Consider the following 144,179-nt stretch of genomic DNA (forward strand, 5'->3'; position numbering starts at 1 on the left):
TCTGTACATCCCACCCCTGACAGGAGTTTACAGAGAGCTTCTCACAGACACTGGGAGAAGGAAGATGAAGGGGGAAATCCCTAGCTCTGTTTGAAAGACTGAGTCCAAACTAAGAGGAGAATGAACTGAGGGTTGATGGGGGGGGGGGGGCAGAGCACATAGGGGAGGGGGGAAATGGGTGATGGGCATTGATTGAGGAGGGCTTGTGTTGGGACGAGCACTGGGTGTTGTATGTAAGCGATGAATCACGGGAATCTACCCCCAAAACAAAGAGCACACTGTATACGCTGTATGTTAGCTAACTTGACAAGAAATTATATTTAATTAATCAATTAATTTTGGGGAAAAAAGGCCATGACTGGCAGCAAGTGCATTGAGGGATCAGTTAACATAACATTAAGGTCAATGTGGAATTCTAGATCACAACAGTAAGTTTCACCTGTTTTTGAAATTAAGAATGCTGGAAGACAAATGTTGTTAGGATCATACTTGACCCAGAGAAGGAAAAAGGCTGGGGAGAAACTATATCCGGGATTAACTCAATCACCAATGGTAGCTTTTTGTACATAAACTTAAAAATGTATTAGGATGATAATATGTAGGTGGCTTTATTGTATGATTGTCATCACAGAAATTAAGATATAAAAACCCATCTGGATATTGTCCTCACAGACAAGTAGTGCACACTTTGTAAGTTTTCATTATGCATGAATTTCAGGTATTATGGTTTAAATGACCCCCATTGTGCAATAACATGGTGCAAATTGCGGTTACCGAAGGATGTTGACTGTGAGAAATTGCACGAAGCCCAAGCTGTTGGTAGCTTCTCCGTCCCCTAATCACTACATAATAACGGGTGCATCTCATGATCAGTGACCAATCGCACCCCTTTTTCCATGTCTATTAGTGATCGATCACTGCGTCTGTCATTCAGTTCACTCACAGCCAGCACGGTGCGCACAGAAAGGGATAATCAAAAGCATCAAAACAAAAGGGAAGCAAAGAAACAAAAAGTAATAAGGCTGAAGTAAATTTCCAGTCAAATAAGTGTGAGTGGAGTTCTAGAAGAAACAGCCAACCATGGGAATGTGGACACTGCTCTCGTCCTGAGACTATTGATAGGCAGACAAAGAGTTAATGAGGTGAAGTCAGTCACATAAGTGAGGACGACAGTTGTGACAAAAAAACACGAAGACGTCCTAAAAGAAGTGGTGTGGGCTAAATAAATTAATTAAATTGCATTAAAGAACTCTCAGAGATACTTTTCATTAAAGCACAAAGGATAAAATGTAGGAAGCTAATTCAAACTTAGGAAAGAAGCATGACAATTCTTCAAGATATAGGAAAGATTCAAAGAAGGCAAGCACTGTACAAGTTATTCTTGATCAGTTTGTTTAAGTGTTTATTTATTTACTTTGAGAAAGAGAGAGAGAGTGCGCACACAGGGAAGGAGCAGAGAGAGAGGGAGAGAGAGAATCCCAAGCAGGCTCCACGCTGTCAGCATGGAGCCCAACATGGGACTCAGTCCCACGAACCAGGAGATCATGACCTGAGCCAAAACCAAGATTCAACACTCAACCGAGCCACCCAGGCACCTTCGATAAGTGCTTTGCAAAGAAGTAAAACACTTTAATTCTCAGTGTTTATAATGTTCTAAATTGTATAGTATTAAATATATATCAGTTTTACTATTTTTTAAGTTTCCCTATATATTTATAGCTGACAGAAAGTATTTGATGTTTTGACAAAATTTTTCCAAGTTCACAGAAGAATAAGAACTTTTCGCATTGATTATAAGAAGTGTCAGCTTATATGGTCATACTAATGGCCCTGCACTGTCATGCAAAGCGAGGACTATCTACTCTATTTTAAAACGGGAACATGAATTCCAGGGTTTTGACCTCTCTCTGCTCAAAGCACTAATATGCATGCTTTTATGTGAGTTCCCAAGGCAACATCGCCTTCTGCTTACCTTTTATTGGCACGTGTCCCCCCCAAAACGAAAAGAATGGTCTTGGTATCATCCTGCCTTTAGCCAGGTTAACATATGTATTATTAAACTCAGAATTAATGCCTTTTTTCTGAGGGATCATCATCATTATTTCACATATAAAGAAGACTTCAGTAACTGCTCCATGGTGATTATACTGCAATTCAAAGATTTCTAAAATTCTGGGTGTTCCCCATAGCAAGCTCACTGTACTTGGAGTGTAGCTACTGTTCTCATGCCAGTTTTCAATCTCAAAACAAGGGATACGTAGCATTTGTCCCTTCAGTCTAAGCTCACATGGGACATGCCGCACGTATTATCCTTCTATGCTCAGTAACCAACCTGAAAGCCTTACTGTCTCGCAGCCCAGGGTATCCACAGAGTCATTTCCTGTCTTAGAACGTCTTCTCCACTCCCACTGTCTGATTCCCAAATCAGAAACCTGTTTATCTTATACTCTTGGTCTCTATCACAGTGCCTATCAAATAGTGTTTGGTAAATTCTGTTATGAATGAATGAATGAATGAATGAATCCTCAAGTCTCACCTCCGGTAACACCTCCTCTGAGAAGCCTCCCCCTCCTCCACCAAATGGACTGTTGGCTGGACAACTCTCTCCCCTGCACTTGTACCTTTGTATCTTTGTGGCAATCAATAAATACTTTCTTATCTTTCAAAAGTAAGTTGAAATCAATGTCTTTTTAAAATTTTTTTAAATGTTTTATTATTTATTTTTGAGCCGGAGAGCATGAGCAGTGGAGGGGCAGAGAGAGAGAAGGAGACACAGAATCCGAAGCAGGCTCCAGGCTCCGAGCTGTCAGTGCAGAGCCTGACGTGGGGCTCGAACCCATGAACCGTGAGATCATGACCTGAGCCAAAGTCAGAAGCCTAACCGACTGAGCCACCCAAGCGCTCCTCAATGTCTTTCTAAAAAAAAAAAAATCCTTTTCCAGGTCCTCGATACCTCACCTAAAGTTCAAACTCCTTTGTTGGTGTTCTCCGTGTAGTCATTCCTTCACTCAGCTAGGATTCATCCATCGCTGGGTGTGTTATGAACCAGTTGAGGGCCCTTTTCTCAAAGAGGTACCCACATGGACCGGTGGACAGATGCAGAGATTATGTTGTGGCACAATTCAGGGAGTGCGGTGACAAGGGAGTGCACAGTGTTATTTTGATAGCAGAGGGGAAGGGCACCTGATCCATCGTGAGGATGAATGGAAAGGAGCGCTTTTCTCTGAGAAGGCAGTGGTTTGGACTGTTTTGAGGATGAGTCGGAATCTGCCCACCAAAGCAAGGTGAAGAGGAAAGGGGGCGGGCATACCTCGTTTCCACGTGCTTAATATATCAGGAGACGTACTGTATCGGGGGGATGATGCCCCAGCAGTATACAGAGCTGCATCACCCCTTACTGCCTGGTAGCTTCCCATTATGTGGATGCCCCTTAGTGTGTTCAGCCAGTCCCCTACCGGTGCACATTAATATTCCTCATGCCATTACCTGCTATCATAAGCAACACCGCAATGGATGCCATTGTGCATATTTGTTGCATTTTGTATTTTCGCCAGTTGTAACTTGGGGATGAATTCCTAAAAGCGTGTGTATGTTACTATAGTGGAATTAAACATGTTTAAACCTGGGGGAAAAAAATCCCTAGAAGCGTGGTTGCTGGATCAAAGGGTAACCGGAGACATGATGGTGCTAAACATTGCCAAATTGTGCTCAGTAGGGTTTGTGCCATTTGCATGCTCCTTAGCAAGGTAGGAAACTACAAGACAATTTCTAGAAAGATGAAGAAAAAGGTGACGGAAAAATCCTGGTCTCAGAGCTGTACTCCAGCAGCATCCACGAGAAAGGACAAGTCCAAAAGTATAAAGTATTAGGAACTCAGATCTGTAGAGGCTGAATCATAAAATCAGAACATGTATTTAAACGGATAATGTAGTGTGGAGGAACAAACAGCCTTCTTCTTACTATTACTACCTCTTGTCACGCAACAGTACAAATCAAATACACCACCTCTCCTGAAAACTGTCAGGGGAGGGGGCACGGGAGGTCCTTACCTATCAGGTAGCGGTAGTGGAAGGAATGAACAGCACATTACCTCTTATTACTAATAAAGGCTTCCTTCATTCCCCAACTCCATTTTTCCATTCAACTGGATCTCACAACTACAACCTTTTTTCTGCCCCAGACGTTTTCCAGATCTTTACTTTCAGTTAGGGAGACCTGTCATATGCATTTTTGCTCCCCCCCCCCCCCCCCCGCCCCAGACCCTCGGGTCCTAATTTTCTCTGAAGCAGAAGTGGTCAGGACAGCTCAACAGGTTAGCAAGATGAACCAGATAACTCAGCTCCTACACCTGATCTCACCTGCCTGAACCCCTCAATCTGTTTTCTGGGGACAGGTAAAGAAGGCAGATAGTGTTGTTTAGTTGTGTATCTATATTTGGTTTAAATAAAAGTGCTACATACACATGTAAATACAAGCACGACCCAGCCTGCAGCCTTAAGAACCAGAATATGACAATAGACTTGAAGCTTCCTGGGTGTTGCTGCTTCCCCCAGTTCCTTCCTCTCCCCGAAGCCTCTTCTGAAGAAGATGTGTGTTTGCATTTGCTGAGAGTTAGGTGATCACGGGGGCCACTCTGGCTTCCTTTAGTCCTAACAGGTGAGCCCGCATTGTACGGATGAGGCGTAGGCTCCGCATCCCAGGGCTGAAGTGTGAATTTGTCCTGGGAACACTTGCCTGTCCTTTTTCCACTCATCATTCTCAGCTCACTGTGGGCAGGTCCCGCACATTCTCACAAATCCGACAGTGCTTTGTAAACCGTCTTCACCGTGATTAGTGCAGGAACGAGCTGTGCTGTAGCACCAGGGCTCTCCCTGGGACCCAGTAGCCCAAGCTGCTGTGAGTGGAACTGCGGTTCATGGTTCTTGCCTCTGGCCTTGAGACAGTATCCCCTTCCTTGTTATATTCTAAGGAAGGATGATAGCAAATCCTCTTTCAGGGGCCCCTACCCCTTGAGAGTTTTATCACCTATGACCGTTTCAAATAGTTGGTAGTGGTTACCTGAAATTCTGTCTTCGAGGAGTTGAGATTTGTTTTCTAAGCACTTCAGGAATGCAAGGTCAGTCTCTACTGTGAGTAGGCATGTGATGAGTGACGGTCCCACCAGAGTTCAACCTTGACAGCCTACCTTTCAACATCTGCGTTTTTCGGATGAATGTCTATTTTTACTCTTCCAGGATTAGCCTTTGATTATCTAGATCTACCTTCGGAGACCTAGTCATTATTAAGGTTGCAGGAATTTTAAAGACAAACATTTCTCTCCCTACCCCATTGTGTATCTCATCCTTCATCATTCACGCCCCACTCTAACCCATGCCCCGCTGGTAAATCAGCCTCCCCAAACTCAAGCTCCTTGCATCCCCTTGACCTCCTAAATCCTAGCAGAAATTATACACTGCAGAAACAATTATCTGAATATGTGCGTCTATTCTGACCATTCATAATGGCTAATTCTAATTCCAGGTTAATACTCATCACTTGGTATATTAGTTATCTGTCGCTGTATAACAAAGCCTCTAAAATTTAACAGTTTGGAAAAGCAATAAACGTTTACTTTCCCACCCAGTGTCTGTTAATCAGAACTTTGGGGATGGGGGTGCCTGGCTGGCTCAGTCGGTGGAGTGTGTGACTCTTGATCTCAGGGTTGTTAGTTCAAGTCACACATTAGGTGTACAGATTACTTGAAAAAATAAAATCTTAAAAAAGAAGGAAATTTGGGGAGAGTCCGTTGGGTGACTAGGGATCTCAGGTGAGGTTACTGTTGGGATGGCATCTGGGACTGGTCATTTGTGCTTCAGGAAACTTCAGTTTCTCAGCACATGGTCCTCTCCAAAGGACTGTTTAAGTGCCCTTCCAACATGGCAACTGGATTCCCCCATATTTAGTGGTCCAAGAGAGAGCAAGGTGGAAGCATCAATATCCTCTATGACCTACCTCAGAAGTCATACGCCATCATTTCCATAGTATCACCATTGGCATCCCACGTCCTCTCTGTTCAGTGTGTGATGAAATTACACAGGGGGATGATGGGGAAATGACACACTTGATGAAGGAGATCGGTGGAGGTCTTCCTGCAGGCTGAGTACTATACCTGGCAAATGTTTTTCCTTGGAAAGAGGTGGAGAGCCAAGATCCGCAAAGCCTGACGCTTGTTAGTTTGTGAACTACTCCAGTGTGTTGAGTAAAAAGCAGAAAGGAAGCTTTTACCTTTGCTGTGCACATTTTTGGAAGAAATGTCATAGCTTTGTGGCTTATTGCCTTACATCTTTTTTGAGATTCCAAAAATGAAATCACATTTCGTGATTAAAGAGTAAGGAGCCACAGAGCAGAGGAAAACAAGGGGTCATGGCAGAAAGTTGTTACTCAAATGCTCCTCAGTATTCCTCTGGAGAGTCTTTTGGTTCAGTAATTTTCCACCGAATAATAAGTTCCACTCAATGAAAAATGTTCTTACCCTTCTGCTTCTGACAGTAACTGTCATCATAGAATAATGGCAGACTACGTTTTGTTTTGTTTTGTTTTGTTTTGCTTTGCTCTCTGGAATGCTTGATATGGTAGCACCCACAGAGTTTCTGGAATTTCCTTATAATCTTCTAAGGAGGTAGAGAGCCATAAGTCTAATTATAAAACAATGTCAGCCTTGTCATTGCGAGGTTAGCAAGCCAGAAATCTGGCGAAGTTCAACAAGGCAGTGGCTTAAAAATATTTATATAAAACTTTGTTTAGCTGCCAAACTCCTAAAGAAGGAGGAGGATTCTTCAAGGTGCAATATGACCAAGGAATGTTTTCTAAGCTCTCTCCTCCTCCTGAATAATTAAATTCAAGAGACACTTACAAGAGAATCCATCACCGGAATATGCCAGATATGTTTCTAGATTCTAGGGACTATCAGGAAAGCTAAGACCTCGCCCTCCTGGAGCTAACAGATCTTTGCTCAGTGTGGGAAACCTCTTAGACTCGGTGTAGGTTTTCAGGATGTCCCCTCCTCTTTATCAGTTTGTAATAAGACATAAAATCCAGTGATACAGAGATTCGGCTTGGAAACCTCTTCCTTACTTTTTCCCTTCTACCCTACACCCCCTACTTTCCTGGGAAGAACACACCCGGAGAGGACTCTCCAGGAAGCATCTGGCTCTAGGAATGTTTCTCCCTCCAAATCTTACATGTTTGGAGCCTCATTCCACCTAAATATTCTCCACATCCATTCAACATGCGCTGTGGGTCTGCTCAGGCGTTACTCTCAGATTTTAGACCCTTTCGTCCTGCTGGTGTTACAGGAAGCAAATCTCAGCCCCCGGTGATTTATGCAGAAAGAGGGTGTCCAGGGCTCCACCGCAGCCTGGAGAGTCAGGAATCCTGGTGACAGAGGGCCATAACCTTCCCAAGAAAGATGCGTAGGAGTAAGGGAGCCAACGGCTTTTTTGAATGGACTCTTTGAGTTAACATCCACCCTAGGAGCTTCCTTCTTTTCCCCAGGGAAGAAAAAAGTAATCTTGCTCCATCCAAGCTAAGGACTCACTCAATTTTTTTTATCCTATTTATATGCATCAACTTTCCTTCTCCTTCTATTATCTATCCCTGAAACCACTGAGAATTCTTTGAAAAGGCACAGTGAAAAAGCAGCTAGGTTTATGAAGCAGAGCACTTTGTCTATTTCATCTTGAAATATCTAAGTTTCCTAAAGACATCTTTCTTTTTTTAGTTGGGGATAACTTACATATAGCAAACATTCTATTAGTTTCAGGTGTACAACATACTGATTCATTTGTATACATTATGAAATCATTACCACAGTAAAACTAGTTAACATTCATCACCACTCACAATTACAATTTTTTTCCTTGTAATGAAAACTTTGAAGGTCTACCCTCTTAGCAGCTTCCAAACATGCAAGTACAGTATTATTCTCTGGTACTAATTATTATTATAATGCCGTACATTACATCCCCAGGAGTGATTTATTTTGTAACTGGAAGTTTGTTCTTTCTGATCCCCCCTCACCCATCTCACCCACTCTCCATCCCTGCCACTGGCAACCACCCATCTGATCTCTGGATCTATGAGCTAGTATTTTGCTTTTATTTATTTTTTTAAGATTCCACGTGTATGTGAGATCATGCGTGTGAGATCATGCATTATTAGCTAAAGATAGCTTTCTACATTACAGATTAACAATCTTGAAACCTCCCACTAAAAGGCAATCTTAAAGCACTTACGAATTACAGGGGGCTTCTGGGTGACTCAGTTGGTTAAGTGTCCAACTCTTGATTGGGCTCAGGTCATGATCTCACGAACCCTGAGATGGAGCCCTGCATTGGGCTCTGCACTGACAGCAGGGAGCCTGCTTGGGATTCTCTCTCTCCCTCTCTCTCTCTGCTCCTCCCCTGCTTGTGTGCATGCTTCTTAGCATTCTGCCCTCCTCATGAGGAGCACACATTCCCTCCACCGCCCTTTCTCCCATCAGTCTCTAGGGTCAAAAATGACAATGGTCTCCTGAAATCCAAAGACAAGTTTCCCCTATGTAGCTCCTCATTTTTGAAATGGGACTAAGTTATCAAAAGCTAAAATTTTAAAGGGAAGAATGAAAAAGTCTTCGAATATGGCAATTATCAAAACGTGAAGGGCAAGGTAATTTGTGTGCCATTTCAAAAGAATTATTAAAAATATGTTTACTACTGTAGCAATTGCCCTGTAAGTGTGTCAAATGTTTTCTGATCGTCCGTTCACATCTGCCTCTCACTCTCCCAAAGGTGCTTCTTCCCAAAGACCCCTGCTTTGGGCCACAGAAAGCTGCCCTCCATGAACCACTCCATCAACCAGGTTCTCCTGCCCTCTGACTTCTGGTTGTATCCTGCCAATGGCCAGAGATACTGACAGAAGGAGAGGAAGGTCAGGAAACCTCTGTCTCTCTCTGTCTCTGTCTCTCTCTCTCCCTCTCTCTCTCATTCCCTCCCTTCCTCCTCTGCATTGGCAGTGATCTTCTACCAAACATCATGGCTTCCAGTGAACATCCCCTCCCCTCTCCTGCCTCATTCTCACTGGATTCCAGGGGCCTCTCCCTCCTTTAACTTATGGTCCCTCCTGCTGATGCTGCGATGCTTCAACTGTCTCTCGGGAAATCTCTGCATCTGATGACACTTCTGTAAATAACCCATTCATCAGACTCTCGTCGATGACCCCTTTTGAGGGTGTCATCTGTTTCCTGCAGTGACCATGACTAGTACTGTGCATGGCTAATTTTTTTTAGCCTTCATCTCAATGCATCAAGCATTTCACTCTTTTCCAAATGAAAAGTAAATTACAAAAGAAAAGAAAAAGTCAACCACAGGGTGCACAACTTTGCATAACTAATAAAATAATTTAGGCATTGCCACAAAGAAAATTAAAGAAAGATGGTTTTTTTTGTGTGTATAATTTAATTGAGGCAATAGGAAAGGAATGTTAAGGAAAGCAGGAATGTTTGTCAAGTTCAGGGTCCTTGATAACCACACATGGCTGCATGTTGCAGCCACATGAGTCATTCACAATAGATGTGAACGTGCATATGTAACAATTCTTCTCCTTTTAATGAAACATAAGAAATTTGCAAGTCTTGAAAATTAGAAACATACGTATTCAATTATTTTATTAGACCTTATTTAAAGAGAAACGTTTCTATAATCAAATGTATTGTACATTGTTTTTTTTAACATCTGGAACAATAAATAGCTTATTAATAAAACTAATCAGACTCAATAGTTGGATCTTTACGATAGTTGGATTTGATTCTTTCTCTTCTTGAAATAGGTTTAAATTAGCTTTTCAAAATAGTCCACTAATTTCTTGGATGTAGGAAGAATAAGAGGTTCTCAGAATTGCAAAACAAATATTGTCTTTTACATAGAAAAACAAACTCAGGAACACGGAATTGAATTATTCACCATTTGATCTTAGATTCTTTATATATCACATCATCATCATTGGTCCATACTTGTCCTTCTCATACCTTTTTTAAATTTCATTTTAAAAATAATAAAATGAATACCTATGTACCCATTACATACCTTTGCACCCACTATGCTAACCAAGAGCTAGAATATTACTGACCTGCCTCAAGCTTTGTGCACCTCCCCCACCCTCTCGGGACAACCCGGTCTCAGACCCCTGCCACTTGCTCAAGCCCCTGCCCACACCTGCCCAACTCACCTGGGCACCCATTTCCGAGGGCAGGGCATCCCCTGGACCATCACCACATAACGAAGCTGGCCACCTGCACATACAGATTTCTAGCTCCTCCTTTAAGTGGACCCAGATGAAAGGCCACACTGCGTGGCATGGGTTTTGGCTTCTTGAGCTGCCACCAAACAGGCTAAGTGACCCAACACGAAAGTATAGGGACTCTAATTTCCATGGGTAGGCCCTGACCGACGGGCGAAGGAGCTGGGAGGAGCCGGAAGACAAATTCTCTCCTCACTGTTCCTTCTTGCATCTTTCCAGAGAAGCTCCAGTGAGCAGGACACAATCCATAGGGACCCACTGTGTCTCTTCATGACTCATCTTGAAATGGTAGCCAATAACGCTGCACAGCCCTTTGTGTGTGAGTCTGCTCAGGCGGCCATAACAGAGTAGCACAGACCGGATTCAAACAGCAGACATTCTTTTTCTCACATCCCGGGACGCCGGAAGTCTGCTGTCAAGATGTCAGCAGGGTTCAGTTTTTTCCAAAGCCTCTCTCCTTGGCTTCTAGGGGGCCATCTCCTCCCTGTACCTTCACATGGTCTTTCCTCTGGGTACACACATGCCTGTGTCCAAATTTCCTCTTATAAGGACACCAGTCATACTGAATTAGAGCCCATCCTAAAGACCTCATTACTTCTTTAAATACCTTCTCCCCAAACATGATTGCATTCTGAGGGCCAGAGATTCAGGACTTCAACATATATATTTGGAGTGTGGAGGACACAGTTTAGCCCATAACAGGCTCTTACCACCCCAGCAGAGATAACATCCTGGGCTTGGTGTTACTCATTTACTTTCTTTTCACTTTCCATTTAGATGTCATGCCTAAATAATATTTTCTTTAGTTTTAGCTGTTTTAGAATGTCATAAAGAGTGTTATCCTATTCGTTGAATTCTGGCACTTACTTTTTCCAATAAAGTTCATCTTTGATGTGAAGAGCTATAATTCATTCGTTTTCACTTGCTGCAGATTATTCCATTGTGCGAATAAACCACCACGTCCACATTATTTTGTGGATGGACATTAGGTGGTATTGTGCAAACAAAAGCAAATGGCCAAGCGGCACAAATGGGCCCCTTGAGACCATTTGTTGGGGTCACTCAGAAAAGCGTGGAAGGAATGCAGGTCCCTGTTGTCAGTTTCGTCTAGGGCAGTAGACCGAAGTCTAACAAAGGCCAACCTCAGAGCCTAGAAGAGAGTCCCTAAACATCGTGGGGCTTTTAAGCTGCATGATTTAAAAAGGCCTGGGCCCTCCCCTGGCATGATTAGGGGTTGTGTTTGCAGCTGACATATTGCCAACTAGCGGCAGGATTTGCCTCATTACCACTCATGGTGAGGAGCAACCAGTTCTTCCCCTTGCAGCACCAAGGAAATAGGATCTAAGCCTCGCATTGAATCAGATTTTATTGTCCTAAATAATGGTTCATAACCGATTTCCATGGAGCTCTGTAGGAGCCCCATTCCTTTCTGGGGATATCAGCTTGTAGGGGATCAGTCTTTGACATGTTAGCATTTACCTCTCAGGGAGTTAACCATTTTATTCTCCAGAAGATGTCCCCAGGAATGAAATGGCTGGGTCATGTGATATATGAATATTTACATGCTAACTTAACGTCTCACCAGCAATACACATAAGATCCCACGGATCCTCCAAAAAATGTTTTTTGCTAATTTTTGTACTGAGTGCTCTCTCTCTAACCAACTTGTAGGAAGTATTTACATATTCTTAATACTAATCCTTAGACTGTATCCTCTCTCAATCGGTAGCCTTCTTTTTATTTCATTTACAGTGTTTTTTGATAAACAGAAGTTCTTAACTTTAATGTAGTTGAATCTATCAACCTTTTCTCTTATTGTTGGTCCTTTTGTTGTCTTATGTAAGAGATCCTTCCCCATCCCAATGTCATAAAAATATATAGACTTCAAAGTGATGCATGGACCGAAAAACAAGTCATAATGGAATTAAAAATCAGTTTTTTAATGATAATTAAATATCATTTAATGAACTAAATGATAATGAAAATACTACATGCCAAACCTTGTGAAATACAGCATGTTTTCACATGATGTATTCAAGGGAAAGTGATGTTTCAAGGGAAACTTACAGTCTTAACTACTAGTATTTTAGGAGTTGTATATTAATGAGCGAAGTACCCAACTTAAGAAACATGGCAGAAACTACTACTCTTCACCGATATCCCTTTCCCATCCTCACTTGCAGCGAGGGTGGCCGTGATCATCATTTCTAGGCTAAGTTGGTTTATGCAGCTTCACTTTCACAGGTCCTGCACCTCAACCTACCAGGCAGATAACGCCCCAAGTTGGAGAATCCATAACATAAGAGTAGCCTGAGTCCTTGAGTCACTGGTCAAAGGAAGGCTGTCACGGAGAGTTGCCCAACCTGGAGCATCCACAGTGGACTCTGCATGAAGATCACATAAACTCTTGGTGTGTTGAGTCACTGAAATACTTGAACTGTTTCAGCATGAACCTAACATAAGCATTAAAGAACAAAACAAGCCAGAATAAACCCAAAGGAAATGGAGTGACGGAGAAAATAAAAGAGCAGAAATCGATGAAATGGAAAACAAAGAAGCAGCGGAAAGTCTCCACAATGGTTCTTCCCCGAACTCTGGGGAAGCCATCAGGTAACTGCTTACCTCTGCTCTTAACTCCTTGCCAGGGCGTTTTCATCTCCCCACACTGTTCAGAAGACTGTGTTGAGACTCCACATATACGAAGCTGCATGGGCTGGATTGGGTTGCTCATTTCCCTAACTGCCAAATAAATGTGCTGTGTTTTCTCCCATTGCAACTGCATCAGGGAAACAAAGGGCAAAAGAGCAGAGCCGGGGGCCAAAGGTAAAAAGGGCAAGAAGAAGAAAGGCCCACAGAGCGGGGGGGGGGGGGGGGGGGGGGGGGGGGGGGGGGGGGGGGGGGGGGGGGGGGGGGGGGGGGGGGGGGCAAGGGCTCCTGGGGTGCTTAGGACAAGGGCTCCCCATGCAAGGGAAAAAAACAAAAGCAGAGCATTGCCATTTGCATGCCCCAAGGATTTTCCATTGCCAAGAATAGAATTCAACCCCATTTCCCATATAATGAGTATAGTCCACATTTTCAGTTAATTCTGCGAGAGTGCTTTTGAAAAAAGTGCCCAGATGTATTCACGGGGGAAATGCAACCAGAAGGAGGCCCAGTAATCCTCATCATTAACTGTGATTTGCAAAGGACTTGTTTGTTTATTTATTTATTTATTTATTTATTTAAGTATCTGATATTTCTTCAACTTTTTTTTCCTTTGTTGAACTGCATCATAGTTGAACATCTCCTTATCTTATCAGTGTAGGTTCCTGGGGGAGCAGAATTCCTGTTTGTTTTCACAGAGCAGTAAAGTAGAACCCCACAGACCCAGGCGAGCCCCGTGTCACCATGAGCGAAGGACGTTACTGTAAAACCACACTCCCACAGTCTCAGATGATAGCAACCGTGTTGGTTGTCTGTAAACCACAGCAACAATGTTCTCAGGAGTGCTTCACTCACCCCCTCGAGATGAAGGCCCTTAGGAATATACACTGTCTACTCAACAGCTTTCCTATTTACACACTTGGCTTTCTCAGGTCCAAAATACTCTCCTTCGACAAAACGTCATAAAACCGGAATGGTCCCTGGCCTTACCTAAGTTTATAGGAGCGTTCTTTGGCCCCTACTCTCCAACTATTCATTTTTCTATGCCTAATTTGAAACTGCCTGTATGAGTCTTAAATGAGTCCTCTGTAGACTTCTGAGAGCTTACGTTCTCAGCAGTTCCTGTAATCCTGTAACCAAAGAAGCTGTTGTTGACAACCTGGGTTTATTCTTCCTATAAATACGATTGAGTTCTGACACCTGGTATAATGTTTTCCTTTAGAACGAGAGCCAATGTAATGAAATTCTACATTACAGAAAACGTTAATAATTTTTCCTAATTTTTTTCTGACTTTATAGTCATTAATTTTTCCATCTAGTTACTTCAATAATATTTGCTCTACTGCCTACCATGTGAGTTAGACAGACTCTGCTTTAGAAGGGCTAATAATCCAATCTGGAGAGCCAAACATCTAACAGGATGATTCAATGTTATAGAAAACAGGAGAGACCAATTAATTATGACCAGAGTAGGATCAAAGAAAGCCTCATAGGGATGAATTTGGGACTCACGCCAGTGATTGGATCTGGAAGGATGAATCCATTCTCAGGATTTACGAATCTGAAAGTAAGTGCTAATGAAGGGGTGTGAGAAGAGTCTTAGCTAAAATTAACTCGTTGTTAGTTAAAACCAACACACAAACCAAATCTTACACCTCGACATGTGTATTTTATGTTGTCTAAAGTCTAGAATTCAATTCACATCATTGAATACACTCTAAGGGGGCATTTCAGTGGCATCCCTTCATTGAGAAGTCTGAAAAAGGCACTTCCAAGTAAAATGTACTACTCTAAACAAGATTTGCTTCAATGTTCTTCCATTTATTTAAATGCCCTAAGAACAAAAGGAGAAGCAAAGCTTGAAAGGTCTTGATTTGATTCTTTACTCCAAAGATCAGGTTCCAGTTTTTATTGTTGTTGTTTGCTTTGGTTTTTCTTTCTTTCTTTTTTTTTTTTTAACTGCTTATCTGATCTGAATGCCCATGGGCAATTCTTGTCCACCCACTGGCATTGCCACAAGCACAAATACTATAAAATGCCCATTCAGTCAATCCACCGTGATTGTCTTATATTTTTTCCTAGGAATTCAATGGATTATTTCCTGGGAAATAAACAGATGAGTATAATCACAGTTGGGGGTGAACATTAGGTGTTCAGGGTAGTGAGAATTCCAGGGAGGGGGATAATTAGTACAAAATACAGCTGTGACACAGGGTACAGAAGAGAATTGAGTTTTGCTAGAAAGAGAAAGAAGGGGGAAAAGTATGATCTCTTTCCTTGGGGCTTTTGCAGAGTAGTAGTTGAATTGTGCGGACTGCTGATTGTGTAGGTTTTTATTTAACATGGGCGAACAGCCATACGTTCACATGGTTCCCCTAACAGAGGAGAGGCACAAACACAAGAGAGACACCAAAGGGGCTGGGAAATTCACTGTGAAATGTGTGTGTAAAATTCACAGTCCCATCCCAGTCCCACGTCACAGATAAATGAACTGAGACTCATGGGCAATCAGGGCAATTCACGAAAGTTCTTCCAGAAACAATATCCACGACCACTGTGTCTATATTGGCTAAGCATCTGTTGGTGTGTGTGCTGACCCTTTGGCTGATACACTGCACATGCCCAGATGGCTGAAAGTCAGACACAACTCCATAAAACAGATGAAAGCCAGGCCTAAAGATCATCTTCCAGCCCTGGTGTCCCTCCCACGGTTTCTCCCGGCGACCACAGCATTAGTTGGAAAAGGCATCCAAGGACAGTCTTTTTCAGCTTCTGCAAAGGCAATACACAATCTACTCATTTCATATTTATGTAAAGAGTTCCTTCTCATGAAAATTTTCAAAATGGGTACCGTTCTACATGATTCCTTTTCTTCTAACCACACGAGACACAGAAATAGTTTGGGGGTACCACTTGAAACTGGGGATGAGAGGCGGAAGTCATTCAGCTGAACAGGACACGGGCCAACGCACAGATTTTGTTTTCCTACACAGTTTTGCTGAAGAAAGCTGCGGGAAGTAAAGAGAGAAGGCATGTTGGTGATGAGTCAAGCTGGTTGTTAAAGCCAGACTGTGGTTCTGGATGTGCCCCATCAGAGACAGGCTTTTATCACTTGAGTTCTGACTCAGCCAAAACTTCTGAGCAACTGAGATGTGTACCAGTGAAAAACCACACTTACAGGTTACACACAGCACAGCGGCTTTCTGACAGTGTGACAAAGGCATTCTTTTGCTGCCTGTGGACAAAAGAATGAGCAATTCCTCATAGACCGGCTCTGGAATGTCTTATTTACTGGAGGTTAAGATGGTGTACACACTAGTATTACTAGAATATTCCAACAAAAGTCAAGATCTGTTAAATGCTGTGTGGTACACGATACCAAGGGCCTTACGAACGTTATCTCCTTTAACCCCCATAAGCCTATGAAGTGGATTCTATTATTATCCGCATTTCGTAGATAACTGGGAAGCAGAGAGATAAGTAACTTCCTTCAAGTCACAAAGTTTTAAGTGGTAAAGGGGGACAGCTGGATTATCTGACCTCAAAAGCTGAGCCCCCAGCTGCTTCTAACTACAGCCAATTTCCAAAAGTCAAAGACTTCTAAATTAGCCCTAATTCCCCACAATCTCTCCACTCATATCCTGGCACAGCCTCCGATGGAATTGACAAGAGAGATTTATGAGTGAGAAAAATTAAAAGACAATTTCTAAACTTCAGAGACTGTGTTACCTTATATTAATTTTTAAAGTTCTTTCATGTTTCTCTAAAATAATCAAAATGTTCAGACCAAGGTATGTCCATATGGTGAAGGGATGTCTTAAAATCTGGTCTCTGTCACCCTAACATTAGAATTACAGGGTAAATCCCTTATAATTGGTCTGGTCTGCGGAAGAACAAGAAAAGAGTAATTTGTTTTCTGGTTTCTTTCTCTCCTTTTAGTCATTCCTTCATAAACATTTGAGTACTTACAATGTTCTGCACAAGGGAAGAGAAAGTGATGAGAATATCCCTATCCCTGGAATTCAGGAAAAGAATTCTTTTTTTTTTTTTTAATGTGCCTTTATTTATTTTGGGAAAGAGAGGGAGCACAAGCAGGAGAGGGGCGGGAGGAGAGGGACACAGAGAATCCCAAGCAGGTTCTGAGCTGTCAACACAGAGCCCGACGTGGGGCTCAAACTCACTTACTGAGAGATCGTGACCTGAGCTGAAATCAAGAGTCAGACACTCAACTGACTGAGCCACCCAGGCGCCCCATCTCTTCTTTTTTAAATGCCTTTGAGATTTACTTCTTAATTTTCTCCTACAGCTTCAGGTTCACAGTTTTTCGGAGAGACAAGAAGCTCCATAAAGAAGCATTGTGTGTAATATCTGGTTGTGAGCATGTCATGAATGCCCAGACTGTGACCCATCTTCCCAGGAGCAGTGACTGCAGAGCGGTGGGCAGGATCCAGGGGAGAATGTAGGATTAAAACCCACAGTCTTGGCCACAGCCTCACAGGTTTTGACCCCTGAGGTCTGTTGTCAATTGGCAGCACGTGAAGATGAACTTCAAGAATGTTGTCATCGAATTTTAGAGTATGCCTAAGATGATCAGGGTACAATCAGAATCTTGTCCTTAATAACCCGACACCACATGCATTTCTGTAAGGGGAGTACCCCAAAGGTTCTCAAAGACGGTGTGTGACCGTCTCCTGCTGAGTGATGTTATTTTGTTGACTGTGAACAAAATCTTCTCTCTTCTTTCCAAATCAGTAAGCCAAAGGCCATTATCATAGGACTTTTGTAAGAGGACAAAATTCTTTCACACACACGCAAGGGTTCGGACAGAACTCGCCTCCCTAAAACTGGAGAAAAACATGGTGCTCCAGCAAATCTGAATTTGGTATCTCTTCCTCCTTTAGTTACCTTAAACCTCACACTTGTCAAAACTTTGTCAGACCAGCATATCTCTAGCAATAATTGTGGTCAAAAATAAAACCCCTGAGGCAAAACTTAGCAGTTGAGACAGTTCCAGAAAATTATAAGGTAAATTTGTTAAGATTACTATTTTTTCTAGTCCCATTTCCTATAGGTTATAAAATCTTTTTTTTCTTCTTTTTTAAGTCCCTCTAGGGATCACCAACCAAGTGCTATGGTCCTACTAGGTTTGATTCATCACACAAGGCCTTCACATATTTGAAGGAGCATCAGAAAGGTGTTTTTTGGTGGCTCAGTCGGTTAAGCCCCTGACTCTTCATTCCAGCTTGTAATCTCATGGTTTGTGAGATTGAGCCCAACCGCAGGCTCTGCATGGAGGGTGCAGAGCCAGCTTGGGATTCATTCTCTCTCCTTTCCTCTTTTTGCCCCTCCCCAGTTCTCGCTCTCAAAATAAATAAATAAACTTTAAAAAACGTCCGTGTTTTTGTGTACTATTTAAGCCAGTTTTCAATCAATAGAGTTTTAAATACTCACTTTCCAGGTGATTAGCATGAATGTATAAAAAAGTTCACCTTCCATATAATCTCTAAGGAAATAATCAAAGGAAATAATGCAGAGCTTCAGTCACAAGGCTGGAGCAAAACGTGAACGGACAAGTGTGTCCACAAAGACTAGTCACAGACACATGGAGACCTCCAAGTTAGGCCAAATGACCAACTCATTTATGCCCCTGGTGGCACAAAAAGCTGCATGGTGTTTATTCTTTGCCGAGAGTATTCAAATGTCAAAGAAATTTACTTAAGTTCTTCAGGGGATAAAATTATGTGTAAGTATCTTAGGGTTTTCTGAGGGCCAACAAACTGAAACTTGGTAACATTCATGGTCTTTGGGCCACCGGTGGCAACAAATGCTTGGTTTTGGGGGGAGGAAAAGAAAAACAAAAATAACCCCCATAAAACTGATTCTTGAACTTCAGGTTTGGGGTTTAGAGAAGCAAGGAGAAAGAAGCAGAGATAGACAGCGGGCAAGGATATAGCATGAAGACCGAAACACTCAATGACGACAACAGAATTGCTTTTAAATCGCTTGTTCTCAAGAGGACAGTACCTCGTCCTAGAGGCAGTTTGGGACATGTGATGGGGAGCCTCGCTACTGGCGTCCAACAGGTGGGACCCAGTGCTGCCTGAGCCCTACTGGTTGGATCCAGTTTCCCATCAGCACAGCCTTCGACTGTGCCACCGAGCAGTTCATGGAGATGGAAACCCAGTTTAGAATTATCTGGGTCTATAATCTCATTTTATCTATAACCACGCAGGGAATTTTTAGTCCAGTTTGAATAGGTGTTGGAATTTCCAGCAATTACTCCACAAATTGAGAGAAACTTGTCCAGTGAAGTGGTTATGCACAAGTTGGGCAGAGCTAGATTGCTTCGATTTTAATCCCAGCTCTGCGGCTATCAGCGGTCTACCCTCGGATGCCTCCCTCGTTCGTCAAATGGGAAGAACAGTGACACTCACCTCATAAAGTGGTTAGGGAAGTGTTTAGAACAATGCTGGGCACCCAGTAAGCACTACATGGGCGCAGCTCTCACAGACTTCTGTTCCATCTACAACTTCGTCAATAATTGGCCACATTCTAGAAAATCCTATTACTGACATCAATCTGTTCCTGGTATGGAGTCGCCAACACAGCACACCTGCTACCGGTCTCCATTCGTACCTGCCGTATTCACGGCGATATTATCTGAGGACGCAGGTACGTGCCTTGTTTCATTATTTCCACACATGTTGTAATATAATCATGTGACCATATTTACATAGTAAAATCATTATTTCACTATAAAATGTTCATATCTGTTTATATTTCATTTAGAACATTAGATTGATATGTGTGTATAGAGGCTGGTTATATTACCTATTAATTTCATTTTGGAATAGTGAAAGTGAATGCAGGTGATGCTTTTATGTGCGAACATAGGTTTTATCATCCATGATTCTTAGTTGATGACTGTAGTCATGTTGTAAAATATTTATTACAAAAAGGGCTGGGTGTTGAGTTGGGTCTGGTAGAGTTAAAAAAAATAATCACTATTTTAATGTTTCATGTCGAGAAGTATCATTCCACATCTTCATTTGCTGGCACATGTTCACCATTAAATGACTATGGAGGTGAGCAGTTTCCATGTCATTTCTAAGAAATTAGTATTAAACTACTGTTTATGTATCTCAACAGTAGAGATACACACTTTTTTCTTTTTTTTTTTTAGCAGTTAATCCATTTCTCAAACACAATTCAGGAGAAAACCCCAAATAAAAATAAAGACGAGGCTGTGGCACCTGACTGAACGAAGGTAGAGGACCCAGAAACTTCTCTGGTCTTCCATCAGGGCTTGAGTGAACAACAACAACAACAACAACAAAAAACCTGTGCAGTCACTGAAGTTGGGCACCACCTATATAGTTAAGACTGACGTCTGAAAAACGCATTTTGAGCACGGTCATTTGATCACAAGTGGCATTTTCTCCAAAGGGGGCCAACCTCCAGCTAAGACCTCCAAAATTTACTTAACTCATTCCCCAGCTGCACTTCAGCACTAAGAACCCTCCTAACTCCAGGGAGGGAGAGGAAGTGTTGCCATCCCCTGCTCTGGGCATAAAGCCAGCCCAAGCTAACGGTAAAATGGGCCAGGGCTGGTGCTCCTCCTTTTCCATAGCTGCCTGCTAGTCTCCAGAGCCCCGTTACCAGACCTCCCGCACCCCCGTGCTCGGCCCTTACACTGTATTTAAAGCACCCAATGAATCACACATTCCAAGCCTCAGAATCACACATTTCAGCCTCCTTCTGCTGAAACTCCCTCAGAGGCCGACAGGAAAAGAGCCGGACTGAATGCAATCCCTTTAGCCCCACCAGAGGCATTCTAAAAGGAAGATGTTTAGTAACTCCGGGAAATCTCTAATTTGTTGAATTTCAGGCAGTTCAGCAAAGTAAACAATTCGAGGGGTGTGTGTGGGGAGGGGCATGTTTTTGAGGAAGGGATACCAGCTCTGCCCAGGAACATACCTCAGAAAAGTTCCCAAATGTAATGTTACTGTACCGCGTGTCCTCAACGCCCCCCCAGTTCTAATCCATAAAAATCCCAAAATGCTTGGGAAGGTTTATTTTGTTTTTTAACGATAGCGCCCACACTGGCATCGGCCACAGTGGTCACTTATAAATCTGAAAACACCTTGAACACTCTTTTTCATTAACTTCATGTAAGACGCAAAACAAAGATATTTCAAATTACATGTGACTAAGAGTAAGAAAAATATACAACTATATTTAAAACACTTAAATTAACAAGATAGTACTTTTCTGTTCTAACAAAATATCATACATTCAGTTTAAACAAGAGTTAATATCCAGACACACTTTTCCAAAATACCTGATGCTAGTTGAAAATGAGTGACCGTGAGACTTTCCAAGAGATTTCTATTTAGCAAATATGTACAATTTTGAAGAATTGCCTTTTTTTTTTCTGGAAGACAGGCATTAAACAGTCAAAATGCAAACTGATGTATCTCTCATAAACCTAAATATTGTTGCTTCATTTTTCTGCATGATACTTTGGCTGTCAGCAAATCTTATAGCTTCTTTCCCTTAAAGACAATAACGTATAACACCCCCCTCACAAATAACCGTGAACTTCTTTGTGTGTAATAAGCCCTATCTAAATGTGTTCACGTGTTTCTGCATTAATTGACTTATCTATGGAGATGGTTATGACAAGGGTATGACCAAGTGTAACAGGCCTACACTTAACCCACTTCTTTGAAACAGCATGAAATACATGCTACATGTTATTTCAAAGTCAAAGCTGCTACACTTACGAATACAGTACATAGCTTGAAAAATCAACACAAAAATGTTTTCTCCCTTGGCTTTCTTTCAGGTGAAGAAGCTGGACCACAAACCAACACATCTGTGTGACAACGGCCACCAATTTTAGCCCCACCTCCCAAGCTGACAATGGCCTCATAATGGCCATACCATCCCTGGCCAAGGCCCCAGTTTATATAGCATCTCTGTGTTCCAACTCTAAGGAAGCAAGAAAAGCCGACTCTACTCATTTCTCTCCTGCCTCCACAAGCCAACACCTAAGATCCTCTGGATCTGTTCCCATCCAATGACTTTGAGATTCCAAGAAGGGCAGTATACAACTTCCAAAAGAAAAAAACAACAATGAAATTGCATAAGGTCACTACGTAATACTGTGGATGAAAACCAGAAGAGGTTGTCAACTGAGGAAGCAAGGCACTTGGGAACAGGAGACAGGGAAGAGTCCAGGGAGGGCAGGGCTCAGTGAGTCAACAGTTTCAGGCGGGTAAACCAGCTGACCAGCAGGGACGGTTCTGTAGAGGAGGACTTGGCCGCTGCGGCCACCGGCTTCTTTCTGGTCCCTTCCTCCTGGAATGGAATCGTGGCACTGCTGTGGAGGTCTGAACTGATGTAGCACCTGCTCCCTCGGACATAGTCTGCGCCTCGGACCAGCTGCCTCTCCGCTGTGGGCCTTGAGAAACGGTATGTGGGCGAGGAGCTTTCTTCGATGATGGGAGGGATCCGCTCATTGCTGAAATACCGGCAGAGGGCGTCCTCACCTGTTTTCAGACAAGGCCCACAAGTCCATTAAAATAACCATCCACTGCGCGGCCTGCTCAGACCTCTGATGCCCTCCTCCCAGGGATGGGCTATGGCGCCTCACAGACAGCCAGGCCCACCCCCACTGGATGCTCAGAGAGCAGAAATGGAAGGAGTCCCATCATAGGCTGCTTTCACTCCTGAGAGGCAACACAAAGGCAGAGCAGAGGGTCCTCACTTCCTTACCAGTGTTAAGAACTTTCATAACCAGAGTGAAAGGGCTGTATCATTCTATCACCCCTTCTCCATCTGTCCTTGTTCAAGGCCTGCAGCACGTCCAGAATGGTGGTTCTTACTCTGAAGCATAGAGAACTTAGAAAGGTAGGGGTGCCTTTGACTGTCACCCTCCAGGAAGAGGCCAGCACTCTTCACTTTTAGTAGATAGCATTCAAAGATTCTCACGCTCTGCAATCCTTAAGACATTTCCGAACCAGGAAGAATGGTCCCGGCCTAAATGCCAACAGGCAGCTCCTGGGATGGGGGTAGGGGGTAGTTAAGAAACTGAATAGACACCTAAAATGCAGGGCACCTTGGCAACATGTAGCATTCTTTTGACCCCGAAATTCTGTTCCTAAAAATGTACAAAGATCTGTGTACAAGATGCTTATTGAAGTATCATTCATAATTGTGGGATGGGGCAGGGGGGCACAAAAATAAGCTACATGTCCAACAACAGCAGACCAAATAAATATGTGCTACGGCCACAAGATGGACTGCCAAATGCAGGCATTATAGAAAATACCCATGTTTTAAATAACAGTCACCTTTCACAGTATTGTCAAACACCTGTTTCTGCCACTTCGCACCTTTTTTCTAAGTGTGTAACATTAGAAAACGGAGTGATTATTTCTAGGTTGGGGAAGCAGATTACAGTTGAGTTTTATGTTCTCGTACCTTCTAGATGTTTTTCAATGTACTTGTTTTGCTTTTGTATTTGAAGCGGAAGTTACTTTCAGGAAGTGCCTGTTGTCGGGGAGCCTGGGTGGCTCTGAGCCTCTGGCTCAAGTCATGATCTTGCAATTTGTGGGTTCAAGCCCCACATTGGGCTCTGTGCTGACAGTGCTCAGCCTGCTTGGGACTCTCTCTCTCCCTTTCTCTCTGCCCTTCCCTGACTCGTGCTTTTTCTCTCTCTCAAAATAAATGAACTTGAAAAAAAAAAAAGTGCCCATATTCAAAGAACCACGTATCATAGGAGTCTATTTATCTGAAATGTTGAGAGTAGGAAGATTCGTAGAGACAGAAAGTAGATTAGCAGCTGCCAGGAGCTAAGGAAGGAGGGAATGGGGAACGACAACTTGCAGGTGATAAAATATTCTGGAATTAGTGCTGATGGACACACAGCTCTGTGAATGAATGAAAAACCTCTGAATTGTACACTCAACAGAGCGAGCAGATGTATGGTATGTGACTTCTCTCTCAATAAAGTGGCTTTTTCTTTTAAGTGCCCCTTGTGCAGATAGACACCTTTTCATTCTAAAATGATCATACAACAAAAATACAGAAGGTGAGATAGGAGGTCAAGTACGTCTCCGTTTCCGGGCTTAACTCTCCCATCACCTCTATCTCTCAATACTAACAGGAAATAAAGGGCTAAACTGGGGACTAAAAACCTAAGAGAATGGCAACGAATATGTTGAAGTTTCTAAATCTAAACAAAGGACAGGCCTGCCACCTGCTGACTGCTCCACAGATTTTCACATGCCAATTAAGGGTATCTAGGACCTGACACAGACATCTCCCTTTTCCAAGTGATTCGGACACCTAAGTGACAAACTCTACCAGGTCTCAGGGAGGGGCTGACCCTCCCTCCCCCTCCAACCCCAGTGAGGGGCTGACCACTTGGGAAGTTGAGCCTCCAGAACTTTTTTCTTCTTTCTTTGACTATCTAAGGTCTACTCCACTTGAACTTGTCACCTATTCTTTGTTTCAGCAACACACGAACAATGCTAGAATGTCTTGCCAGTGCTGATAATCAAATCATTTGGCAAAAAAAATAAGAATTTATTTAAAAACGTTTCCCTCAAGACTAGTGTAATAACCAGTAACTTTGATTACAAGAGGAATTCACACAATTTATTTTCCAATGGTAATTACTCTTTAACACAAGAAGGATTTAGGGAGGGAAAAAAAAATCCATGTCTATTCACTAAAAATCAAAGAGATTCCAAAAATAATAGTCATAAAATTCAGAATGAGATTGCTTAGTGAATAACGTAGATTTCTATTTACTTATTTAGAAACTTACAGACCATCAATGTCCACAGCCCATTAAAACAACTTTTTTAAATGTTTTATTTATTTTTGAGAGAGAGAGAAATAGAGCATGAGTCAGGGAGGGGCAGAGAGAGAGGGAGACACAGAATCCAAAACAGGCTCCAGGCTCTGAGCTGTCAGCACAGAGCCCGATGTGGAGCTCAAACTCACGAACTGTGAGCTCATGACCTGAGCCCAAGTCAGTCGCTTAACCGACTGAGCCACCCAGGCGCCCCTCCACAGCCTTTTAAAGCACACGATGCTAATTAGGAGATTCATAGGCACTAACTAGGAGTATATAATTCTGCCATTCCAGAAACAGGCAGGGCCTTAGAGATTCAGCACCCCGACTTCAGAGATGAGAAGACGGGACTCAGGCCAGGTCCTCTACGCGGTTATTACAGGACAGCGAGGAAGAGGGTTGCAACAAAGGCCCCGGCTCTTTTGACTCCTGTTGGGTGTTTTTTGGTTTGCTTAAACTTACCCTTCCTCCCATGACCTCGAGGTCTGGCAAAAGGGTCCACGATCCCCATCCAGCTCCCGTCTGCAGGCATGGACAAAGGCCGGGGCTTGCCTTTGGAGGAAGGGGAAGGAACGTGGTAAGTTGTCAGACTTTGGGGGACTTCAGAGAATCTTTCCTTTTATTTATAACTTAAGACTCCCCCATATCACACTCACGTACCCATAAGCAAGAACATTATTTTAAAATAAGTAAAGTATTTTAAAGCATCATATTTCCACAGCAAGCGATTAGGACAGAGGCGGGCTGCACTTAAGTGCTGTGTGTCTACAGAGCAAAGCAGCTCCAAGTTAAAACGCAGGCACTGAAAGTTAAAACGGTAACATGATCTCACTCCGCTGGGCTTTGATGCCAGGCAGAGAGTAATGATTCAACAAGGCTTCACTTGAGAGAGATGAATAAAGGTCTCATACTTAGAATTTCATTGAGGTTTATGTTTTCCTCAGATTACCCTTCAAGTCTGCCAAATTCATCCAACGGTTCCAAATAAGGAAGGGGGCGGGGAGGGAAGTGAAAACAAATGGCAGAACAAAACAAACACCCAGAAATGTACCATGAGACGGTGTTTTCTCTCTCATTTTTGTGGGCAGAATATTGGTTTCCACCGAATACCCGGGCAACTGATCAGAATCAGCGATGGTAAATCTCCGTCTTCGGCTCTCCTGGTCCAAGAAGGAATTTGGGGACTCTGAGCCCTTAGGTCCAGGCAAGGGCTGTTTACACTTACTGAATCCTCCATAAAGAAAACTCCCGTTCTCATCCCTGGAAGACAGTGGGCAATAATTAGGTTGCTTACAAAGGTCCTCTCATACAGATAAATTACAGGAGATACTTCCTCCAGTACATACACATAAGACAATTTAAATCTTCCTTTCCACTGGAAGGAAAAAAAAAAAACATTACTTTTTCAATCTCAGTAACCCCCTCAGTAAACACCCCCTTAACAGATATCCTATTAAATAAGAGTAAATAGCATGATCCTACTAAATAAAGGAAAATGAAATTTTTTTCCATAGATGTTTAAGCAGCAGAAATACACCTTTGAAAAGACAGCTCTGGTTTCCCTGTACTTCTATCCTATAACTGAAATCTCCTATTTCTTACAGAAATCACTAGTTAGGGTATATAGAGCCATTTTTCTGATGCCTAAAGTAGTATCTCTGCCAAGATCCAGCAAAGAAGACACTTGATGTGTAATGGAATTGTTAGATTTGAAAATTATGTCAAAAAACACAAAGGCGCCTTTATAATTCCCAACGGAGGGTGTCTATTTTCTGAACTCAGCACAGAAACTAGCAAGTGTTGGATTAACCATTCCAACTTAATTCTTTTTAAATGTCAGCTTTCATAAAACTTGAAATTAATTTTAGTTGAATCCAAGTTACTAGTTAAATTTTTTGCATTTAGAAAATTCTATTAGGTGATCTTGCAAAAACTACTAGACAAAATACAACAGCAACTGAGTCCAAAACCGATCTCAAGATCAGCTTTGCCTCCTTGCTATTTCCAATGAACCTCCCACCTGTGTGTACCCCTTTCCCTCCTATGAGCCCATCTCCTTCTATACTTTCAAACCTGGAATTTAACTTCCCCATCCACAAAGCTTTCAAGACCCAGCCACTCACTCTCCATAACCATTTGCAGGGTTCATTCCTCAGAAAGTCTCCTTCATTGATGGTGTGTACGTGTGTGTGTGTACATGTGCGCTCGTGTGAGTGCGCGTGTGTGTCCCCCCAAGCAGATAAAAAGCCCCACTTCCCTTTCCCCTTTACTATGTACGTGACCTTTTTCCTACCACTGCTTCTGTGACCCTTTGCTGAGACCCAGATGGGAACATTCAGAGTTGGGGGTTTGGGGGGGACCTCCCAGTTTCTGCTGAAACAACCTATGCCCTGGTCATGAGTGAAACTGTGTTCTCCGTGTGCAAAGGCAAGTACTTGTCACTTTAAATACACTTAACATCCTGCGACCACATGGCTCTGGTCTGTGAATGCAGGGAAGAGTTCCGTCTACTAACCAGAATGCCTCTGATCGCCTAAGAGAAGTTCTGTATGCTGTACTAAGTTCCGGGCAACCCAAAACCAGGGAGAGGGAAATGATGTTAATTCTTCTTTGCGCCCACGGGAGAGACACAATAGAATCAAATACTAGCTTAAAACAAAAACAAACCAACAAAAAGCTCCAATATAAAGTAATATATCACTGTTAAATTCAGCCTGAAGTTTGTCTTATGAAATATTATAGCATAATTATATAGTTCTCAATTTACTCTTGAACAGCTGACTACGACATTGGCAGTTCTCTGTGGGCAAGAACCACATCTGTTTTGTGTAAGTTGGTGATTCTGGCCCTACACTCAGTAAATATACGTTGAATAAATCTCTGTAAATCTCTGTAAATACGTCAACTGATATAAATAAACTTATATTTCACACCTAAATGATCCTCTATATAGCAGCTAATTTGACCATGTAACAATTAAGAGGGCACCGACTTTTAGAATTTATAATAGGCACACACAAGTACACATGCATGCACAAATACAGAGCATCATACCTACATTCACATTTTTTAAGTCCCATGAAGAACACCTCTCTCTCAGCAAAACAAAGCTGTAACCGTAATTCATGTCCCAAAAATATTTATTATCTTCCCCCCAGAGATGATTTACCTAATACCTAATGAAACTTCAGCTTCAGGGATCCCCAAACAGCCCCTTCTCATATCCCAGGAGGAGCCAAAACAACGTATTCCCGGAGCACACCCTTTCACAAAGAGCCCGCTCCCACATAACCGCACAGCGTCAAGACCCGTGAACCCTGGATCCATGCCTACATTTCCACCTAAAGGATCACACGTTCCCCAGTTTTATTAAGATATAGTTGACATGTAACATTGTATTAGTTGTAGGTGTACAACATAAGGACTTGATATGCAAACATAGTGTGAAATGATCACCATAAATAGTTCCATTAACATCCATCACCTCACATAGTTACAAATTCTTTTTTTCTTGCTATGAGAACTTTACAAATGTCCTCTCTCAGCAACTTTCAAATACAAAATAGAATACTGTTAACTACAGTCACCGTGCTGTACATTACATCCCACAGCTTATTTATCTTATAACTAGAAGTTGGGACCTTTTGACCCCCTTCACTCAGCCCTCCCACGCCCACGCCCAGGATCACACTTGTGAAAACTGCAATCTCAAGACTCCCTGCTGTCACACAGGAGTTCAGCAACTTCTCCCCTCCAGACCCTCACAGCCTGCACACCACCACTGAGAATCTCCAGGCACAGGAGACGCGCACACCGCCAACAGGAACAGTGACCTACCGGGGCGAGTAGGGAACGGCTGGTGGAGGAGGGATATAAAGATCCAAGATGGCGGGCTTCTCCTTCTTCAGCGAGGTATCCATTGTGCTTTCAGGGGACTGGGTTGTCGTGGGTGGAGGTGAGGTCTGAAACGGAAGCCAGTGCAAAGGGTGGAAGTGAACTTAAGAGATTATTCTTGGTTAACTCTCCTTCCCCAAAAGCAACACCGGGGACTGAGGTCATTCGTGTGTTCACAGCCATTAGCAACACTCCATTTGTATTCTCTGAGACAGTCAGAATTAACTGGGAGTTTTGAAAGACTGGAAGCACAGTAAAAAGTAGAGGCTTGGGAGCCAGGTCAGAATTCTAGCTCTGAGCAAATCACTTAAATACCATGCCTCAGTTTCCTCCTCAAAAACCAGCCATGCTGGCAGGAGGTCCTGCACGGGGCTGTCGCGTAGATTAAATGTGTTAGTTCATACAAACCGCTAATGATGCTATCGCTGACGAGGAGCATGGGCTTGGGACTCGGTCTGGGTACTATTCTGCCTATGGCTCTTATTAGCTGTGTATCTCTGGGCAAACCACTCAACTTCTCTGTGCCTCATCTATAAAGATGGGAATCAATGGGGACAAGAATAGTACCAACATTGGGTGACTTAAGTGACACAATACACATAACAGGCTTAGCTCACTGCTTGCCACACAGGAAGTACACAACTCTATGCTATTTAGTATTATATATACATATACACATACATATAAGTTAATTTTAAAAACTTTAAATCCTGGCAGCTTAATTTTAATCATGTTATTGGTCTCGAAGGACCTATTTTTTAAAATCTTGGGTGAGACCTTCAATTTTGTCACTTCTGGAGGCCAACAATGATGACGCTGTTCATGTGCTGACACCAGGTGAAGTTCACAACCAGTAACGGATACCTGCACCAGCGGTGGTTTCCACCGTAGGTTTTTCAGGGGGGCAGGGGTAAAGTTGAAAGAGCCCGTGGGGCGCTTCTTAAGCAGTAATACGACGCCAGTAGGATTCTCCCTCAACTTCCTCACCAGATTTTTCAGCTGCCATCCCACCTTCAAAGAAGGAAAATGAGGAAAACGGACTCACTCAGGAATAATGAAAAATCAAAGTTATGAATTTATTTCAAGGAAATCAGGAGCGAGCAAATAGACACCAAGATGTTCGTCTTAGCACTACTTAAAATTACGGAAAATTGGATATAAATTGCAAATTAAAAATAATTCAAGCAAAATGGCTTTGGATTTAGTTGAAAGTTCTAGAGGGGAATATTAAAAGTCTTCGTCTCGATGAACAAACTCACCACAGTTTGCTGATTAACCTGAATGACTTCATCACCAGCATGAATCTTCTGAGATCTGTCTGCAGGAGACTATTAAGAACAAACACAGAGACCTGTCTTAGTTTTTCAACCCTCTATTTCTTTCTGCTTCTATTTCTTCTTCCTTCTTTCTTCTGCAGACAAAGAGCAACGGGAACACGATTTTCTCAAGAACTATCACACGGCGCGCTTACGAGATGACCCTGAAACTACACGGTCTGTAGAGTCTGGCCCACAGGCGGACACCTGACTTCCCTACTTGATGCGTGGGCAGCTGGTACAGATCACCCGTCAACTGCAACGGCTGGGTTCATCTAGCCCCTCAGGAAGAGCGGGACACACTGTCGACACAACAAACTGATAAGAGCTGCTGGTTCACCTAAAAAATATCGTACGGGGGCGCCTGGGTGGCTCAGTCGGTTAAGCGTCTGACTCTTGATTTCAGCTCAGGTCCTGATCTCACAGTTCACGAAATCGAGCCCCGCGTAGGGCTCTGTGCTGACAGCATGGAGCCTGCTTGGGCTTCTCTCTCTCCCTCTCACTCTTGCCTCTTTCTCTCTCTCTCAAAATAAATAAATAAACTTTAAAAAATATCTTACATATATCCCTATCAAAATTAATTTTACAAAAGCTGACCAACTGCTTACCACGTAAAGATCATCACTGTAACTCTGTCATCCCATCTCCTTTTAAGCAATTATTAAAATTAAACCTTGTTTACTCAACCTTATTTTACACATTATCACAATGCTATTAAAATAGAAAGACGATGACAATAGAAAATGTATTTCTTCAGAGAAAATGACTTTAAATTTTTTTCATTTTCACGTTGATTTCTTTTTTTTTTTTTTTTAAAGTTTATTTATTTTTGAGACAGAGAGAGACAGAGCATGAACGGGGGAGGGTCAGAGAGAGGGAGACACAGAATCTGAAACAGGCTCCAGGCTCTGAGCTCTCAGCACAGAGCCTGACGCGGGGCTCGAACTCATGGACCGCGAGATCATGACCTGAGCCGAAGTCGGCCGCTTAACCGACTGAGCCACCCAGGCGCCCCTCATGCTGATTTCTAAATGAGTGTGTTTTCAGTATTAGAAGTCCAGATTTTTATTCCCCCAAATAATATGTGTGTATATAAATACCTAGATGTAATTTATTTGTCAAATATTTTGCTCATAATATTCTTGTTCAATCAATGAAACTAGCACTCTTCATGTTTAAGATAACGCCTGTGAGCAAAAGCAAAGGATAAACCCTTCATTTCAAATTATAGTCATACCTTATCTAGGCCAGAGTATTTTATTTGGTAACTTATGTAACTGATTGAATCTTCAAACACATTTATAATTATTTTTTTAAAAATAGCACTTTTGGGGCGCCTGGGTGGCTCAGTCGGTTAAGCGTCTGACTTTAGCTCAGGTCATGATCTCACAGTTTGTGAGCTCGAGCCCCACATCAGGCTCTGGGCGGACAGCTCAGAGCCTGGAGCCTGCTTCGGATTCTGCATCTCCCTCTCACTGCCCCTCCCCTGCTCAGGCTCTGTCTCTCTCTCTCTGTCAAAAATAAATAAACATTAAAAAAAATTATATAGATAAATAGATAGCACTTTTGAATGAAGTCAGGAGGGCAGCAACTAAACCCAAGACATCCTTGCTGGATCTTCTCACTCACCTGTTCTGATGGGCTCAGCAAGAAATGAGCAAGCAGCATTAAACTATAGAAACAATCTCTTTGATTTATCTAGATCCAACATGTAACTGTGACAATTATTTTTCAAAACATTTAACCTGCAACCATAACAACCAGCGGTGCCTCACCTGAGAGACCAGCACAGGGGGTACCTCTGGGAGATGGTCTATTTCAAGTCTCTTTCTCTTGAGACACTTAAGGAAAAAAGTGAGTGAGTGTAGGCTCCTTTTTGCTCCTGCGTGTCAGATGCTCAACCCTCAGTTACAGACCAACTTCGCTAAGTCTGATCAGAATCAGTCTAGCCATGGGGCATCTAGGTGGCTGAATTGGTTAAGCATCCAACTCTTGATTTCGGCTCAGGTCATGATCTCCTGGTTCATGGGAGCGAGCCCGCATCGGACTCTGTGCTGGCAGAGCGCTCTCTTTCAAAATAAATAAATAAATATTAAAAAAAAAAAAAAGAAAAAGAAAAAAAAAAGAATCAGTCCAGCCCAGATAATCTTCCTGGCCAGGGATTCATTTAAGGTAATCTTCACTTTATAAAAGATGACCCAGAGGTCAGGAAGTTCCTGTTTATAGATATGCAATCTTAAAAAACAAGCCTAAATGACCTGAAGTGACTTTCTTTCCTCGGGATCCTCACGCATTCATTTCTCAAATGTCTTACCAGGTGACTAAGAGATGTGTTTGGCAGAACACTGGTAAAGAGAGAGCTTGATACCAAAATTCTTCCTGGGGCAGTGGCTCTTGCCTATCTTCACCACGAGCCAGACTACTGAAAAATGATGCTTGTTCTGGTTTTCTGCAGAAGGGTGATGACCCGGAGAAGAATGCATCCATTCTTCAGAGGCTAATCTAATTCCCACCTCATCTCAGAGGTGGGGAAGAGAAGTATGGATGGGATCCTGTTAAGACTCCTCTCAAGGTGTTGAACAATATCAAAAAAGAAGTCAAAGAGAATCACTAGATACTGTTAGGCTGACCTTGGAATGATCCTGATTTCTCAGGTAATGTCCACCCCCCCACCCCAAAATGCACCGTAGGCCTAAGATGGTCTGCTGTCATTGCTGCAGCCTGGAGTCCAAGATGGAGAAATAAAGGAATGCAGTGGGTGATTTCTGTCCACTACCACCCACCATACTAGGCTTTCACTAAAACATTCTGATTCTGAAGTCACAACAACCTTAAGTGCTTAGCTGGAAAGCCATCCAGGAGCTCTCACTTTCTACTGCCATTTATGTGTACAATATCCAGCATTTAGGGTGAGATACTCAGAAGCCCTGGAGAAGTGGGCTCTTACCTAACTTCCCACCCTCATCTGCAAGATTTAGCACATTCCAGGTACTCTGTGAACACAAGCTGAGTGACTGAAAACAATGAGTGACACTTTCGAATGGACTGCCAGATGGGATAAGTCAAGTTTTCCTTTTTTTCATCTTTAACAAGATGGAAACCACCTGTCTCCAGGATGACTTCTGTTTGATCCTGTATGGGATCGACTATATCCAGGTCAACCCTGAATCTCTCACCCAGTCTTATGAGGCTGGTAGGAATTCTAGGAAATGGATCCTTACATTTGACCTTTCACGTCATTCAAAAGCAGCTTGTTAAGTTGACAGTCTGTCATTCAACTCTCATCTTTAAAACCAAAGGAAGGGGGTTGGTTTGAAGAGGAGAAATGTGTGCCTTCTGGTAGTAATATGATAGCGAGCTATACGCTGATCCAAGATGAAAACTGCTTTAAGAAGACAGGTAAGGTCTGGAACCACACGGGTCTGGCTGTTAAATAATGCAGTCACTATCAAGTGATAGATGCAAAACTTCAACTCTTTAAAAACTCACATGACCGTCACCATCCCTCTGAATCCACCCAGCTCCTAAACAATGAAATGAATGGTCCATGAGTATGTTCTTGTTTATGGTTCAGCTGAAATTCGCTAAGTGTCTGACAAGGATGAGGGATGAACTGCGTCACGAGTGATGTGTTTTCTCCTTTGCACCGTCCCTGACCTAAAACCAGAGTTTCCTGTGCTGTTACTGCCGATCGGGTGATGTGCTATAAAAATTCCTACTGCTTGTCAGTGCGTTTTCACCGCCGCTCAACAGAGAATGCTTCAAGATACTACCGTCTTCTCACTCACCGTCTGCCAGAACCACACAACTTATTTCAATTTCACTGGCTGCCTTAAGCAACGCCATTTCTTTCCTGCTACAAAAATCAAGCTTGCATCACAAACCCTCATCAAAGACCATGCCATTTTATTTTATCTAAAGATCTAGCAGCTGAAGTTCAAAATGCAACATGTATTTGCACCGGATTAGAAAAGCAGTTACCAAATTTCTTCTATTTTTAGGAATTATTTCCTCTTGTCTTAGTTGATTAAATAGCAGATTAATTTCACAGACACATACTTCTTTCATACAGATCCAAGAAGCTATTCAAACATTTTTAGCTTCGTGTCAACGTCACCAAAAACTAGCCATATTGTAAGTTGCAGAAAAAGAAAGCATTCAATTAGCTCTACTTTTTACAAATTCAAAATGTTTGAGGGGCTCAAGAAAAACCTTTCATGTAGTAGCATTTCCAAAAGGAAGTTAACAGTGTACAAAGACTCTCACAGTAGAAACAGTCCTGCATTTTCTATTCAAAAGATTAGGGTGCGGGGCAGGGGAACTAAATTTCAATATCATATCAAATACTACAAAACACAACTCTATAAAAAGAATCTACATTGTGCAAACAGTCTCGAAATAGTTGCTTTGGTGACGCATATAAATTCCATTAAGCAACAACAAAAAACTATATTTTACACATATAGCTACCAATTCCAGTTCCTGTAAGAGTGATTTTCAACAACAAAGATATCACTGTTTTTATATTTATGGGTTAACATTTCCAGGGTGCAACAGGAATAATTAACAAGGGTGGGGGGCAAAAACCGGGCAAGGTATGTGAACAACAGCAATAAAAGACAATTTAAATAATAAATTTACAACAGCTGGTGATAAGCAGTGTGCCTAGCAACAGAAATAAACAAAACAGCACCCTTACTCTCACTATAGGTAATAAAACAGGAGGCACACGTTGAAATGAAAAGTATAGGGACTATGTGTCAAATTTGTTTAAACACACAATGGCTTTTACATTTAACGGATATGCACTTACATTCTCGGTGGTTCCAGTAATCACGTGCAATCCATCATAGGTTGATTTGATGTACATGCCCTAGAGGGAGTCGCAAATATATTCACTCGTTACTCCAACATTTAGAAACATGGCCGCCAGGGAGACTTCATCTTATAAAACATTAAAGGCAATCCCTTCAGAACAACACTCATTTTTAAGACTCTGAAACTTTGTGAAACGAGATCCACAAGCAGTGAAGGGGAGCTAACAAATGGAAACACTAGTGGGAGAAATCAGAAGCCAGATCTCTTTGGTATGAGAACTTGTGTACTGGGCCCACAGAATTTTGCCATAACTCTGGGGACTCAGAAGGCATCTTCTCAGACGTGCAGGATGAATGAGGCATTTCAAACAGGGACTGTTCTCTCCTGACCACTTCTTTGTCTGGTGACACAATGTATTCGGATAAATTTGCTATCGGCACTCATTGTGGGGTGACTCACTGAAGCCACCAATAACCCAGACCAGGATATATGAACAAAGACTATTAAGAAACACCACTTAGGGAGTAAACCAGAAACAGGCACGCCTCCATTTTAAGGGAAGCATAAAGACAGATACACTCTTCCTGACAGGCCTGACAGGCAAACTCAGGGGTGAATGCCATATCATGGAGGAAAGATTTCCGCCGTTGGATAGATCACGTACAAAACATTTTTAGGAAACTTTTATAAGATGAGGGGAAAGAGCAAAATCTCGCAGTCTGGGCCAAGAGTAGTTGCTCACCCTGGTATCAGATTTGCAATAACATAGATCTTCCTCAGAAATCATCTTGACCCTGGACTTGCCCGGCTCAGCAACTACACCACACTAATGGGACTCTCATCAAATGCTGACACTCAACATGCATATTTCTACTTGCTAAGAAAGTGAGCTTGTCGATATCTGGTTGATTGTTGTCTTCCTGAGGAGAGAGACTGCCTTGGTATCTCCCCACAGCTACCTACAGACTACTTCATGCTTCCTCCTCCTCCTCTTCCTCATCCTCATCAGTACCTGCCCAGCCACCAACTACCGACAGGAACTGTGCCCCAGCAGCTGGCACCTGGCACCCATCATCTCATTGAACACTGTCCACAACTCTGTGAGGCAGTAATTATTACTATTCACTTATGACAGATGAGGAAACTGACCTGTAAAGCGGTTAGGACACTTGAGGACTTGGATTTAAACCCAGCTCTCTCAGACTCAAAGCCTCTACAAGCTCATCAAGGAGGCTCATGGTTTTTCCACTTAAATTTCAGCAAACTGGGGCACCTGGGTGGCTCAGTTGGCTGGCCATCCGACTTCACCTCAGGTCATGATCTCGCGGTTTTTGAGTTTGAGCCCCACATCGGGCTCTCTGCTGTCAGCACAGAATCAGCTTCGGATCCTCAGTCCTCCCCCCAACTCCTCCCCGGCTCACGCTCACGTGAGCACTCTCTCTCTCTCTCTCAAAAATACACAAACATTAAAAAATAAATAAAAATAAATTTTTCAGGCAATTCATCACACCAGATGCATGCTAGGCACTGCAAGATCTGTGATCTAGGAAGCCAGGTATCTACCTGTTTGCATGCTGGGGGCCTGTTATTATAATAGGGCTCATACATCATTTATGAAACAGTTCTGAACTTTTTTAAGAAATCATTTCTTTCAACCACCTCTTCTCACGTTCATCTAAGTGCTAATAGACACTTTCAGAGCAGATGTTGTTTTGTACCCCGAGACCATCTTTCCTTTGTGTAAATGTTTTATACCTCCTCGCACTAAGTCCTAAAAATAAAACTGTTAAAACAATCCCTTCAAGATACGAGAATACAGTTTAAAAACTGTATTTATTTGTATACTTTGAAGACATAAAACCTATCAACAGTTCGAGATGGCAAATTCCTAACTACATAATGGAAGACAATCTAGTTGAATTCTATTCAGAATTACAGTGAGAGCGATAAAGAATCATTAAAAAAAAACCCCAAAGTTTAATAAATGGCGATGTGTTCTTATTTGGGAAGAAAACAAGTGTTTCTAGAATCTTACCAGGCCTTCCCCAGGCTTAACGTTTGGCAGGTGAACTTCCTCCAGACACGCACACTGGCTCATAACAGGATCTGTAGCAGATCGTATTGTTTTGTCACAGATGCCATTTAAAACCTTGACCTAGAGTTGGAGAGGCACACAGGAAAGGTTCAATCATTAACCAAGTTTATCTCAGGTGCAGTTTAAAGAAATGCACTTCACCTACAATCTTCAGCTCTGGTCGGTGATCATTTTAATAATGTTACTTGACGAAGGCATGGCATTGGGACTTCGTATCTGCAATCTGTGGCAACGGTGCCACTTCAGCTTTGTTTAAAGAGCGCAGCTCTTATATGAATTAGGAGCACAGACTGTACAGAAACCCCCGTTTGGCAGTTAAGGACAATCATCTATTCCTAGCCTCTGCGTGGTTTTTCCTGATCGCTCACATTCTATACATATCAAATATTCACAAGGTTACTTTTTTTTTTTTTTTTTTTTTGCCTATACCTGCTTTTTTATGAGTAGGTTTTATTTTAAAAGCAGTTTTAGGTTTCCAGAAAAACTGAGCATAAAGTGCAGAGTTTCTATGTGCTTCCTTCCCACCCCAACACAATTTCCAATACAGTTATAACAGGGTTAATAATAAGATATAAAAACATTGGCCTTAGTGTGGTACATTTGTTACAACCGATGAACCAAAAATTGGTACCTTATTATTAACAAAAGTCCGTAGTTGACATTAGGGTTCATTCTTTGTGGTATATAGTTCTGTGGTTTTCAACAAATGCACACCGTCTATCCACCTCTACAGTATCACACAGAACACTTTCACTACCTAAAACCCCCGTCCTATCTATTCATCTCTCCCGCCCTCCCCCACTATGAACCCTTGGCAATCACTGGTCTTTTTACTGACTTTGTGGTTTTTGCCTCTTCCAGAATGTCAAATAATTAGAATCATACAATATGTAGCCTTTTCAGACGGGCTTCTTTCACTTGGTGATATGAATTTAAGGTTCTTCCATATCTTTTCATGGCTTTTCGATCATTTCTTTTTATTGCTCAGTAACAGTCTATTGTCTGGATGTTTATCTGGTCACTCACTGGAGGACATCTTGACTGCTTCCAAGTTGCAGCCTTAAGGAATGAAGCTGTTGTAACATTCTGTACAGGTTTTTGCGGACGTAAGTTTTTAATTCATTGGGTACAACTGCTAGATCGTGGGGTGAGCATCTGCTTGGTTTTGTAAGAAATGGCCACAGTGCCTTCCAAGGTGACCGTACCACGTTGTGTTCCCACCAGCAATGACCAAGAGTGCCAACTGCTCCACATCCTTGCCAGCATTTGGTGTTGTCATGTTTTGGATTTCAGTTATTCTAACAGGTGTGTATAGTATCTCACTGGTGTTTTAATTGGCAATTCCCCTAATGAAACACGATGCTGAACATCTTTCCTATACTGATTTGTCAGCTGCGTACCTTTTTGGTGAGATGTCTGTTCACATCTTTTGCCCACTTTTTAACTGGGTTGTTTCCTCGCTGTTGAGTTTCACAGTTCTTTGTATATTTTGGATACAAATCCTTTATCCTTTTAAAACTACTTGCTCCCAGTCTGTGGCTTGTCTTTCCATTCTCTTAGCACTGCATTTCATGGAGCAGAGTTTTCCATTTCAATGAGATCTGTCCTATCGGTTTTTCTTTCACGGATTGTGCCTTTGGTATTGGATCTAAAAACTCACCAGCAAACGCAAGGTCAACCTAGATTTTTCTCCTGTTATCATCCAGGAGATGCATAGATTTGTATTTTACATTTAGGGGTAACCATCTTTTTAGTGATGGTTCACATTCTCTGACCCCAAACACTGACAACGTAAACGTTTTGAGACATGAAGATCCCCATGAAGTGGTGGTTACGTGTTGTTGTTTCCCCCAGATTCATCTAACCTTTCAAAATCAAACCACCAAGGAAATCAGGAAATTCCAAAGAGTGATATTTTTTTTCCCCCAAGGGGGAGAATCCAAGAAGTGACACTTCTTACCTTCCCTCAATTTGTTTAGCCTATTTATGGAAAATATATTTATAGCAGTTTCACTGCTAAATTCCTCAACATCAGTAGGAGGAAGGCCTTATCAAAAGGGCCCAGGCTGGCTTATGTCAAAGGGAGGAAGTGATGATGAATGGTTACAAAATGCTCTTTAAACAATCACGGCACATCCCCCTGCCATCAGAAGGGTTTTGCCAAGGATTTTTTTTTTTTTTTTTTAATCATAATGTTCCTAAAGTGAAATTTACAGATCAGGGTAACCCTGATTAACAGGCTGGCTAGTAATTTAAGTATAATTGTACCTCATGAAATGTTCAGAGGAAACAGAGACCCCCATATACCCAAGTTAAGCACAGGAATTTTCACAGTAGTAATTTTCTTGTTGCTAGATTACTTTTACTCTTCTCTTTCTACCTAAATTAATAGACTCAACTCCCAAAGAGCCAATATTTCAAAGTATATCCTAAAGTCATTAGCCACAGAATATTTACTTGAATTAATGTGAGTCCCATTCGTTTGGGAAAAGGAATTTTAGTCACTTCTAAAAGGTATACTTACTACGGCTAAAACTTTATCCTCCATTTCTGCTACAAGGCAATCCTAAAGAAGGAAAGAAGAAAAAAGAAAATTGTAAGAGAGCTAGAAACTTGGCATGCCCCTCCCTCTGCAGCCCAAACAGCCCTGTATGGGATGCGGGGGGCACGGAGCAGGCACCCAACACCTTCTCAGGCTCTGCTCTCTCCTGACCAAAGAAGCTTATCATCCAAGGAACCCATCCGACCGATTATTTCATCAGAAAACCTATGAAAATCATTGAACTGAAATCCACCCACCATCTATACCGTGCAGAGAGCAAGAAACCAGAAGTCGAGTCCAAGAAGGAAACCTGACAATGGCTCCCGAATGTGACCCCGTGCTCAGCCAGCACTTGGCCAACAAGTCAGGAATCTTTTAGCTCTGGGCCTGCTTCTATAAGAATAGCTTTCAAATAAAGGCTTGAGTAAATGTAGCCACAGTTTATTTTAAGCAACACAGAGATTAAATCAGATATTTTAGTCCTTAATAAATGAAAAAGGTTCAACAAAACATTCATTAACACACTGCCAAAAAAGTGGTCTTGAGGTATGCTATTGATGATGTTAAATAAAGGGCTGGAGTGCAAAGCATTATTTATTCAGCGTAAGAACAAAAGACTCGGAACTGTATGAACCCAGCTGGCTGATTATAGGAGTCACCATTGTCCTGTCTAAAAGTGGTCACAGTGAAACCACCAATGTGAAACTCTCACTGTTAACCTCCACAGTTAACTGGCCTACAGCAAAGGTTTCCCTCTACAAGGCAGAGGACATGCAGAGAAAAAGGGGACTGGGGAGCCTGGGTGACTCAGTCAGTTAAGCGTCTGACTTTAGCTCAGGTCGTGATCTTGCAGCCCGTGGGTTCGAGCCCAGCATCGGGTTCTGTGCTGACAGCTCAGAGCCTAGAGCCTGCTTCAGATTCTGTGTCTCCCTCTCTCTCTTCCCCTCCCCCACTCACACTCTGTCTCTTTGTCTCAAACAAACATTAAAAACAAAAAAGAAAAAAAAAGAAAAAAAAAAGGGGACCAACTAGATTCTTCAGAGTTTATTTTGCACCTTTAAGTATATAATCCCAAACTGGAACATCCTAATTATTTCATGTACACGAAAGATATTAATCAACTCTGTTGGAATTGTAACAGATTTTCACTTCAATCAAAAGTCACTTAAGGTCACTTTTCTGCTACCACTGAGGAGTGGGGAGGGGGGCGGGAGTTAGAAATGTATGATACTCTACCCTATGACTTTGTAATCAGATTTTTGGTATCTTCTTAAATTAAAAATGTGTTAAACATTAATAGTGACTCTACTGCTCCCAAAGTTTACACTTATCCTCAGGAAAAGAGCATCCAAGTAAGAAAACACTTAAAAAAAGAAACTTAGAGATAGATTTTTATATGCGTGAAGCTGATATGAACTCAAACACTACAGGAGCAACAACTTCTGTAAAACAGAATCATTCCAGCTCGAACATGCGCCTTGCATCTTCCATCTTGTGCACAGACCTAAACCACCAAGTACCATGGATGGGATGTGGATGGCTCATCCCGTGTTAACAGCATCGGAAACACAGAATTTACTAAGTATCAATTTTTAGCGAACAGAACACTTACGCAGTCTTGCGCTAGGAATAAAAGTAATAATGTGTATTTATGGTTTTTCATTACAGATCCCAAAATGATAATCACCCACTGGCAGAGAGCTCCTCTCAACACTCCACAGCCCACGATTCAAGGTGGATGTGTGACCTCGTGGTTCTGACACTCGACTCCTTGACAGGTCCAAGAAGCCACTAGAAAATGGGCTCCCTGTGGCATTGGAACCAATGGGTGAGAGGTGCTCTCCTGCCTCCCCAAAACTGTTCAAGCCAACGTGTGAAAGGGCTCCCTTTTTACCTTCCGCAACCGTGAACACGGGTTCCCACAGCTGTTTCTACTGGGAGGAAGCAGCCGCAGGCATGATTTCATGCTTTTTGGCACAAAGGCAACGGAATGGAAAAAAGGCATCCTGAAACCAAACCAACACTCTGGAGCCAGACGGCGGGGCTGAGCTCCATCATGTTCCTCGGTCACCTGGCTCGCAGCCTCAGACCAGCCTACCTGGCAGGGACCCAGCCAGGGCAGCTATCGGGTGCTCCCTCCCTCCACTGCTCGTCCTCCTTCTGCCTCGTCCCCAGCGGGGTAGCCCCGAGCAACCTGCCCAGCTGCTCCCGGCCTGCACTCCTGTCTCTGCGAGGCGGGCACGATGCACCCTCGCTCAGCGGAGAAGCAAACGCGACAACACACGTCGAGCACACGGCACACACGTGAGACACAACCAGCGCTCCGCAAATGCTCTCGTGGCTTTTTCCTCCTCTGCTTCTGTGGCCACGCAGCTTTCTGTCCAGTTAACTGGACTCCTGGGCTTTCTAGTGTACCGCTCCCTTCCCCCCGAGTTTTCCCCCAGCGGGACTCGGCACCTGCCACCGTCATCCCATCCCTCACGGCCGCCGCTGCAGTTTTCATGGCCTCGCAGCGCAGAGGACAGACTGAAGATGCAGATCCCCACCCCTCCCCCCGGAGTTCCTCGGTCTGACATCACAGCCCAGAAACTGGAAACTGACGGAATATCCACCCGTGGACTTGGACGGCACAAGGCGTGCTCACGAGAAGGGCGCAGTCTCCTTCCAGGGGAAAAGGCAGCAACGATTTACGCCTCAACTCAGGAGACCGACACGTTATCCTTCAAGGGAAGGATGCAGACGAAGTGACAAGAAACAGGAGGGGAGATGGCAACCCGTGGAGGAGAGAAAGGAGGACACCCAAAGGTCTCTCCTTGCAGACAGAGATGAAAGGAATAAAGACCCAAGGAGAACACGTTCCTTGTCACCGGAAGAAGGAAGGACACAACTTTCATTCCTGAAACTTCCCAGATAAAAGGAATACACGGAAAAGACAGGTTGCTTCCGGAAAGGTCAACAGACCTCCTGCTGAGAAGTTCTGAAGACGGCACTCCCCCACCCCCACTCCGCCCCCCCCCCCCGCCGCGGCTGGGAGGGAGTGTGAGGGCTCCCCCTTTCAGGATGCAGGTGGCACCCTGCAAAAGGCACGGGGGCTCGCTCATCAAGTGCGTTGCTTCTCATTTGTGTGCACACAAATACACCCGGTGCCAAAGCACCTGTGTTCTCCAAACGCTAGAGAAAACATATGTTCAAGGAGCTAGCCATCTTTTTCAACCCACGTTCCTAAAACGATATTCCGTGTATCGTGACGCCTTGCCAGTCTTCACCCTTAAGAACTGTTCAAATTTAAATAAGCCACAGAACAAACAAACCAAAAAGGAGCAGCATATTGTGAACTCCCTTTCCTGGAACCATCAAGTCGGTGTCCAGAAAACCAGTACAAGGCATCATTTTTAGATTTCCTACTATATGCTGTCACTTCTTGTGGGCACTGCGCTTTGCATTTAGTCTTCATAGCAAACTTTCGAGGTAGGTGTGGTTATTTTTAGATAAAATATTTCACATTATTTGTATTTAATTTTACACAAATACATAAATGTGGTCACATAATGGTCTTTGTAAATTTTTTAAAAAGTGTTTCTTTTCGTCCTTGGGGTTGGGGGCAGGGGGGGGCTGGCTCCTAGGCTCTGTCCCCACTTCTCTCCCTGCTAAAGTAACACGACTTTTCCTCCGGACTGCCTACTGAACTTACTCCCTTGTACACAGGTTCTTGGATAGCGTGTGTGTTACGAACACGTGTCTTCCTACGTTTTCATATTGGGGGGGGGGGGTGTCACCATTTGTCTTTATATTCCACTTTTTTTCCTTCTTTGCTCGTTCAACAGTAACTTGTAGAAATCTTACCAAATCATCTGGTGAAGTAAATATTAGTATTCCCATTTTACAGACGACAAAAAAAAAAAAAAAAAATGAGGCTCTTAAGTTTTAAGCGACTTGTCTGAGGTCCCAGGGCTAAGCAGTGGTAGAGGCAGGATTTGAACCTGTGGTGGTCTGTCTCTGAGGCATATACTCAATGAGCACCAAAGGGAAAACAAAAACAATACCTCACGTGTCCCTTAAGTTTGGGTTAAATTTCTCCTGATACATGGAAGATCTGCATCGGCTTCTTTGTCAAAAGCATTATCTCATTTGTTTAAAAACGCATTTAAAAAAGTTTTAAAAACCACTTATCATGTGCCAGGTGAGCTGAGGCCCACAGAAGCAGGGGCAAGTGTGGTGAGACTGCTCGGTGGACAGGACACCCTGCTCCTGACGTGAACAGATCAGCATCTGTAACTCCCACCAAGAGATGTTTTTTCTATCATCAGTTCCCAACAGTCAACAATGACTACCAAGGGGCTGGGGCGGCTCAGCCGGTTAAGCGTCTGACACTTAGTTTCGGCTCAGGTCATGATCTCACGGTTCACGAGTTCGAGCTCGATGCAGGGCTCTGTGCTGACAGTGTGGAGCCTGCATGGGATTCTCTCTCTCCCTCTCTCTCTATGCCTCCCCTGCTCATACTCTCTCTCTCTCTCAAAATAAATAAGTAAACTTAAAAAAAAAAAAATGACTACCAGGAAAACACCCCAAGATGAGGTAATAGGCCCATTCCATCAGGACAAGCACAGAGTCATGCTGGTCAGATTCCTCAAATGTCACCGTTGCAACGGAGGGTCCCTCCAGCCACATATCCATAACTGTATCCACCTCATCCTTCCGGGGCCCTTCCCTCAGCATTTCTTAACTTCACGTGACTTAGTTGCTCTGGAGTTTCTACGAAAAAAATTAAGTGCTCTAACAGTTTAGAGAAAGTACGGGCCTATTAGCTCAACTATTTTAAAACAAAAAAAGGTAATCTTTGATGTAAAAGCCACTGCCCATTGTTCAGAAACCATCGGCAACAATGCATCTAATGGAAAGCCCTTCATCTCTCCCCAGGTCGGATGGGAAAAAAATGGCAAGAAACAGAAAGAGCGAAAAAGGCACTTCATGCCTGCATGTGAGCCCTCTGAAGAAGAGGACAAGGGTAAAGGGAGGAAACAATGTTAAAAAAGCAACGACATACTGACCTTCTGGACTGTAGTGGTCAGGTCCAGGCAGAGCTGAATGATCTTGTTCTTCGTTACTGAGAAATCGGTGATCCCTGTAAACGGAGCCCTGGAAAGCAACAAGCATTCTTTTAAAAAGGGGGGTGGGGACACTGGGATCCCACGTTGCAGGCTGACAAGCAGAGCTGGTTTAAAGGACTCGTTATGCAATGGTTTCCTCTCCTGTTAACACACAAAACAGGAATCTGAACAGAAGAGCCGCAGGAGTGCTAGATAAAAACACATTAGAAAATGAGCCAGGAGAATTCACGTCCCTTCAGAAGTCAACTAACGGCCTTCAGACCAACAAAATAATCATGAGCGTTTAACGGCAGCGAAAACACCGTTGGCACGGGGGTTCCACTCTTCCCCAAGTGGACCTTAATTTGGTCCTGCCACTCGTCTGTTCAGTAGCTTCCAAAGGGACCCTAAAATCCCACCACTGATCCAGAAGTCCTGGAGAGGCCCAGTGGAAGGGACATGAAGAGGCTCATTTTCCTAAGACAGGTGCGTGTGCAGCTTGGGCCCTCCTCTGATGGGACAGTGGAGCACACGCGTAACCTACCGGTCCAGCCAAGCTAACAAGGCCTTAGCAGCACCGATTAGCTCCACCACAGAGGTCAGGAGTTCGTTGGGGGGCTTGTGGGAAGTGTCCCCATCGTAAGCCGGACTTTTCCGCCGGCTACTTATGTAATTCTGTAAGTTGTGAGAAGATGCTCGCAGTTTCAGAACCAAGTTCTTCATATTATCGGTTTCAAGGCCGTAATTCTGTGGAAAATAAAATCAAAGGGAAGAATTCAAAACAATCAGCAATGTCCAATCTCTATTAGTAACTCAAAAGCCCAGCGAGCAACTTGAAGAACTCCTACAACAGCCACAAAATCCTCCTCATTTACCCACAGTGCGGACCTCACCCACTCGCAGTCACACCGGCCTCCTCTCTGTTCCTGCTTCAGCTTCCTCCCACCTCAGGGACTTGACTCTCGCCAGCTTCCCTTGTCAAAACGCTCCTCCCACCAATCTTTGCAAGAATAGCTCTTTCTTATATTTACATACTAGCCCAAATGTTCCCTCCTCTTGGAGGCTTCCTTGACCACGTAGAGCAGTTTCTCAGCCTGAGCCCTACTGACATTTAAAGCCCAGTAGTCTCTGTTCTGGTTGGGGTGAGAGGGCGAGGGAGGATTCTGGTACATGGCAAGAGGCTCGGTGGCACCGCTGGCCTGTCTCGACTCATTAGCCGTCAGTAGCACACTCTCCCTGGCTGTGACGACCGAACACGTCTCCAGACATTGCCAAACGCCCCCTCAGGTCACTCTCTAGCACATCACCTATCTGCCACCTCCCGGAACCACCATGGTTGGCAGGAACCATCTTCCTCCATGGGGCACAAACTGTGAGACAGGGCGAGTTCTATGTATGGTTCACCCGTATCTGCAGCACAGAAGACAATTTCCATCAGGTGAGACGCACTTGCCCAGAAACAGAGCAGCGCTGACTAAATGTCAGTTCACCGGAAATGTAATTTCTGTCCCTTGAGTTCCTAACCTGTGTTCTTTCTGGACGATGTTCATCTTACTCAGGTGCTTTGAAAAAAATGAATTTCACGTGACAGCTAAAGAACAAATCCCAGAGGATGACACATAAATCTGAGATGACTCTGGGGAGGGGACGGATGAACTTCTGTATTGAACTGCACGTCCATGTCCCAAGTTGGTGTTTCGTTATTTTCACAGAAAAATAAAGATATTTCTGGGGCGTACTACACAGTTTCAATAGCATCCCAAAACAAGACCGTGGTACCATTTAAAAGCCGGGAATGATATGACCAACGTTATTGAACGCTTACTCCACACCAGGGATTGAACTAAGGGCTCAACAAGTATTATCTCCGGTAAATAACACGTGAAGGTGGAAATGATCGTATCTCTATTTTACAGGTGAGGGAACAGAAGCACGGAGTCATCGAATTTACTAATCTGTGGAGAGGTGGGATTCCAATCAAAGTAGTCAGCAGCGAGGGCACAAGGTTTGGATCACCATGGGGCATGTTTCCATTTCACCCTCCCTGCCCAAGGCAGGGCAGAAGGAGAAGACAGAAAATAGGCCGGGTAAAGACGAGCAAAAGAAAAGCAGCCAGCGGCCCCGGATTCTACACAAACTAACAAGATGCTTACCTCCCCCCAAATTCCATCCTGACCTGCTCCACCCCTGATGTTCAAAGAAATGTTTGCATGGTAATAAAAGTCCCAAGTAATTTCTGGTGACAATGACTCTAAGACACCGTAGTGGGGTTTTCACTGCAGTTAATTGTTCATGAAGCTTAAATTTATGTTGCTTCCTCCAGTACGATAAAAAGTGCTTTTTAAAAAAATTTAGATAGGAATTTTGAAACGAGTGGAATACAACAAAAAAGTAGGCTGAGAAAATAAAAATCCTTCCCAGATCCACGAACTGGAAGCGGTCTTTTGTAAACCTTAAAATTTTCATAATAAATTCACAAATTCATAATTTTATGAAATAAAATTTCAAAATAAAAGTGTTTTGTACTAAACGGCAATGTTCTATTTAACTCTTAGAGTCTTCATTTTTTTCTGTCATTTTCTACAGGCTAAAATATGACATTATCCTTCAACACAGAAGACAAAACTACAAAGACGTATTTTCATCATGCTTTTTCAATTCAGAGAATCAAAGACTCACAAGTGAATGGATAAAGAGCCACATGACAAGCTTGTTTTGAAGCACTTGTGACTGATTAAAGGGAACTGTCCCCTCATTCAGTCAATTACTCAGCCTGCCAACTTCTATCAAGAGTTCTGAACTAAAGCAAGAGAGTCAGCTTTCTATAATCGACGTCACCAAAAATGAGTGGAACTCTTATGACCGTACACAACAGTTACTTCTTGAATTCAAAGCGGACTAAACGCATTTTAGTGTTGCAAGAAGTTTTAAACCTACCCCTTTTAATATTAAAACAAAGGGGAAGTGTCGCTTCTTGTTAACTGGTTCTTTTCATTTCCACTCAAGGTGCTCTGATTCTGTTTTCCCACCCCAAACAAATCATAGGACTAGAAGGATAGATAGATAGATGCAGCTATAATGGAGTACAATTTTAACAAGATAGAGGGAAGAAGCAAAGAAGGAAGGAAAATACCTTCCCTTTCCACTCCATTCCACAATAAGAAGAGAACAAGAAACTGATTACATTAACTCAAGAGAGCCTCTAATGTAGAAAAATAATCAGGGAAGTATTATTGACTTAAGTGACCCACAACAAAAGACAGAAAATGAATAATTTCTCAGCCCAGATTTGATTATCTCGACTAATCTTTTCCCTAAAACTTATCTCCTTCAGAAACTGCATTAAAAGTATCAACAAGACACACACCGAGTAAGAAAATGAAAGGGTCTCTGAAATTCTATATACCTACAGAAACCCTTCCACTGAGATCTCACTTCATTAGAGGTTAGCCATCAGGGATTACTTCCTGGTCTGGTTAGAGAAATCACACAGCAGACAGGAGAACAAGAAACAGGCAGATTCTTACTCTTCCGGTGCCTGAATTATACACACTCTAGCTAAAGATGAATCTTCTATTTCTCTTCTACCTCCTTTTCCCATTCCTCCTGGCCCTGTTCATGATCTAACATATGTGTTTAAGGAGGGCCAGAGAACACAGTCTAAACCATCTCACTGACTTGGGTCAATTATTAGGTCACAACTTAAGACATATATTCTGCAGTTTCCCTAAAGGCATTTTAATACAACCTCATGAGCAGGATCAAGTTAAATACAAACTGACAGCAAAGATCACTCTTCCTGCATGATTTCTCCCCAAAAAGAAGGATAACATTTTTTAATGACTTGCCATAGATGGGTAAATTATGGACAATGAATAATCTCAGGGGTATACAAGTGCGCAGAAGCACCCTGGACAAGTAAACACATTACAAGTATTTCATTTAATCAGACACTTGGGTGGCATCAGTTAACGTGTGTGCTGATCCCAACTTTGTTCACTTTCTTAACCTACACCAACCTTAAAAATCTATCTGCGCCTGCCTTGGTCTTGACAGGTTGATTTGCCACAGAAAATAGGTTACAATTATAGTTTATAGTTTATTACTCTCAGTCACACCCTCCGGACCAGTGCTAGTCAAACAGAACTTGCTGCGGTGATGAAAATGTTCTCCATCTGCACTGTCTAAATATGGCAGCCGCTAGCCACCACTAACTATGAGCTCTTGAAATGTAGCTTAGGGAGACCGAGGAGGTAATTTTTTTTTCATTTTAATTTATTTTCATGTAAATAGTTGCATGTAGCCAATAGCTATCCTACTAGAAAGAGCAGCTCTAGAGTCTGCCCCTGACAGGTAGAGAAAAATTGGGCTCAGACTCTGAATTCAATCCCGAGAGTGATCTTGGTTCTACCTCACGATACCAGTCACTTGTAAAAGACAGTGGCGTTCCCTCCCTTGCTCTCTATCCATGACCACCTATCTGTGGGCCATCTGCTCACCAGTTCTGGAATCTTTACCAACAGCTGTTCGCCAGTTTTAGGTTTTTATCCATTCTATCTGCCCTGTTCCTTCCAGAATTTTCCAGTGGTTTTGTTTTTTCCTCCCCCTTTCTTCTAAATTCTATTCACTTCCTGTCTATCACAAAACCAACATCCACTAAACTCAGTTTACATGAAAACCTCTTTTATACAGCCTCAGGGCCAACTGCAAATATACATTAAGTGCCCAAGGGAGGAGTTGTTCAAGGCAAAAAATTATGACCAATTTATATATACAAAGATCTATACAGTATAAATGGATTAAATAAGATACTATAATTAATATATGCATTACAATAAGAACATTTAAAGGGGAAATTACAGCAAGATGAAAAGCTATTTTAATAAAGCTCTCTAAAACCCTCCCCAAACCGGAAAAGGCACCCTCATTTGAGAACTCTCCTATCACCCTCCTGTCAAATGCATTCACCAGCACTCTACTGCAGAAGGCATGTCCAGAATGAGTCTGAGGTCAAACTTTGTCTACAAAGGAAATTAGAAGGAAATTGTAGGAGATAAAATGCAGCTTTAGGTTCTGGCATTTGTCCAGCTTTGTTCATTTTATCCAATATTTTAAGAGGTAGGGAAGGGGCAAAAGCAAAGAGAGGCAGCTGTTAGGTTTATTATCCGGCTTGCTGTGCACCGTGTGCCTCTAACAGACCCTTCCTCCTTACCTCTCCTATTGTGGACTGCAAAGTAATTTGCCTGTCCTCAAACCCCTTCCTTCAAGTTGAAAGAGACAAACCCATTTAGCAGAAAAGATGGAAAAGTGATCTTCCCAGAAAGCGTAACAAAAGTAAACTCAAACAAGCTGCCCTGTATAAAAAAAAAAAAAAAAAAAAAAAAAAAAAAAAAATGCAGCTTTAAGAACAAACAAGACTCTCAGACATCTTCTGGGCCGTGCAAAACACACGTTAGTGTGCAGCCGCATCTAGGGAGTGTTACTGTACAGATGGGGAAAACAGACACCACCGTTTCCCTGGAGGTCGCAGAGCGGGGAGTGTGTTGCAGAGGCAGGATCAGAATGCAAAACGCCTGCCTTCCAGGCCAACACTCACACCACTTGGCCACAGCGTCTCCCCGGTGGCAGCTCATTTATCAACCACAAATAATTTCCCCGTTAGTTTCGCAAACAAGAGCAGTGCATCTCAGAGCAGGAGACAAAGCTCTGTCCATTTTAAGAAGAAGAACATGCACAGCGCAGTAAGAGTTATATAATCAACCGAACGCAGACCAGCAATGGCAGAATCATCGGGAACATTCTTCCCCACCGTTCTCAGTGATGTCATTGTATATACCCCTGGCTCAGGTTCACAGCATTACTTAACCCAGACTGAATGCTGCGGCCCCGGTCCAAATCCTGACAGTTCGGGGCGCTGCATCCTTCACACGGCATCCTAACGGACACACGTGGATCCCCACCGTGTGGCAACCAGTGTGGAAACACAATGCCCTCACAGGTGTTGTCATCCCACACCTAAAACAGCTGCTCGGGCGGCCACGGGTGTAGTGCAAGAGTCAGAACCTGGCAGGATTTAACTCAACGTTCAAGTCAAAGCTCAATCATCTGCAAAGGGTACCAAAGTTCACATTTTTTCCCTTCTAGTTACCACTCCGCAGGCTGACTACTACGAGCAAACACATCAGTTATTTAAAGATCACAAATACCTGTGAAACATAAAAAAGCTGTTGATAGTACCAAAAACACACATGAAATCAGAACCTGTATCTCACTTCAGCTTAGAATATGACATTTTCATTCAGGATTATCTCCAGTGTTTTATTCTCCACAGAAGATAAGAAAACTAACAGATTTTTTTTCTGTAAAAGGCAAACTCAGTTTCTGTGACAGGCAGATTTCTTCTTAAAGGGCCAGACAATAAATATATTGGACTTGCGGGGGCCACACGGTCCCCTGAAAGCATGAAAGCAGCCACAGACCACAAATAAACGAACGGTCATGGCTGTGTGCCAATAAAACTTTATTTACAAACATGGGGGGCTAGATTTAACGTGTAGGCCACAGTTTGCCACCTCTTTATCTAGAAAATGATTTCTTTTCTTCCTTTTTAGGTTATCTTCAGCTCACGTTTCGTTTCAATGGATCATTAAGAAAATGGAGGCACCTGGGTGGCTCAGGAGGTTAAGCATCTGACTCTTGGTTCCGGCTCAGGGCACAATCTCGTGGTTTGTGCGTTTGAGCCCAGCATCAGGATCTGTGCTCGAAGTGCAAAGCCTGCTCAGGATGCTCTCTCTCTCTCTCCCTCCTTCTTTCTGCCCCTCCCCCTCTCGAGTGCACTCGTGCTCTCTCTCACTGTCTAAACAAATAAATAAGAAAATGATTCTAAATCACAAACATTGAAGATTTAAGACAATAAGGTTCTAAAGAACATCATCATGGCACAGATCTCGTGAACCAACCAGTGCACAGAGAAGGTCGACAGCCTCCAACACGAGTTCCTGGTGTCCAATTCGCGTGACCCCCAGCTCTTCAAGATCCTGATGGGAAATCTGCAGCAGCTGCTCTCCGTTTATCTTCTCCCGTTCGAACTTGTGAACATACTGCTGCAGGCAATCATCTAGCCCTACCAAAAGAAGGCAGAAGTCCATTATTGCCATTTTGTTTCCTTCACTCAAAAAACTGCCCACGTTTAAATGAACTTCAGGAATCGCCAGTTATGCCCCAACTATCTGACTGTCTACACAATGTATACCCCACCCGAGGGACACTTTTCAGGTGTGTCCTCATCTTCTCATCTCAAACAGATGTGCAACGTGCAGCTTAAATTTTCAAATGGATTCGGCACAATTTTACGACGGTTACCTTCCCATTCCCTCTCAACTAAAAGAATAAACACTAAACCCTTGCTGACTTGGAAATGCGAGTTATGTGGACTAGATATTTGTTAAGCAGTCTTCCTTTGGAGACTGTCCATCTGTCTCCCAGCCCATGTGATCCCATGAACTTGCCAATCAAGATGCTTTGCCACAGCGGTTGGCCACAACATTCTACCCACCAGCCAGTTACAGGTTCAAGGATGACCAAGCAAAACCAATCAAAATCTTCCTTGATACTTGGTATATGGACACAGGAAGAGAGAAGTTCTTCCTTTCCAGCTGGAAGTCATAAGGATATAACTTTGGGGATGCTGGTTTTTTTCTGATCAGTTTCCTGAAAATACATCCATTTGAGAAGAAGAAAATGCTCCAATAATATGCTATATGCCCCTGGATGTAACCCTGCTTAAAGGTAATTCTACCCCTACAATTTTTCACTTAAACTGAACTAAATCCCCTTCCTAGCTTCAGCTTGTTTGTGTTGGGTTTCTGCGCCTTGCGACTGAAAAAGTTCTCATGAATACAGAATCCAAAGGAGAAAATACCAGCAGTGGTACCAGAGAAAGGCAATGCTAATTAAAAGGGGTAGCTTACGGGAATTTTTCCAGGTCAAATAGTACTGTCAACAGAATTGCATTTTAATGTTTTTTTTTTGTTTGTTTTGTTTTGTTTTGTTTTTTGAGAGAGAAATAGAGACAGATAGGGTGTGTGCTTGGGATGGGGAGAGAGAATCCCAAGCAGGCTCCATGCCGAGCACAGAGCTCAACTCGATCTCACAAGTGTGGGATAGACACCTGAGCTGAAATCAAGAACCCGAATGCTCAAATGACTGAGCCACCCAGGCGCCCCAATGTTCTTACATAATGACTAAAATAGGTAAGCCTCACAAAACTTGGGTTTCTTTATTCTCGTATAGAGAACTTTCTGGTCAACTTGTTTCAGTGGTTTTACTGGAATAAAATTTTATACTGAATCAATTGGTCTATTCAAGCCTAATAATAAAAGCCACCCTGAGTGTTTCCAACAATGAGGCTTATATAAATCAATCCCAACACAAAGGGTGAAAATTCAATTTAACTAGAATAAAATATGTGGAAAGCACACTGCTGTGCTCGGTCACCCTCAAATACACACACACACACACACACACACACACACACGTGCGCGCGCGCACACACACACTTATTTCATTGACCCCTCACCAAAGTTCTGCCACGTGGGTACTCTGGACTAGGAAAAGGAGACACAAGGCGCAGCACTTGCTTTTGGCAACACTAACGTCATCTATGGATCTTAAAGGCTGATGTGCTAGGCTAAATGATACCTCTGCCCCGTAAACTTTCACCATTTGCCTCCTGGTAAGACATGAAAAGAAGACCAATGTCCTTAGAACCATTTGGGACTATCAAATACAGGAAGAGGAGGTAAGAAAAAATTATTTTCTGGTAACCAGCTGGAACCCACCCGTCTTCCCTCAAGTGACACCTATCTAGCCAAGGGGCTCCATCACACAGCAAGCGAGGTTAGGGACAGTGACATAAACAAACCCAGCTCCACTTTGACAGCCTTGAGCCACAAGTGGCCATTGTGGCACGTGAGTCAGACAGGCAGTGGAGGCCACGCAAGTCAGCAGGTATGGAGACCGATGTGCCCCCCTGCCCCTGGGCTGCCTCCCAGCACCCTGCCACCCAGGGCCATCTGCAGATGGGCAGTATCTATCTGCAGTGAACAACAGCGCCAAGACCTAAGGAGAGCCTCCTAACACCTCTATTCCCAATTGATAGATGACTAACTTCAGGGCACAAGGGAGCTACAAAACCCATCCACAGCCACACGGCTGGTAAGATGCCAAGGGAAAGATTTCTGTAGTCATTTTCTTCAGCTTTGCTATAGAAGGAAAGGCCTGGAATTCAAATCAAGGCCCATTTGACACAAGCTCTGCTCTTCAACATTCCCCCCAGGAAACACGGAGTTATAAAAATTCCTCTCCAAGCATCTTCCTAAATAAGCAGTAGGGTCTACAGTAACACGCTGGATTGCGAGTAACTTGTTTTGCAAGTGTTCCGCAAGATGAGCAAACGTTTCTTTTTAATTTTTTTTACATTTATTTATTTTTGAGAGACAGAGAAACAGAGCACGTATGGGGAGGGGCAGAGAGAGAAGGAGACAGAATCCAAAGTAGGCTCCAGGCTCTGAGCTGTCAGCACAGAGCCCGATGCGGGGCTCGAACTCACAAACCATGAGATCGTGACCGGAGCCGAAGTCAGACACTTAACCAACTGAGCCACCTCAGCGCCCCAATGAGCAAACATTTCTAATAAATTTTCATTTGAAAAGCCAGCGATGTCTTGCAATACAAGTCGTACGTGATTCCAAACATCACATGGTCACAACTGAACCAATGGTTCTTGAAATTCGCTTTGATATACAAGTGCTTTGGATTACAATCATGTTTGTGGAACAAATTATGCTCGCCAACCAAAGTTTTACTGTAATTGCAAACAGTTATTAAGAGAGAATCACAACATCTTAGAGGTACTTAGAAGGTACTGTCATTGAATCCAAACAGTTGGAAAGTACGAACAAAAGCCTTAACTACTATGAATTTCACCCTAAATCACTTAGCCAGTTTTAAGCCAGATCACAACCAACATCCTACAATCTCCTCTCCTTCAGGATGTCCTCTCCCTTTGCCTATTTTTAAAATTAAAGACAATTTTTGTTTTAATGATCATCAAAGTTTAGGACAACTATGTTATACATTTAAACTTCGTTATGGCTGAATTGTGTTGCACCAAAAGTATACGTTGAGGTCCTAACCCTGAGCGCTCAGAAAGTAAGTGTATTTGGAGATAAAGCCTTAAAGATGTGATTATGTCAAAATGAGATCATCAGGATGGGCCTTTATCCAGTATGACTGGTGTCCTTATAGAGAAGACACACATGGAGGGAAGGCCTAGTGAAGACACAGGGGGAAGAAAGTCAAGGAGCATGGCTGCAAAAGAAGTCAACCCTGCCAACGCCGTTATCTCAGACTTCAGGCTCTAGAGCTGCGAGTGAATACGTTTCTGTCGTTTCATTACCCGGTCTCTGGTACTTTTCTATGGCAGCCCCACCAAAACCCACACAAATGTAACAGCGTTTTATTTCATGTTCATCCACAGGTCATAAACTCTTTCTTCACTTAATCTTAGCCAAAAGGCCGAGAAGCGATCATAAACTCTTTCTTAAGCAAAACAAACGACCAAGGACCAGCAGAACCGAAATTCATGTTTACTGTGCCAAGCAAGTCCACTGCTTAAAATATAAGCATAAAACAGAGACTCGTGTCAGTTTCCATGCACAGAATACATGCGTCCATTAAAATTAAAGTGAAGAAGCCATGCATCATAGATGCTGGTTAAACTTTATCCCTGAATAATAAGTTGATATAAAGGTGAGGCCAGATTTCTCTTTTAATTAACTGGAAAGTTTCACTGAAGAAACAGGATTTCAGAAGTAGCTTTAGAGCCTGAGGAAATATTTTGGACACAGAGAAAGCGGAGATGGAAGGGCCCATGTGGGGTCCTTGTAGGACAAACGCTGCGTGTGTGATCAGAGACTGAGAACTTGAAGGATGCAGAATACAGAACATTTCCCTGAAAAGGGAGTGTCCTTGAGGATTCTGAGGGAATATACGGGACCTGACCTCAAATAATCCAAAGATCCCCGACATGTAGAAGAATTATCAAGAAGGAATAGCATGTTGCCACCTACCTAAAAACAGTTTCTATAGTGGCATAAAGACTTCTTTTCAAGGAACACATATGTTGAATAGGCTAGGTTAAAAAAAAAAATTAATGTTAATTTATTTTTGAGAGAGAGACAGAGTATGAGCAGGGGAGGAGCGGAGAGAGAAAGAGACACAGAATCCGAAACAGGATCCAGGCTCCCAGCTGTCAGCACAGAGCCCGACGCGGGCTCGACTTCACAAACCACAAGATCATGACCTGAGACAAAGCTGGACACTTAACCGACTGAGCCACCCAGGTGCCCCTGAATATGCTAGATTTTAAATAATGTTGCCCCCGGCTTTATTATTCCAACATGTTATGGCCTATTCTTCAGTTATCCCACTGATCAGAATACAAACATTCGCAAACAGCTAAATGAAATATGACACGGCCCCACAGAGGGCGGGAAAATCCCCAACTCAAGTAAACTGGTCTAATCATTTTACAATTTGCAAGATCCACTTTAATCTATTTGTCGCACGTACCTGTTTGCCAGTTGCTTGCTTCGAGGAACTTACAGAATGTCTAGCAGCACCGAAACAAACACGTAATTAAATAGAATTAGATCAAACACATTCCAGTTACACAAATTAAGCACATAACTCGATGTGGAAGAACCAAGAAGGAGAAGGAAGGAGAGGCCCAGCGTCCCTCTGCTGTCACCAGGTCTGGCAGTAAACACTCAAACGTTCAAAGAAATCCCACACGTGAAAAGGAAAAAAAGAAACCTCTCGCCCTAGATGTAGACCGAGACGGGGCCATGGTTAAGAGCCTGAGCACCGATACGAGTCCCACTTCTTGCCACAGGAGCAAGTTACTCAGTCCCCTGTAAAACAGGGATAAAAGAAAGCACTGCCTACTGCACGGATTTGCAATGAAAATGAAATGTTAATATTTATAAATGGGCTTAGAACACCATGAAGCACACAATAAATACTCTATAAATATTGTTAAATACAAAGATGTGATTTATTCAGGCCCTCACTTTCCTAAGTGTTCAGAATAAAAGTTGCCAGAGAGACAGAGAAACCCCAAAGGCGTAGGTAGCACCCCCTCGGGAACACTGTAAATTGGAGATGGGATCTCAACAGCCCACATTATCACCTCCCCTGGAAGGTATTCCCAAAGACGGGAGCCTGCCATAATCATCGATTCCACCTAAAAGTGTTTTCCGATGGACATCAGAACATAAGCCCCATGAAAGCAGAGGTTTCCTTTTGTTCATTGTTTGGCCCCCAGCATCTAGAACATTTCTGGCACTTGACAACATTTGTGAAATAAGTAAGTGAACGCGTGAAGAAAGACAAAGAACTTCACAGAAATGTTAATGTCACACCAACGTACAAGCCGCCTGGTTTTATTTTCCCATGGAGGTGAGTAACTAAAGATAAGGAAACTACGGACTGTGGTATCTACAGGTATTTGCTTCAAGTCTCAATGTTTCAGGATTAAAGAAGGTCATTTCTACCTTAAGGATAAAGAATCATTGTCCCATACTAAGAATTATTTTTTCTTAATTAATCTCTCTAAAAGGTGGCAAGGCCTGTGTATAGGAAAATTAAGAAGTTAGAGGAAATGCTCCATCATCACAAAAAATGTAGAGCTATTCTCTTCCTATTTTCTGTAGGAGACTAAAATCAGATCATGGGCCACATCACCCTCTTTCCGTACACGCGGCCCACTGGAAGGACTGTTCAGTGGCTATGCTTTTGGCCTATGCTCAAGTCAGCAAAAACTGTAATTCCACAAACACAGAGTGGTCTTACGGCATTTCACATACAGTACTTTTGATCACTGAAGCATGTTTTAGCCAGAGGGTTTTGTTTTGTTTGATTCAGAAATTGGTTCAACTAAAGTTATAAGCTCGTGTCTCAGTCAGGACTTTTAAGGGCCACGAGTGACAGATGATTCAAACAGAATCGGGTACACTAGGTTCCTCAACCAGGAGAATCAATTACAGATCACACAAATTCAATTTCATTCATTGAATTAACATGCAAGGCCTTCCACTATGAAGGAGATGAGGGCTTAGGAAGAGGTCAGTTCTCCACGATCTGAACCAGAGGAAAGGAAACCAGACTTGGGTGATACGTTTATACCTAATTAAAATATTCTTAGAATTCTCAACACTTGTAAAAACATTAAATAGTAAAGACCTGACATCAAAGCTCCTCTGCCTTCCCAACTTGCTGACCCTCCTGATCCAATATGTCATAATGTCTCCCAAACGTGGCCCTTTGCTAAGGATTTTAAAAAACTCAATATGGTTGGCTTCTCGATGGGCATAATACAATTAATGAAGCAAAACTAATCAGAGCATGCCAAAATTCAGAAGCATGATGTACTGGTGGGACTTCCAAGTGCCCTTTTAGGAAGTGAGCCATCCAACTATATCCCTTTGGAATGACTTTCTTTTGTCACCCTTGTTTTGTTGAAGTCTGCGGGCCTTAATTTTAAAAGTAGCTGATAAAACTGGTTTAAATATAGCAATCTGAGTTTAGACAGTAACACCACGTTTGAAACACAGGGGTGTGCTGACTTTCAGCTCTATAATTTTAAAGGATTGAGGAATTCTTTTTGCCTGGTTGGACAGGCCCTTGACTGACTGGCCTTCCCTAGAGAATCAAAACTACAACCAGTGTTGGGGCACCTGGGTGGCTCAGATGGTTAAGCATCCTTCCACTCAGGTCGTGATCTCGTGGTCCGTGGGTTCAAGCCCTGCATCAGGCTCTGCGCTGACAGCTTAGAGCCTGGAACCTGCTTCAGATTCTGCGTCTCCCTCTCTCTCTGCCCCTCTCCTGATCGCACTCTGTCTCTCTCTCTCTCTCTCTCTCTTCTCTCTCTCAAAAATAAACAAACATTAAAAAATAAATAAGTGGGGGTGCCTGGGTGACTCAGTCAGTTGAGTGTCCAACTTTGGGTCAGGTCATGTTCTCGTGGTTCATGGATTCGAGCCCCGCATCGGGCTCTGTGCTGACTGCTCAGAGCCTGGAGCCTGCTTCTGTGTCTCCCTCTTGCTCTGGCCCTCCCCTGCTTATTTCCTCCCCACACCCGTGTCTCTCTCTCTCTCTCTCTCAAAAATAAGTAAACTGAAAATTTTTTTTACATGAAAATAATTGATTAGTTAAATAAAAAAATGGTAGACTTGACATCGCTAAGCAATGATGATCAGATCTAATGAGAATTACTTGAAATGGTATCACATTCCCTGTTAACAAAGAATCACAATTTGCCTTCCGATTTTTTTTCAATGTTTTAATCTTTAACTTTTCCTTTGGAAATGTCTATTTCTTATGTTAAGTTTTATAATATCCCTTCAAAAGGTCCCCTCCATCCCATGTCACTGTCGCAGCTAAACTCTCCCACCTAGGTTTCTACGGTAATCTAGAAACGGGCTGCCACGCTCAGTCCTCTCTTCCTCCACAATTCTTCCTCCTAATTCGCCCTCCAAAATTCCGTGTAAGCAAAACCGCCCTACCCTTCACAGATCCAAGTCCGGGAGCGTCTCATGGCTAAGCACTGGAGAGTCTGTCCTCTTCCAAACTTCCCTAGACTCCCACTTTCCTAGGACATTTGTCCTTCTGGTGAGAATGTAGAAAAATGCCCCTTTTGTGGAGTTTCTCCAAAAGGAACAAAAGCGTCAACTCACAGGTTAGCCAACACAGCTCACGGGCCAGATTCAGCCCACTGCCGGGTTTTGTAAGTCAAGTTTTATAGGAACACAGCCAGTCTTTCACTTACATGCTGCCTCCGGCTGCTTTCACGCTACAGTGACAGAACTAAGTGGTGTGACTGAGACCGAATGGCCCACAAGGCCTAAAATATTTACTACCTGGACCTCTACCAACCCTTGGTATAACTAACAGCAGTGACGAGTACAAAGTGATGATAAATCTGCCAAGTGGAGAAATAGACTCGACCAGGATTTAAGTGAATCTGGTTTTTTCTTCTCTTTTTATATTTTTCAAAGAGTCATTTTATAGAATTACACTGAATTAACAACAGAGAAGGTATCACCTCCCCTCCCCTATAAAAAATCCTAAACATGCTTTAGGAGACCACTTACTAAAATTCACCAATTTTTAGGGTACAACCTGGTGAGTTTCAGCAGATACAAAGAGTCTTGTAACCATATCACAGCCATGATATAAACATTTCTATCACCCCAAAAAAGTTCCCTTTGCTGGTCAGTTCCCTCCCCACAGCCTCTGACAGCCAAGGGCTTATTCTGGCTTTACTCCATGGCCTTACTGCGTTATACCGGCTAGAAACCACTTACTCCCAGTGCTTGGGCTCCTCACACATGGATGAGCTGGCTTTGATCAGAACAGACACCCAGGGGCGCCTGGGGGGACTCAGTTACTCAAGTGTCCCACTCTTGATCTCAGCTCAGGTCATGATCTCACAGTTTGTGAGTTTGAGCCCCGCTTCCAGCTCTGTGCTGACAGCGTGGAGCCCTCCTGGGATTCTCTGTCTCCCTCTCTATCCCTCCCCCACTCATACTCGCTCTCACGCACTAAGTAAATAAATAACACTTCTGAAAGAAAGAAAGAAAGAAAGAAAGAAAGAAAGAAAGAAAGAAAGAAAGAAAGAAAAGAAAGAACTGACACCCACCCTACCACTCACAGCTCTGATTTTCTCAGTCATCTGGCCAGGTTTCTGGTTCAATGCAATGTGAAGAAAGGGTACCACAACACAACGTCTGAGAACTGGATCAGAAGATCTCTCAGTTCCTTCCAGGCCTACAAGTATCTGAACTAGTATGAGTTACCTTCATTTACCATAGCAGAGTATGAAGAAGGAAATAAACTGCCCAGAAACTTCAATCTCAAACATCCTCAGAGCTAAAATAATTATCAAGTGAATGAACTTGGTCTTGGGGAAAGATGCTGTGAGGTTTTCTGCCCTGATTAGAGTCTGAGCCTATGAAGCCATTGCTGAGGCCTCTACTGCCTTCAAAGCAGAAGCTGCAGGAAATCCAAACACATGGAAAGAGCCAGCAATGAGAGCCCTGGAAAGCCAGTTAAGAACCAACCAAGCTCTTCCACTGTATTTATGGAATGGAGCAAGTGATCTTGAGGGGGAGGGATACGCTCCTGGGCATTTTTTAGAGTAGCAAGCTTAAAGCACAATAATGCTGAAGACAAAATAAAAATTTGTGCGCTTAACCATGTGGGAAAAGCTGGTCCGCACATCACTAAAGAGGCACCAAATACACAGCAACAAACCCAAGCCTCAATTTCTTGCAAGAAGCAACAACACGGAGAGCACAGGGCAGTCAGTATTTTGTTTCTACAGCAAACCCAGCTTTCTTGCCGGGAACTAATGCCTTCTAGGACTTATGTCACCCCAAAGACATCAGAAAATGCAACCAAGAAACAACCACTCTTCGGGTTTCACTACATACACAGACAATCCGTTACCGAAAAAGAACTTGGAAATAGCAAATATATCCATGCCAGGATAATTTAAGGAAGTAAAAATAGAAAGACTACCTTAGTTCAAGGATTCAAGTTACCCAGAAAACAGTCAAGTAAACGGCCTGCCCTCATTTGAGGTTTCTGCACTGGTAAGTAATGCCTTCCAGCTGGCAATTTGCACCAGGAAACTCTGCGTCAAAGTTGTAGGCCCTGCAATCTGACCCTGTCTCACCGCAACCCCCCCTACCCCCACACCCCCACCCCCACCCCCCGCCCACAACTCCAGCACAACCTTAACACTGTGTAAAGGACCCATCCTGCCATCCCTTCAGCATCCTGAGCCCAGGCACAAAGGGAGGTACCCAGAGTGGGGACAGGGGAAATGAAATAAGTTAGCATTGTCTGAAATCATCTTTTTCAGGAAATACTTAGGCTGACCTAAATCACTGAACTGACAAATGCAAATTCTGATGCAAATCAGAATCAACCAAAGAACCGATGGTCTAGATGGTCTAAAGAGATGATCAGCTTTGAGTCCTCCTCCCTTGCCTGTCCCCCTCAAAAAAGTATTATGAACATGAAAGGTAACACTGAGGGCAGGGAAGAAATCTGATGCTGCCTTACATGTCTGAGGATGTCGACATGTGTCTGTGCGTACACATATGTATACAAATACATCATAGTAGATGTTCAGCAAAAAACGCAAAGTAAGTTTTCAGATTCTAAAAACAAAACCAAGTTGTAGAGATGAACACAGAGGATTCCACAACGCTTGGGGGGGGGGGGGGGATGTACTTTCCAAGGTTGGTTGGTGTAATTCAGTAACCAAACAGTTGTATCTAATTCTGGAATGCTTGGAGGGGTGGGTGGGAGGAGTAATATGTGTTAAGAGGAGAAAACAATGTACTTTTCTCAATATAAGTTGTAATTCTTCCCCTCCTCCAACACAACTTATTTTGCCAATACTATACATCAGATTTACTCTAAAACCAAACACTGGCTACAACTATTGTGCCTGGCGTACTTACGCCGAATGGAAGGAAGAACTGAGTAGTTCCCCGCACACCACACACAGCAAGTTTAAGTTGACAGCTCTGCGGGGAATCAATTTAGCACAGGGACCAGGTGGTGGCCCAGAAGCTGGGCTTCAGCTCTGCCCATTGCTTAAGTGTCAATACTGCCCAGGGGAAAAGCTCCCCCATGCAGAGGTGAACACACAATACATTCGCCACTTCCTTTTCACCTGGGCCATCAGGATTTCCAGGGAAAAACTGCCATTTGTCTAACCATCTACTAACACAGCCATCAGCACTTCAAAAGTGCACAGTCCAAACAGCTGGGCGGCGTGTTAAATTAAGCCCCTGGGTTAACAGGAGGCTGTGCGTTTTACAGAGCACCTGCATGTACAAAACACTTCATTGATCCTTGCAATGACCCTAGGGAGGATGCTGGCCAGGTTATAATTATCGCCACTCCGTTGATGAGGAACCCAAAATGAAAGAGTGGGCTCCCTAGGACATTGTTCCAGTAAAAAAGAAACAAAACAAAACAAAACAAAACAAAACAAAAAACAAAACAGGCAGGGCTAAGGCAGAACCCAGACCTCAACTGGGCACCCAAATCCTCGTGGGGTCTAAGGTAGTTGATGAAGAAATGGAAGAATGGAAAAGTGACTTAATTAGGTACATTAATTCACAGACTATGTTTCAGGTACCATGCTGTGCACTGCAGAAATGCTCTAAGATACAAGTGATGTTCAAGTAACTGAAGACTAAAAAATTGTAAACAAAGCAAGGAAAGGGCTATTCTTAAGCTTATTTTACAGGCCAGGATCAGCAGCATGGCACAGTAATTAAGGAATTGGGCCTCTGAGGCCAAACTGCCTGGATTCAGTTCTGCTACTCCCCAGCTGTGTGACCTTGGGGAAGTTACTTAAACTCTCTGTGCTTCAGGTTTTTTTAACCTACAAAACGGAGAGGATAACAGTACCTACCCTCAAGGGGTCATCTGGTTATCTGGATGATTAAACATGTTAAATATTCTTAAAGCACTTACAACATAATGACAGGCACACAGTAAGTGCTGTTTAAGTGTTTGTGAAAAAAAAATTTTAAGCTCTTTAAAAAAAAAAAAAAAGACAAGAAACTGAGGCTCAGGGAGCTTTTAAATAACTGACCTAAAGTCACACAGCCAATAAGAGGCAGTGTTGGGGATTTAAACCATTGCCTGTCTAGCACTGTTAAGGGGAACACAGAAGCCCGTCTGGGATGGATGGAACTGGAGGTCTGACGGCAAGAAGCTGACATCAGCAGCAGCTGATGGCTTTTTTGTACAGTAGCAGGAGACGGGGGCCAAGGGGATGCTCTATTCAAGGAGGGTGGAGAAAAGCCAAAAGCAGCTGTTGAACTGGGGACAGCTGCCTAGGGCAATGGAGCCTGTTGTGAGGCACCGTCAGTCTTTTCTGATTTTTGAAATGACAGCTTTATTGAGATACAATGCTTAGACCACACAATTCACCCAATGAATTCACACAATTCACTGAGTTTGGGTAGATTCAGAGTCATGCAACCGTAACCATAACCAATCTTAGTACCTTTTCAACTCACCCTGCAACAAAAACCCATACCCGTTAGCACTCACTCCGTTTCACCCACCCCCGCCCTGACCACTGGTCAACCACTAATCTGTTCTCTAAGTCTACGGATTTGCCTGGCTATTTCACATAATAGATTCTAGACATTTCCCATAAATAGAATCATACAATATATGGTTTTTGGTGACTGGCCTCTTTCATGTAGTAGATGTTCAAGGTTCAGTAAACCTTCTCAACACAGTTAAATGCCATTCCCTTGCTCCAAGCCCTACTGGCTTCCCACTGCCCTTAGGAAAAACCCAAGCCAGCAAAGTCCAGTCTGGTCTGTTGGCCTCCTACCTGCCTCTCCGGCTTCATCTGGCCAAATTCTCCGCCAACTACATGCTGGACACCAGTTTTATTTACTTCCCCCGGCCCTCAAGCTTCTTTCTACTCCCGGGCATGCCTGAATGCTATTCCTCCGCCCTAGAATGATCTTCTTCGCAGGGAGGCCCCAGCTGATCCTGGACCTAAAGTAGCCCAATGACCCCTGTTCTTCCTTGTGGATCCTGGTGGCTTCCTTCATAAGACTTAGCAAACTTCTGAGTTTTTACTTGTTCATTAGTCCTCATTTGCCTCTGTCCCTCTCTACAACACAGAGCTGGGACCACGCCTGTCTGAATTATTCCCCATTGCAGCGTGCAGGGGCCAGGGCCCAGGGCCACTGCCTGGCCCAAACAGGCACTCAAATAGTGGCTAGACGAAGAGACAAAATGAGGAAAATTCTGGTTGAGGATGAAGACCAGAGTTTAGCAGTGTAAACCGATGAGGCCGCACAATCCCCCCAACCTGCCACACTCTTCTTAGCGAAGCTGTCGAATCCCCCCACTCCCATTTTTTCCTTAACCCCCTGTGACAAGAGCTACGGAAATTCCCCACTGGAAAACAGAACCAGAAGGTCCCGGCCCTTGCATCTTATAGTGTGGTAAGGGAAGAATCTTCTAGGTTCTTCCACACAAAAATTTCCGAAACTGTGCCATACTTACGGCTTGACAGAATGTCAGCTCTAGTTCCCTGAGCGATTAAAGCTTTCTCCTCGTTCTCCAGAAAACCCAGTTTTTACTACACTCTAGGGGCCTCCACGTCGTATGTTACTTGAGTGATGTTCATATCGCAGGCTCTCTTGTCTTATAAAGTCGCCTTGGTGTTGGGCAGGGGCTGGACAGATACGTAGGCCTGGGCTCTATTCTCGCCAGCTATGGGACCTCGTGTAGATCACTTCACACCCGTTCACCAATGTGGACAGGCAAGGGCAGACAGGTTGACCCCGTGGTCCCACCAGCACTGTATTTCTACGATTCTGTGATCTCAGGACACTACGTCCTTCTTCCCATCTTCAAAATCAGTAAGACACCCGCATCATCCAACCCCTGCTGACAGAAAAGTCAAGGGCTCAGATATCAAAGCCAGCTCCCCGTCAAGAGGGCATGTAATTGGCACCATTTGTATATAGTAACAGACATGAAAAAGTAGTACTTTTGAAGATACTATATTATAAGTTCGTATAAGCCCAGAATTATGGCAGAATTTTAAAGATATATTACGCTTAACAACAACAACAAAAAACCAGGTCCTGTGTTGGCTCCTCTAGGACTGACTGCAGATGTGGCGCCCTGGGCCTCCCCGGAGCCCTTCCCCATCATGAAGTGGGCACTGCCCGCTCCACTCTTCCCCCTCCCTCCCCGGGAAGGCGAGAGAGCTGACCTGAAGAGCAGTCTGAGCTTTTCCAAAGAAAAGAAAATTCTCCACGGGGAAACGTTCATATGCACATATAGTACCAAGCGTAGATTTTAAAAGCCCGCCAAGGAAAGTCAAAGCCCCGGATGAGCCACGAAGCCTATGCTACATGAGAAACGTCCTGGTCTGGGAGCAAATGCAGGTAAAACCTCAGAGAGGTCTGTGTTTGCTCTTAAGACCTGCAAACCTGATGGCTTCGAATTCTCAAGGCTTTAATGTGAATTACAACACGACCCATGTCTTACCAAATACTATCGATGAGAAGAAATCAAGTTTTCTGTGATACAAACTTATGAAAAATAAACTTAGAACTGGGAAGAATAAAGATACAATTACACATATGAAAATGGCAAACAGTTAAATGTCACTTATTACATGGACGTTCCCTTTTCAAGACATATATATATAAAACCTTTAGGGGCACCCGGGAGGCTCAGTCGGATAAGCATCCAACTCCCGGTTTCGACTCAGGTCATGATCTCATGGTTCGTGGGTTCGAGCCCTGTGTCAGGCTCTGTGCTGACAGTGTGGAGCCTGCTTGGGATTCTCTCTCTTCCTCTCTCTCTCTCTGCCCTTCCCCTGCTTCTGAGTTCTCTCTTTTTCTCTCAAAGTAAATAAATAAACTTCAAAAAAACCCTAAAACCTTTAATCCTCCTCCTATCTCTATGAGTGTGTAGTATAACCTCCCACTTCGAAGATGAAGAGCGGGCGGGGGGCGGGGGGGGGCGGTGCAGAGGATGGGTAGTGAGGGCGAGTGACCTACCCATGGCCACACAGAGCCAGAGCCCGGGGGCTGGCACCAGGGTCTGCACTCTTCATGCCCATATCCTGCCTCTCCGTGCTCCAATGCAGAACCTTCACCCACGTTGTAACTGGTGCTGTAACTGATCTAAGGAAAATACACTTTTGTATAACAGGAAAGAACACGAGTCATTTCAGCTGACTTACTCTACTGTCTACAATCACCTTTGCAAATTGTGATGGCAATGTAGGGACAAATGACCTCCCGCCTGGATAGGTCAGAGGAGAAAACTAAGAGCTCCTGCAGACTGGTCATTGCTAATACCCTGACATTATCAACTCGTGTCCCATGTTTCTCATAACAACACTCTAAAACACGGTGAGATGGACTCCACCTTTTCTCCTAAGAAATCGAGATAGAATTCTTTTGTAGCTCTTTCAATTTCGAATGGAGCTCTAGAAACGGGCCCTTTAGGCCAGTTATGACCATAAGAGGGTAGTGATGCACCAGAAATCTGACCACCTTTAAAGGATTAAATATCTGCGGAGGTCACGGGACTCTCTCCCTATGTTTCTCAAAGTTACTTTTCAAAAAACTTTAACAGGAAAGAGGCAAGCTTTCTCTTTCTGGGACCAGATAAAAACACACAACATTAGGCAGTGCGCTTCGAGTCTTCCGTATGCCATCAGCATCCCAGAAAAACCAAAGGCAGAGAGACCACACTACAAAGAAGACAAAATGTCACTGTCGGTACAGGTCAACGTCTACCCCGTATATCCTGAAGGCTCCAGAACAACAAAGAAAAAAGAGAAAAACAACTGTCTGCGGTGTGCTCGCTGGCGTGGAGAACAGGCCGGTTACTGGGCTCGTGCACTGACTGGCGTCTCAACACACAAACGAAAACAGCAGCACCTGCCCTACAGAAGCACACACGAGAGTGGCCATGCTGCGAAAACTGGGGAACACCACAAAACCGGAGGCTTCACGCCCGGCGGTCTGGGGCCCAGGCTTGGCCCTCAGGGAAAGATCCGAGAACTTCTGGGGGTGGGGGGGGAGCAAGGAAAAACGGGGAAGCTGTTCTCCCCTACTTGTTATTTTTTCCCGGTGGGGAAGAAAACGTGGGGGGTGCTGTTCTATGACGAAGAGTCAACCAGGGAGAGCCAGTGGGACAGGAACACAGGAGGCAGTATGGAAACGAGGAGGGAGGCGAAGTTCTGCCCAAGAGGAAACACAGATTGGCCGGCTGCTCTGCTTCCACTGAGAGCCACATGAACCTTGACAGTCGTTACCAAGCTGCGTCCTCAAGGGAAACATCAGCTACTGAAACATCTTCCAAGGAACCTCCTATCCCACCCTCCCGAAACACCCCCACCCTGCCCCAAAACTCACAGCTACCTGCCTGTTTCGAGTTTGGGAGAGACGGGGCACTATCAACCGAAGTCTTCTGTTTCAGAGTTCTGAAAGAATGACATTTGCCCCAGAATAAAGAGTCCATTCCATCGGAGCCAATTTAGATATATTTATTTAGCATCACATCACCTAGGAGCTGCTTGACAGCAGTCCTTGGGGGGGTGCGGGGGGAACGGGGGAGGTTCAGGAGTTCAGAAGCTCATAGGACAGCCTCCTCCAAGCAAGAACCTGTTCTCCGAGCTGGAGAGAAAGCAGGTAATAAGAAAAATGAGAACTCCAACTCCGAGGTGCAGACGGTTTACAGGGAGAAGACAGACAGGAAGCCTAATAAACAGGGTGATTTCAAATGGCGATGTCTGAAGAAAAAAATAAAGCAGCACGACAGACACAACAGTGACACGCAGATGGACTTTGTAGATTGGATGGTCAGGGAGTGTGTCTTAAGTGTCACTGAGAGGTGACATTTGAGTTGAGAACGGAGGACCTGAGAAAGGCAGGAAGCAAAGGTCAGGTAGAAGACTTTTCAGGAAGGGGCGCGTGGTGACTGAGTTGTGTAAGCGTCTGACTTCGGCTCAGGTCATGACCTTGTGGTTTGCGAGTTCAAGCTCCGTGTCAGGCTCTGTGCTGACCACACAGAGCCTGGAGCCTGCTTCAGATCCTGCGTCTCCCTCCCTCTCTGCCCCTCCCCTGCTCACGCTCTGTTTCTCTCTCTCTCTCTCTCTCTCTCTCTCTCTCTCTCTCTCTCAAAAATAAATAAACATTTAAAAAATTTTTGTAAAAAAAAGACAAATACCACTTTCAACATGTGATTTTCCTGGGAGGCATAAGCCTCATGCAAAACCACTTCAAGAGGTTACCTCTTAAGAACACGACCAATGGTTTTTGGATAGTAAAACCATGACCTATGGTTTTGCAACAGTAAGTAACTGTTGACTGAACAGAGAATGAATGGACCCACACACTCCAAAGCGACAGGACAGCATGCTGAAAGCATGAAAATACAGTGGTCACGAGGTCAGGCAACCTGGGCTTAAGACACAGCTTGACTTTTTAACTTCCTATGGGTCCCGGGACAGTTATGTAACCTTCAGAACTCTGTTCTCTTAGCTGTAAACTAAAATATCATGAAGTACTGTTTGCAAGTACTTTGTCAATGATAAAGTGCCTTATTATTATCCTTAAAGACATTCTGAGTCGGTATTTACAGTGGCATCAATGGAAAGGTTCATTGGAATAAATTCTAGAACAGGAGTGCTAATCTGGCACAAGTGAACTTTCTCATCCTCAAGCCCACTTGGCAGCTCTGGCCTTTGGCCAGCTCTCTCTCAAGTGCGTGACAACTTGTTTACACATGTAGTAGAAAGCACAGTGTGGAGACCTGGGTTCCAGTCCCTAGTCTACCATTCAACTTCCTCAAGTCCCATCCCACCCTTTATATATATAAAATATAAGTGAACAACCCCCAGATCTCAGAGCACTATTGTTAATATAAAAATGCAACGTCATGCTTTGCACAAGTTACAGTTGCCCCATGTCAGTCTATGTTAGGATTCTCTCTCTCTGCCTGTCCCCCGTACACACGCACATTTTTTTCTCTCTCTCTAAATACACTTTAAAAGACAAAATCAAAACGAATTCATTTTTAAAAGAGCCTTTAAATCCCTGTTATTTATAAATCAGTACCACTTGCCATAAAGAGAAAGTATCAGAAACATAAATGTAATGAAAACAAAGTTAGCTGGATATAACTGTCTCCCAGGGCCTGTTTGTTCATGGAAAGATGGAAAATGCGAGTGACAGGTGTCGGAAGACATGCTGTCTACAAACACAGTCTTCCCTTGACCTTAGACAGACAGTCATCTCCACTATTATCAGGGACTTTGCACTTTGCTTCCGAAGTTACGCTCTGCTGTAACATTTCATGAAATACCTTTCCCGAAAGAAGTGGTCAGAAAAGGAGTTCCATTGTGATGATTATCCTGGGGCGGGGAGTTAAAAAAAAGAGTGCCCTAAACAGAGGCACATTTTGGTAGCCGGTTACACTTGGCTGAAGGGTGTCTCTTCTTCGCCTTAACAACCTTTGTTCAGCAAACTTCCAATAAGTTGGTCCATACTCTAGCTGCAAGCATCTGGCTCTTCAAGTTTCAACAAAAACAGCTTTCAGAGCAAATACAGGTAATACAAATTAAAATTCAGAGCACCTGCCTTTGGGTAGGCAAGCCCAGACAACTCGACCCGTAACTGTGACAAAGTGCCTGATGGACTTGACTGACAGCACTGGCCCCAAGTGTAATAAAAAACACAATGACTGTTTGTGCTCAAATACATTCAGCCTTCCTCACCCAGCCTGACACACGTACTATTTATACACAAGTTAGATAAAAAACAGTCAGTGACAGCATATTTGGGCACCTCCAGATTTGAAGACTAATTATCATCTGTCATCATCCAAGCTTCATAAAACACTAAATAGCACATTACGTTAACAGAAAAACAGTGAGTATGAAATTTGAAGGTATACCATTGCCTCTTTACTCGGGCACCCCTACTCAGCCCTCAGATCTCAGCTCAAACGTTCATTCCAATGGGAATATTTCCCTTCCTCTCAACACAAAACCCCAATTATGTATCTCATGGCACCTTTCTTTACAATTTAATATCTGAATAATTGGTGTCTGTCTCCCAAACACAAGCTCCATGAAGACAAAGAACAGGTTGCTTTTGTCCTTCATCATACCCCCAACAGCTAAGACAGTCCTTGGCAATCCAGAATTATTTGTGGAATGAATGAGTTCAAAGGACGTCAAAATTTTATTACACATTTATAAGCCTTGGCCGTGTTTAGAATGACCACTAAGAGTACCTTTCAAAAAGGCGAAAGGACACAAGGCAGGGATCTTCAACTGCCTACAGCTTCCTGCTAGTGGATCTCAATCCAGTCCATCCCCTACAACAGAAGCCTCTCTTTTTCCTCCATGTAACCTCCAAACAACTCAGTCAGGTACTTGAGTTTATCAATGAGCCTTTATGGAAAGGCCTGCTTAGTGGAAGAGGGTTGGTGACAGGGGAGGGAAAAAAGCAAGAAAACTAAAGTTTACTGAGTGGTTACAATGTGTAGCGTATTCCTAATTTAACCTACAAAACCAACCAACCAACCAACCAAACAAAAACAATCCTTTGTTGTCACCATCACACAACTGAGACTTGTAGCTTTTCGTAACTTGCTGAAAGTCACACAGCTAACAAACGGCCAAACAGGAATAACTATCCGGCTCTTTGTGAGAAGTCACACAAATGTTACAGAGAATACACCAGGTGAAATAGGCCTAAAAGAAACAGACAAAAGTCAGGTGAAAGGGGAAGGCATTGTAACACGACTTACAAGAGCTAATGTGTATTGACTGCTCTCCACGTGCTACACACAGGACTAAAGCATCTAACATTATTTCATTTATTCTTAAGGTAAACTCTATGAGGTGAACATGATTACTATCCCCATTTTGTAGAGTAAAACTGTGGCTTGAGAGAACCAACTCAACCAAGGTGAGGCAGCTGGTAGGCGTCTGTGATCTGAACCCCAAGCTCTCTGAGCACCTATCAGAGTACTTATAGGTGAAGCACCTCTTCTGCCTCCTGCCATGATCTAGGGCTCTTAAGAGAAATAAGGAAGTTAGCAGTCCATGCATTTAGGAAGTGTCCACCGTATGTCAAGACAAGGCACACAGGGTGATGGGTTGAGATGAAATGACATAGCCCCAGCTCTCTAGAAGCTTATGTATCGACGGAAGCCAAGAAAGACAGAGCTGGTCTTAAGGATGTAGGGTCTGGATCCATGCTGCCTAATTTCAAACGCTGATTAGCCGTGCAGTTTTGGGCAATAACTTAATTTCCCTGTGTCTCAGTTTAGTCCACTACAAAATGGTGCTACTTCATGGTGCTATTATTTTTTTAAATGGGCTAATATAAATAAAGTCACTGGGACAAAATAAGCACGAATAAATATTAACTATTACTATGTTTGGAACAAATGAAAATCAAGATTAGGTGGGAAATGTACGACCAAATGAAAGAACTATGGAAAGAGAGGAGTTCGATAGTATCTGAAGAATGTGCAAGGTGGACGGGAGCTAACTAAAGTCAGAGAATCCCTCAAAAGAAAACTTTGAGCAATTTATTCATGCAGTGATGTAAGCACAGCAAAGATGGGGACTGTGGCATCACAAGAGAAAGAAATGGACAGGATCAGATGATGGGCCAGAAATGTCACATGAAAAACAAGAATTATTTAAAGACAACACCAAGGAGTGAATTAGGCTAACTGTAACGATTCAAACTCTAGGGTGCCTGGGTGGCTCAGCTGGTTAAGCGTCCAACTCTTGGTTTTGGCTCAGGTCACAATCTCATGGTTCGTGAGTTCAAGTCCCACATCGAGCTGTGCTCGGACAGCACAAAGCCTGCTTACAATTCTCTCCTTCCCTCTCTCTCTCTGACCCTCTCCTACTCATGAACTCTTTCTCTCTCTCTGTCTCTCAAAAATAAATAAGTAAACATTAAAAAAAAAAAAAGAATTTGAACTCTACCCAGCGAACAACATGAAAGGGCAAACATATGAAAAGAGAGAGGAGAAGTATAGGAAGAAGATGAGGTAATGCATTTCCTCCTGCACCTGCTGAGTTGACTGTCCCCATACGTGAGTCAGTCAGTGGGCACAGCCTGTGGGCACCACGAGGCTCCAGACCAGGCCCTGCAGAATGTCTGGCCCAACAGGTTTACATAATGCATGGCCGAATGGAGTCATAATTATTCTGAAGAATCCACAAGATCAATCTTATCACCTCCTTCCCTTTTATGAAGAAGTTCATGTTAAAGGAGCTAAGAAAAATTGAAGACAACACAACTAGAAAGTGGCAGAACTAGCCTTGAGACTCAAGTTCATCTAACTCCACAAGCTACCGTCTCTCCAGTGAGAGGCTCAGACAGTGAGGCTTGGAGGATGAGCCAGCTCTCCAAAGAGAAGATCAGACTTACAACACACACTTGGCCCTTCCTGCCCTGCAGCCTGGGCATCATTCTGCATTGGGCCAGCCCTCCCTTGCCTTCTCTGAATCAGCAGTTGTGCTCATTAGTCAAGAGCCAACAGTAATCCTCTCAGCTCCCAGTAGTCATAAGCCACCCTCCTCCTCAAGTGGAAGTGATCACCTCCCCCAAACTCCCCCCAAAGCATGTACAGACAAGCTTCAACTTAGGTACGCAGATTTAGCCGCCATATGCCTGCCCCCCCACCCCCACTGATGATCAAAGCTGATGCCACGACTGTGTCTTCCCCAGGGCCTCTTCCTTCCTCTCAGTTCCACTGGACTTATCTTGGAAGCTGCCACCTTGGTCAAAGGTTAACTTTCTGGAGAGAGGAGGACTCCTGTTTGGCCATGGGCCAAAGGCACCCTGCTGTACCTTTTGACAAATTCGAAGCACTACAGTTTTCTCCTCCACTACTTCCTCTTCCAACTGTGAATTTATGATTTTTTTTTTTTTTTTACTGTTTATTTTTGAGAGAGAGACAGACAGCGTGAGTGGGGAAGGGGCAGAGAGAAAGGGAGACACAGAACGTGAAGCAGGCTCCAGGCTCTGAGCTGTCAGCACAGAGACCGACGCGAGGCTCAAACTCACGAACGGTGAGATCATGACCTGAGCCGAAGTCAGCCGCTCAACCGACTGAGCCACCCAGACGCCCCAACGACTGAATTTAAGTTCCTCTGAAGAAGTCATTCCAGTGTTGTTCACAATATCTTACCTATGGTAGATATCCAATAAATAGTCATTGTCAAAGATCATAAAAAAACCTTTCTACAGTAACCTCCAGCAACCTCACCCCACACTTCAGAGCCCAAAGGTAAGTCCAGAGGCTTCTAGACAAACAGTATATGAGGCCTGGGGATTACTTTCTTTTACTCTGCAAAACCAACAGCATTGCCAGTAGAAGCAATGATATTATAATTTTTTTTTTCATATATGAATGGTTTCATGTTAGGAAGGCCTGGAAAACATAATATGAGTCCTTTCTCTGAAAAGTTAAAGATAAGATAAAGCCTCTTCAATAAAGTACATTCAGTTGACTCACTGAATATACTTCTGCCAACCCAAAGCCTACCTATTCTCATTTCAGGAGCAAGTGAGTTATTTTGTTTCCCAGCCTCCAAACACATAAGCTGAGTACATTTAAGAAAGGTGCTATGGAAATGGGTATGAGGCTAGAACCATCCCAGGGCAGTAACTTTGAAAACATGGCATTCCAGGGGCCATTTGGTAAGACAGTCATAGTGTCAGAACATTATCATTACAGTAATCACTCGCTTCAATAATTATGCAAAATTCGTTCCTTCATAAGGAAGGAATATTGAATGCACTCTGGTTTATCAGCAGAAAGTAAATAATTTGTTTTAGAAAGATTTCTATCCAAAATCAAAGGGGAAAAATAATAAATATCCAGGTGTTAAGATGAGGAAGTTCAGTTATCAGGAAAATTTACATATGTGGAACAGCTCATTCCCTCATCAAGCCCGGTAAACACGATATATTGTATCAATTCTCTCCAAAGAATTACAGAATGTCCACTTTCTTATCTTTTCTAATTCCACAAACAATCTAACTGTAAGACACAAATGGCTGATGAGGTCAGCTGTTTGGCACCCTGTTTTTACATAAAGAATCCATTTATGTCAAAGCGTTCAGTGCATTTCAAAGATAATTCATTAAGATTTCTTGAATCTATCACTGAATTGCCAGTGAATGAAGAAAATGATTATAATATTATGACATCGTGACTTCTGTTGGAATCCCCGGGCAGCTATTGGCTTTGTAGAGTAGGGGGGAAAGTTCTTGGAGCTTCTCTGTAATTTTTAGTACAGTTTCAAAATATCTCTAATAGAATGAGATGGATACTAGCTATTGATAATTAACCAGGTCAGCAAAGCTTGGGCGCATCCAAGGTAGCCCGAGGGGCAGGGTCACCTCACAGGCTCATTCCCTTGCCTTCCAGTGAGCTCCCTTCCTAAACACCTGCCATCAGCCCTATGTGTCATTCACACTGCTCCTCCTAACACCCAAATATACTCACGTGAACCCCACCCCCTCGTTTAGCCCCTTCGGTGGTTCCCCAACACTCACAGGATGAAACCCAATTCCCTAACATCACTCACACCAGACACTGTCCCGAGGCATTGGCAAGACAGCCATACCTGGAAGACAGTCCCTGCTCTCATGGGCTTCCATCCTAATAGGACACAGGCAACAAACACCCTGGCCTGGAACAGGTCAGGCGGTCAGTGCCAGGAAGCAGGCTAAGTGTAGGGAAAGGAAATAAAGAATGACAGCAGTCAAAGAAGGGAATGAGAAAAGTCCTGAAGGAAAAGTCCTGAACGCATGCAAAGGCCTCCCCCAGTTGGCCCCTGGCTTCCTGGACAAGCTCCTCCCCTACATTCGGGAGGCAACTCCAGCCTCTGAGTTAGGATTCCTTCTCAGAACACACTTACTGCCTCACATTTTCCTGCCTTTGCATTTGCGCCTCTGCCTGCAATGCTTCCACACTCCTCTCCGATGTTGCAAACTCCTCCTGACCCTCCAGGATTCAACTGAAGCTTCTACTCTTTGATGAGGCCTTCCCTGCACACCAGCCCCACACCAACCCCCCAGCCCAGCAAGGTCAGGGCCCCTCCCTTCTGCCACCTGGCCCAGGCCTTTTTATTCCTGTCTCTGATTTCTCAGTAAAATGGAGCTAGCTCCTTAAAGTCCCGAGTATGAGACTCACCCCAGCACCTCGTCCTTCAAGACAGCTGTACCTTTAGAAACTCAGCTCACGAATGAAATGCGTGCCCTTCTTTTTATAATGCCATCTTTGAAAAGATCTGCCCATGAAGAAAGCGTAAACCCATGGATGCCCTTTTTTAAAAAACTCTTTTTGTGAAACTGACTTTTTTTTTGTTCCTGAAAGCTGCAAGGCTTAAAAGTCTTTTTGGGTTTTTCCCCCTATAAAATTATCTGGACACCTAGCCATGTGTCGTGGTACAGGAAGCAGCAATGACTCTACAGTTAGAAAAACATTATGCTCGAAAGAAGAAACCCTATCTGCCGGGACACCGAAACATTGTTGAAGATACAATGAAAATGTAACGGACGCAATGAAAGCAGCCTATACCCTTCTGTAGCCTGGGATGATTTTCATGAAACTTTCTTTCTTAGAGGATAAACTGTTTAAAGGCGGGGAGGAATGCATACCCCCTTTTGGCTCTTTTTCTACAGCTACACTCGGGACCTTTAACACTCAGCCTACCCGCCGACACCTCGCAGTGCCCAAACATATGGCTCTTGCTAAAGGGGATGGATTCAGGGTAAGAAATTCCGCCGTCAGGGCAGACCCCTCTGCCATTATTTTATGGTTCCCATTTCGTTTTCATTGTTGGGCAAATCAAAGTTTTAGAAGGGAAAGCCTCCCGTTTCAGTGGGAGGATGCTGGATTCAGAGTCGGGTTTTCGAGGCACAAACGTTAGCCAGATCCCACGAGGACCGGCCTGGAGCACGCAGCCGGCTGTCCCCCCTCAAGCCCAAACTACAGTCCCAGAACTGAAGACCCTTTAAATACAGCCAAAGAAAACCTCAGCTGCTCCACCCCCAATTCAAGCACCAAAGGAAAAAAGGGGGAAAAATCGTTTCCATATTTCACATAAACACAGATCTTACTGCGGCAGCGAGGAATGTGTGAGTCAAACAAGGGCTGACAGTGATTAGTGCACAAATGGAGCCCCTGCTAAAAATTCATACAAGAATGTGCAGCAAAGAACTACAACAACAGACGCCCCTACCCTGAAATGCTGGTGTTTATGTTTCAAAACGGCTTTTTAAAAAACGAACCGTCCTTTTCCATGGGATCCTAACTTTTTTGTTGTTCAAGAGGAAGCACCTGGAAGAGACTTCCAAATGGAAAACTTGTGCCAAAGTAATTTGAGATTCTGTACTTACAACTTAACTGTAACTGTATATTGTTCCCCCAGCCCCCAGACTCCTTCACGCGGTGGTTGAGATTAGCTGTGCCCTTGAACGATCTTTGGTTTATGGCACTAGCAGTGGTCACGGTGGGGGAGGAATAGAAGCAAATAAATCACAGAAAGGCTGCAACTCCAGAAGGGTAATTTGGGGAGCAGTAAACTTTCTCTGCGTTGAGAACCAAGAACCAGAATATCTGGTGCTGGGGCCATCTCATTTCATGATAAAAGAACACAGAAGGAAAATAAATAGCCCACAAGTACCATTTCCTGAGCCCTTCCGTATTCCGTAACACGAGTCGGGCATTCCACTCCTAGTGTCTCGTTAATCCTCATAAGAACCCTAAGATGTATTAGCGGCCCCATTTGCAGATGGGGAAGCAAGACCTAAATGGCTAAGTGCTCAAGGTTATACTGCCTATAAGCACTGGACTGAGAATCCCAGGTAGGGCTTTTGCTCTGCCCCAGGTTGGCTCAGCCCCTCCCCTCCCCCCCCCCCCCCCCCCCCCATTGGCAGATGACAGCAGGTGAAGCTCCCATCCTACAGTGACCTCCCCAGACAAGTCTCATGAACAGGATGGATGTAGGGAAACCGAGCTTTTTCCCTGATTGTCCTCTACACGATCAAACTGGCTGATGCTTAATAAATGAACGAATGCAGAATGTAAAATCTAGTGTCTGAGGAACCCACAATAACTGTCATGTGAGCATGTCCCTGTTGTCTCCACTGTCAAAGAGGTGACACTACTGAGCTGTAACTAGCAATTCCATATCCAACAGAAGATAAATCATGTTCGTAACCTCATTATGTCCCACAAAACCCCAGTTTCCTGGAAAGCCAGAATAAAATAGTCAACTGGGTATGTGCCATCGTGTCTAGAGATTATGATCTCTTTATAAAGCCATGACATGGCCTCACCTCTTCCTTCTACTGCTTATTTGATAACGGTTCCTGTAAAAGATCCAAGTGACCAAGAAAGTCCATCTCTTCTTAAGAATTTCCCTCTTTAAGTCAGCAAACGACAGTAAAATACACAAGACCTGGTGCCTTCAAGAACAGAGAAGACTAGGAAAATAGGCACATATTGCCATGTGCCCTTTATGATTGCATCATCTTTTTAGAGTTTATGAATTTATGCATGAGTACATTTTGGGGTTTTTTTTGTGTTGTTTTTTTTTTTTAAGAGACCGGATTACCAGGTTCTGGTCATTTTCAGAGCATTAAAGAAAAAGAATGACAGCAGGTGGCCGGCAAATTGTCAAGCCAATAAGGCATCTTCCGCCTTTGTCTAAACAACATGTACTGAGGTCATAAAGACAGCATACCAGCAGCGACTGCTGCTCCCGGGACAGTTGCTATTGCACTTCAGGGAGTGGCCACAAAGGCCCATGGTCTGTTGGGGTTCAGCAAGCTCAAATGTACAACACAACTTTAGTGAGTTTATCATCAATTGCTTCCCATGGTGTCAGCAACTCACGAAAGCATGAAAACAATGACCTACCTCTATCTCCCTTCCAAAGGGTTCCCTTCATCAATTCTGAGTCCTACTTCTCAGCATTGAAATTCAAAGAAGTGACCTTGCCCTTTGGGTCAAAAATCAACCAATCCCTCTTAATCAGGCTTTGCCAAATTACGAAGCAAGCTGTGGAGGAAGGTACAAGTTCCACATTCTCCCTGTGCCTTGGAGATCTCAAAGACTGTATATCAGGCCATCTTCCACTCTAATACGATCTGGACATTTAAAAAAAAAAAAATGACCAAATGTTTGTTTGAAGCAGAACAGGTGACACGGTAATAAAGTCTCATAGTGAGAGATCAATTCTCTCTCATCAGGCTGACCCAAGATATTTTGCCAGGTGCTGGCCAGCCTGCCATAAAACATCCTGAATCTGCTCTTCAGCACCAGCCTGGGTGGGCCATGATACCCTCCTGTTCCTAAGAGGTACCCAGATTTTCATAGAGCCATTCCTAAATGACTGATGATTTGAATTAAGTTTAACTGTATAAAAATCACTTCTAAAATGTTTGAGGTTCATTTAAATAAAATGATGTGGAAAGATCTGTAAAAGAGTATTAAATGTAAAAGCAAAGATAGGAATCAGATTCAAACTACCCATGAATGCATTTATATAAAAGAAAATAAATTACCTATCACTACATATAAAAATTTATGCAAATATCTAGGAAGGGCTCTGGAGGTGCTCACACTCAACTCTGGAAAAGGAGAGGGTTTGGTAGAGAGAGCAACGGTCTTTTCTAATTACCTAGGGTTACATTGTTTACATTTTTCTTACAAGAAAGTATTTCTGTAGTATTACTGGACAAACAAAAATCAAATCTGTAGGCAACAGAAGGACAATGGGGGGCGGGGGAAATGTATGAAAACAAATCACATTCCTTGGCTCCCAAACATCTTATCGGAAAGGACTCTGCATTAATATTCTCGTGCTTACCAAGCTGCTCCACAAGGCTGCATCTCGGCCTGCGTCGTGAGCAGCAGCTGTTTCCTATCACTCCTTATCTGCTTCCTCCAAGGCCGTGAAAACTGCAAGGCAGCTCTGTCTGGTTCCAGAAGCTGAACTTATAAAACCGCGTCCACACCTTCACCCCAATGGCGTCTTGGGAGGAAGGGCAGGAAGGCTCCAGATAGCAACTTGCTGCCTTTATATTTCTGGGTCTAAGGCAGAGTATTACTCCTGAACCTTCTTCCCTGATATACCTAAGCCATTGTCGAGGAGCCTCTAGGCACCTGACAGTCCCCACTAGTCTCGGCCTCTACCTAGTCATGACAGCCATCATACTCCAAGACATTTAATGTTCCTTGGCCTAAAAGAAAACAGAGGGTTACTGATAAACCTTCAAGCACTTCTGAAACAGGCTGGAAAAAGAGACAATGTGAGTACAACTTATTGATTTCCACAACTGGCCATGACCCCACTACCAACTTCAGCCTCCAGCACTGCCAACGGACAGTTTTTAGTTTCCTAAATCTCTTCACCTAGAAGGTCCCACCCCCCTCCCCAACAGGCTGGAAAACTCCCCTTTATCCCATAAAACCATCCTCAAGCAACTGTCCCTTAAACTGTGTGCGTGTGTGCGTGCACACCCACCCCCCCCACACACACACACTGCATTCTGTGCTCCTAGACCTGTACCCATATCCATTACTGAATTTCCCAGACCATATTGTGTAGTCATTAGTGCTGACATCTCTCCTGCTGGACTGGACGCTCCTGGGCACTGGATCTCCACAGCTGACCCTGAGTCTAGCACATCACAGGTGATGAATACGGGCTTACTGATCTGGACTTCAGTGTAGACAGGACAAGGACTATGAAGCCCCACACTGCACCCGGCGGCGGGGCGGGGGGGGGGGGGGGGCTACAAGGCTATAAATGAACAGGACTGGGAGCCGGGATGTGAATAGGGTGACTTTGGGAGAAGAGTATGATCACAAACGTTCTGGGCTGGGAGGATGGAGAATTCGGTTCTGATCTAGGTCCTGCCACTGCAGCTTGGCTGTGTTAACTCTCTGGGCCACCGTTGCTTTAGCTGTGAAATGAAACCATTTATTGGCTCAAATGAACCTGTATGTGGACTGCATAATCTAAGGTTATCACCGTCGCTCAAAATTACAGCTGGTGATGGAGAAACATGTGGAAATCAGAATGCCAGAGCCACAGACTGAAGAAAAAGGCCCTCCTTTGTTATATTCCCAGAAGTCAAAAAATAGCCCAATTTTCCTAATAAACAGGCCATCTTCCAGTTCACAAACCTAAACAGGATTAGAGCTCAGCACCACTCAACACCTCCCTCTTCTTCACTCCAAGGAATCCTTCTGGTCTCCCTGATCTCAAACCTGTCAGGATCTGCCCCCATCCCTTCTCCCAAATAAAATGAATAAAAATTTCAAAATAAAAATAAAGTGCTATGATTTTGAGGCAAAGACATCTGTTGCCAATTTAAGCAGCAAAGGAATACTGACAGCAATCCTGGGTCTTTAAGGCTTGTAAACAGACAGTCAATTAGCCACACGGGTCTGCTGGCTCGCCTGGCCGGATTGCTTCAGGCCTTTGGAGGGGACTTTTAGCTTGGCTCACCACCCCTGCTTTCTTAGCAAAATTGCCAGTTCCACCAGTGACAGTGCTACCAATCAGCATGGATGTTACCTCTCTTTTTATCGGATCTTCAATGGATTTTTAAAATCTTTTAAATTCGGTGTACAAGTTTGAAAATTGACAGCATCTAAAATACACCGTGCATTAAAGCATGAGTAGCAGCTTGCATCTCCCTACACAGAATTCTAAAGCTGTAACGGGGAAGGGGGGCGCCTGGGTGGCTCAGTCGGATAAGCGTCTGACTTCAGCTCAGGTCACGACCTCATAGTTCGTGGGTTCAAGCCCCACGTCGGGCTCTGTGCTGACAGCTCAGAGCCTGGAGCCTGCCTCGGATTCTGTGTCTCCCTCTCTCTCAGCCCCTCCCCTGCTCACGCTCTGTATCTCTCTCTCTCTCTCTCTCTCTCTCTCTCAAAAATATCAACGTTAAAAAAAAATAAGTTGTAATGAGAGGGTGGGGAGTGGTATGGATAGATAGGTCACAAATATATTTTTTGAAGTAATACATAAACGTAAAATAATTAAACAAATGCAAGAAGTTGAAAACTGACCTAGATGAAATTATGTGCCAGTTTCTCAAAAGAGAAAGGGACGTCTTTGGCTAATACAGATTTATTCAGTTTTAAGACAACTCTTCTACATTTGTCACTGCTGAAATCCTGTGCCAGAGCAGGTACACATGGATGAAACTACAAACACACCTCTTCCCTTGCCTCCTCCCAAACGCCTTACCAAAGTCTACTTGCTCTGTAAACAAGCAACTCAGGCAAACCCTTCCGCTTTTGATTTCACACCCCATGCCTCCCAAAAGTGACACCGGGTATGAGTCTTGCTCATAAACCCAATGACACCGTGTTTCATGTCACTCCAGGACCCTCTCTGCGACCTGTGGGGAGCATGCTCTCCCCTTGCACAGGGAACCTAAAAGTCCTTTGAGAAGTTTGTGACTTTCTAGGATTCTGAAGTTGAGGGAAGCAACTCTGGTTACTAAAGAACAGAAGTAAATCACCATCCTGATAGCTATTCCCACAGTGCTTACAGGAGCACATCTTATGAAATAACTTCTTGGCTCCTAAGAAGAAACCGGGCTGGTTTTCTTAACTGGGCTTGGTGAGACGGAGCGCCTTCCACTGGGGCTGTTGAGCCAGATGATGACAGAGGACTATTACTCAGTGGAATACATACTACACCGAGGAGGACACACCCAAGGGTTGCTGTCACCCCACCGGTTATCAAAAGCCCCACTAAAGCAGGCAATGTAGTAAGTCGAGGACATTAATTGTGACACCACACCGGCTTAAGAGGCCAGCCTTTGGCAACAGCCTGCCCTCTGACTTTTACTGCTTGTACTCTACAGATCACTGTTAGCAGCTGTCAGCTCTCAGAACAATCAGTTAGGGGAATAACCAGGGGGAGAGATTTAAGAAATCATCCACACCTGGGGTGCCTGGGTGGCTTGGTTGAGCCTCTCATTCTTTTTTTAATTTTTTTTTTTATGTTTATTTATTTTTGAGAGAGACAGAGCATGGGCAGGGGAAGGGCAGAGAGGAAGGAAGACACAGAATCTGAAGCAGGCTCCAGACTCCGAGCTGTCAGCACAGAGCCTGACATGGGGCTCAAACTCATGAACCATGAGATCATGACCCGAGCCAAAGTCAGATGCTTAACCAACTGAACCATCCATGTACCCTGAGTGTCTGACTCTCGATTTCAGCTTGGGGTCATGATCCCAAGGTTGTGGGATGGAGCCCTTCAGTGGGCTCTGTGCTGAGCTTAGAGCCTGCTTGGGATCCTCTCTCTCTCCCCCCCTCTGCCCCTCTCCCCCACTCATGTGCTCTAAATTGGAAGGAAGGAAGGAAGGAAGGAAGGAAGGAAGGAAGGAAGGAAGGAAGGAAGGAAGGAAGGAAGGAAGGAAGGGAGGGAGGAAGGGAGGAAGGGAGGGAGAAAGGAAGAAAGAAAGAGGGAAAGAGGGAAAGAAAGGAAGGAAGGAAAAGAAAGAAAGAGGAAGGAAGGATGGAAGGAATAAAAAAGAAAAAAAGAAAACAGAAAAAAAGAAAGAAAGAGAGAGAGAGAAAGGAGGAAAGAAACCATCCACATCTTAAAGTTTAGGAGGTGGAACCAGCATCCCCTCTATTCTATGCCATTTTATATCAATACATCCCCCAAAATATGCGATCCAATCTTCTTTTTGCCCTTCCTCACTGAGCTGTAACTTACCATTTGTAAAAGGCAGGGTGTCTGTGTTTAATTCGAAACGATTCTGTTGGAAATGTGAATTTTTACCCAGGATATCCCTGTAGTCTATGCAGCCAAACAACGGCTAGAGTTTTATCAAGCACTTGCTATGTGCCATATAGTGCTGTACTGTGGTACCTGCCTCACCTGCATTATCTCACTTAACCCTCAATATAAACCCTGAAAATTTAGTAACAGCATGACCCAAATTTAAAAATAAGCTAGTTGACTACAACAATGTATATGACTTAGCCTACGTCACACATCTAGCGGTAATGGGTCCAGACGTCAGCAGTCAGCCCTGGTCTTACCCACTACGCATTATAGCAGCCACAAATGTTTCTGAATGAGGAATGAACCACACACAAACACACAAATGTACACAACCATGGTGGGGGGGGGGGGTTGTCGGAGAAAGGAAGAGAACTATGAATGAATGCATGATACATTTTCCCTTCAGGCATAATCTTTAAGAGTTAAACAATTGTTCCTCTATCGCAGGGCAATGAACTTCAGGCATGTGCTCCAACCTTCACCCAAAGCAGACAGATTCCATTGAGTGCCAGGATTTTTCAAAGTCAATTCCAACTTTGTTAGAGAGACTTGAGGGTTTTACCTTCCTCCCTATCAAGTGTTTACCAAAGACCTTTATTGTCTGGCCCCAATTTGAGAAGATAAAATAGACACCGTCTCAGACCATCTCAAGTGCAAATGTTAATCCCATCATTTAGCTTTAAGATGAAAATGATCTTCTTAAAAGAGAAAAAGAATGTTAACTGCATGGCATCAAACCAAAGCAAACCAACCAAAGCAACTCTATTCCTAACATCTCACAGCAACAATATGTCACGTTCATTATAATTTTGGATCTGTAAAAAGCAAACAAACCAACAATTACAATAATAAGGTCTATAGTACACAGGTTGCTTTTATGAGATAGGATAGTCTTATAATGTCTTTATAATAATATACTTATACAGTTATTACCAAGATGATAATTATCTGCCTTACTGCACAAAATTGTTTTCAGATCTTCTGATGACAATTAAGTCATTATAAAAGACAGATTTCACCTCACTGATCACTTCCAGGAAATCTCCCACAATTGCATTTAATAAAATAGATTATCTTAGATCCTTAGATTTCACCCTGAATTCCTAAGGTTGCTTATAAGCATTTATACTTTTTCTTTTGTTAATAGTCAGTCTTAGGAAATGCTCCTTTTCTCCTTGATTAAAACATGATTTTAGGAGACGGAATTTCTATGGCAGAGCTGGAACATTACTGATGCAAAAAGAAGTTATAAAACAGAATTCCAGGTTGCTAACGCACACAAGAGAAGGGTGTTAAATTGGTTAAAGTAATAGATAATAGAGATGTGCTACAAACCATCACATACTCAGAAATTATTGCGGGGGAGGTAGGGGGTGGGGGTGGGAATAGAAGCAAAAAAAAAACACCTGGTTTTTTAAATGGTAACTATTAAAACACTAAAATTTTACCTTGTCGAATTATTTTTAAACCACGTTCCACTGAATTAGAATTGTGGACTGCTAAGGATAGAAGCTTTCCCAGAACTGAGTATATGTTTAGCCCTGGGACGATGTGGCAATGTCAACCACCCACAACAATCTGGGAAACAATGCAAAGCAAGAGAAGGGGCAGCCACACCCTTCAGAGGTGGGTTCTTACTTTGGTTTCTCATCCAACCATAATCAAGCCCTATTAGTTTTAAGTATAATCTCAATGTCCTTCCAGAGTTCAGGACCTCGGAGATGAACGCCCAGGTGGCGGCGCCTGGATCTGGTACAGCAAGTGTGATTCACCTGGGCCTGGGTCTGAAATGTTCTGAGTCTGTATTTCCAAGATGTAGGTATAAATTGCATCATGCTAAAAGTCAGAAAGGGAGGAAGAGAACAGTGTATCTTAAAGGTGGAACATCCTTCTGGGGTTGGGAAGGAAGTGATTTCCTAACCTTTGAGTGAGATTTCTGACCACTTCTGGATAATAAATTCCTACAAATGCTAAGCTATGCTTTTTGGCTCACCCCACCGGAGTGCAGACTGAATATATAAAGACTACATTATAGGCTGAGCTAGAAACAATCATCAATCATTAATCAGCCATGGGCAGCAGACTGGAAGTGATAACACACAGAACACCCACAGCTCAAGGTGTAACTCCACACCGCACTCCCCCCCAAAGCACTTACTTCCTCTGACCTCAGCCTGCCCCACCCAACTCCCAGGCTCTGTTCCTCTCCATTCCTCACAGCCTTCCCTTTTCTCTCCCACCACCACCAGACTTTGTTTCATCAAGTCCGTGTTTTAGCAGTGCCTCTGTGTGTTAACGAAGAGTTTCCATGTTTCCTTGTGCTAAAAATCTGACCGGTTTCACAATTCACAGATCAAGGAAAATAAATACCCAGGAAGTCAAGAAAATTTTCACACAGAGCATTTAACTGAGACTTCTTGAAATTCAGGGACTCCCCTACAGTGGAGGGACAAGTTCACTGTGGGTCATAAACCCAGTATCATGCTCTGTTCCAGAAGAGTCAAGTAAGTGCCTCTGCAACAGGATCCTTAATCAAATAACATATAGGATCCTTAAAAAATATAAACACATATATGGATAGTTACACGTATATGTGTGAGTAGATATATATATGTATGTACGCACATATATGCATACACACACACACACAGATATTATGTATGTATATACAGGCACATGGACTTCCTCCAGAATAGAAGGCTACTCAAAGATCATAATTTCATTTGCTTCCACCTGCTCGGAGGCATAAACAGGGCCCCGGTGATCTATTCCGCTCCCCAAATACAAACCTCTCCAACCTCATCTCCTTCCACTCAACCTCCTGATAGGTACAGCACAATCAAGTTCTTTCAGTAGCCAGTACTTAAATGCCTGGCTCTCTCTTGCCTTTCAGTATTCTGCCAAATATTTTCTTTCCCCTCCCTAATCCAGGTCGGGTTACCTCTTGCCCATACTACAGGTCTTGATTTGAAAGTGGGTTTCTCCAAGAAACCATTCATGCATCACCCATTCATACCCGAGTTAAATACTCCTCCTCTGCATGCCTAGGACACCCTGTAGCTTAAATGCCGATGGACTGGTCTGTGTGTTCCCCTTGACAGAAAATGTCAAAGACACCAGGGATCCTTTCTTGTTCACTACACCTAAAAGAGATATTATAAATGACAGGTTTTCAATAAATATTTGCTGACCTATATGTAAAGTTATTTGGTTTATCTATTGGCACCAGCTTTCCTGCTAACAAATGGCTTCCACCTATGGGCTGTAACAGACATTGTTTATATATTCTTTTATGGCATTCTGAGTATTTCAGACAAATCTTACGATACATGAAGGTAAATGATCAGCAACAGGAAATTCTCCCAAGGTTTAGGATCCATCCATAACAAATCTTTCCTACCTAAATGGGTTAACTAGGGAATATCACAGAACTCAGGTAGCTATTTACTCTCATTTCCAAATTTTCATTTCCAAAAAATGTGGGGGAAAAATGGGGAAGGGAGAATTTCTGCTGAATAACTCTTCTCTATGGAAGCCACAGTACACAGTCATTCACTAAGTGAATGGCTTTGTTAGTATTAAAATAAGAGATTGCATCATCTACACTGTACTGTTATCCAGTTGGCATAACACGTCCCAATAGATCAAATAGCTAGTCACCAAACAGTTAACTATTTCAAAATTTGGGTATCGATTTTAAAGAATTAAATTAAAATGCATTCAGTACCTCAGTCATACTGAGAACAAACCAGAGCTGTGTTCTTTCAGGAAGCGGATGGTCTCTCAGACATCAATTCCCCTTTTCCATTTGTTCTTGGATAGACTCAGACTTCTGCTGCCATCAACGCACTGAAACTAACCCGTCCGGTCCACCCATGTCCCCTACGCGGCTCACTCAAAATGCTGGTCCGTTCTCTGTGCTCCCCTCACCAGCCTGGCCCAGCTGACTATACTCCTTCCTTCTGGGAATACTTTCTGCACTGGCCACCAGGGCCACCCTCTCCTTGCTTTCCTTCTACTTACTGGCAGCAACTTCCCAGCAATCTTCCTGGTCCCGGTCGCTCATCTTCCAGACTTTCAAAGGTTGAAATACCCCAGGTTTTCATTTCTCTTCATTTGTCTTCTCTTCCTCATTCATTTGGTGACCCATCTGGTCTTGAACCAGTCCCCACCACCCCATTAATCCAAACACATATATCCAACTGCCTACTTCACTTCACGAACACACACTGCAAATTTCAAATCGGAGTATTCCCTTAACCATCTCCTCCTTCCAACTCCCCAGGCCAAGTACTCGATGAGTATCTTCTTACACCAATATCCAATCTCCCAATTGGCCTTTCAGAACACCTGGAACATGGCCACCTCTCACGGTGGCCACAGCCACCATGGAGTGCCAGTGTCATCTTTCACATGATTGGTGTCATAGCATCCTGTTCCTGATTCTACCCATGTTCACGTCAGTCTTCTCAACACAGCAGCTGCTGTAACTTTAAAATGTACATCTGATAGCACTCCTTGGCTCAAAATCTACTGGCTCACCAAACACCAAATTAAAGCCAAACGTACAGGGGCACCTGGGTGGCGCAGTCGGTTAAGCGTCCGACTTCAGCCAGGTCACGATCTCGCGGTCCGTGAGTTCGAGCCCCGCGTCGGGCTCTGGGCTGATGGCTCAGAGCCTGGAGCCTGTTTCCGATTCTGTGTCTCCCTCTCTCTCTGCCCCTCCCCCGTTCATGCTCTGTCTCTCTCTGTCCCAAAAATAAATAAACGTTGGGGAAAAAAAATTAAAAAAAATAAAGCCAAACGTACAATATATATAGTGATCTCTAAGGCTTTGCACCAGCTGGTGTCTGATCTCTGATCTCACCTCCTACAGCTCTTCCCTTTGCTCACTCTGCTCCAGTGGCTCACTCTAGCCACCTTGCCTCACCAACACGGCAAGCACTCTCCTGCCTCGGGGCATTCGCACTTGCTGTTCCCTGCCCAAACATTCCTCCACTGCTCACTGAAATCCTTCCCTGGTCACCACAGTGAACACTGCATCCCCATTCCCTTCCTGCATCCACCGATGCAGCCCGTCGCCCCTCCACGTCTAGGTGCTACAAATTTTACTTACATCCTGTCTACCCCCACTAGCAGAGCAGCTCCAGGAATATAGGAACGACTGTCCACTTTGCTCACGGTTGTATCCGCAGTTCTTAGGACAGTGCCTGGCACAATGCAGGCATTCAATAAATATTTGTTGAATGAATGCATGGTGACTATGAAACCCTCGCTACACTTGGTGGGAATATCCGTTAACGGGACACTCTAGTAAACAGACTAAGAGTTAGTTAATGCAGACTAAGAGTTAGTTCTATTTCTCCTCATGTGGCCTAGGAATACAGTACTTCATCAAAAACCTCATTTCTAGAACTAAATAATGTGAAATACAAGTGACTTCATTTCCGAATACCAGGTAAATGGAGTTAGTACTAATATAAAAGTCATAGATGGGAAATTAGCAAGTTTTAATAGAAATATCAGCCACATAGAACACTGGGATAGATGGTATTAAAAACAACAACAACAACAACTACCATTTTATAGCTGGCCCTATTACACAAAGAACTTATTAACTTATACCTGAGGGAAATCGCAGAAAAAAATCACACCTACTTCTTAAAGTTGGTTGGGTCAACGAGATGAATAAGAAAATGGGCCATATCATATCTGCCCCCACCTTCCCTTTAGTGCCAGGCCCTTAAGAGCCCTACACACCCTTGGCTCTCTCCAGGTTAGTCTTTCGAATCACCCACTTGCTTTGGCAACGCAAAGAAGGCACTGATCTCACGGAATCGAGCTCACGCACCCACACAGCAATTGCAACCAAGCATGTCAGCCAGGACTGCTGATACTCGCTAAGCATTGGACGAAACTTGAGGAACTACTCCAAGATGAATTTTGCATTTATCAGCACTGATTTTGTATCTCCATTTACATGCTATCCTTGTAGGACTCTAATCTTCTCTTTTATTTTGCATTCCATACCTTCTAATGAGTGGTACAGAAATAATTCTGGGTGTCATATTCATGTATATTGCATCATTTCACACTCAAGTATGAGAACCTAAATTTCAGCTAACACTATCCAATTTTAACACATTTCATGTGCCAAGCTGCATGATATTTACACCTCATTAAAACATGAGACAATCAGAGTGCTGTAATAAGAGAGGGCACGGTGTTTTCTTAGGGTTTGAATCATGCAAGACGTTGGTACATCATGCAAGATGCATCTTCTACAAACTGGATGAGTTTTTGAAGCTGGTATCTACAAGGTGTGCTCACCCTTGAACCTGCAAAACAGCTCCTCCCAGAATTCAACACATTTTACTGGTGCTTCCCTGTGGAGTCACTGAGTCACAAAACCTGGACATTGAAGTCCCTTCTACCACTCACACATCAGACCCTCCTGGGGCTTCCAGATCACTCTTGGGCGGTGCCTCTCTCACCATTCTTTTCCCTCCTTTTGTTCCCAAGCCCTCCGTTCTAGCTCAGGCCTCCCCAGCGCTCCGCCCAGGACCCCAAAAGCCCCGTAAAGCAGGTCTCTTAACCCCTAATCACTCCTCCTCCTCCTTGGAGCCTTCCCTACTTCCTACAGTTCTAGCAGCAACACGCCTCCATTCAAACCCTTCTGTAATTTCCCCAGTGAATGAAGAACAAAGTTCCTAAACGTCAGGGGCTCTCAAACCGTGGTTCACAAACCACCTGCAAAAGACACCGGGGGCTGCCCACTACAAATGGGACTCTAGGCCTCCACCACGAACCTACAACATTAGCAAACTCTCTGGCAATTAGGGCCACGAACCATCTGGTCCTTACCAGAGGCTCTTATGCCCACTAAAATCTGAGTGCTCTTGAGTCTTGCAGTCATACAACACGGCTGGACACACCTGGCTGTGCCAGACAAACCAGCCCACACAAGACTGAAAAACAAAAACTAAAAAAACACAGGCTAGCTATTTGAAGGTAACAGAGAGCTGCCACGGCAGCCAGGACTTGAGAGGTCAAGATCCCGGAAAGACAGGAAAATGAGTCCAACATTCTCTCCCACGTTGCTCTTTGCGGCTTTTCTGATTCCCAAGCATCCTGAAGACAAGAGGCCACGCAGAAAGTAGCCATGGCTTAGAATACGAGAGAAAAGGCATTTGATTATCTTTGAATGTACAAACAAGAGAATAAAAGCCACCTCTAATTCTATCATCCTGAGACAACCAATGCTGGCATTGTAAATGTATTTCCTTCCGGTCTCTTCTTTTAATGTATATTCTCATGATCTCAGAATTTTAACTTATGAGAAAACTAGAACCTAAAACCATGAAGTGATTATCCAAAGGCTACATCATCCCTATTAAACATACTTGAAAACTATCTTTCCCCATTTACAACAGCCCAATCACATTTGTTTAAAAAGAAAAGAAATAGGATATTCTCCAGAATTTTTTTTTATTGGTTGGTAAAATTATAGGTTAAATTTAAGGAGGTCAATTCAAATCTTACTGTTCATAACATAAATGTTTTCCCCTTGCCCTCGTGACTTATTACCAGCCAACTTATGTTGGTATCCACCAAAGAGCAGCTAGGTTGAGAGGTCAGGTTCTGGAAGTCAAATATGTCTTGATTCAATCCCCATTTACTCATTATACAACCTCAGAGAGGTCAGGGCCTGGTGTTCTTAACTCCAAAATGAAGACCATAAAAGTGCCCCTGTGAAATAAGCATTCTGAGGACTAAACGAGATAATCCACAAAAACTCCCCAGCAGAGACCTGGCGCGTAGAAATCTCAATAAACACCACCTGGTAACGGCCGCCTCCTTACCAAACCATGACCTTCTTGACGACAGGCTTCATTTATATCTAGCTCATCTTTTTGTCCCCAGCATAAGGCAGAGTAACTGGTACGAAAAAGGAGATAGATAGATAGATAGATAGATAGATAGATAGATAGATAGAGACAGATTCTTTAATCTGTTAAGAGGAAATTAAGGGTTGAAATAAAAACTTAATGAACATTTAACATAAGGTTATAACGAATATATTATGTCTGTATACACATGTGTATAGTCTGTGTACTTATGTTATATGTTAATACACACATATACGGACTATTTACTTACAAAGCAAACCAAAAGATTCAAATATTCCATAATTATCCCCGAAAAATTTGTAGATTGCATTTTGGAGTGAGTTCTACCCCGGTGTAAGTACTAACACTAGTGTTTTTCTTGGTTTTTTTGTTTTCTTTTGTTTCCCAATTCAGAGCACCACGAAATAGAAAGACCTTAAGTCAACTGACAACTTACTAAATCAAACAGGATCCCACAAACTAGCACAAAAATTTGGAACATACACCCTACTTTAAAATCCTTCTGTACAAAGGAATGAATTTATGTATGAATGAACTCTTTCTGCACAAACAGAAACAGTTCCTGTCAGGAGCCAACACCGCACAGCCAACGGCAAAATAAACTCAATCAAGAGAAGCCACATTCCTTTTTCACACTGAAGAGGAACTACCTAATGGTCTGCTACGCCCAATAAGGCATTGGTATTTTTGACCTAACAATACCTCAATGGAATCACACGTTGCAATGTTGGGAATAACTGAACTAGTTAAATGGCAAAATGAAATTACGGGTAACTAACAGATTTACTAAACAGCTGAAGAATCACTGTGGAGCTAACCGTATTCACATCTTATAGGTATGTTTCTCACCTGGGCAACTAACACCTGACCGGAGTGGTCCACAGAGGGAATGACAAACTGACCCACAGATATATTTTGTTTGTCCTGTGCCAAAAAAAGCCTGTGAGCGGTTTTCTAAAAACTGGGCAATGTCACATACAAAGCCAGATCTCCAGCTTCATTGTGAAACAACAAGAAAAAGCAACGAAAATCAGAAGATCTGGAAACCGTAGGTCTGGTCAGCCAAAACTGGGCAACCGGCTTGTCTTTGGGCGGGAGGCAGTCTCTACGACTTTCTGCCCTCTTCTCACATGTACTCCTCCATTTCCATTCCCGACACTGCCTGCCTGCCCCCTGCCATCAGCTGTAGTTTGTAACTCTTGTTCCAAGTCCCAGTGCCCATCCTGGTCTTGAGTGTTCATCTCTGTAGCGTCTCTTCTAGTTTGGACTCTCTTGGCCTTCCACAACCGCAGGGGCTCCCGAACCCCACCTGCACGGGTTCAGTGTCCACGTACTAAATGAAAGAGCTCTTCACCTTGATCTTCCATTTATTTGCTGCTCTGAGTATTTCTCTCGTCTGCTTTCCTTCCCTCACTTCTCTTTGCATCTGCCTGCGCTGTTCAAAGCCAAAACTGGAGTGCTAAGTGAGAGAGAACCACTATCCAGCCTCTCTCTTAAGATGGAATGGGGGAAGGGGTTACATTCTGCGCCTCTATTAGAGCAAGGTCTGGAAATTCCACACAAAACCTAAACAGGTCCCTTCAGACCCCGAAACATTCCTCTCCTGTGTTTTCCTAAGGCTGAGCACTCAAAGAGGTCCACAACAAAAGGCTCCCAGGGCCTGGGGTGGAGCAGCTGGCTAGGGGCCTGCAGGGATAGCAGCTTCAACTCTCCCCCGCCCACTCTGGAAAGGACACTCACAGACAGAGGTACCGTAACTCATCCACTGAAATACGCAACAGCCGTCCCTACTGGAAAAGCTCTCCTTCCTTACTCATCACTCTGTACGAGTCAAAAACCAACTGTAGACAGGAATTATGGGGGACAGTCTGGTTTCTTTGTTTTTGTTTTTGTATGCGCTGCATGAGTGGTATAGACCAATGGTCCTCAAATTTTAGCCGGTACCAGAATCTCCTGAGGGACCTGTTACCATGCAGCTTCCCGGGTCCCACCCCCAGGGTGTCTGATTCTGTGAGTCTGGGATGGGGCCCGAGAATTTACATGTGTGAGTTCCCAGGTGATGCAGATGCTGAAAACGTAAGTTCAAAAACAGTGATGGATGATGCGATGCTGGGGGACCCATGTGTATGGGGCTGGGAAAGGGTCTCGTGAAAAATCTCAGCTTAGAAATGTCGGGTGTCAGGTCCAGTATTCCTATATTTATAGGTGCTCATCACGAGTGCTGATTAGACGGTACCCGACAAGAATGGAGAATTCCCAAACGGAGGTGGTCTTCACAGATCAGCATTATAGAAGTTCTCCAACCTGGCCCAGGGGTACTCATAACCAAAGCGCTTCATAACATAGGTCTCTAGACATCTTCCTCACAAGGAGGATGACTGTTGTTTCCACAGATGCTACTCACAGCCACCTCATCCGTGCACAGTTAGTGTGGGGCTCCAGCTGGAATCCTCGTTAAAGAGATGCTCACAACATCAACAGCTATTACATGAAGGCTGGTCCACTCTACGTGGGAAGCTAGTTTTCTTGTCTGAAAATCACATTCAAGGCAGTGTGACTTGACTCTCTTTATAACACTGTGATGTAGGGGCCCCTGGGTGGCTCCGTTGGTTAAGCATCTGACTTCAGCTCAGGTCATGACCTCACGGCTTGTGAGTTCGAGCCCCGCGTCGGGCACTGTGCTGACAGCTCAGAGCCTGGAGCCTGCTTCGGATTCTGTGTCTCCCTCTGTCTCTCTCTGCCCCTTCTGTGCTTACTCTGTCTCTCAAAAATAAATAAAGACATTAAAAATACTTTAAAAAAAACACTGTAATGTAAAATTACTCTGGGAACATAAAAGGCTATTCAATTAACGCAGGTTAAAGTGGGAAACGCGCACACGCACACACACGCGCGCGCACACACACACACACACACACACACACACTGCTAAATCCAAAAGCACTGAAATTTCCCCTCTGCTGCAAATCTCTGAAAATAGGAAATAGAATGTTTCCTTTCACTAAAAGATTTTCCTCAGGAAAGCATGATTCAGATTATCATAATCACCGCCTTTTCTGATAGATAACACGTAGGGGTTCTCCTCTAACAGGGCTGACAGATTTTCTTCTTGGGGGAAAAGGGGAGGGAAGGGAGCATAGGTATGTGTCGCAACCTTCCAGGCTATCTTCATATAAGCCTACCTACCGTCATTTCTCTGACACTCTACCCTACTGATAAGTAATGCATTAAATGTTTAAAAATGAATTCAATTCTTACCTGTTGAAGATCACTCAATACACCATCTATTCTACCAAAAATATGATGGCTTTCTTTTCTAAAGAAAATTAGGACAGTCTTTCAATGGAGCAAAAATATTTTAAATCAGATCTATCTACAAGTTCCTTTGACTCAAACATTTTTTAAGTTTTCCTACAGAGAGCTTTCTAGTTTTTACAACCTACTGATCTGCATTCTAAGGAACTGTTTTGCTCTAATAAACACAACTGCATTTGCCCTTCTGATCCCAGGTTAAAAACTGTTCAATCAGCCATTTGATGTCAAAGAAAACAAACTAGGCTAAGTCCACTTTCACAAAACCCCTATTCATAGATGAATAAACAGCTTCAGAAACTGTAGCTCCCAGCAAAATGTGCCAGGAAAGAACAATACCGGGAACAAAGCACGTGAACGCAAAAAGACAGATTTCCTCCTCTATTTAAATGACAAGACAGTAATCAGGATGAGGGGAGAGTAGGAGCTCTCCTAACCCCAGGAGGAAAAAAATGAAAAAAAAACAAAAAACAAAAAACACTAATATACCTCACGATTTCAAATATAATTTCAAAATGATCTATCAGTGAACCAACTCCACCTAGAACTTGCCCTCTCCAATGTTGGAGCCACCAAAGCCTTAGTCCAAAATACCATCATCTCTAGAATGCCTTCCAGCTGGCCTCCCTAAATTTACTTCTGCCGCAAATCCAAATCAGATTTGTTACTCTCCTACTTTCCACAACAACTAGGAAAAACTGCAAACAGCTGACCAAGATTGAGGAGCCCCTCCATGATCTGGCCTCTGTGTTATCTCCTACCCCCTCTTTGCCCACCACCCCACCATCCTTGTTCTTCAAGAGGCCACCACACTTCCTTTCCTCAAACACTCCAAATTCATTTGCACCTCGGGGCTCTGCAACAGCTGTTCTCTCTCCCCCCTCTAATTTTCCAACTGTTGGTTCCGTCTCATCATTCATGCCTAAACGTCATCTTCTCAGACAGGCTTCCCTGATGACACCATCGAAAGAAGTCCCCCACCCAATCACTTCCCTTCATAGCTTTACTTTCTTCTTTGCACTTATCAGTAGTATTTTCTCGTTTGTCTATTTTGTTGTGGTGGTCACTGTCAGCCCCATAGTTAAAGCAGGGGTCTAACTCATCCCTGCACCTGGAACACAGCTGGATTTCCAGCACCTAGAATATGTGGAACTTGGTAGGTCCTAAGTAATTATTTGTTGAATGAAGAAATACTTTTTACAACAGCATGGAACTGTCATCAAAATAAGTATTCCTTCTGCACTGTTGCTCCTAAGCTCTTCCCAAGAAAGCGACTACAAAACCATTCTGATACTCTCTAAGACCTACAAGGTCCTCAAAAAAGATGAAGGAGATTGTCCAAGGAAACATGAGGAGAAGACAGAAAATGTAGTTAATTTAACAGACCACCTGTGTACCAACAAAAGGGACCACCTATGTACTATGGAATTGTTGTGAGTTATTAGTAAGCATGTGAAAAGTGACTATCAGCCACAACAGTGTTATATATTCAAACAAAAATAATCCAATTATACTATATATTAGCTTGGAGTTATTATGGATTAATCATTAATAATAAGCATATGAACATATATATGCTGTGCATTTGCTATACTACCTCTTTTATTTATAACTAAAATCCTATGTGTTGGTTATTATCAGTCCCATTTTACAGATGAGAAAACTAAGGCAGCCTTGAAGAAGAAAAGTTACTTACCCAAGCTTTCAAACCAGTTAGTGTTAAACACAGAACATGAATCCAGTTTTATTTTACTCCAAAGCCTATATATTATTCACCATAGCTGCTTGACATTCTCTCTCAAAGCAATTAAAAGGAAGACACTATGGGGCGCCTGGGTAGCACAGTCAGTTAAGCGTCCGACTTCAGCTCAGGTCACGATCTCGCGGTCCGTGAGTTCGAGCCCTGCGTCGGGCTCTGGGCTGATGGCTCAGAGCCTGGAGCCTGCTTCCGATTCTGTGTCTCCCTCTCTCTCTGCCCCTCCCCCGTTCATGCTCTGTCTCTCTCTGTCTCAAAAATAAAAATAAAACGTTAAAAAAAAAAAAGGAAGACATTATGAATAATCAAAGGCAGCAGGAAATGTGTGTGTGTGTGTGTGTGTGTGTGTGTGTATGTCCCTGTGTATGATTCTACCAAATAGAAATGTTAATTATACCACATAGACAAAAAAATGCAATAGGACACTCAAAATAAAAATTAGATTAGAAGTGTCAAAAGAAGAAATGATGTATTCTATTACTGAGTTGCATTCTGAAACAATACAACACAATCAACAAACTACAATAAAATAAATAAATAGCCATAAATGTCTCAAATACTAAAAGGTCAGGTTCAAAATATGCAGTGTCCTGCTTAAGCTGTGTAATTTCAAAAAGAAAGAAAAGGCCTGTGTCCTAGGAGTATAAATCCTAAGGGGAGAATCAGGAAACACAAAAGTTAGAGGCTCTCTGGAGCTGCCCCTTCCCACACTTGTCAAGGAGAAAACAGTACCCACCTTGGCCAGAGGAGAAGACAGGTATAGAGGGAACAACAGAATAGAAGCCTGTGGAGTCTGGTCCCAATTCCTGGCCTTTGACCTTGGACAAGTGATTTAACATCTAAAAGCCAAGATGTCCTCATCTGCTACAGAGATATGCCTTCACTGAACATCTCTCGGGCTTGTAAAAAGACGCAAAAAAGAACAAACGTGGAAGAGCTGTGCAGAGCTTACATAAAGAAAACTTGCCTTATTTATTAAAGGCCAAAATGATGGCTAAGCCTGGGGTGAAAACTCTAGAAATATCACGAAATGAGAGTAGAGAGGGAAATCAAGGTGAGAACATGAATGTCCCAGAGCCGGAACCCAAGAGGCTAGGAATGGTCAGTCAACACTGGAGGCAGCGACACAGAAGTGTGAGGCAGAGAAGACAGGCCCCCACAGCTCTCTGCGATGATGTGGACGCAGAAAGGCTCACCTGTGAGCCTCGAGCACGAAGAGGTCACTCCCAATCTCAATGGAGACAGACGGAGACACCTGGCCTTGGCACAAGACACACTTTTAAATTATGAAAACTGCTCTGCTTATTCCCGAAATAGCATTCTGTGTCATTTTCTACCAATTATGCAATCTTCCCTGGGATCTGCTAATCCTGACACACCCCTGTGTCGTCAGAGACTATAGGACCGGCCACAAGGCCACCCATCTTCCAATGTCCCCCTGGCGATACTGACAAACTTGAGCCACAGCGCCCACCGACCACCTCACCACGCCCTTCTTTTGAAAAACACAAAAACAAACACAAACAAATGTTGTTACGAGGACCCTTCGAGGCCCAAAACGTAGGTAAGAAATCCCAGGGGAAGTGTCTCACTTAGTTTGCAGACAAGGACCCGATGCTGTTGCCAGGTGGTGCTTATGAACAGAAGCACACCCCTGACGTCACCTTTTTGCTTTCAGTAAGTGGCCAAGTGAAGCATCCTCAAACGAAGCACCGTCCTTCAAGGACTTAAAACCGACGGAGCCCCCGTCGGGTCGGAGAGCAGAACCCAGCAGCAGAGTATAAAAATGTGCTCACGGCCATGTGCCCGAGCAGTGCTCCTTGAACCGTAATGAGCACGCGAGTCACCAGGAGATCCTGTTAAAATGCAGATTCCGATTCAGCAGGCCTGAGCTTCTGCATCTCTAACAAGCTCCCGGGCGAGGTGGCCTGCTGGTCATGGACCGAGTGCCAGACAGCAGTCAACACCCGACAGCATGCGAGCCCTAACGCCGTGCTCGCTGGAAGTCCAGCTACTGTTTTTACAAAGTTGAGAAAACAGAGTTTGGATTTCTTTACCCAGAGAAGGTTCATGCTACTGGCAAGAGACATCTATCGCTCGGCCAACCGAGAATCTTCCCGATCTGCTGGCAAGTCCTGCCCTGGTTCCTCGGAGCGGTCGACGAATGGCAGGGAAACCTCTTCAGTACTGACTGGTGCCCCTGAATGGTAGGAGTCAACCCTCTGACAGACCTGACCGCTCAGAGAGAATAATTTATGACCTGCAGCTATAGAATAACAGAGAGGAAGCAATAAAAACGAGTGGTAATTTACAGAGAGCTTACGTAAGACCATACAATCAGGGGTAGGACTGGGACACGGCCCCCCAAGTTTGATTCCAGAGCCCACACTCACCACTGAACTCCACTGCCCTGGTGCAGGCCATGGACACGATGAAGTCGTGGAGGAAACAAGAGGGCCGTTGAGCCCCGTCACTTATAAATAGGGGACCCTGAGCAAGTTCTCTGTCTCCCTCTCTCTGCTTTAGTTTCTTCGTCTTCACCATGGGTTAATAATGGTTTGTATACCTCATTGGGTTTCCTGAGAATTATGAGTCCAAACAAAGCACTTAGCATAGCATCTGACACATAGTAAGTGCTTCAAGAAGTGTTTTTCTATTATTATGAGTAAGATAACTCTATGGTTGGAGCCCAGGAAATAGACCAGAACCAGGAAGTGTACACAATAAAGTGAAAGGTTTCTGACCTCTGAGGGAGACATACAGCTCTCGAACGGACCTCCCTTTTTCACTGACCACAGAGGCTAAAGGGAAAAGCATAACCTAATTGAAATCAGGGTTATGGGAGGAACTGACCTCTAGTATGATGGCAGCAGCAGGGGCCTGATGGCCTAACACTGGCGTTGACCTACAATGTACCTGATCTCTACAGATAACGCTGAAATTCTAGCCCCTCCAGGACCAAACACGGACAGACACTACAGGGAAGAACGGTGTACGTGGCCAGATTACAGAGAATGAGCAAATGTCCTGAATCCCACAGGCTCAGACCATAAGCAAGAAACCCCCTTTACTCTTGGCTGGTGATGGGGAAACGGTGCCCATGCAGAGCCAGAAGCTGGCCAAAGAGACTTCTGCTCTGCAACTAAAGCTGGGTCGTGCTCCCTCAACACACTTATTGAGAACCTGCCCATTCCATGCCAAGCAATGACCAATGGCACTTATGGGAGAAACCAGTGGTCCTTCCTCCTTGTTAAAGACATTCCCCAATGGCCTGAAAACAGAAACACCACTTGGGTAGCTGCATTTCGCCATGCAACTCCTAACATTTAAATCAAGCTTAGAGACAAAAGACTTCATATAACTTACAGTTTTGACCAGAGAAAGTTTACCAGGAATGAAAATAGAACACTATTTCTAAAACAGGACTGACCCACGAGCTTGACAGAAGTAGGAAATTATGACATGTATCCTCCTTTGAGAACTAATCTATAAAGATCAGTACATATAAATTACTGTGTGTTAGACACCACTGGCTTAAGCTTACCAGCATCTATTCTCCCCTCCTTCCTTATTGAACAAACTCCAATTTTTTTCAGGGCCACAATGTACCCAACCGAAAAGAACTACAGTGACTGGCCTCCCTTGCAGCACCAGGGGGGCTGCATGATAGTTCTGGCAAGTGAGACGTAAGCCAGAAGACCTGGCTCCTAGCGGTCTTTTGCCTCCTCTGGGTCTCCTTTCTCCTGCCTGGAACAAAGGGGGCATGGTCCTGGAGGTGGAACAGCCACCTCGCCACCTCACACTAAGGCATTATGCATGAGGATGAACTCCACTTGTGGCGCCACATGCTAAGAACAGCTGAACAGGACGGCAGAAGGAGCCCGGGGCCTCTGACCGCAAGGCAGAGCCCCCACCGCGCTCCTGAATCCTCTGTCTCCAGACTTCATTTGCACGAGAAAATCAACGCTCCCATTTGGTTAGACCCCTGTAAGTTGGGTTTTCAGTGGTGCACACCTGACCCTACTCTCACCTGATACATGTTGTAACAGATCATTTGCTTTGCAAAAGCCTTGACTGAATTATTTGAAAGACGAGGTGCCATGAATTGTGAATTAATTTGATTTACAAATGACCCTCCTGACATACACCAAATGGGTAGGATAAGACACACATATCCCAGACAACTCTCCTCCGTTAACATGATTTTAAGAACTCACACGGTGAGAATCCTGGAGGTCTGGTCATCAATGTGGTGAAGACTCTGAAAGTCCTCTGGGAGTGACCCTGGGAAGAACCCCCTGAGAAGATGAAGTAAAGCCAAAGCACCCGGAGTCAAATGCTGCTGTCACTTCCTCAGGTACCTAACCTTTCTGTGCCTCGGTTTCCTCAACTACAAAATGGAAATAATAGTTCCTACCTCAAGGGGTGGTTATGCAATATTCAATGAGTTAATACTCATACAATGTGGAGACCGGAGCCTGACCTACCGCTGGGATTTACTGAGGATCTACTAATATCATGATAAAATTGGTGACAGTATAGCTAAAGACTAATACAAATAAAAATTATAATAATAAAAGCCAAATGAATTAATACATTCTATACGCATAAACCTTTCTTCTAATGCATGCACCTGCTGAATAGCGTCAACATGAAATCAAGCTGTCAACTGTGGTCGGGTTTAGACAGGGTTAAATCCAAGGTTTTCTCCAGGGCTCACAACCACCATACCATACTCATGCAATACCAAGAGTGGCAAAGTCTACATGAAGAACTGCTTATCAGTAAGTAGGATGTATTTATAAAGTGGGGGGTGGGGGGTGGGTAGAGATGTTAGCAAAGACAGCTAAAAATAGACGCATAAGCAAACAAGTCTGCAGAAGCCAACAGTTGATTGAAAAGTCAATATTTTGACAACATTACTATGAGAAATATTCAAGTAATGCATCACACAATTTGGGAGAATGTAGCCTCTTGTGTAAGCGTAAGCCACACTTGCACTTTTTATCTTTCCTAGATTCTAACACGGAAAGTACCCAGGTCATTCTATGAGGCTGTACTTAAGTGTCCAAAAGGGCACAAGCATTCTGTATAAAGTTGCCACATGCTAACCACAGGTATGTAACTTAATCAGTAGCCAGAGCTCCTGATACCAAGGTATTGAACTGCTGATAATTGGCCTTTCAGGTCAGTAGGAAACTTTCTCTAGATGAAAGCAATCTCAAGTCATAACGTCAAGGCAACTGGAGACCCAAAACCTTTTAATCTGCTCTTCCTTTTTAGATGCTAAACAAACATAACAGGATGTGAATTTACACTTCTCCCAATCCCAAGAGGCCCCCCCCCCCCCGCAAAAAAAGACACCAATCTTGAGGGTGTGAAGATCTCACTCCATAATCTTCCTGTGTGCCTGTTACCATTTTTCTAGTTGTACATTATCAAGTACGCTGGCAGAAGCTGAAGAAAGCCAAAGAGCGATAAACTGTAACCCTTTCTGTAGCCCACAAGCAGTACTGTCCAACAGAAGTATACTGCAGGTCACAAATGTGAGTCACAGGTGCAATTTTCCATTTTTTAGGAGCCACAATTAAGAAGATAAAAATAAACGGGTGAAGTTAATGTTAATCATACATTTAATGCAACGTATCCAAAATACTCACTTCGGCATGTGGTAAGTATAAAAAACTGAGATAACTTAAATGATTTTTTTACACCTCGGCTTCACACGCATGTAATTTTACACTTACGACACATTGCGATTCTGACCAGCCCACTTTAAGGGCTTCACATATGACTCTACAGGACAGAACGGCTCTGGAGGTCAGAAGCCGCTGAAATCATCCTTTTCTTATGCTGCTTCTATAAGGGACACCAAGGGAAAAGAGACCAACCAACTGCATCCTGGCAGGTCACCAGGTGGGGAATCTGGTGGTGTCCTGGAACAGGGAAACACGCCCTAGTTCAAAACAGGGTCTGGGAATTTACAGCTTTGAAGTTGCGTTTTGTGCCAAGCCCTGGCAATGCTCTTTACTCCTCCCCCAGGCAAAGCCAGTCACCAATGCACAAGTATGTGTTGTTTGCATCCTTGTTTTAAATGAGAGCCCTGGAAATTCTGGTCCCTGGACAAACCTCTTCTCTGGAGACACTGTATCCCTCTCCTGCTCCACTGGGATCAGGATACCCCACTGATGCACGCCATGTGTCCCATACAGGGAGGGACACCCATTCCCACGTGGTCTGTGTGTACTTGGCAGGCATGGGAAATGAGATGTAAGAGATGACCAGTTTCCTTCATGCCCCAGCCATGAGACGGTCTGAAAGGCGACCTGATCTTACCAGTATTACCTACCTCACAGGCTTACTGTGATCACCAAAGGCAATAACAGAGAGAGAGTTCTTAGCAAACTGTAAAGCGCTATACAATTCTAGTTAGTATTATTGAGAAAGGGCACCATTCCTCACCTGGAAGAGCAGATAGAAGAAAGAAAAAAGAAACAGTAACTTGAAACAAAGAGATGTTAAGCCAGGGGTGGGGGTGGGGGGTGGGGGCGGTGAGGAACCCATAAACACAGTGGTTGTTTTTGCGGGCTTTGTTTCTTTGGAAGAGTAGAAGAGGCTTGAGAAGCCTCCATCACTCTTCCCTGGCAATCTTGGGAGGCACTAAAAAGTAAGCCAGACCGCTGGGTAAGAGCTTCTACCCCCGCTCAGTCACCTATGACCGCCCCACCCCACTGCTTTTCGTCGTCCCAAATACCGTACAGCTCAGGACAGTGATTCTGAACAGATCGCCTCTTCCCAGGGTCTAAATGTGGCCTAGAAATGCAGCGCCACAGGGGGTCCTGGCACCTTGGAGCAAAAGTCACCGAGTCCCGGGGAGTCTGGCTCAAGGCTTCTCGCCGGCGGGAACGCCTCCGCGTTGGCTCCGGTGCTGCCCTGTCGCCTTCTCCAACAAAAACAGAGAGGCTCGGCGAGCCGCCCTCGTCTCCCTTTACCTGTCCAACCGCCCCGTCACGCCTGCGAACTACTCCGAGCGGGCAGGCGGCATTTACGAGGTCCGAGGGGAGTCACCCACACAAAGGCGCCTTGTGCCTCTCCACTCCAGGACGGGCAGCCTGGGAGCGGGGCACCGCACCCCGGCAGGGAAGGCGCCCCCAGCCCGGCAAGTCCCGAGATACGCACCCCCCCCCCCACCCTCCATAGAAAGGCCATCTCCACTCCCCAGCTTAATGACGGGGCTCCCCCCGGCTTGCCACAGCTCGCACCCCAAAGGCAGGCACAAGAGCTAGGGGGTGCACAGGCCACTCCGAAGAAGTTTGCATTGCCACCGCACTGCGCTCTGCACGCGTCTCGCCCGCTGGAGCGGCTGAGCACCCCCAGACCCCGGCTCCCCGCCCACCCCATCACTGGGCCGGAGACGCGCTCCACCCGCCCCCCCCCCCCGGACCCGCTCACCTCTAGTCCAGTCCACCACTTGTTTGGGGCTCCACTTGGTCACGGGTTCCATGGTAAAGGGCTCTGCTCCCAGCTGGGCTAGAGTCGGCGGTTAAAGTCTGGCTACCAGGGCCGGCTGCCCCTTCCCGGGAGGGCGCGCCCCGCGGCTGGTCCCCGCGCGCCGGAGCTCCCCGTCAAGGCTCCATGGCCGCGGTCAGCGGGTCATCCCAGCGCGGCTCAGCCTGGACAGAGCGGTCCCCTCCCCGGCACCCGGACCGCCGCGCGGCTCCTCCTCCAGCTGCCACCGTCCAGCTGCAGCTCCTCCTCCTCCCCCCCGCCGCCGCCGCCGGGAGCCCGGGCACAGCTGCCGCTCCTGGACGACGGCAGCTGCGGGGACGCGGGGCCGTGACCCCAGGCTCCCCTGGCCTCGGCTCGGCGCGGGACCCTTCGGGCCCAGCTGCTCCCGGCCGCTCGACCGCGCCGATCGCCGGGACTGCTTCCTCGGGTTCTCCGGCCGCGCGCTCCGCTCCCCCCTCCAGCTCCTCCTCTTCTGCGGCGCGCTCTCCCGGGGTCTCCGCTCCGCGTGTGCTGGCGTCCCCGAGCCTTCCCGGCCCCAGGTCCCACCTCCTGCGCCTCCCTCCGGGGCTGGACTTGGGCTGGGAGGAGCGCGGGGCCGGCGCGCTCGGGTTACAAAGTTTCGGCTCCGGTCGCTGCTCTCGGAATAAAAGAGGGGCGGGGCCGAGGACCCTGTGAAACTCGTGGGAGGGGGTGGTTCCGCCCGAAACGGGCGAATCCGGTTACTTTCCTTCTCGGAGCCTTTCGCTCACACTGCGAGAGCGTCCCGGGCCCTACTTTCCTTTTCAAGGGGCGGGCTGTAGATCTTGCGTGCATCCCGGAGAGCCCGTTGGCTTGGGTGAGGCCCGGGTCCTATTGGTAGCAGAACTATCTGTCTTGGCCCGAGCAACAATACACTACAAAAAAAAAAAAAAAAAAAAAAAAAAAAAAGTAGGATCTGCATGTTCTGTTCATTTCAATGCTTCGCATCAGAATGGCTCTGCGATTAAGCCTTTCTCACTTTAAATTCCTCAAGGCAAAATTATTTTACTTCATACTTTGGGTGACATTGTGACAATTAAATTCATTTTTTTTAATGCCCTAAACGCCAGCCCAATGTTATTTTGTTCTGGAAAGACTTTGGCCCTCCGTGTATATGCGTTTTCATCCTTTTACTCATTCTGAAACCAAGTCTTCCCTGTGGAACATTCAAGGCCAGTGTCTAAGAGCAATTATCTCTCATTTCAACTCTGGACATGGGCCAAGTTCTCAAGTCCCATGAATCTTGCCTGTAAGATGGTCCTTGGGGACAAAAGGGCCAAGGCGTTTGAAGGTGCCCAGCGCAGAATGTTTGCATGGAGGCAAAGCCAGAAGAGGCGAGAAGGAAATGGCCTGGCTTCTGGGGCCTGGGGAGATGGAGGTAGTCACTTCATTTTCAGCTTTATCCCACCCTTATCTGAAATGAAAAACCTTGGCCCTCTGTGTATCCACTCCCATCGCCTTCTGGTTTTCTACTTAGGTCTTGGGTCACAGTCAGGGGCCACGGGGCTGTCACTCGCAGCAAGCACCCAGGGCTTGAAGGCCACCCCCACTCCAGCCCTGGGCTAATGGAAAGCAATCACTTTCTGATATGCCACAGGAAAGACTGCCCTCCTGTTACTCTGAGGTGCTTGGCAGGCTGGGGTTGGTGTGGTAATCACTGCCTTGCAAGACTCAACGCACTTCTTTCTGTAATGCTGCGGCAATATTTCAGCTTCACAGCTAAAATGAATCATAATAAATTGGTAGCTTTTAGCGTTATTTATTGTTGTATTATCATATTCATACTTGCAAAGTGAGCTAATGCTCATTTGGATTAGTCATCAATCTTGAAGGAAAGGTTGCTAGCCAGCCAAAAAAAACACAAAACACAAAAACCAAAAAAGCCAGTGCACGACTGCAGAGACTGACATCGGGAGGGCCCTTCCACATTTCATGGGACTCAATCTGGGGCCAGAATGAACCCTACATGGAGGAAAAATCCTCAATGTGAATATTTACCTTTCCTCCTTGAAGCCTCCCCCTCAACACCCTCCCCAGCCTGAGTGAGCTCACAGACATTCTTTCGGCACTTAATGATTCTTACCTTCAATTATGATTATTTATTCACACCTTCCCCTGGGAGACTTAACCCCTCGAGGGCAGAACCTACCCGATATTATGTAGAGCATTCTCTCCTCTCCCCTCCTATCACCTAGCTGGTACCACCTCACACAGAGTCCAAGGTGTGGTTAGTATTTATTCGTTCAATAAATATCTGCGAATGCCTCCTATGTGCCAGCCACTGCTTTCACTAAATATTTGTTGAATTAGTGTGATACGTACTATTTATACAGGTCTGTTGGGATGCCCATGTTGGAAAGGTGGTGGCAGCGGGCCTACGCCTCTGTTGTACACTGAGATGAGCTGGAATAAGAGGGAAAAAAACACCTAAAAAAGTGAAGCAACATCAGACCCACCTTCCACGCAACTTATCTATAGAACTGAGGAAACACAACCACACAGATAATGCAGTTATCAGATACGATGATTTTTTTTTTTTGAGCAAGAGTTATTGGCAGAACACAAAACTTGTCAAAGGAAATGACAAGCTTCCTGGTAGAGTAAATGACCTTCAAAAAAGATGACCTTTTTAAACTTAATAATATCACATGTGAACCATCTTTATGGCAGAAAGTAGGGAGAAGGATTTTGACATTTGTCATTAGAGTCACTAGAAGATATAACCAGTCATCTCCACACCTTTTGTTACTGTGATCGCCATATGGTGCCATCTTTAATTATGATTAGGAAGACCATATAATTTATCTACAAGCCAGGATATTCCTGAATCCTGAAGGGGAGCTATCAGGGACAGCTGGGTGGCTCAGTCAGTTGAGCGTCCGACTTCCCTGATCCCACACAGTTCTTGAGTTTGAGCCCTACATTGGGCTCTGTGCTGACAGCTGAGAGCCTGGAGCCTGCTTCGGATTCTGTGTCTCCCTCTCTCTCTGCCCCTCCCCCACTCATTCTCTCTCCTCTCTCTCTCAAAAATAAATAATAAACATTTTTAAAAGTTAAAAAAAATAGCTCTAAAGGGGAGCTATAAAATTGGGTCATGGGGTCCCTGTAATTATGAAGAAAAGTCAAGTGTTAATGATTTTGCCATAGAATTTAACTTGATATTTTTCACAATGTTTTCAAATTCATTTGCCTTAGTCACTACTGGGGAGTTAAAAGCTAAAATTCTGAAAGTCAAGCAAGATTTTGCAAAATTTCATCCCACTGAGTCAACCCACTGACTGTACTCAGTACATAAATACATCATGGCTAAAGAGGAAGGCCATGCTAAGATCTCTAACCCAGAAGAGCAATTAACTATCTAAATGAATTAGCGTTCTGTTTACATTTCAAGTCCTGAAGGCTAATTACTATTTAAATAAGGCCTTCTACTTTAATTACAGCTGTTAGCATGTGAAAGTTTTTGGGAGACTGCCTTCCTGTCTGAAATGCAAACTTGAAGACAATCAAAGTCACTAATGGCGCATAACAAAGGCAGAATTTTAGGTGAATAGCCTTGGAAACTGAAGTGTGTACAAAAAGATCATTTATAAATTTGCCAAGTTTTCTTCTCTGCCAGCTGTAATCCGTAGCTATGCTATCACACTGTAAACGCATGCACGGTACCAAAATGCATGGCATTGCTATAGCATTGCACGGCATAGCTATGCTGTCCTCTTCAGAAGCAGAATTACTCATTTGGGCCTTGATGTCTATGGCCAGTTCATGACACGTAACAAGTACCTGAGTAAATCCTTTTCTACACTGAATTGAATTTGTAGACCTGATAACTAAAACCCAAGTCTCGATTTCTCTTCCAGCTCCTTCGTTTTTCTGACTTTGGGTCTGCTTGCACATGGAGGTCATTTATTCGACCAATGAAACATTTATTCAGTACTTGGAGGGCACTAAACTAGGCACAAGGAAGAATCATAAACAGATGCCAGTAATATTTACAGATCAAAGTCACCACGCAGGGCGACTGGGTGGCTCAGTCAGTTAAGCGTCTGACTCTTGGTTTCAGCTCAGGTCATGATCTCAGGGTTTCTGGGTTCAAGCCCCACATGGGGCTCTGTGCTGACAGTGCAGAGCCTGCTTGGGACTTTCTGTCTCCCTCTCTCTCTGCCCCTCCCCTACTCACACTGTCTCTGTCTCTCTCAAAATAAATAAATAAACTTAAAAAAATAAAAAAGGCATCATGTGATTTTCTAAGGGGGGGTAGATTTCTCCAGCAGTTTTATCAAAGGAAAGTATGCTGCTAGACCCAGACAAGAAAGCTTTAAGGGCCGATATGATATTAACATTTTGAGCTAGTCCATATTTTATTAATTTCTTTTTTTAATGTTTGTTTGTTTGTTTATTTTGAGAGAAAGAGAAAGACTGGGGGAAAGGTAAAGAGAGAATCCCAAGCAGGCTCCATGCTGTTCGCAAAGAGACTAACATGGGCCTCAATCCCACAAACCTGGGATCGTGACCTGAGCCAAAATCAAGAGCCAGTCGCTCAGCCGACTCAGCCACTGAGGCACCCCCATATTTTATTAATTTCTTAATTTGAGAACTAAGGCTGGAACTCTTTGGATTAGTGGTTATCACTACAATTGAGTTGATAAACAAGGAAGTAGCAAAAATAAGGAAGCTTTTAAACAGTTTATTAATCTGGCAAGACCCAGTCTCCTTCCCCAGTCCAAAACACTGTTTCTAAAGAATGAAAGAAAAAAATAAATAAATAACACAAGCTACTCCAAAAATGCAGCTTTATCTTACCATCAGAGGTCCTCTTAATTATTGTTTTCTTCCCATCCCATTGCCTTTACTATTTGCAGAACATTCCAAATTATTCAGTGTTTCCTTCGCAAATAATTGTCTCATGAATGTCTCTTGGGTTATCTTTTATTTGAGCGATCCCATACAATTCTGCAAAATGCCGCCTGGGAAATATCCTGCATTTAGGGCTAAGCGTTCTTATCTATGACATTACCTCACTGCAAAGTCATCAGTTAACTAAATTATCCAGGCTGTTGATGATCTTGTCTTTCGTTCAACTCCATTTGGTCTGAATTCTTCGCACCACAGTAATGTAGTTATTTTCCTAAATACCCAGGCTCCCCATCAGATAATTCAGGTAGTAAAGTCCTCAAACTTTTGTTTTTTTGTTTTTTTAAGTCTCACGAGTGCTGCCCTACTTATTCGAATTCTTTTGATCATTCAGTTAGGTTAATTAAGTCATCCTACAGTAGGAAAGCTGATATTTGGCTTTCTTTTACTGAACCCTATCTGTTAACTCGGAGATCAATGTCAATTGGATAAATGTTCAAAAACCTCACCTATCTTAAATCAGACTTGGAGGTGTTGACTACACTTTTCTAACACAAAAGAGAAACAGTGACACCGTTAAATCCTATTTTCCAGGATTTATGGCTGTTATTTTTGAAGAGCTGTTATATGAAGCAATATCCACAAAAGAGTTGAGCTTCCTTACCCACAAGGGCTAAAGCCACAGCTAACAAAGCAGTATGCTATAGACAAAGAAGGAACCATCCATTCTGCATTTCCCCCACGGATTTATGCTCCTTTTCATCCCCACTATCAGATTGCAAAGTGTCCAAAAAGAACAGAATGCCATTGGCAACGTGTTCTTATAGTTTCATTTCAACTTTGTGGGACTCATAATCTCTGAACGAGTACACAGAATACCAAGAGTTTCAGACTCTGATTTTTGTTTCAAATATAAACTCCATGTTGATAATGATAGACCAAAGTTTGGGGTAAAAAAAAAAAAAAAAAAAAGATTAACATAAGTCATTTTGAACCTAAAAATAAAACTCTAATTGAATTAGGCCAAGTCAACTTTTAACGTGAAAAAGAAAACACAGGTTTGAATATCATAAACACACTAACCCAAAATTTTACAAAATTTTTAAGGTGCTAACAAAAACATAAAAATAACTGTCCATTTAGTATTTTGTATTTTTCTAATTTTAGTTTGGCCTAACAAAAGTATTTATAATGACATTTCAAATCAAATAGAAATACATATCCAAATGCTCCAGACTATAATTCAGCAACTTTAATGAAGTTGGAGTTCAGTCTAAAAGATGTTTGTTCTTTCATTAGGTAGCTACAATTGCATGCAGAGGAGGGCAATTTCTTTTTCTTCAAGTTTTAACCTACCAAGGGCATTTAAATTCCACATTCGCTACTAATCAACACAACCAGATTTTCACTAACAGCACATTCATTCCTCCTATTTGGATCCTATTTGGACCCTTCATCCTTTGAGCCTATAACAGGACCCTATTCTTGAATTTTCTACAACTGGCCCCTTGTATTTGGAAATACTATAATCATTTGGGATGGGGGAAAGGTGGAAAGAAAAAGAACACAGCAGAAAAGGAGGAAGTGCTTCAGTCTACTTCAACATCAAAAGGCAAAGGATGAAAATTAATACCAATCAGTGTTTTCCTGTAGGAGTCAAATGATTCGACAGGATTTTAGGAACACTCCCAAAGACCTAATTGAATAGGAAAACTCACGCTTGCTGCCAAAAAGTCAGCAAAATGGTTGTTCAAACCCACAACCAGCTCCCAAGTGATAATAACAGGAATTGTTTTATAGTATGCACTGCACTCCCAGATCAAACCTCTTTTTTCCATTTGAGCTCCATGTAAGTTTTTCTTTCAGTTACAGAGGAATGAGGTTAAATTCGTTCCCTTTCGGGGCGCCTGGGTGGCTCAGTCAGCTGAAGATCCGACTTCAGCTCAGGTCATGATCTCACAGTTGGTGGGTTCGAGTCTTGAGTCAGACTCTGTGCTGACATCAGAGCCTAGAGCCTGCTTCAGGTTCTGTGTCTCCTTCACTCTCTGCCCTTCTGCCTCTCTCTGTGTCTGTCTCTCTCTCAAAAATAAAGACTGTAAAAAAATTTAAAATTCATTCCTTGTCTACTTTTTCTTCTTTCACCTGGGCTTTGTCCCAGAGAAACAGCTGTGGGGTCAGGGGAGAACAGATGCCAAGAGCTGGAGTATCCTCTGTTTAGAGGCCAACAGAGAGAGAGCCCTTTGGTGGTTAAACTTGCGATACGGGCTCTGGAGTCCCAGGAAATCCTTGCTGCTGGGCAGAACCAAACAAAGGAGGTAACTTGAACAACCCCAGAGGGAACCAGCAGGCTCCACTTCCGTCCCACTCCATGTAACGTCCCCTGTGGATGACACACAGTGGTCAGTCACAGGAGGTCAGACACGGGAAGCTGGGAATCAGAATGACTCCGATGCTGGCCTCACCAGCCAGGACGCAGGCAACACAAAGAGGCCAGGCTCGCCTTCTGTATTGCCTCCTCTTCCAAGGGCCAACTCCTGTCCCTCTGTGCCCATGTTTCGTGGTTCAATAATTTCATCCCTCCAAGATGCTGACCTAAGAAGAACGTCCTTTTCTCAGAGACTTCACCTTTTGAAGGGAAACTCTGTGAGGTCCCAACTAACTTTATTATCTCAATCTCTTAACGAGTCTAAAGCCAGCCGTGTAACCTTGAGCAAGGCAGCCTCTTTGGGTCTATATATGGAAGATTTAGGTCTAAAGGAACTTTAAGAATCCTTCTAGCTTTGGGGTGCCTGGGTGGCTCAATCAGTTAAAAGTCTGACTCTTTTTTTTTAAGTTTACTTATTTATTGGGGGGGGGGTGCAGAGAGAGAGGGAGAGAGAATCCAAAGCAAGACTGCACTATCAGCACAGAACCCAATGTGGGGCTTGAACCCACGAACTGTGAGATCATGACCTGAGCCAAAACCAAGAGTCCAATGCCCAACCAACTAAGCCACCCAGGTGCCCCCAGTTAAGCATCTGACTCTTGATTTTGGCTCAGGTCATGATCCCACCTTCCCTGAGATCAAGCCCCACATCGAGCTCTGTGCACTAGACAGCACAGAGCCTGCTTGGGATGCTCTCCCCGCCGCCCTCTGCCCCTCTTCTGCTTGTGCTCACTCTCTCTCTCTCAAAATAAATAAATAAATAAATTTTTAAAAAGAATCCTTTTAGCTTCAAATTTCTCTGTTTTTTAATAGTGAGGTATCGGTTGTTGGGGCCAGATGAGGGGGAAGGCAGTTTTCCACCAGGGACCTGACTGACTTCTTCTAAGTCTGGAGGGCTGGCCACAGCTGTATAAATTCACCTGGTGACACTGGTTCTGAAAACAGGAAACATAATAGTGCTGAGAGGAGATGAAGGAGGAGACTCAGGATTCTGCATATTATTTACAGATTTTACCACAGAATGAACATAAGCAATTTGTCGGAAGCTCTCAATAATGTAATGATAGCCGATCATACTTTGGTTGCCAAACTGAGGGTTTCACTTCTGCCAGTATTAAAATAAACTAAGTAAAAACATTAAATGCACAGAGAACGGGGCACCTGGGTGGCTCAGTCAGTTGAGCGTCAGACTTTGGCTCAAGTCATGATCTCGCAGTTCGTGAGTTCAAGCCCCATGTCGGGCTCTGTGCTGACATCTCATCTCCAGCCCTCTTCACGTTGGTTTCCTCCCGTTTGGGAGGTCTTACAGGCAAACAGTGTCCACATTTTCATTTCACTAGATTTTTTTTTAACAATTTATATTTTATTTAGTTCTGTGGGTTTTTCCATTTTTTTTTCCTTCAGGTGAAAACATATCCACCAGATGACTTCTAATTAAGTTACTATTTTTATAAAGAGTGAAACCCTAAAGTTCAAGAAGGAAAAAAAATATGTACAGGAATGTTTTAATACTAGCTCATACCCCTTCACCAAATTGTGATTCACCAAATCATTTCATCTCTCTGGAGTCAGAGACCAGAAAGAAGCAAGCCATCTATGAAGGCTCGCACAGCTCTATGTCGTCATAAATTTAACCACTGCAGCACTGCCTAACATTGTTTAAAAATCAACATAAATACATCTGAGGTTTGCCTCCTACCCAGAAGAATTCCCAGATACAAGCATGGCTTTAATCATGATTTTTTTTTTCATTCCACACTTGCTGTGTAAAATATTATGTCTTTCTAAGACAATGAGCTTCCGTCCTCCTCAGTCGGTGTCTCTGTACAACTAGAAAGTCTGAGATATTCAAGGCACTAAACTCCTCCACCAGTGCAATGAGGGAAAAAGTGTCTCTCCTACTCCCCCTTTTCTCTTTAACATCTGACTCCATGACCAGCTTCTTCTATTTAGGGTAGGATCTAGGAGTAGAAATGAAATCTCCATATAATGGACAAAGTCGGAAATCTGATCATCTTTTATATGATTTTTTTCTTATTTCTTCTTCTGATAGCACTTGTCTCTCTGCAGTTATTTGTTGTAAAACTGGGAACAATTCAAAGAATGGCATTATCTTCAGTTACTAATTAATCCACTAAGAAACTTAAAAGCATTCCCTTCTGGGAAAAGGGGGTCCTAAATAGTCGACAAGAGTCCTTTATCTTCAAAAGTACAGAGGCTAAATCATTGTCAATCTCCAGTAGAGCTGCCATACTTTTTAAGGACTCCATAAAGGCTTCCCATGGAAGGCTGCCCAAAGGGGAAGTCCAGTCACAGAGAAAAGTTGAGCTTGATGAATTCCAAATTGGCCATTTCAGTCTTTAAGAGGAACTGTCATCAAATACGGGCCACAAAGGGGAGCCTCTCATGTATTGCAGTCAATTATGCAAATATTATAGACAAGTAGCCAAAGAATTATTCTTTTCTTTTGCCTTCATTTCTCTGCATGTTATTTATATCCTCTGAACAAGGACACACAATTTCTCACCAGGTTTTGGAACTAAAGTCTAGTTGACCACAGTTTTAAATGTTTATCCCATTGTACAGCATTTATGAACAGACAAGCCTAAGGGTGCCACACAGGAGCTTTGTTTCTATAGGCAAAGGATGTCCCATCAAAAGTAACTTCTTTGAGAACCAGAGGGGATTTTATTTTAACCCTGGGTCATGAAAGCCCAGTCTTCAGTCATTCAGATAAATCATGTTCAATACAAATATGAAGTAATAATAAGTGACCTTAAATCCATCAGCTAATCCCATAACTGAAAAAAGAAACCTCCAATGTTTTCACTAGTGGAACCCTAAACAGGATTGACACATAGTAACAAAACAACCAAAATAGTAAGAAAAAAATTAAGCTCAAGAAACCTACTTTTCAATGATTCTTTGTCCAAAAATAATAACAATTAAAAAATGGCTATAAGGCATAATACACTAGCATAATATACTGTATATAAAACAAGGCAAAATTAATTTTGAAATATCTCTGAAACATACCATTTAATCTGTTCTTAAATGTATCAGAGTTAAAAAAAATTATAAGACTAATTATGGAAGGTTTTTTTTAATTTTATTTACTTATTTTAAGAGAGAGAGAGAGACAGCACAAGTGGGGGAGGGGCAGAGAGAGAGAGAGAGACAGAGAATCCCAAGCAGGTTCCACACTGCCTCAATTTCTTCAATGTATGGATCATTTGAGGAATCTGTCATAATCTCTATCAGATAAAGAGTGGAGGGTAATAAAAACACAAAAGACCTTTTTGAAGTATGTCATCACTAGGAAACTCCAGTGAAGTGGCTAAATGGTAATAATATTTATAATAAAGGTGGGATAACTTTTCTAATGTTAAGGTAATTTTATGACATAGTGTATCTGTGAAATCTATTTGTTGACAAAAGGAAAAGACTAGAGATAAAATTCTATAATCTCTCCATGCAGTGCCTACCAAAGAACAAGTATGAGAAGAGTTCTACAGAAAAACAGCCAAAAAAAAAAAGGAAGAAAGAAAGAGAGAGAGAGAAAGAAAGAAAAGCAAGGAAAAATCAAAACAATAACCAAACATACACACACACACACACACACACACACACACACACACACACCCTCCCCAGAATCTAGTGTGGGAGAATGGATATGATTAACTCTATTGATAACTTGAAAATGCTGAAAGACTGTAACATGAGTACAATGTGGTCAGCCTTCTAAGGGCCAAAATAAATAACATAGTGCTCATTTTCAACACTTGCGAAGCTGTTGCTTTCCTGTGTGTACTACAGAGCCAGATAGGTCCGTTGGTTTTCCTTCAGCAGCTTTCCTATTGGCATCTAAAGACCCATCTAATTAACATTATTTTCTCCTTGTGCCCAACTAAATCCTTCTCCACTAAACTGGCTCTTCATTCAAGTCATACGTTTCTTCTGTGCCCTTCCATGGCAGTCACTGTGTCATTTCACTTTCTTTGTGCTCACTGGACATAAGAGGAATGCTTAGGGACTAACTATGGTGCGTTTTAACTGTTCAGATCCAAGATAGCTTTAAAAAAAAATCTATGATTATGTTGTTACCAATTCAACAAGGAGTTGAGTATCTACCACCAGCCTCCACTGTTCTAGGTCACATAAAGAAAATGATGTTTTTAAAAATTAGATAATGTTTTCTGGGGCACCTGGATGGGTCAGTCAGTTAAGCATCCAACTCTTGATTTCGGTTCAGGTCACGATCTCATGGTTCATGAGATAGAGCCCTGCGTTGGGCTCTGCGCCGATATCATGGAGCCTACTGGGGATTCTCTCTCTCTCTCTCTCTGCCCCTCCCCTGCTGGCATGTGCTCTCTCTCTCTCTCTCTCTCTCAAATAAAGAAACTTTAAAAATATTAAATAAATAAAATAAAAAGTAGATGTTTTCTAAAAAATATATAACCCATCCCCCAAAATGTCACAGCAGTAGACAAGATCACCACACTAGCCTTGTGTTAGGCACTTGGGGGAACAGTATAACAATTCAACCTCCGGGCTGAGTTGTGTCACAGAGATGGAAATCAGATTTCAGTGAAATCACAGAAATAGGCAGACATGTCAGCAGGAGAAAAGTTTAATGCCAGTTCTTGTATGGGTTGTGTGAGCTACAGCCAAATTGGCTTACATCTGTCCTGAAAGAAAAAAAACCCTAGAAAATAAAAAGGGAAAAAGAATGAACAGAAAAAAAGTGATAATGAATAAATAAATCAGAGACACAAAGCTTGACTTAATAATGGAATTCCACTTTTCATAGAAAAATGACACTTGATGCTTTATGAGTTCTTAGTTCCTTGGGAAAGAATTAGGATTATTGAAATATCTTCAATGCAATCTTACAAAAGAACAAAGCTAGAGGCATCAGTCTCCCTGATCTCAAACTATACCCCTATAGTCATCAAAACAGTATGGTATTGGCATTAAAACAAATACATCGACAGGGCACCTGGGTGGTTCAGTCGGTTAAGTGTCGGATTTTGGCTAAGGTCATGATCTCACAGTTCGTGAGTTCGAGCATCGCAAGGGGCTCTGTGCTGACAGCTCAGAGCCTGGAGCCTACTTCAGATTCTATGTCTCCCTCTTTTTCTGTCCCCCCCCCACTCACACTCTGTCTCTCTCTCTCTCTCTCTCTCTCTCTCTCTCTCTCAAAAATAAACATTAATAAAAAATTTTTAATAAAAAAATAAAATAAAAACAAATGCATCGATCAGTGAAACAGAATAAAGAGCCCAGAAAATAAACCCACGCAATAGGTCAATTATGACAAAGGAGCCAAGAATACACAGTGAGGAAGACATCAATAAATGATGTTGGGAAAACTGGACAGCAGCATGCAAAAGAATGAAGCTAGACCACTATCTTACACCACATACAAAAATTAATTCCAAATGGACTAAATACTTGAATGCAAGACCTGAAATCACAAAACTCCTAGAAAAAAACATTGGCAGTAAGCTCGTTGGTACTGGGCTTGACAATGATTTTTTTGGATCTGACGTCAAAAGCAAAGGCAACAAAAGCAATATAAATAAGTGGGACTACATCAAACTAAAAATCTTCTGCACAGCAAAGGAAACCATCAGCAAAATGAAAAGGCAACCTACTGAATGGGAGAAAATCTTTGCAAATCATGTATCTGATAAAGGGCTAATATCCAAAATACATAAAGAACTCATATGACTTAACAGCAAAAAGGAAACAATCCAATTTAAAAATGAGCAGAAGAGCTAAATAGGCATATTTCCAAAGAAAGCATACAGATGGCCAATAGGTACAGGAAAAGATGCTCACATCACTAACCATCAGGGAAATGCAAATCAAAACCACAATGAAATATCTCCTCACACCTGTTAGAAAGGCTATTATCAAAAAGACAAGAAATAATAAGTATTAGCAAGGATGTAGAGAATAGGGAATCTTTGTGCACTGTTGGTAGGAATGTAAACTGGTGCAACCACTATGGAAAACTCTATGGAGTTTTCCTCAAAAAATTAAAAATGGAGTTTTTCCTCAAAAAATTAAAAATAAGGGCTCCTGGGTGGCTCAGTTAGTCGTCCAACTTCGACTCAGGTCATGATCTCACAGTCCGTGAGTTTGAGCCCCGCATCAGGCTCTATGCTGACAGCCCAGAGCCTGAAGCCTGCTTCGGATTCTGTGTCTCCCTCTGTTTCTGCCCTTACCCCACTCACACTCTGTGTCTCTCTCAAAAATAAATAAACATTGAAAAAAATTTTTGAACTAAAAATAGAACTACCATATCATCCAGCAATTCTACTTCTGGGCATTTGTCTAAAAAACATGCAAACACTAATTCAAAAGGACACATGCACCCTCATTTTCATTGCAGCATCACTCATAATAGACAAGATATACAACCTAAGTGTCCACCAACGGATGAATGAAAAAAATGTCACACACACACACACACACACACACACACACACACACACATACACAGGAATATTATTCAGCCATTAAAAAGAATGAAATCTTGCCATCTGCAGGAATATGAATGGACCTTGAGGGCATTATGCTAAGTGAAATAAACATAAGTTAAAGAGGAGCACTTGGGTGGCTCAGTTGGTTAAGTGGCTGACTCAATTGTGGCCCTGGTCATGATCTCACAGTTTGTGAGTTCGAGCCCTGCATCGGGCTCTGCACTGACAGTGCAGAGCCTGCTTGGGATTCGGTCTCTCTCTCTCTCTCTCTCTCTCTGCCCCTTCCCTGCTTGCACTCTCTCTCTCTCAAATTAAATAAACTTAAAAAATATAAGTCAAAGAGAGAAAAACAAATACTATGTGATCTCACTTACATGTGGAATTAAAAAAACAAGTTCATAAATACAAAGAACAGACTGGTGATTGCCAGAGGTAGGGGTGAGGGGTGGATGAAAGAGGAGAGGGAAGTCAAAAGATACACAAAAGGTACAAATTTCCAGTTATAAAATAAATAAGTTCTGGGAATATAATGTGCAGCATGGTGACCATAGTTAATAATACCATATTGTATATTTGAAAGTTGCTAAGAGAGTAAATTAAAAGTTCTCATCACAAAAAAACGTTTTGTAATTATGTATGATGACAGATGTTCACTAGACATCATGATGATCATTTTGCAATATATACAAATACTGAATCATTATTTTGTATACCTGAAGCTAATATAATGTCAATTATACCTCCATTAAAAAAAAAAGAGGGGTGTCTGGGGGTGGCTCAGTTGGTTAAGCATCTGACTCTTGATCTCAGCTCAAGTCTTGATCTCATAGTTGTGAGTTCAAGCCCCATGTTGGGCTCTGTGCTGGGCATGAAGCCTACTCAAAAGGAAAAGAAAAGAGAAAAAAAAGAAAAAAGGAAAAGAAACATTGAATGATCTTATGTTAGAAGTATCAGGGAGGAGATTGAGGGACATATTTGTGACTAGAGTGATTACTTGGATAGACCAGTAAAGCAAAAATCATATTTCTCCCTTGATCAATTATTTTAGAAATTTAAATAAGCCTAGTACAAATAGTTCTCAAATAATCATAATGTTGGTGACAGGGCATTAAAATCATGGTCAAAATAAAGCAAGATGATAAAATGCAGCATCACATGTAATCAGAACTTTTTGCCTCCTAATCTCCCTTCCTCACCCCATGAGTGCTGCCATTCTCTCTTCCGAGGGTCCACATCCCCCACAGCATTGTGCCAGGCCCTGTGTTGGCCTGGACATACAGCAGCCAACTAAACAGATAAAAAAAAAAAAAACAAAAACCCATCTTCTTGGAGTTTGCTCTTTAATGTGTAGGACACAAAAAATAAATGAAATACACAAGGGAAAAATACATATGTATGACAATTCAATATTAGTATCTTTTAATGGAATTTTTTAATGATGGGGAAAGGCTTTGATATTGACCTACGTATTTACCCTTTCCTCAGAATTCTCCTTCCTAACAAGCCAGAGAACTGGATCATGTCCCAACTCTTTTCAGTCATGGATTAAGGGCTGCTCCCAGGGGAGTGTTATTTCTCGGTACAGAGCAGCCTCCTTGAGCCACAGAAAACCTTCAGGCAAAGGGATGTAGATGCTGGTAGTAGGTCATGGGTCCAGCTTGCTCTGAAATGGTAAGGCTGAGAGAAAAGGGTGGAGCAGAGTTTGCTATAGTTTATAATTATATGTGCTACATTATAGGATACATTACTAACAGGCACACTACCAGCTGGGCCCCTAGGGCTCTCCTCTGGCTGTGGGCCTCCCTATAGAGGAAGGTGTCCATGGAGCTAAGAGGACATGGCCATCTGGAGCCCATGGAACCCCCTCTAGACCATGCTCCATGGAATCCCAGAATTCCTGTCTGGTAAGGGTAGAATTGTGTCCCCTAACTAAAAATCCACTGGAGTCCTAACCCCCAGTACCTCAGCATGTGACCTTAGAGACGAAGTCTTTATATAGATAAACAAATTGAAATGATATCATTAGAGTGGGCCCTACTCCAATATGACCAGTATCCTTATAAAAAGGAAAATCTGGACAGAGGCAGACACAGGTAGAAGGAAGATGATGTGAAGAGATATAAGGAGGAGATGAACATCTATAAGCCAAAAGGAGAGGCCTCATAGTCCTCAGAAGGAACGACCCCATAGAGATCTTGATTTGGACTTCGAGCCACCAGAACAATGAGGCAGTAAATTTGTGCTGTTTAAGCCACACTGTTGTGGTACTTTGTTATGGCAGTCCTTAGTATAGGAAACAAATACGCTGCCCACACAGCCCCAAGTCTGTGGTCAGTGCCTGTGCAGGGCTCTCAAGTCCATCCACCCACGTGTGAACAGGCCACCAGCATGCCCTCCCTAGTTCTAAGGGGTAGCAATTTGAAGGTAGGTGTAGATGAAGCTTGGGTACTCACATGCTTGCATGAAAGGCCTTCAAGTATGAGATGGAGCTAGGAGTGAGAGAGAAGTGGGTTAAGTCAGGGGCCATGGCAAACTCTCCAAGACCACACTGTGCCACAATGGAATTCTGAGGAGTCAAGGACTTCTATATTCAAATCTGGTCTCCAAATGATATTTCGGTGTTGGAGAGGTATTTAACCTTTAAAATAAAACAGCTACCGGAAACCACTCTAAACAAATGTGAAGGATAGTGAGTTTCTGTAAGAAAAAAGCAATGAAACCACCCAAGAAATAGAATTTTGCCAGCTCCCCCAGATGCCCCTTCTTTGGTGCCATACCCTAATCATAGCTACCCGCCTTCCAAAAGTAAGCACTATCTTGACTTGTAGAATAATCATTTCCTTCATTGGCTTTATCACCCAAGCATTCATCCCTAGATACTATAGTTTGGTCTTGTCCATTTTTTTTTAACCTGGTAAATCTTTTAATCTACAAACTACTTTTCTCTGCTTTCTATTTCTTTTCCTTACAACGTGTCTGTTCAACATTCCAGCTCATCTGACATGGAGTTTCCCACAGTCTCAATGGTGGTGATTACATTTTCATGGTACAGTTTAACACATTCCTCTGTCCTCTGCATTTTCTACAAATCGGATCCAGAAACTTTATTAAACTCAGATTTAGATGTGATATTTTTGGAAATTCTAGTAAGTGTTGTGTTTTTTCATTAGAAGGACTATCTGGTTTTCATTCTTTACGTCAGCAGCTACTGATGCTCTATGCCTAGATCCATTCAATAACTGGAATTATAAAATAGGGATGCTTCAGTGTTGCCATTTTTATTTATTAAATGAATTAATTATATAAGATGATTCTTCCTCTCTCCTACTATTCAGTTACTTAGTGGTATAGTTTATATGAGTAAGGCAGATAAAAGCTTGATTTTTTTTCTCCCTTAAGCCGTTTTCAAAATAGTAAATTGCTGTTTTGTTTTGGCCAATTTTAAGAGGAGACTGATTTATTTATTTTTATTATACCCATTTTCAAAATCATAGATTTAAATATATTTGATAGTTTTGAATCCTTTGCAATTCTTATCTTCGTTGATGCTCAAATTTTTCCATCTCTGGTCAGTGAGAACTTCAAATCAGCTCAGTGAGTCATTTTGACATCATGTCCATGTCCTTAAATCCTCAAAGCAATTCTATGTTGTAGATAGTATTTATTACCCCTATTTTACAAGTGTATTTAGTGCAGTTAAATAATCTCCCCAAGGCCACTTGGTAAATGATGGAGTTGGAATGCAAATCCAGGTAATCTGTTTACAAAGCTTGACCTCTTAATCACCATGACAACTCGCCATTAAGAAAAATATGGCTAACTCTAACTTTACCATTTTTAACCATGTCAGGTAATATTCTATCATATAGTTTTCTATAATTAATTTTTAGGTGAAATTGTTGCAGACTACAATGCAGCCAGGCAATGAGCATAGAATTGCCACTGGCCATTGTCACTGTTAGATGACGTTTTACTGATGGTCACGGTTCGGTATTGCCGAAACACAGAGGCAAAGCAGTGTGGTGGTGGGCTCAGCATTATCATGTAGGTTACAGTTAAACAACAGCAATTCCCCAGATATTCCTGTAGCAGTTAGATTTCAGCCATTTCTTTCAAAGGGGCCTAAATTCTAAACTGGACTCAAATTACAATTCTGTTCTCCATCTTGATTGTGATCTATAACTTTAGGTCAATAGACAAAAGCAGAAACCATAATAGCAACATACAGATTAAATGGAATCCGTTATGGGTTGAATTGTATCCCCCCAAAAGATATGCTGAAGTCCTAACACCCACCTCCGCCCTGCTACGTGTGAATGTGATCTTACTTGGGAATAGGGTCTCTACAGATGAAATCAAGTTAAGAGGAGGTCATTAGGTTGGGTCCTAATCCAGTATGACTGGTGTTCTCATGAGACAAGAAGAGACACAGAAGCTGAAACGCATACGGGGAAGAAGACCTTGTGACAACAGAGGCAGACACTGGAGTACTGGATGCATCTAGAAGCTAAGGAACTACAAGGTCTGCAGGCAAACATCATTATTTAAGAGGCAGGGAAGGATTCTCCCCTATGGGTTTCAGAGACAGTATGGCCCTGCAGACACTTTGATTTCAGACTTCCAGGCTAAGATCAAAGTAAGTCAATAAATTTCTGTTTTAAGCTACCCAGTACTTGGTACTTTTTTTTATGGCAGCCCTATGAAACTAATATCCGATCTTTCATGGGTCATCATTTTCCCTATGAGGAAATCGAAAGCCAGTGAAATAAAAAGATCTGTCAAAGATACCACAGCGCAACCAAGACTAGAAAGCAGATCTTTGGACTCTTTTTCTAGTCTTCCACAAATATACTGCCTCTCAATTCAAGAATAAGAATTCATTCATTCACTCATACCCCCAAATACTTATTAAGTATCTACCAAATGACAGTCATTAACACAGACAAGAACATACATTTGGTCCGGAAAAAGTTTTGTTCCTCATGGTGCTTAGAATCTGGTGGGGAAGACATATAATGACGAATAATAATGATGATAAAACAATTTCACAAGAATATGTACTAAAAATAATAATTTAATATTCCGGTAAAGGGAACTATACAATAAAGAATGAAAACAAAAAGTTACAATAATATTTTCACACCCAAAAAAAATAAATTGAGTCCGAAATTCTTCCACTCGTTTCGCTAAGAAATCAAAAGTTAGACACACTGTAATAAATTTCTAAAGACTAGACCAGCAGAGAGTGCTTTTCCCCCACCCCCAAGAGGACACTGGGTAAAGTCTGGAGACATTTGTGACTGCCATGACAAAGCAGGTGCTGCTGGCACCTAGCAGGCTGGGACAGGCATGCTGCTAAACATCCATCAGTGCACAGGACAGCCCCAACAACAGAATCACGCACTCGAACTGTCAAGAGTGTCCATGCTGAGAAACTGACCTAGTCTAAAATAGAGGCTATTTTCTTAGCCATGCTCAAGTTTATCACCAATTCCTGATTAAAAAGGACCTGAAGATGAGTATCTGAATCCACTGTAAATCCATCACACTTTATTTATGATAAGCTTATAGAAAAATGCACGTATCTCATTTCATACCCAATAAATCCTTCTGTCTTCCTAATAATGTCATAGCTATTATTTTATACGGATATCTGGTCTTGGTGAATTCATGGGAATTGCTGTCAAGAGTCTGGCAAAATCTGGGGCACCTGGGTGATTCAGTCAGTTAAGTGTCCAACTTCGGCTCAGGTCATGATCTCACAGTTCGTGGGTTCAAGCCCCATATTGGGCTCTGTGCTGACAGCTGGGAGCCTGGAGCCTGCTTCGGATTCTGTGTCTTCTGTGTCTCCCTCTCTCTCTGCCACTCCACCACTCATGCCCTCTCTCTCTCTCTCTCTCTCTCTCTCTCTCTCTCTCTCTCAAAAATAAATAAACATTAAAGAAAAAATTTTAAAGATTCTGGCAAAATCTAATAAACAGCACCCTTTATAGGATGCTCTCTCAATCAGAGTCATCTCTGATAGAGTACACTATGTATTTCATAGGCATCAGAGAATATTTCTATGTTTGCCATTGTTCACCAAGCTAAGTAATTTGCTTCTTATATAAACCTATACATTATAGATATAGGAGACTTTAGATTCATTAGACACCAAGAATCAGCAGTTGAAGCTCAGAGAGACACTTGTGAAGTGACCATCAAGGATCAAACCCCAATGACAGGATGAAAAGCATGCAGGAAATAATCATATGGATATTAAGTTAAGTAGGAAATGAGTAATGCATTCAGTACAGAAACACACATAGAGTCAAAACCAGAGGAATTGGAACTTACAAATTTATCCTAGCTGAGCAGAATAATCAAGAAATTAAAAGGTTGTTAAAATAGATGATTCCAAATCCAATACAGGAATGACAGGGCAGAATGAGGCACATTCCAAAATAAAATGGACAAGAGGCCAATTCAGACTGGCTGGTCTAGAACTAGGGATTGTAGCTTAGGGTCAACGAACCATGGACCTATCATGTGCCAGGCCCAAGTTAAGGTTGCCAAAGACAGGTGTGATGCATAGAAGTGTGATTGTGGAAGTCTAGTACAAACGATTTTAAGCAGAAAGACAAGATGCAGTCAAAACTCCTAGAATAATCTAGACTTTTCAAGTACCCCTCAATGAGGAGATCATGATTGTAATTGCATTACCATTTTCATCTAATGAAGTTTCAGAATCAGGTAAAAGGAAAATTAAGGAAAGATTGACTTTCAAAATAAGCCTTTGATTTATAAAGTGATGATAATTATGATTAGCAATAATAATAAGTAAAACATATGCTTCTATGGGAACAAGACATTTTCTCATTTAGCACTCACACTAATCTTATGAGGTAGGAACTATCGATAACTCCAATATACAGGTTAAAAAAATAGGTATTAAACAGATCAAGTAACTAGGCTAAGGTTATGTAGGTAGTAAGTAGCAGACGAAGGCTCCAACCTAAATCTTTCTGAATCTAAAGATTTTGTGGTTTTTTATTTTTGTCATTAACTACATATTTTGAGAAACTAATACATACACCTGTAAAAAACAACTCATGAGCTACGTAAGTGTTGGTAGCTGTCCTTTTCCCCAATCCTCACTTCAGAGAGAACCACTATTTTTAGTTCTTTATATATTCTTCTAGAAAGGTCATAAAGCAACTCTTGCTCACTCTTTTTATCTCTAACACAAATGGTAGCACTAAGCACACAATATTCTGCACCTCATAAAGCTATTTTTTTAACCATGAGATTATATTGCTTATTTCCAAATGTTGAGCTCTTCTAATGATAGGTAAATGAATGAATTTACTACCCTCTCCCCGCCAAAATCACACATATATAACATTGGCAAGAAACGACAATCTACAAGTACACCTTCAGATAACCAACATTTTGGAGTGGTTTAAGTATGACCATGATTGTTAGCAATGATCTCTTTGGTTCCTTAAACCTTATCATGATGATTTAGGGTAGTGATTATCCAAGTGTGGCTTGGGGACCCATTATGGTCCCTAAGACCTTCTCAGGCACTCTACAAGGTCAAAATTATGTTTGTAATAAAACTGAGATGTTATTTGTCTTTGTTTTTCAGTGGAATTTTCCAGAGGCTGCATGATGTGTAATATTGCAACAGACGGAATGCAGCACTAGATACAAGAACTAAGCTGTCTTCCATTAAGCCAGATATTGAAGGTATTTGCAAAAACGTAAAACAATGCCATTCTTCTCATAAATTCTTTTTTGTTTAAGGTAGTTCTATTAAAAAATGTTATGTCACTTAACATTATTGCTGTTATTTTTAATGCATCATAAATAAATATTTCACAAGTTTCTTGGTTTTAATTTCTATTTTGGTAAATATTGGTAGATATACCTCACATAAACCCACATAAGAATTTTACGGGTTTTCTGATAATTTTTAAGAGTAAAAGATATCCTAAGACCAAAAAGTTCCAAGAACCACTGACTTGGTAATTTAGAGACCTGCTTGCTTACTACATTGTAAGTAACATAAACCCAACTCTACTTATAGAAAAATGATCTGAACATGGAAGTCACAAGGCAAGAGTAGGAAGAGAAAACTACCGTAAGAAAAACAACTGTTCCCTAACTGCTAAGAGTGGCCCAAGAATATTGTGCCACCCAAAAATAGATTTTTTAATGCCACTTAAAAACTAAATGAACTTTTTTTCTTCTTATTTTAAAATGAGAAAGGAACAGGATTAGCAGGGAAGCAGCTCAATACTTAATGATCTACGGTAAAATATTTTATAGGTGACACAGAGATAATTTTATAGGTGACACAGAGATAAAACAATAGAACCCAGCTATTCCAAGGAAAGAAAGCCTCCTAATATTTCTCATAGAAGCAACATTTCAATGCCAGATGTCAGCACAGCAGAAGGATTTTTACAGTCCCTTCAAATTCATTATAAACAGAGTCTGATAATATGATTAGAATGAAAACTGTAGGAGACAATTTCCAAAACTAGGATGGATTCTTTTTACAGCTTTTCAAAACTGCAGCTATTAATTCTTGCTGAGATGAAGGAGTACACCCTCAAAAGGCCCGACTGCTGAACCACTGTGCGTACAGGTCCTGACTGCACGCAGAGATAAACGAAGCCAGCACCACAAAATGGGAGGGACACAAGTTTGTCCCTCTAGGGCTTCCTTCTCTGCTTCCTTCTCTGCTCCTTCCTTCTCTGTGGTTCGAGCTCCACACTGGGCTCTGTGCTGACAGCTCAGAGCCTGGAGCCTGCTTTAGATTCTGTTTCCCTCTCTCTCTGCCTCTCCCCCACTCATGCTCTGTCTCTCAAAAACAAAAGCGATAAAAAAAATTTTTTTTTAAATAAAATGTGCTGGGAGGGTGGAACTTCAATGTTCTCACCAGGGGGGTAAAGGACATATATATGAAGGGAGGGAGGTGTTAATTCACTAATGAAGGAATCCTTGCACCATGTACACACATATCAAATTACCATGATGGGCAGTTTGAATACAACTTTATATGTCGATTATACCTCAGTAAAGCTGAAAATTTTTAAAAAGTATTTATCTAAAACTGGGGATGTTGATGGGGTACCTGGTGGCTCAGTCAGTTGAGCGTCAGACTCTTGCTTTTGGCTCAGATTGTGATCTCATGGTTCGTAGGACTGAGCCCCACATGCAGCTCTGTGTTGACAGCTCAGAGACTGCTTGGGATTCTCTCTCTCTCTGCTCCTCCCCCACCTGTGTGCACGCTCTCTCTCTCTCAAAATAAATAAACATTTTTAAAAAATGGGGATGATGAATAATGCTTAACACACAGGGTTATTAGGATTAAATGAGAATGCTCTTCATAAATTGTACAGCTCCAAACAAAATTGGTATATTATTATTATTAACCCCTTAAGGTCCCCATCATTGTAGAATATTCATACTAGGCATACTCCCGACTAGGTAGGGTGTTAGAGATGGCCCTGATTCCCTGTGTGGCATGAATGTGGGCCACAGAAAAGTTAACTGTGGGGGGCGCCTGGGTGGCACAGTCAGTTAAGCAACTGACTCTTGGTTTTGGCTCAGGTCATGATCTCACAGTTGATGAGATCAAGTCCCACCAGGCTCTGTTCTGACAGCAAGGAGCCTGCTTGGGATTGTCCCTCTCCTCCTCTCTGCCCCTCTCCCATTCGTGTGTGTGTGTGTCTGTCTGTACGTGCGCGTGTGCAAGTGCACGCTCTGTCTCTCTCAAATAATTAAACATTAAAAAAAGAAAAGAAAAGAAGTTAGCTTTGGGTCAGCAGGTAGAAGTGGTGAGCCAGAGGATTAATGTTGCTTGTAACAGACCTGTTCTCCTCTCCTTTCTTCTGTATACCTCTCCTTCAACACACCTGATCACAACTCAAGATTAAGGGGAACCAACTTTAAAAACTTTTTTTTAATGTTTATTTATTTTTGAGACAGACAGAGACAGAATGGGTTAGGGGTAGAGAGAGAGGGAGACACAGAATCCGAAGCAGGATCCAGGCTCTGAGCCGTCAGCACAGAGCCCAACGTGGGGCTCGAACCCACGAGCTGCGAGATCATGACCTGAGCCGAAGTCAGACGCTCAACCGACCGAGCCACCCAGGCGCCCCAAGGGGAACCAACTTTTAATTTCAATGAATCCTCTTATTCATATATGACTGTTGCTCAACTTTGGCCTCCCATCCCTTTTACAACATTGCATTGATTCTTACCCACCCTCCTTTGGGATCCACAGCCCTCTAACTCATGCCTCTCTCTTCCCTTGGTTCTGAGGGCCAGAGCACCGTAGGGGAGGATGGAGGAAGCAGGGTGTGGGTCCAAGCACATAAGCAGGACTTTGGCTTGGGGACATAGGGGAATGCCATAGAAGGCAAAGGAATCCCAAATACTCTGTGAGTAAATGCAGTTAGATTTGGTAATGATGATGACAGAAAGGAATGATAGGCTTTACAGGGAACATTCTGGACTGATTACAAATACGCTGAAGCAAGAAATTAAAAGCCTATCTTTTTGTAAAAATATAATAATAATAATTAAAGCAATTTATGTAAAATGCTAAACATTTATGCTTAATTGCCATGCACCTCTGTGACAGTTGTTTATGTTACTAGATGTGTGAGCTCACTTTTATTGTTTTCTTTGACAATATAGCACCAGCTGCATCTGGGTGTCCGTGACTTACCATGAGGTACGGTCATCAGTTCGCTGTCCTCAGCAAGACCCACAAAGGCCATAAAACACCAGCTGAGCCTGCAGAGGGCAGCCACAGAGGCAGCCCCGTGTGTGTGTGTGTGTGTGTGTGTGTGTGTGTGTGTGTGTCCACCTTCTCTGTGTCTTCTCTCTTTTGACCGGCTTCAGTTTAAAGAAGAGCGAAGTTTGGCGAGTCTTGAATACCTGCCCACGATAACTGCATCTGGAGTCATGATCTGAGAGTTATTTAAATGGCAGCAGCAAATTAAAACATTCAAACAAAAAGATCTTGTGTGAGTTTTAGCTATAAAGGAATCTAGAGAGACTGTCCTGATTCAACCTCTCTTATTTTTACCCAGAAAGCTACTGAAATGAATGACTAATTGGCACAAATGAAGCTTTATTTCTTTTTGGAGGGTATGTGATGACAATGACCTTATTATCATCTTCCGGGGGGTTGGGGGGAAGCAATGATGAGAAAGATTTTTCCCCCTAATAATTTATGTGACAAGTTAAGAGCCAGGGGGAAATTCAAAAATAAATAAAATCCAGCCCTGATTTCAAAGGCATTACAACGCAGTACAAGGGTCAGGCAGCTGTGGGTACTGTTAACATGACAGAAGGAGATACATGGTCTTTGCCCATGTGACAACACAGGAGAAACTGCAAGACAGAAAGTTTTCCACTTTCATTTAGGTTTTAGGTTAAAAAACAGAAGAGGGGGGCAAAACCTGCTTATATCACAATATAATATCAAAATTTACTGAACAGATTTAGCAATCATCAATGATCATTTTTAAGTGGCAAATCCTATATTAAGAAGCTAATCCATGAAACGAGAGTTTCTGTTTCATTGTGTGCATTCATTAATTTGCTTTTAGCTTTCACATACTAAATCCTTTTCTCAGCCCTGTTTTCCGATGCCATCTTCAGGTACAGCGGATTTACTTTTATCCGCCATTTAGGTGACGGCAAAAAATCAGCGCAGTACACGACATTCTTTTGGAAGCAGTTAGAAAAGTAGATACTGTGAGTGAGGACTAGAAAAAAGAAACAGGCAGATCAGGAGCTAAGTTTTTGTAAGAAAGCTTTGTACAGAGCATGAAAGTAACATGACAGCATTTGGGAATGCAGACTCACACTCACAACTGCTAGCGTGTTGGGAAGGCCAGGGGGACTCACACACTGGCAAGCAGTTCTCACAGGCAGAGCTGAGACTATGCAACAGCATGTCCTGGCTGCAGTGGGGGCGACGTTTGGGAAACTGAGATGTGTTGGATTCTATCAAACATCTGACATAAAGGTTCCTCTGAACTTTCCCATTGTGAGCTTTGAGGCCCGCACTTGGTGGGGCCAAGCTGAAACCTAAGAGACCAGAGTCAACAGCTCTGGGTGATGAAGCCAGAGAAACACTGAACATTTTTTTTTCCCAATATATGAAGTTTATTGTCAAATTGGTTTCCATACAACACCCAGTGCTCATCCCAAAAGGTGCCCTCCTCCATACCCATCACCCACCCTCCCCTCCCTCCCACCCCCCATCAACCCTCAGTTTGTTCTCAGTTTTTAACAGTCTCTTATGCTTTGGCTCTCTCCCACTCTAACCTCTTTTTTCTTTTTTTTTTTCTTCCCCTCCCCCATGGGTTTCTGTTAAGTTTCTCAGGATCCACATAAGAGTGAAACCATATGGTATCTGTCTTTCTCTGTATGGCTTATTTCACTTAGCATCACACTCTCCAGTTCCATCCATGTTGCTACAAAGGGCCATATTTCATTCTTTGTCATTGCCATGTAGTACTCCATTGTGTATATAAACCACAATTTCTTTATCCATTCATCAGTTGATGGACATTTAGGTTCTTTCCATAATTTGGCTATTGTTGAGAGTGTTGCTATAAACATTGGGGTACAAGTGCCCCTATGCATCAGCACTTCTGTATCCCTTGGGTAAATTCCTAACAGAGACACTGAACATTTGAAGGAAGGAACAGAGAGGGAAAAAAGCCACTCTTCGGATCTATTCTGTTACAGAGTAAAATGAATTTATTTAAGTTAGAGAAGGAGGGGGAGATAGTTTCTAGCTACAGTATTTGACAAGGAATGGTTTATTACTCATTATAATTAGTTTAACTTGTGTAGAATGCCACCAAAAACATTTTTATGTGGTGAACTCTTTTATTGACTGTAAAATATGCATAAAGGACTTTGTAAAGGCTACGTAAATTTTTATCACACAAACATTGTTACTTAATTGGACCTGCTCTGTACAGAATTATTCTTGCTTTATCCAGAAAAGCTGTGTTGGGCCTCTCCCATAAAGACGGCAAGCCCAGGCTTTCCAGTGTTAATAGACAGTGGTGACAGGGTCTCCACTATTTAAGTTTAAAACAGAATGTTGATCCTTGGCTTCTTAGCCAATATATTAGGATTATAAAAAGATACACACACACACACACACACAATATATATATATACATATATATATATATATACACATACATACATATATATGATAATTTTTAGGTATGATAGTAACAACAGTAAACCATTATCTAGACATTCTACAGTTATAGTGATTTTCTTAACAACAACCAACTTTTGCTTTAGCTTTTTCCTACAACACATCAAAAAATATATGTATGTCCAGAGGTACTTGGGTGGCTCAGCTGGTTGAGCATCTGTCTTTGGCTCAGGTTATCATCTCATGGTTTGTGAGTTTGAGCCCCATATCCGGCTCTCTGCTGTCAGTGTTGAGCCCCCTTGGGATCCTCTGTCTCCCTCTCTTTCTGCCCCTCCCCAACTTGTCCTCTCTCTCTCTCTCTCTCTCCCTCTCTCTCTCTCTCTCCCTCTCTCTGTCACACACACACACACACACACACACACACACACGCTCTCTCTCTCTCCCTCTCTCTCAAAAAAATAAACATTAAAAAAAAAAAAGAAGTTCCTAATATCAATCCTGTAAGAAATGGAATATACCACCTCCCATGCTGCTACTCTTCCTTCCCAGGGGAATCTTCTCTTTTTTAAGGATGTTGGTGATACACTTATGTGGTTTGACAGCCAGGGTGGGAACACCCACACCAGCAGATCTTGCAATGATTCCATTTGCCACCACATCTGGAATCATCTGTATAGCATCATAATCTTCTGAGAAGCTTTGCAAACTATCCTAACTACAGTTATCCAACTACAGTGACCTTTCAGCTCTTGCAGAAGTTTGTACTGTTTTGTGCTGATTAATCCTTCAGATTTGACCATCACTAGCTAGAGTTTAGGAATGGAGGATTCTAAGGACAGAATATATCAAATCATGGTCCCCACTGTCTATTTTGTTTTCCTATAAGGCACTGAGTTTCATAACTGTGAATTCTTTACTATAGTATTTGCTGGAACTTAGGTCTAGGAGGAACTTAAGTCAACAGAGGCACAACAACATACTACTGTGATCAACACCTAACAGAACTACAGTGATCTAAAAGTAAGCCCCCTAGTCACGGGACCTGCCTAAGCTAAGATCCAGGGGCAGGGGGAAAATACTCCCACTGAATATATTAAAAAAAATTTTTTTTAATGTTTTTATTTATTTTTGAGACAGAGAGAGACAGAGCATGAGCAGGGGAGGGGCAGAGAGAGAGGGACACACAGAATCCAAAGCAGGCTCCAGGCTCTGAGCTGTCAGCACAGAGCCTGACGCGGGTCTTGAACTCAGGGACTGTGAGATCATGACCTGAGCTGAAGTCGGACGCTTAACTGACTGAGCCACCCGGGCACCCCGCCACTGAATACATTTTAAAAGAAGAGTGGGAGACAAAAATAAAGTGGTATTTTTAATATATCCTGTGTTCGCCACACTAATTTGCATTGTTTTTAAAGCATCCAGACAGATATGGAACATAATTTTCTCTTGATGACTAAATATTGTCTACTTAAATATGTAAAAATTAGTATTTCCACACATAACACAATATTTTAGAGAAATCAAGTCATTTAAAAACTACTGTCTCCCTAATATGAAAAACTGGGAGTAAAGTTTGGCTAATCCGTGATTCCTACCATGTTTGGCTAATGTGGTACATTCACCTTGCTGTGTTCTCCACAGACAGATCTCTTTCCTCATAAGGGAAAAGTTCCTTATGATCTGGAGGCCAGGGGCCACATTTTCTGCATCTACAGAAATGATGCCCATATTCCATGGTGCAAAGTGTTAGAGTCAATCCTTATAAACCCTTTGCTAAATGAATTTTCTTTATTTTTAGTAAGCGTTTTTGAGCACTTCTCATTCAAAAATCTTATGTGTGATCCCTATCCTATTTCAGAGATAAGGAAACTGAGGCTCAAAGAGGCTGAGTCACTAATGTGAGGTCCCTTGGTAAGATCTGAGTCAGATTCACACAGAGGCGGGTAACTCCAGAGCCTGTGCTCTTAAGGACTTCACTGTATGCCCGTGTCTTACTGGTTTGTTCAATTAAAGATATGCTGAGCACCTTCTGTGTGCCAAACTCTGTTCCAGGTGTTGTAGAGATACAGCAGCAACCACACACGGCAGACCTGGACTCTCACAGGGGTTATTCTAGTGCAGGGAGTCTGAGAGTACACGTGGAGAAGGGGGAAGGAGAGTGGGAGAAAGAGAAAGAGGAGTGGAACCGCCCACTCCCACAGTAACTCCAGGCGTCACTGTTTAAGGGAGCGTCACTGTTTTCCGAAGCAGCCGCACCATTTTGCATTCCGCCAACAAAGTATGTGGGTCCCAACATCTCTGCATCCTTGGCTACGATTGGTACTATCTGACTTTCGTTTCTAATTACAGCCACGATGAGACTCATTTTCAATTTCTAACGTAATCAACTTCTTTTTTTTTAATTTTTAATGTTTGTTGTTTTTTTTTTTTTTTTGAGAGAGAGACAGAGACAGAGTGTGAGTGGGGGAGGGGCGGAGAGAGAGAGGAAGACACAGAATCGGAAGCAGGCTCCAGGCTCCGAGCTGTCATCACAGAGCCCGATGTGGGGCTTGAACTCAAGAACGTTGAGATCAGACCCGAGCTGAGTCGGATGCTTAAGCGACTGAGCCACCCAGGAACCCCAGACATAATTAACTTCTAAAACACTATTGGATGATGTCACAAATCAACCAGATTAAGAAAAAACGAGCCCTTGATGTCAGCAGGAGAACTCCTCTGTGGCTCCGGGGGGACAGTGGCTGCTCAGGCCCTCAGTGTCCAGGATACCCTCCAGCTATTCGGAGGAAGTTTCCCAGATGGTCTTTCAATGATCAGTCGGGCTACTTTTCATTGCAAGACACACATCTTCCTCCCTGCTGGGCCCATGGTGGGAAAAAAAAAAAAAAAAAAAAAAAACAGGGAAAACACTAACTGTTAAGAGACAGCCAACTGAGAGGTATGTGTTTATTTTCTTTATTTTCTACAAATTTACATTGACAAGGGTGACCTCTCATTAAGGCAAAAGTAGATCACCAGTGCATTAGAGCTTTACCAGAAAAAAAAAAAAAAGTTACTTCTTCTTAACTGACTTAAATCAGATTTGGAGTCACTTTTAAATTAATGTAAAATAATAAATTTTTTTTATATTGGCCCTACATTTTTCCATCTTAAATGCAATTTTTACTTTTTAAAGCACATTTTCCAACTTGTATGCATATTTGACAACAGGGCCTAAAATAAATAAACAGTGTGTAACATGTAAGTGGTGCATCCATTTCGCAACTGGGTTACCTACAGTACAGAACGTAAGTGTAAGAGCTAACACCCCCGCACAGCCACCTCAGCTAATGCACATTCCTGAAGACTGCTCTGGCCACCACTGTGGATCTATAATAGGAACGAGGAATTGACTATACATTTGGACTTGCCCATTTTTGGTATGACTAAAGAACTGCCTTTAACTCAATAACACAACCGAGCATATTTGTGTTAAAGATTAAGAAAGGAATAAAGCGGGGGCACCTGGGTGGCTCAGTCGGTGTGATCTCACGGTTCTTTAGTTCAGGTTCTGCGTAGGGCTCTGTGCTGACAGTGTGGAGCCTGCTTGGGATCTCTCTGTCTCTCTCTCTGCCTCTCCACCACTCTCTCGCTCTCTCAAAATAAACAAACTTTTTTTTTTTTTTTTAAAACGAAAGGAGTAAAGTGAGATTAAAATCTTGGCCTCATGCCACTTTAAACTATGAAAGAACATTAATAAGATGTAACTGAAAAGTTCTTACCTGAAGAATTCTTTAGGCAGTTTTATAAAACTCTTGTTTCACGGTTTTTCACTTAGTGCTTTGATCTCGTAACTATTTTTCTCATTAGGAACTCCCACTGACTCCAATTTAAATAAATATGGTTTGTTTTGAGACCGGCTTCCATGGAAAGGGACTGCTGAGAGGCCTGTAACGCACTCGGTATCGCAAAGTCCTTCCACATTTTCTTTTTGTCAGAATATCTCACGTTCTTGTTCCAACAACATTTGCGACTTTCAACATGATACCATCTTAAAATCGTTCTGAAAAATAACTTGTGCTTTCATTTGAAGAGCTCACAGCACTTGGTTTTATTAATACAACACCTCCTTGTTCCATCCCTTCCAAAAGCCATTAAAGTACAAAGTGTTAACTTTCAGTTTGCTAAGGTTAAGAAAGTTAAGAATCTTTTGTGTGGTAAAAAAAAAAAACCCTTTAAGGTGATCTCTAGACCGCGAGTTCTCATTCTCAAAACGTGGTCCTCTGTCAAACTGCAGACTTACTGGAAAGGCAAATTCGCAAGCCCCACGTGAATCTATTGAACCAGAAACTTGGGGGTTGAGCCCAAACAATTAGTTTTAACGAGTCCTCCAGGCGATTCTCTTCCTAACCACTGATTCAGGCCAAGCCATTTATTTCACAATTGAGGCATCTGAGCCCAAAACTGTTAGTGTCAAAATGAGAACTGGATTCCAAATCTCTTGCAGACTTCAAAGGTGTGAAACACATCCAGACAAATCTCGACTCCTTTTCCCCTTGACACTACTTGGGTTAGCTACATCTAGTTGAGTTATAGGTTCCAAACAAAGCTGGTTCAGGAAAGGGAACTCGGTGACCATTGTTTTCAAAATCCTGCCCCAATTCCCTATATTCTCTACACTTCAACGTTCATATTTTGTTATACAGTAAAAAGAGCATTGAATTTGGACGCTAGGGAATTCAGTTCTAGTTGCTTCTAGCAGCTACGTACCTTCAGATAAATCACCTACCTTCTCTCTTATGCTTGCATTTCTATAAAAATAAGAGAGTTGTTTACATAAAATTGTATTAGAATTTAAGATTCTCTCTAGCTCAGAAATTTCATGATTCTCTGACCATGACTTAAAAAAAATTTTTTAAAGTAATCTCTACATCCAATATGGGGCTCAAATTCACCACCCAAGATCAAGAGTTCCATACTCCACTGACTGAGCCAGCCAGGTGCCCCTCTGACCGTGACTTCTAAATAATTTTTCTCATTGTCACCATGCCAGATGGAAAAAATACATTCCCTGGTGACTGATCAGAAAATCCAAATTCCCAATGCTTTGACTTCACTTTTCCTCCATCCTAGGTCTGTATTCTTTAAAATAGCTAATGTGCTACTGTTGTTCAAATGCCAAACTATGATTTGGTTGTGGTCATCAAAGCAGAATTTAAAGAAGGAATCATAAAAGTAATCAAAAGAAAAGGACTGACCAACAACACTCGATATTTTTACTTTCCCAAGAATGGGGATTTAGCATGCATAGAAGTTCAGTCTGAATTAATATTCGCATAGTTTACTTTCTGGATTTGACCATAGTTCAAAAATAGCGAGAACATTTTTTTAAATGCTTGAAGTAAATAGTGTTAGAATACAGGTTAAGACTCTGGCAATTGGCAAGATAGTTACTTTTCAGTTTGCCCATGTGGTATCGTATGTTCACAGACATGGTATTCAATACACAGGTGCCATTATAGACCTACGCAAAACAGCTTGCAACTTCATTTAAACTGAAATGGAACAGTCCAGAAAGTGAACCCACCTGGACTGCCAAGAGTCCCGGCACCAGGGAAAGGGTTATCTGGTCCGAGACCATAATTACATTGACATCTGATCGTATTTTAAACCAGGACGGTGTACAGAACATCGACGTCTGGAGTGTTGATGTATTTCTTAGACTTCATATCAAGAAGAAAGCATCATTAATAAATCCCTTACAGTGTCTTTTCCTCTCTTAATGATTCTCCAAATAATCTCTATTTAACAGAAAAAGTTCACTTTCTAAGAAAAGGCCAAAGAGAGCTGCATTACGAAGATCTTTCCACCCATCAGCAAGACATTGTCTCCTAACTTTGACATGAGTCTAAAGTCATAAAATTCATTCTGAGTTTTTAATTTCTGTGTAAGGATGCTTTTTGAAGGATATCAACCTTAACAATTAGACACAGAAATACAGATGTTTTGAGCTCCTAAATTAAATTTGAAAGTATGTGAGAAAAAGGAAGAGGGGGAAATAACAGTACTTCAGGAAATTTCCCAAGTTGTTTCATTACAACAAGCTCCAGCAATTTATAGAGAAGAAAAATAGTGAAATCAATATCACTAAGGATTAAATTAATTTCTTTTGTTAATAGTCACATGAAACTACTTCTACATTTTATTTTCTTATAGAAAAAAAAAGGAAGTACAAAAGAAGTTTAATTCACTTAGTGACTTCATCCAGAGATGGTGGGCATTAAGAAAAAAAAGCACAATATTTTAATGGTGACATTACATAGAGATTAGTTAAGCAAAGAAAACTAGCTATAAAGAAAATAGAAAACAAGTAATTTTTTAATGTAGGAATATTATATACTTTCAAAATATGGTTTTTAAATTTGTTTTTATTTATTTTGAGACAGACAGAGGCAGAGAGAGAGAGAGCAAGCTCACGTGCACACAAGTGGGGGGGGGGTGCAGAGAAAGAGTCCAAAGCAAGCTCCATGCCCGGCGCAGAGCCCAATGTGGGGCTTGATCCTACAACCAAAAGATCATGACCTGAGCCTAAATCAAGAGTCAGACACTTAGCCGACTAAGCCAACCAGGCATCCCTTGAAATATGTTTTTTAAATAGGAAAAAACAAAACAAAACAAAAGACAGAGAATGAACTGAGTATTTAAATCCATTGAAATATTCCCTAATTGGACCTTGTGCATATAAATTGTGTATCAAAATATTGTGTATCATGCCTATCCCTCACTCCTCTTACTGGATGCAACCAAATCCCATGCCCCACATGTGGATTGGACCTGGAAATAGACTGGCATAGGCACCATTGCCCCCACCCCCACCTCCCTAATGGCATCCCTTTCCAAGGTAAGGTCAATTCAGAATGTTCAGGTTGGACCAGACTCAGGTCAGTCTGGGGGATTTCAGGGAAGGACAACCCACTAAAGAAAGCCTCCTCCCCATCCTGGGGAAAGTTCCCTTGGGTACTGTTTTCCTGTCAAGTCTTATATTTGCACTGACTTCTGTTGTTCTTGGGCTCTGTACAAAGAGACTTCAGTTTTGGATGAAACCGTTGGCTTAAAAAAATACTTCAGGGGGAAAAAATATCATTGAATCACAGAGTTAAGGAGGACCTTAGAAGTCATAGTTCCCGACCCCCCTCAGCCTCCTCAGCAGCAGCTTTCAAAACGTTATCTCTCTCCTTCCGCCCTTGTGCCAGCAGCCACCCCCAGGACCTTGCTCTCCGAGAATTTTCTCTCCTACTTCACCAAGACAGTAACGACCACTGGGAAGGTATCCCTGCAGGTGCCTTCATCCTTTAGCAGCATGAGCCCATCTAATCCCAAGGGTGATTCTCTGTTTCACAAAAATGTCTCAGAGAGGTTATGTAATTTGCCAGCACCACAGATCATCTTTTCATTTATACATTCCCCTTCTATGTCTAAAAAGAAGCATCCCAGAGTTAATAACACTGTGCTGTATAATCAAAGTTTGCTAAGAGAATGGAATTTAAACGTTCTCACCATAAAAAAAGTAAATATGCGAGGTGACGGATGTGCTCTGTTAAGTGACTCAACGTGGGGAGTCACAATGTGTATACATCAACTCATCGTTTGTATACTTCAAATGTGTTACAATTTTACCTGCCATTTACCAATTTTATCCCAGTAAAAGCTAAAAAAAAAAAATGAAATGAAATGAATTGAAATGAAATGAAATGAATTGAAATGAAATGAAATGAATTGAAATGAAATGAAATGAAATGAAATGCAGCACCCCTGTCCTTCCTCCCAGCTCATGCTCCACCCAAATACCTGGCAGCTCTTGTCTTTTCATGTTTGCACCCCCAGAGCCTACCCCCTGTTCTGGGCTATGTAATGTGTTATGTAATATTTGCTATATGCATTTGTTATATAAGCACTTAATATTTGTTGAATGAATCAATAATTAAGTCATCTGACCCAGATTATCACAGTGTCTTTCTTGAAACTCTTTCTTCTTTTGCCTTTCAAAACAATGTCTTGCTTTTCCCAGGTGGCCATTTTACTAACAAGTGTTCTTTCTCAGTCTCCTGCATTGGTCTTTTCCTCCACCAGCAATATATGTTCTTTCTGCTGCGTTCCAGAGAGATCTCATCCATTCCAATAGCTTCTCTTATCACTTACAAATTGAAGACTTCCCAGTCCATACCCACCATCCCAATCCCTTGCTTAAGCAGATATCTGCAATTTCCAAAATATACCTTGACACTGATAATGCATAATTACACCAAGTCCGGTTCGCAATCCTGCCCTCCTAACTCCAAATCTACTGCAGTCTCATGTGTGTTACCAGCAGCCTCAATCGGCTGCCCAAATTAGAACCTCAAAACATTGCCTTCTATTCTCTGCTGACTTTGTAAACCATTAGAAACAGGAGAAAATGGGGGGCATGGGAAAGAGGGACTGAGAGTTTTGTGTTCCACCTTATACCACCACTCCTCTTTGAAATTTGCACATATAGCAAGTGTGCAAAACGTTTCACACACTCCAATTGAGAGGTGAGGAAAAATGTAGTCTTTAGTTTGTCTTTTTCCTAAGTCTGGTAAATAGAAAAGCAAATTAAAAGCATAATCTGATCCAATAATCTAAAGACTATTTAGGGAAGGCCACGTCTTTCTTGGGGAAAAGGGTCTAGTCTCTCAAGAAGCCTCCCCCTCTTCTGCTTCTTTCTTGACAAGCTGTCCAGGTATATAGGAACCAAGGTGTGAGACAGATGTGTCTTTGAGGTTTGGGGGGAGATACTGGGGTTCAGAGCATGATTCCAGAGTTCCTTGTCATCCTAGGTGTTGGTGGAATAAGTGATGGGGTCCTCTTGGCTTGGTCTGGAACAGAAGGCCTCTGTGGCTAATTCCACCTCACCTGGGCTCCCACCAGCTACCTTCCCTGAGCTGAGTGCTCTGGGGTACATCTAGCCCTGGCCAGGTTACCTTGCCATACCTCAGCATTAGCTTCATTCCTGCCCAGGAACTGAGGCTGAACCTCAGAAAGTATCCACACCGCCATGTTTTTCTGAAGCCACAAACTAGCAAGACTGGGGCTAGGTTATACTCTTGGTATAACCCACTGATTTAATGGACCCTTACCCTCTCAGAGCCTTCGCCTGACGTTTGGCTCTCCACACCCCCCTACCCTTTCACACACTCTGTCTCCCTTTTCTTCCCACCATCCCTAGGGCCAGAAAATGGGTGGCCTTTTCTTTCCCTTCCCCCATCCTGTCCTCTTCCTTTCTGACTCCATCTATAACTGGGGGCAGGAGTTTCTCCCGGATACTGTGAGAGAATCTCTCAGCTCACTTCTCCAAGTTAACTTGTTGGTATGCTAAAAAAGGAATTAAAAGAATTTGGATAATACTTTCTCAATATATCCTGGCAACCTGATATAAATTAAAGCTGACGAAGTGAACTTTATCTGGCAGGCTAAGAGGTTTTGATCGATTCTAAGGGCAATATGAAGAGTCACTGACTGTTAGAAACATAATTACATGTTTTCCTTCAAAGATCCATTTGGCTGCCATGTAGACAGTGAATTAGACACCAGTGTCTCCCAGATTTTTCATCCATGACATCTACAGAAAATGGTAATACTATAAAGCACAACAGTGGAACAGAAAGAAGTGGCCCCAGATCCTGCCCAGCTGCCATGAGGGCTGAGGGGATAAGTACAACTGGAGTCCATGTAGCCACTGATGAAGTACAAATCTGGAAGGCAGGAAGCCAGTTAAAAGGCAACTAACTGCAATAATTCATACAAGAGATGATAACTGTCTAAATGGTTCATGGCGGTGGATAAAGGGAGAAGGAAATGCATTTGAGGGATGGCAATCAAACAGAAGAAGGACATTATATTTGCTTGGACAGCGTGGTAAAACGTGGTGCCAATTCATGGCGATTGGAAAGAGTTTCCAAAGTAGTGGGGAAAAGGTTGATGTTCTTGCGAAGTCTGAAGTAAGAAAGACATTACTAGGGGGCAGAGGAGTTGCTGATAAGATTACTTAGAGGTTTTCTAAGTTATACAAGACCCCAGAGATTCATGTTAGCCAACCTGCTCATTTTACAGATAATAATAATTCTTACTGTTTACTGAGTACCTCCTCCCACGTTTTAGGCAATGATCTAGTTGCACTACAAATACCGTGCCATAAATTCACAACTGACTCTGTGAGATAGCTGTTATTATTAAGAGTGAGGCAATGAAATCCCTAGGAGATAAGAAACTTGCCTGGACAATTCAGAAATTCAATCACAGAGCCGAGATTCAGATCCTGAACTCTCTGTTGCCAACACCACTTATTTTCCTACATCCTATATCTCCCTAAAGAGAATACAATTTATTTTTAAAACTTGCAAATTTGTGTATGCTTTACAACTTCAAAATGCTTCCATTTTATGTCTAAAGTCATAGAACCGCTTGATAGCGAGCCAGGATTACATCTGGGGTTCTGCCTCATCTTCAAGTTTCTTTCCATAACCCATGCCTTTCCCTTCCTAAGCAAAATGCATGATCAGAAAAAACGAGACTGCATTTCATTTGTGACCCATGGAGGTTCAACATTTTAACTTTGACAGCCACTTAGATATGCCTAACCTCCTCCGCTAACACTGTGTCACCATGCTATCTCAGAGACTTCGCGTTTCTGGGTTTCGGCATCCCTCTGTGTCGTGGAATCCCCATATTTTGTACTATCAAGAGTATCATGTGGAGGTAAAGGATGGGGAAATGTGGACAACCTCCAATCTTCCCCAAAAGAGTTCAGATACAGACCATTACTTCTTCGAGTTCAATTCTAGTAGCCACAGTTGTAAGACTGTGGCTTAAAAATGCATTTAATTCAATGCATTAAAATTAATTATTTAATTAATGCATTAAAAATGCATTTAATTCAATTTAAACACAGCTGTAAGACTTTGAAAATGTATTTTTTTTTTAATTTTTTTTTTCAACATTTATTTATTTTTGGGACAGAGAGAGACAGAGCATGAACAGGGGAGGGGCAGAGAGAGAGGGAGACACAGAATCGGAAACAGGCTCCAGGCTCCGAGCCATCAGCCCAGAGCCTGACGCGGGGCTCGAACTCACGGACCGCGAGATCGCGACCCGGCTGAAGTCGGACGCTTAACCGACTGCGCCACCCAGGCACCCCCCGAAAATGTATTTAATTCAGTTTAAACCTGATGTCTTTTCCTTCTTATGGTGAGAGACATAGAATAACTCTCTCCATTACGAAGGATTGCACATGTGATCAAATGCCCAAACACACTCAGGATGATGTCATTTCTATGTTCAACTTAACCATGCCCTAGCCCAAGGGGAATGACTCTCTTACTCATTATAAAAAGTTACAACTTTCTACCTGGGTTAAGATACGCTTGGTGATATGATTTCATTTTTACCCTGACATTTCTAAGACATTAGGCTTTTGCTAAGTTAAGCTTCTTAATGATGTATGTTGTTGGTATAAACAGACGCCAACCTTACCACCAGCACTGTCAAATTCCTCAGATGCCTCAGCACAATTAAGAGAACTAAGCTGTTGCAAGGCAATGGAGTTGTATGGATTAATGTGTAATCCCGAAGAGCTAGAATATCCATCCCAAGGTGAACTTTGTTTTGCTACTGTGGGGGAGAAAAGTCAGATGGTTCAGGGAGAAATTCCAAAGCATAGGCTTTTGTCTACAGGCTTAGTGTTTTGGTAACTGAGTATCTAACACTCCTGAATTCTTCAGCTACAGCCAGAACACTCTGGGAAACCCATTCTATCCCTAGGCCTGGCACTACACCAAAAGTGCTCTTCTGAGAGCAGAGAGATGGGTATCCTTATGCAATTTCTTCTAGAGTTTAAATTGGCAACTGTTTCTACAATTATCACTATTTATTTTCTGGGAAGGAGAAAGTTTTCCTGTTTGTCTTTGTTTCACGTCAGCAAAAAATGCTCTACAATATTCTAACCATGTATAAGGTTAGCAAATCAAAGTAAAAAAAAAAAGCTATAATTATGGCTCTGATTAAAATGCTTTCTGTATCTTACTACTATGTAACAATTCTATAAAGGACTGAAAAATAAAATGTATTCCCCACATTTAAAGGCAGGGTTAACGCAAAGAAGTCATCTTCATAGGGTGACTATGTTAGTTCTGTAAGTCAACATGACTGAGTCATGGCATGCACAGATATCTGGTCAAACGTTATTCTGTATGTTTCCATGAGGGTGTTTTTTCAGATGCTATTGACATTTAAATGGTAGACTAAGTAAAGCATATTATTCCCCCTAATGTGGGTGGGCCTCAACCAATCAGTTGAAGACCTGCACAGAACAAAATTGCTGGTTCTTTCCTGAAGAAGAGGGGATTTCTCCTGCCTAACTGCTTTTTTTTTTAATTAAAAACAAATTTTTTAAATGCTTTTATTCATTTTTGAAGGAGAGAGAGAAAGAGAGACAGCATGAACAGGGGAGGAGCAGAGAGAGAGGGAAACCCAGAATCCGAAGCAGGCTCCAAGCTCTGAGCTGTCAGCACAGAGCCCGACGTGGGGCTCGAACTCATGAGCCGCGAGATCATGACCTGAGCCGAAGTCAGACACTGAACTGACTGAGCCACCCAGGCGCCCTTCCTGCCTAGTTGTTTCTGAGCAAGGACACTGGTTTTTTTTTCCTGCCATCGGACTCAAATTGAAACATCACCTCCTCCTTTAAAGTTTTTCAACCAATTCCCCCCAAATTAGAGTCTACTCTGCAGCCGACCCATTCAATACCTCTGCTTTCAGGCTCTTCTGGTGACTCCAACTTGAGAGCCTTTTAAGGTTCTGCAGTACGAGTTAGCTCGTTGCTGACTGACTCCCACCCACAGCAGACACCTAGCTTTCAATGTTCCCTAATCGAAGTCAGTTACAACTCACCTGTTCACTGTTCAGTTCCCACAGTCATTTAGAATCATCTGCGGGTATCTCCCCTCTTCTTATGTTTGTCTTTGAGTTTTATGGGGTTTTTTTCCCCCCCAGACACAAACACATGTATTAATCTACTGAATTTAGGCAGAATTTCCAGGGCTATAATCACCACATACAAAAAACTGCCTGCGGGCTACGAATGGGTGTGTGGTTTCTTCGGGGGGTGATGAAATGTTCTAAAACTGATGATGTTTATTTTTGCACAGTTCTGTGAACTTACTAAATGCCACTGAATTTTACACTTTAAATAGGTGAACTGTATGAATCTTAAGCTATATGTCAGTAAAGCTATTATATTTTTCAAAGAACTGTCCATGGAGCTGAAATTCTTAACCTATATATACCAAGGAGTGAAACTATATATACCAAGTTGAAACACAGATAAGTGGTCACCTTAATGAATCAGCAAAAAAGAATTATAATTCAACATCTCTTCTATAATTCATCAAAACTCCCAAGAAAAGCATGACTAACCATTTCTGTACACTTTTGTGACTGTAATACCAGATAAATATTTCAGTTTGAAAATGTGAACTCACAATGAATGAAATCAGGAGAGGCAAATTCGTACCATCTATCAATGTAACAATATAAAACGTAGGGTGCTGGAG

The 144,179-nt window shown here is 42.9% G+C and overlaps 1 protein-coding gene across 4 annotated transcripts; it reads right to left on the reverse strand.

Moving 5' to 3' along the window:
- Nucleotides 1-21,016: 21,016 nt before the first annotated feature.
- Nucleotides 21,017-104,342, reverse strand: CNKSR3 (CNKSR family member 3). Of its 4 annotated transcripts, none has more exons than XM_043592635.1 (13): nt 103,539-104,335; nt 51,538-51,701; nt 45,123-45,325; nt 44,540-44,627; nt 39,474-39,515; nt 36,890-37,009; nt 34,850-34,909; nt 29,980-30,048; nt 29,498-29,731; nt 28,664-28,788; nt 25,878-26,086; nt 25,289-25,378; nt 21,017-22,511 (listed from the first exon to the last, which is right to left on the reverse strand). In XM_043592635.1, the coding sequence occupies exons 1-13, from the start codon at nt 103,588-103,590 to the stop codon at nt 22,213-22,215; spliced, it is 1,755 nt and encodes a 584-aa protein (XP_043448570.1). In that variant the 5' UTR covers nt 103,591-104,335; the 3' UTR covers nt 21,017-22,212. The 4 variants fall into 4 exon arrangements, with proteins under 4 accessions (XP_043448570.1, XP_043448571.1, XP_043448574.1 ...); XM_043592636.1 differs by having other exon boundaries at nt 29,585-29,731; nt 103,539-104,318; XM_043592639.1 differs by lacking the exon at nt 51,538-51,701 and having other exon boundaries at nt 103,539-104,342.
- Between the last annotated feature and the right edge of the window lie 39,837 nt (nt 104,343-144,179).

Source organism: Prionailurus bengalensis, chromosome B2 (assembly GCF_016509475.1).
Source record: "Prionailurus bengalensis isolate Pbe53 chromosome B2, Fcat_Pben_1.1_paternal_pri, whole genome shotgun sequence".
NCBI classification, from domain to species: domain Eukaryota; kingdom Metazoa; phylum Chordata; class Mammalia; order Carnivora; family Felidae; genus Prionailurus; species Prionailurus bengalensis.

Coding starts and splice junctions, on each gene's coding strand:
- CNKSR3 (XM_043592635.1), bottom strand. CDS start 103,590: ATGGAACCCGTGACCAAGTGGAGCCCCAAACAAGTGGTGGACTGGACT. Junction 39,516..44,539: donor TGACCACTACAGTCCAGAAG/GTCAGTATGTCG, acceptor TTCCTTCTTTAG/GATTGCCTTGTAGCAGAAAT. Junction 26,087..28,663: donor GCCGTTCCCTACTCGCCCCG/GTAGGTCACTGT, acceptor ACTGTCTTCCAG/GGATGAGAACGGGAGTTTTC.